General features: G+C 42.6%; 1 protein-coding gene across 16 annotated transcripts; it reads left to right on the forward strand.

Moving 5' to 3' along the window:
* The first annotated feature begins 4,739 nt into the window (after window positions 1–4,739).
* On the forward strand, window positions 4,740–96,998 carry LOC106973657 (zinc finger protein 45). 16 transcript variants are annotated; one of them, XM_053209868.1, is made up of 11 exons: window positions 4,803–5,027; window positions 19,191–19,460; window positions 20,350–20,503; window positions 20,596–20,668; window positions 22,667–22,717; window positions 26,883–27,009; window positions 28,097–28,192; window positions 32,674–32,804; window positions 57,717–57,833; window positions 60,188–60,314; window positions 93,384–96,998. In XM_053209868.1, exons 5-11 carry the CDS (start codon window positions 22,703–22,705, stop codon window positions 95,249–95,251), a joined length of 2,481 nt encoding a protein of 826 aa, XP_053065843.1. In that variant the 5' UTR covers window positions 4,803–5,027; window positions 19,191–19,460; window positions 20,350–20,503; window positions 20,596–20,668; window positions 22,667–22,702; the 3' UTR covers window positions 95,252–96,998. The 16 variants fall into 16 exon arrangements, with proteins under 16 accessions (XP_014926223.3, XP_053065843.1, XP_053065842.1 ...); XM_053209867.1 differs by lacking the exon at window positions 19,191–19,460; XM_053209869.1 differs by lacking the exons at window positions 4,803–5,027; window positions 19,191–19,460 and adding an exon at window positions 9,057–9,079.
* Window positions 96,999–106,162: the final 9,164 nt, after the last annotated feature.

Raw genomic sequence — 106,162 nt, forward strand, 5'->3', positions numbered from 1 at the left:
GAATACTCAAGAGATCAACCCGAGGACTGATAGAACAAACTGCACAACTAGAGGGAGAGAAGAGACCACATCAAGGAAGATAGGAAGTGTGGAGACATAGTTTGAGGTGGGGGGAATTGGATCATGGGTGCTGTGGAGGGGAAGGAACCCTGGCTGCAGAGGAAGGTGAGAGAAAGTGGAGTGCACAGGGGTAGGCCCAAAGAGAACACTTCCCCAAAGCCATTGGCTAGGAAAATTAGAAGGGCTGATTTTCCTGAGTTTTTGCAATGAGCAGAGCTCAAATACTGGAATTTTAGAGGTCTGTGGCTAGAATTCTAGGCTGGGATGGAGGCCTGAGGGCACTGCCCTACTCCGGGAGAAAAGGCAGACAAGCAACCCCAGGGCAGATGGTGCTGAGGATCACCTAAGGCGCATGGGAGAGACTGTTCCCTCTCCTTGGAGTGCATCTGTGAGAAGTCGCATTGCCTCTCCAGGGACAAAAGAGCTGGTGGGTGGCATTTCCCTCCTCCACCCCTCAGCATAGGTGCAAAGACACCTACTGAGGATGGCTAACCTGGACACTGGCTGTTTAGCCTGCTTTGCTCCAAATCTCATAGCCCTGCACTCTGGCATGACTGCCCTTCTGAGTCAAACCTGCATCAGTCCCAGCCTGGTGAGAACCTCTCCTGGAAGAGCAGTGCAAGTCCCTGCCACACCAGGTCCCTAAAGTTTGGAGTTATAAAAGTCAGCAGGCTTGGGGCACCTAGGTGGCTCAGTTGGTTAAGCATCCAACTCTTGATTTTGGCTAAGGTCATGATCTCACAGTTCATGGGTTCCAGCCCTGAGCTGGGCTCTGTGATACTGCATGGAGCCTGCTTGGGATTCTCTCTCTCCCTCTCTCTCTCTGTGCCTCCCCTGAGCTTTTGCTCTCTCTCAATATAAATAAATAAACTTAAAACAAAAACAAAAACAAAGCAGGCTTGGCTGGGAGAGAGCCCAAAGTGTATTGACCTGCCTCAGGCAAGGCAAGCAACCCAGAGACAGTGTGAAAACAGCGATCTGAAAAATGCCTAGGATGCACAAGGGGAAATTATTTGCTCTTCTGGGAGGGCTTTCTTGAGAGCAGCAAGCACAGTCATCCATCTCCAGACACAAAAGAGCTGGCTGGTGCCATTTCCCTCCGTTGCATAAACAAACCAGTAAACAGCACAGCACCAACACTGGCTGCTTAATCTGCTTACACCAAGTCCTTCCCTTTTGTGTTCTGCTGGTACTGCTTTTCTACAGCAAGTGTGCCTTAGGACAAGCACAGTGGGTCCCTTCCCAAGAAGACCAGCACAAACCCCTGCACACACCATGTCTGCTGACCACAGTGTTTTATAAAGTTTCCGTTCTAGTGGAAATAACATCAGGTATCATTTAACAGGCAGATGAGAGCACACCTAGTTAAAAGTCACCACATTCTGGCCAAGGTCCAAACACTCCCCACTGTAGGCAAGCAGACCTGAGGGAGTGGCCAAAACACAGCAGCAGAGTGCATGCGGTATACACCAGAGACACTTCCTGAAGTGCCAGGACCTAGAAATTATACGACCTCTTCTTCGTAAAGCCATTACTCTCAGGAGCAGGAGGCATAACAGAATTTTCTAACACAGGGAAGAAGACAGAGACCTAGACAAAATGCCAAGATGGAGGAATTCATCCCAAAAGAAAGAATAAGGAAAGGTCATAGCCAGAGACCTACCAAACAGATACAAGTAATATGCCTGACACAGATTTTAAAACAACAATCATAAGGATACTTGCTGGTTTTGAGAAGATCATGGAAGACATCGGGGACAGTCTTACTGCAGAGATAAACAAGCTAAAAACCAACAAGGCATAGGGGTGCCTGGGTGGCTCAATTGGTTAAACATCTGACTCTTGGTTTCAGCTCAAGTTATGATCTCATGGCTCGTGAGTGCAAGCCCTGCATCGAGCTCCGCATTGACAGTGCAGAGCCTGCTAAGGATTCTCTCTTTCCCTCTCTCTCTGCCCCTCCCCCACTCGTGGTCTCTCTCCTTCTCTCTCTGTTTCTCTCTCTCTCAAAATAAATAACCATTAAGAAAAACCAATCAGGCAGAAATGAAAATGCAATAACTGATATTTGAAACCAGCTGGATGTAATGACCACTAGGATGGAAGAAGCTGAAGAACAAATAAATGATATAGAAGATAGAATGGAAAATAATAAAGCTGAACCGAAGAGAGAAAGAAGAATGATGGATCATGAGAGTAGACATAGAACTCAATGACTCCATCAAACATAACAGCATTCATATCATAGGAGTCCCAGAAGAAGAAGAAAAGAGAAAGGAGACAGAAGGTTTTCTTTGAAGAGATTATAGCTGAAAAATCCCCTAATCTCAAGAAAGAAACAGACATACAAATCCAGGAGGCACAGAGAACTCCCATCAAAATAAACAAAAACAGGCCAAGACATACTGTAGTTAAATTTGCAAAATATAGTGATAAATAAAAATTCCTAAAAGCAGCAAGACAAAAGAAGTCCCCAACTTATAAGCAAAGACCCAGAAAGCTAGCAACAGATCTCTCTACAGAAACTTGGCAAGCCAGAAGGAAGTGGCATGATATATTCAGCATGCTGAATGGGAAAAATCTACTGCCAAGAGTACTCTAGCCATCAAGGCTATCATTCAGAATAGAAAGAGAGATAAAGAATTTCCCAAAGAAAAACTGAAGGAGTTCCTGACCACTAAACCAGCCCTGCAAGAAATACTAAAGAGGACTCTTTGAGTGGGAAGGAAAGACCCAAAGTGACAAAGACTGGAAAGGAATAGAGAAAATCTCCAGAAACAACGACAAAATAAGAAATAAAATGGCACTAAATATGTATCTATCAATAATTAATCTGAATGTAAATTGACTAAATGCTCCAATTAAAAGACATAGGGTATCAGAATAGGTAAAAAACAAAAAAAACAAAAACAAGACCCATCTATATATTCCCACAGGAGTCTCATTTTAGACCTAAAAACACCTGCAAATTCAAATTGAGAGGATAGAGAAATATTTATCATGAAAATGGTTGTCAATAGAAAGCCAGAGTACCAATACTTCTATCAAACAAACTAGATTTTATTTTATTTAAAAAAAATTAATGTTTATTTATTTTTGAGAGCAAAACAGAGCATGAGACCAATACTCCAAATATATAAAGAACTCATACAACACAACAACCACAACAACAATAACTAATATGATTTATAAAAATGGACAGAGGAACTAAACAGACGTTTTTCCAAAGAAGACATCCAAATGGCCAACATGTACATAAAATGATGCTCAACATTGCTAATCATCTGGAAAGTGCGGATCAAAACCACAGAGATATCATCTCACACATGTTAGAATGGCTATCACAAAGAAGACAAGAGATAACAGGTGTTGGTAAAGATGTGGAGGTAAGGGAACCCTTGTACATTGTTGGTGAGAATATAAATTGGTTCAGCCACTATGGAAAACAATATGAGTTTCCTAAAAAATTATAAATAGAAGTACCATATGATACAGCAATTTTACCTTTGGAGATTTAACCAAAGGACACGAAAATAGGAGTTATAAGAGATACATGCACTCCCATGTTTCTTGCAGCCAAAGTATGGAAACAATCCAAGTGTCTGTCAATAAATAATTTGTGGTATATATACAGTGGAATATTATTCAACCATGAGAAGGAAGGAAACGCTGCTGTTTGGGACAACATGGATGGACCTTTAGGGCATTATGCTGAGTGAGATATGTCAGAGAAAGACAAATACTGTATGATATCTCATATGTGGAATCTAAAAAGGGAAAATTCATAAAAGCAGAGAATAGAATGATGGTTACCAGAGGCTAGGGGGGGTGGGAGAATTGGGGATATGCTGTTTGGAATATACAAATTTGGAAATAGTAGATGAAGAAATCCCATAGAGCGAATGCACAGCATAGTGATTATAATTAACAATAACTGTATTATAAACTTCAAAGTTGCTAAAAGATTAGATCTTAATTGTTTTCATCACAAAAAAGAAATGACTAAGGGAAGTGACAAGTGTTAGCTAAGGCTAAGGTGGTAATCACATTACAATATGTAAATGTATCAAATCAACATGTTTTACACCTTAAAGTTATACAATATATATGTCAGTTACATTTCAATTAAATTGAGCAAAAATTATATGATTCCTTAATTTGAATTCAAAGAGTTTTTAAAAAGACATTGTATAGGGTGGACCCTATTCTATATTTCCTCCAATTCCCTGCCAATGCAAGAAAAAATTCCTAACGTCTTTCCTAAAGCGAAGGTGAAGCGGAAAAGTTTGCTGCTTCTGTTTTATATCCTGTTGGATGGTTGCATCTCTTTTTTAATGGTTTCTTGGTCACAGGTGAATCCAGGCCCATGTAATAACGACTTGTTGAGTGCAGCTCAGGCGTCACTTTTCTGATCTCTGTTTTTACCTAACCCATAGCACGCCTTTGCAATTATTTTACTTTTGTTTCTCATATTTCCAACTATGTCACGTATGATAGGGAGGAGTGAGGGAAAAAATAGGCCAACAAAGTTCCACAAACACCGAAGGGCTTATTTAGACTTCACCTGCTAATTCAAAAGGAAATTGCAGGCAGGCGGGAAGCTCAGCCCTTCAGAGGATTCTGGGATGTGTAGTCCACACGCTTTCTGGGATTGGGACACTTCCGTTCCGGGAAAGCGCGGATGTGTTTTCTCCGCTCGAGAAATAAGAGCGTATAAAACAGTGCTCCGCATTTTCGGAGGCATTTCTTCTACCTGGGGTTAAGAATGAGAAGCCCTTTCCTTTCGTGGACTCTGGGAATTGGATTCAGGCTGTGGGTCTCGGAGCCGGCTTCTCAGTCTCACACGGAGGCGGGACAGGGCCTCGGGTTGCTCTCGGGGATGCTGGGAAATGTAGTCCAGGAGCTCCGCGTTGTTGGAGGTATTTCCGCTGCGGGAGGTTAAGATCGCGGCCTTCATTTCTCTCGAGGAGGTGAGTGATACCCGCGACCCCGCGACTTCTTTTAACTTTTGATCTGGTAGTGGAATCAGCCGCGCCACGCTCTCGGTCGCGGGGGAGGAAAAGCCTCGGCCGAGGGCAGAGAGCAAGGTTAAGGGACGGGGGCGGCCGCTTGCCTTCCCCTCCCCTCGCCCTAGCCTGTGCGTTTGGGGCGGTTCGCGAGTCTCCCCCTCCCCCGGCCTGGAGGCGGACCTAGATCCGCAGGGTTTGAGGGTCTTCCAGCTCTCCGCTGCCCTGCCCGGCTCACCTTCCGCACGCTGTGTCACTTCCTAGAACTTAATCTTTCTGTGCCTCAGTTTGCTTTTTTTTTTTTTTAAGAAAAAAAAATTTTTAATGTTTATTTATTTTTGAGACAGAGACAGAGCATGAACGGGGGAGGGGCAGAGAGAGAGGGAGACACAGAATCGGAAGCAGGCTCCAGGCTCTGAGCGGTCAGCCCAGAGCCCGACGCGGGGCTCGAACTCACGGACCGCGAGATCATGACCTGAGTTGAAGTCGGAGGCTCAACCAACTGAGCCACCCAGGCGCCCCTGAGTTTGCTTTTTTTGCAAACGGTGATATTACGAGTACCTACTTTACACGTTTGTTTTGAGAATTAATGGTATAATACAAGTAACAGGTTTAGAGCTATTCAGCCGTGTGGCAAGGTGTTAGCTGTGAATATACACTCTGTGATAGTGATGAGGAAGGTATGTCTCTGGAAGCTTTTCGAAGTGGCCCTGGCCCTTCTTTCTGATCCGTATGGGAAAGGAGGCTGAGCCTGGACTACTTCTGACTCGTTTAATAAGAAAGTGCGTCACCCCCGGATTATCTTCTGCGGTTTTAACAGGGCCACCGACAAGATCATAGTATCTCGGCCTCCTTTCTTTCCGCTTTCTTGACTTCTAAAACAGGGCTCCTGGCAGCAAAGCCCCACCGAGACGGAACTTAACATTCCTCTTCCTTTTCTGCGGTGGTAGAAGATACTTCATTCATTAGCAAAATGTTTCCGTTACAAGGGTGCTCAGTTAAACAGTTGGGAAAATCTGTAGAATACGTACAGGGCATGAATAATGGTCATAATGATTAAACGTTGAGCGCTAAGTGTCATCCTAAGGGCTTTATAAAAATTAACACATACAGTTTCCACAAAGCCCTTAAGAAGTGAATAATGTTATTACCTGTATTTTACAGCTGAGGAAATAGAGGCAGAGGAGCATAAGTTACTTATCATATGTCACACTGCTAGTAGGAACAGTGGGATTTGAGCGCAAGGTGTGTGTTCCTTATATCTGTGGACAGATATCCTTGGTCCCAAAGTGTAAAGTCCCCAAGTTGGAATTAGGACACAAAATAGAAATATATGCTACATAAGTATTTAACTATAGGAAACTGCCTGCAGAAGAGTCATTCGGGATCAAGTTGTGGAGTTTCGTTGGACTTTTATTGCAGTGGAATTTGAAATCAGCATTTGTGAGTTTGGACTTTATAAAATTTTGGAAGCATTCTCATTTAGTTTTATTTCAGAGAGTATTTGTAATTCATGTTCTCATTATGGGAGATATGCACACTCAGGGGCGCCTGGGTGGCACTCAGCGTGTTAAGCTTCTGACTTTGGCTCTGGTCATGATCTCACAGTTGGTGAGTTCGAGCCCCACCTCAGGCTCTCTGCTGTCAGCACCCAGCCTGCTTTGGATCCTCTGTCTCCCTCTCTCTCTGCCCCTCCTCTGCTCATTCTCTGTTTCAAAATGAATAAATAAATACATAAAGAAGATAGGCACACTTACTGTAGGGAATTCAGAAAATATAATATATAAAGCATTAAGAATAACTCAAAAAAAAACACCTCATAGTACTACAAAATAGTGTTTAACATTTTAATGCACTTCTGTTTAGTAGTTTTTAATTGTGTATTTATTTTATGAAATTGTTATCACACTATTCATAGTTACTACCTTAAGTCTTTACTATGAAACTTTCCAAATGTACCCAAAGTGTAATGTAATGAACTCCTATGTAACCATCCCCCTGATTCAGTCCTTGCTAATTTTGTTGCTTCTCTGCTTCCCATGTACACATTTTGTTCTTCTTGAGTATTTAAAAAAATTTTTTTTAATGTTTATTTTTGAGAGACAGAGATAGAGCAGGAGCAGGGGAGGGGCAGAGAGGGAGGGGGAGACAGAGTCAGAAGCAGGCTCCAGGCTCTGAGCTGTCAGCACAGAGCCTGATGTGGGGTCCAAACTCACAAACCACGAGAGATCATGAGCTGAGCCACCCAGGCGCCCCTCTCCTTGAGTATTTTATTTTATTTATTTATTTTAAAATATATAACTCTTGATTTATTTTCTGTCTCCTGTTGGCTGTAGGGACCACTGTTTCCTGGACCTTATCATACTTTATTCAGAGTGCCTAGCATGAGGTGATCAGAGAAGAGTTATTCAGTGAGTGTGATTCACATAGCATTCCAAAAGGGAGCCACAGCCTGGGATTAGAGGACAAAATAGAAAGATAATCTGGGCAGTTGGGTGACTCAGTCAGTTAAGCGTCCGACTTTGGCTCAGGTCATGATCTCACAGGTCATGAGTTCAAGCCCTGCATGGGCTCCACGCTGTCAGCTTCGGATTCTGTCTCCCTTTCTCTCTGTGCCCCTCCCCCACTCATGCTCGCTAATGTTCTCAAAAATAAACGTTAAAAAAAAAAAAAAAAGAAAGATAATCTCTATCCACATTCGTTGTCTTTTATCTCACTTGGGATAGGCTATAGAATACATCAGTGCAGAAGTTGATGTACAATTATGCATAATATGTCATGATCTAAAACAGATGTCCTTAGAAACAAATCGGTGTTAATGTTTCGGTTTTTGTTTGTTGCGTGGAGATCATTAGGGGGGCGATTAGAATAGCTAACATTTGTTGGGCAGCTCTCATGACTTGGAGAATTTCTAACGCTTTACACGTGTTAACTCACTTATTTTTCACTACAATGCCATCATTATTATTCGCATTTTAATGGTTAATAGACAGGCAGAGACAATTGAATAAATGACCTGGTGGCACAGTTGGCGGGAAGCAGAACCAGGGTCAAAGTTAAGCAGCTAGGTTTGAAACCCAGCTCAAGCACTCTGTGACTGGATAACCTTGGGCATATTATTTAACTTCTGCGTGCCTCACTTTTCTAACCGGTCCAGTAGGGATAGCAGTACCTCCCTCCTAAGGCTTTTGTGAAAATTAAAAGAGCCATCTATTGTGGGGTCCCTGGGTGGCTCAGTTGGTTGGGTGTCAGACTCTCGATTTCAGCTCAGATCATGATTCCAGCATTGTGGGATCGAGCCCCGTGTTGGGCTCCACACGGAGTATGAAGCCTGCTTGAGATTCTCTTTCTCTCTCCCCCTCTCCCCCTTTCCCCTGCTTGTTCTCTCTCATGCTCTTTCTCTCTAAAATTAAAAAAAAAAAAGGGGGGGCGCCTGGGTGGTTCAGTCAGTTGAGCATCTGACTTCTGCTCAGGTCACGATCTCACGGTTGATCAGTTTGAGCCCCACATCAGGCTTTGCGCTGCTGGCGCGGAGCCTGCTTCAGATTCTCTGTCTCCCACTTTCCGTGCCCCTCCCCTGCTAATGCTTTCTCTCTCCCTCTAAATAAACATTAAAAAATTATCTTAGGGGCGCCTGGGTGGCTCAGTTGGTTGAGCGCCGCACTTCGGCTCAGGTCCTGATCTCATGGTTCGTGGGTTCGAGCCCCATGTCGGGCTCTGTGCTGACAGCTCGGAGCCTGGGGCCAGCTTCAGATTCTGTGTCTCCCTCTCTCTCTGCCCCTTCTAGGCTCACACTCTGTCTCTCTCTCTCAAAAATAAATAGACATTAAAAAAATTTTTTTTAATTATTTTAATTAAAGATTTAAAAGAGCTATGCTATGTAAAGTGCTTGAAATAGTGCTTGGCATGTTGTAAATCCTCCATGTGTTACAGACTGAAGTTATTTTACCATTATAGATGACTTTACAACATGGAAAATGCAGCCAGTTATTGAAAGGGCAAAAGGAGATTTTAAGGTACTCGTTTTTTTCATGCACCTTCTGCTTTCACTACTTTGGTTCTATCATTCAGCTGAACAGAAATGGTTAGTTTCTGTAATAACCATTGGTTAAACTTGCAACTGACACGAATCTGCTGTCTTTTGAACCTAGAGAGTCCCTGGGAGATGGTTATGTGGTCTCTGTTGCTTTAAAAAGGTTCAAGTCTGCAGTATCCAATATGGCAGCCGTCAGGCACATGTGACAGTTGAGCACTCGAAATATGTCTGGTGCTGAGATGTGCTGTAAGTATAAACCATAAAATGGCTCAGGAATTTTTATAGCAATTGCAGATTCAAGTGGTAATATTTTGGGTATATTGGGTTAAATAAAACATATTGTTTAAATTAAGCCCATTTGGGGGCACCTGGGTGGCTCAGTCGGTTGAGTGTCCGACTTGGGCTCAGGTCATGATCTCGCGGTTTGTGAGTTCGAGCCCCACGTTGGACTCTGTGCTGAAAGCTCGGAGTCTGGAGCCTGCTTCGAATTCTGTGTCTCCTTCTCTCTCTGCCCCTCCCCCGCTCATGTTCTGTCTCTCAGAAATCAATAAACATTAAAAAAAATTAAAAATAAATAAAGTCCATCTGCTTCTTACATTTTTTTAACATGGCTACTAGAAACATTTGAATTACACATGGGGGCACCTGGGTGGCTCAGTCAGTTAAGCTTCCGACTCTTGATTTGAAGAGTCATGATCCCACAGTTTGTGAGTTCAGGCCCTGCATCGGGCTCTGCGCTGACAGTGTGCAGCATGCTTGGGATTCTGCCTCCCTCTCTCTCTGCCTCTCCCCCTCCCCTGTTCTCTCTCTCTCTTCTCTCTCTCTCTCTCTCTCTCTCTCTCTCAAAAATAAATAAATAAATAAATAAATATTTTAAAAATAAAAAAATAAATTACATGTGGAGCTCGGATTACGTTTCTATTGGGCGGCGCTGATTTCAATAGAACCTCCATTTTCACTCTGGGGATCTGCCTGCAGGGGCGTCTTACAACAGAGAGAAGCAGGGATTTGGGAAAGCAGGAGGCCTGGGTGCCAGGTCTCACCCTGCCCTTGACTTTCTGGGTGCCCTTGGGCGGTACAGAGAACTCCATGAGAGGCAGAATAGAATAATATAGTGGTTCTCAAACTTTGGTCATGGCAAAATCACGTTAGGGAACTCGATGCTGTTCTGCTCACTCCCTGTTCACGCTGTGTAGGAAGGAGAGTCCTTGTCCTGTGTAGGGTGAGATGCTGAATGGGTGACACGTGGCACCAGGGAGGTGAGATGGGCAGCAGCTTACCCGCAGCCTTGTGGGGAGGACACTGCGTGTCCTACAGGGCCATCCAGGGGCCGGCACTCAGGAACAGAGCGAACCAGCAGGGGCCAGGGAGGTGGGTTTTGTAGTGACAAGGTACGGTGACCCTGGGCTCCTGCAGGAAGGTGTGGCCAGCCTGTCTGGCAGGGAGGTGAGACCTGTTAGGTTGATGACTGAGTAGTGTGCAGCTGGTCCGGTTAGTAGGGGGAATTGTGTCAGGTCTTAAGTTATAAAGGTGATTGAGTGGCAACATGGAGAGGTTGATGCCATTGAGAAAGAAGGTTTTTAATTCAGTTCCGCCAGAAACGAGAGACACAGCCTGCCACACAGGACCACATGAAGCCTGTCACACGCAGGGTCGGGAAGCAGAGAGGGCCTGGGCTCTGCCTTTATGACTATCGTGACAGGAAGTAACTCCGTGGAGACACCCACCTGGGGTACCAGTGAAAATAGGCTGGGCTCAGTGGTTGGGGGAATTATATGACTCCTGCGTGCCCTCAGGAAGCTGGCTTTGGTTCACAGGCTGGCCTTGTGATTCAGCAGACTTATGCAGAGGTTAGGAATACCAGATGTCAAATAGCCAGTATAGAACCTAAAACCCTGGTTGATACATAGGGGGAGTAGCTGGGGTGGGAGCCTTTCCCCCCAGGGTCAGGGCCGTATCTGGAGACAGCAGAGGAACTCCTGGCTAGGCCTTTGGGCCCCAGGAAGCTCAAAGATGTCCAGGCAGCACATGGAATTTCAGGCCCTACAATTCAGTTGCACACTGGAGTTTGAGAACCACTACACGAATAGGACAAGGGCATGGGCCTAGGCGACCTGCTGCCTGGGTTCTTTAGTGCCTGGTTCAGTGTCCTGACTGGCCAATGAAACTGTGGCCTGGGACAGTGGGAGGGGTGTAGAAATGCACTTGTCAGCCGCCCATGCCAGACCTGATTTGATTAGTTGTGGCTGAGGCCTGAACCTTTTTGTTTGTTTGTTTTGAAGTTCCTTCTGAGTCTACTATGCTGCCTGAGTTGAGAACCAAGGTCTGAGTAGTAGATGAGGCTCTGGGTGAAAATCTTGACCCTTCCGTAGGGCACTGGTTAATCATGAGCCAAGCTACTTCTCTGTGCTCCATGTTCTTTATCTGTGAAATGGGGATAATCATTGTCTCAGTTTCTAGATTTGTGAAGATCAAATGACGTAGTGCATGTAAAGCTTTCATGTAAGTAGTGCCTTGGTAGGTAGTAGGTCAGTTGCTGTGTCAGTTGCTGGAACTATTACTGGGAGTATTTTTATGAATGGTGTGGGGTTTCCTTGTGGGTAAAATTAGGTGCTTAGAGTTGCTCTTGGAGTGCTTTCTGATCTTAACAAACCTTGATTCTAATCCTGTTGTTAGAACCCTAGAGAAAGAGAAGTCTGCAATTTGTGTTTACTTTCTTTAACTTTTTTGCTCTTAGGCAACAGGGCAGTCTGTTGTAGTTAGTAGAAAAGGTGGAGGTGAAAACCTCGAGTCCTGAATCTGATGGAAAATATCTGGAGGTTTGGTTGGTTTTTTTTTTTTAATGTTTTATTTATTTTTGAGAGAGAGACACAGAGTACAAGGTCGGGGGGAGGCAGAGAGAGAGGGACACACAGAATCCACAGCAGGCTCCAGGCTCTGAGCTGTCAGCCCAGAGCTCCACGCAGGGTCAAACTCACGAACCGAACCGTGAGATTATGACCTGAGCCAAAGCCGGACGCTTAACTGACTGAGTCACCCAGGCACCCCTGGAAGGCGGTTTTTGACTGACACTACTCAAATAGTGACCCAGAAACCAATGGCATCAGCATCACCTGGGATATTGCTAAAAATGTAGATTCTCAGTCCAAATCCGTGATCTCCTGATTTAGAATTTCTGGGGTGAGACACAAGTACCTGTGCCTTCCCAGAGTCCCCCAGGTGATTCATGGAACATTAAAATCTGAGAGGCAATAAATAAATAAATAAATAAATAAATAAATAAATAATCAATCAATCAATCTGAGAGGCACTGGTAGAGAGAACAGACTTGTGGCTTTTTAATAAAAACAATTTTGTTTCTCTCTGGCTGAATTCCGTATCCTTCAGATACCAGATAGCCACATGGCTCTCTCTCTCTCATGATTCAAGTCTCTGCTCAAATGTGGGAGAAGCTCCGTGACAGAAACTTATTCTGTAACGGCCCCTCCTTTCATCTCTTCTTCTCTCTCTTTTAAAATGATCATACGGTTTTTATTGATTGATTTTTCAAATATTGAACCACCCATGTAACAGGAATAAATCCCACTTGATCGTGGTGAATGACTTTTTAAATGTATTGTTGGATTTGGTTTGCTGATATATGCCGAGGATTTTTTGCATCTGTGTTCATCAGAGAGATTGGCCTGTAGTTCTCTCTTTTTTTGTGATGTCTTTGTCTGGTTTTGGTATTGGGGTAATGCTGTCCTAATAGAATAAATTTGGAAGTTTTCCTTCCTTTTCTGTTTTTTTTTTGTTTTTGTTTTTTTTGGAGTAGTTTGAGAAGAAGAAGTATTAACTCTTCTTTAGATGTTTAGTAGAATTCAGGGTGCCTGAGTGGCTCAGTTGGTTAGGCATTTGACTCTCGGTTTCAGCTCAGGTCTTGACCTCACGGTTTGTGGGTTCAAGCCCTGTGTCAGGCTCTGCTGACAGCATGGAGCCTGCATAAGATTATTTCTTTCCTTCTCTCTCTGCCCCTCCCACACTCTCTCCCAAAAATAAACATTTAAAAAAAAAATAAATGTTGAGTAGAATTCACCTGTGAAGCCTTCTAGTCCTGAACTTTTGTTTTTTGAGAGTTGGTTACTGATTCAATTTCTTTGCTGGTGATAGGTTTGTTCAAATGTTCTGTTTCTTCCTGTTTCAGTTTTGGTAGGTGATATGTTTCTAGGGGTTTGTCTATTTCTTCTGGGTTGTTCAGTTTGTTGGCATATAGTTTTTTATAATATTCTCATATAATTGTTCATATTTCTGTGGTTTTGGCTATTTCTCCTGTGTCATTTGTGATTTTATTTGAGTCCTTTCCCCCACTTTTTTCTTTATAAGGCTGCTAGACATTTATCAATTTTACTGATTTTTTTTCCAAAGAACCAGCTACTGGTTTTATTGATCAGTTGTTTTCTTTTTCCATCATTTAGTTCTACTCTGATCTTTAATATTTCCTTTCTTCTGCTGGTTTTAGGTTTTATTCTGTTTCTAGCTCCGTTAGATGTAAATCTAAGTTGTTTGAGATTTTTCTTGCTTCTTTTTAAAAAAAAAATATATATATATATTTTTACCATTTATTCATTTTTTGATAGAGACAGAGAGTGAGTGGGGGAGGGGTAGAGAGAGAGGGAGACAGAATCTGAAGCAAGCTCCAGGCTCTGAACTGAGAGCACAAAGCCCGATTCGGGGCTCGAACTCACAGACCGTGACATCATGACCTGAGCTGAAGTCGGAAGCTTAACCGACTGAGCCACCCAGGTGCCCCAGAGATTTTTCTTGCCTCTTGAGGTAAGCCTGTATTTCTTTAAACTTCCCTCTTGGGGGCGCCTGAGTGGCTCAGTGGGTTTAGTGTCCGACTTCAGCTTATGTCATGATCTCAGGGTTCATGGGTGCAAGCCCCATGTCGGGCTCTGTGCTGAAAGCTCAGCCTGGAGCCTGGTTGGGATTCTATGTCTTCCTCTCTCTCTGCCCCACCCCTGCTCACGCTCTGTCTCTCTCTCTCTCAGAAATAAGTAAACATTAAAAAAAAATTAAAAAAAAAAAAAGACTTTTAAACTTCCTCTTGAACTGCTTTTGCTGCATCCCAAAGGTTCTGAACAGTTGTGTTTCCATTTTCATTTGTTTGCATGTACTTTTGGATTTCTTCTTTTATTTCCTGTTTGACCCGTTCGTTGTTCAGTAGCATGTTATTTAACCTCCCATGTATTTGTGGTCTTTCCAGGTTTTTCCTTGTGGTTGGCTTCTGGTTTCATAGAGTTGTGGTCAGAAAGATGCATGGTATGACTTACTGAATTTATTAAGGTTTGTTTTGTGGCCTTAAATCTGATCTCTTCTGGAGAATGTCCCACGTGCACTTGAAAAGAATGTGTATTCTGCTGTTTTAGGATAGAATGTTTTGAATATATCTGTTAAATCCATCTGTTCCAGTGTCATTCAATGCTATTGTTTCCTTGTTGATTTTCTGTTGGGATGATCTATTCATTGATGTAAGTAGGGTGTTAAAGTCCCCTAGTATTATTGTATTATTATGGATTAGTGCCTTTATGTTTGCTCATAACTGTTTTAGGTATTTAGGTACTTTCATATTGGGTGCATAAATATTTACAATTATTATATTTTCTTGTTGGATTATCCCCTTTATTATTATACAGTATCCTTCTTTGTCCCTTGTTACAGTCTTTGTTTTAAAAGCCATTTTGTATTTAGGGTATTGCAATTCCAGTTTTCTTTTGACATCCATTTGCATGATAAAGGTTTCTCCATCCCCTCACTTTTTAAAACATTAATTAAGTAATTATTTTTATTTTTTAAGTAAGCTTCATGCCCAGCATGGAGTCCAACGCAGGACTTGAACTCGTGACCCTGAGATCAGGACCTGAGCTGAGATAGTCAGACATTTAACCAACTGAGCCACCCAGGGGCTCCACCATCCCCTCACTTTCAGTCTGCAGGTGTCCCCTCACTTTCAGTGTTTAGGTGTCAGTCTCCTGTAGGCAGCGTTTAAATGGGTCTTGTTTTTTTAACCATTCTGTCACCCTGTGTCTTTTGATTGGAGCATTTAGTCCATTTACATTCAGAGTAAATATATATTTATTGCCATTTTATTACCTGTTTTGTCATTGTTTCTTAAGGTTTTCTCTGATCCTTTCTTGTCTTTCTCCCTTTTGTGGTTTGGTCATTTTCTTTAGTGCTATATTTGGATGGCTCTGTCTTTATTCTTTGCATATTTATTAGTGGTTTTTCATTTGTGGTTACCATTAGGTTTGTATATGATCTCTTTTGCATATAGCAGTCTGTATTAAGTCGATGGCCTTTTATGTTTGAACCCATTCTTTTCTCCTTTCCTCCCCACGTTTTAGGTCTATGGTGTCATGTTTTACATCCTTTTCTTTTGTGAGCTCCTTTTTTTACTTTACCTTTATTTTACAGAAGTAGTCAATTTTTACTGCTTTTGTGTTCCTACCTTCTTACTGTCACTTTTGGTACTTCCTTTCCACTCAGAGAGTCCCCTTTAATGTTTCTTGCAGGGCTGGTTTAGTGCTCATGAACTTCTTTAGTGTTTGTCTGGAAACCTCCTGATCTCTCCTCCTGTCCCTTTTTTTTTTTTTTTTTTTTTAGAGAGAGAGAGTATGTGGATGGGGGAGGGACAGAAAGAGAGGGAGAGAGAGAATCTTAAGCAGGTTCAGTCCCCTGCGGTGGGCTCCACGACCCTGAGATCATGACCAGAACCAAAATCCAGAGTTGGACGCTCAACCGACTGAGCCACCTAGGTGTGCCTCTCCTTCTATTCTGCATGACAACCTTGCTAGATAGAATATTCTTGGCTGTAGGTTTTCTCCAGTCAGCACGTTGAATATATAATGCCACTCCCTTCTGGCTTGGAAAGTTTCTTTTTCTTTTCTTTTTTCTTTTCTTTTCTTTTCTTTTCTTTTCTTCTTTTCTCTTCTCTTCTCTTCTCTTCTCTTCTCTTCTCTTCTCTTCTTTTCTTTTCTCTTTTAAACTTTTAACGTTTATGTATTTTTGAGACAGAGAGAGACAGAGCATGAACGGGGGAGGGGCAGAGAGAGAGGGAGACACAGAATCCGAAACAGGCTCCAGGCTCTGAGCCGCCAGCACAGAGCCCGACGCGGGGCTCGAACTCATGGACCGTGAGATCATGACCTGAGCCGAAGTTGGATGCTCAACTGGCTGAGCCACCCAGGTGCCCCTCTTTTCGTTTTTTAAAGTTTATTTATTTTGAGAGAGAGAAAGAGAGAGACAGAATCCGAAGCAGGGTCCACGAGGTCAGTGCAGAGCCCGACACGGGGCTTTGACCCACAAACTGTGAGATTGTGACCTGAGCTGAGATCGAGAGTCAGATGCTTAACCAACTGAGCCACTCAAGTGCCCCAGGCTTGGAAAATTTCTGCTGAAAATCCCTTGATAGCCTTATGGGGCTTCCCTTGTTCATAACGGTCTTCTTTTGTCCTGCTGCTTAACATTTTTTTTTTAATTTTGTATGTTTTGCCATTTTAGTTACGACATGTCTTGGTATGGATCTGCTCTTGTTGATTTTGTTGGGCATTCTCTGTGCCTCCTGGTTCTGGATATCTGTTTCCTTCCCCAGATTAGGGAAGTTTTCAGCTATTATCTCTTCAAATAAATTTTCGGCCCCCGTTTCTCTAATTCTGGGACGCCTATAATGCAAATGTTGCTAATGTTTGATGGAGTCGTAGAGTTCCCTGAGTGTATTCTCGTTTTGCATGATTCTTTTTTCTCTCTTTTGTTCAGCTTGATTGCTTTCCTTTACTCTTTTAGGTCATTAATTCGTTCCTCTGCTTCTTCCAGCCTGCTCTTCATTCCATCAAGCGTGTTTCTCGTTTCATTCATTGAGCCCTTCATCTCTATGTTATTCTTTATCTCTGTGATAATGGTCTTACTGAAGTCTTTCACTCTTTTCTCAAGTCCAATGAGTATCTTTATGATCATTACAGTAAATTCTCTATTAGGCATGTTACTTGAATCTGTGTCACTTTTATCTCTGGCCATGGGCTTGTTCTGGTCTTTCGTTTGGAACAGATTCCTCCGTGTTCTCATTTTGTCTGGGTCTCTGTGCCTGTTTCTCGGTGTTAGGAGAGTCAGCTACATCTCCTGTAGTTGATGGTTATGGGCTCACGAAGAAGAGGTCCTCCAGTTCCTGCAACGTAGTGTCCTCTGTTTTCCCAGGGCCTGGTGCTTCCGGAGTGTCTCCAGTGTGTGCTGTGTGCGCTCTGCTTGGTTTAAGCAAGAGCTTAAATTTAAAGAGTGTCAGTGCTGCTCTGGTTCCTGCAGGTGGCTCTGTGTTTATGCTAAGGGGCGGGGGATGAAAATGGCACCTGCCAGCTTCTTTGCTCCAGGAGGGCCTCTCTGTGAATGCTGCCTCTCTGGAACACACTCCGAGATGAGCTAATAACCTCCCCACTGTGCCCAGGTGCGCTTCAGATTGCTGTTGCCACGTTGGGTGTCTGTGGTCTGGTTCTGTGCTGCCTTCTCTCCGAGAGCAGTCCCGGTGTCTTCCAGCTGTCCCCAAGCCAAGCCTGCTGACCTTTAATACTCCAGGCTTTCAGGGCGCCTGGGTAGCTCAGTCAGTTAGGCGTCCGACTTTGGCTCAGGTCGTGATCTTGTGGTTCATAGGTCCGGGCCCCCGTGGGGCTCTGTGCTGACAGCTCAGAGCCTGCAGCCTGCTTCGGATTCTGTGTCTCCCTCTCTCTACCCCTCCCATGCTTACTCACGATCTCTGTGTGTGTGTTTCTCTGTATCAAAAGCAAATAAACACTGAAACGAAACAAAACAAAAAAACCCCACCAGGCTTTCAGCCTCGCTGGTTGCAAGAATTCAGCTTCTCTTTCTTTCTAAGCCCAGGGCTCTGGGGATTCATTGTCCCTGTGTGCTCCCCCGCGTGCCAGTCTGTCCCTCGCCTTCTGTGCAACTCACCACTGAGGCCATCATCTGTTTCTCTCCAAAACTGCATATCCACACTTCCTAACATCTTCAGCTGGGCTTCTCCTCCACCCTTAGTGGAGTTTGTGCTACCATTGTTCAGGTTGATTTCTGGGGTATTTAGGATGGTTTCGTAGTTACCTAGTTGTGTTCGTGGGAGGAGGCGAGCTTAGGGTCCTCCTGCTCCGCCCCCATCTCCCCCTCTCCAAGAAGTAGGTGGTTCTTGACGTGGCTCTCCTCACAGTGCTCTCTGGCCCCAGCCACTTCCCCTCGAGTCTCTCTGCTGAAAGAGTAATCTGTTTCCAACACAGAAGGAACCTTTTTACCCTCCCTTCCTCAAGGCCTTTGCTGCTTTCCTGCTGAAATGCAGATAAAACTGGGACGCACCTCACCATAGTTTGTTTTTTATGTTTACTTTTGAGAGACAGGGGCAGAGTGTGAGCAGGGGAGGGGCAGTGAGCGAGGGAGACCCAGAATCCAAAGCAGGCTCCAGGCTCTGAGCTGTCAGCACGGGGCTTGAACCCACAAACCGTGAGATCATGACCTGAGCCGAAGTAAGACGTCTAAGCCACCTGAGCCACCCAGGCGCCCCGCATCACCATAATTTGAATCCTGCTTACCTGCTTATCTGTTGCTGCCTCTTGTTTGTATTCACTCCCATCATAACATATGTTCTCATGAGGTTTTCTAGCGATTCTGCTTCTTTTTGGCTAACAGAACTCCATCGTCCCCCACAGCTCAGCGAAAGCCCTGTTTATGTAGGACCTGCTGTGTGGGCCGTGGGGCACCAGACCCTGTGCCCTACTCTGCCCTGTAGCAGTGTGTGATCACCAGACCGTGAGCAAGTTGGCACTGGGTAATTGTCTTCCTTTCAGGGAGGTTTCCCTGAGTGTTCAGTGAATTAATAAACTCAGTTATTTAATGAAGAGTTTATAAATTAGCCTGTCTAATGCTTAACTATGTAGGCAGTGGGTTGGTGGTTCTGAATATTTTGATGGACACATTCTATGGATTTTGTATCAGAAGTTCATGTAGGCACTGACTGAAGAGCAGACATCACCTTCTAAGATGGCGTTTAAGAAAATTCAGAGGCTCTTTTCCTTCCACAGATGACCTTGGTCTTGCAAATATCGTGAAAGAGCTGGAGGAAAAAGTTAGAAATAAAACCCCCACTCTCCAAATCCTCCCAACTGGGATCAGCCTCAGAATTTTACAACTCACAAAAAAAATCTGAGACCAATGAGTCTTGTCTTCCGTGTGCCTCCGCCTGTCTGCCTGGTGGCAGGTTCATTCGTCAAGACACTGACACTGACTACTGAGTGACTGCTGAGCAGTTTCTGTTACAAGCGCTGTTTCAGGTGCTTGAGCTGCAAAGCTGGGTAGGTGTTAATGACAAGGTTGATTTACCGATTATGTTCCTCCCCCCCATAGGTGATGGAAAGATCTCCCCACGGAGCCCTCTTAACGAACAGAAGTTGTTGGGCAAGCAGTCAGAACCAAGTGAATCACAAATCCCGAAAGGGTATTTCTTCCAGGATTAGGAAGTCTTCCACTGCCCTTTTCCATACTAGCGTTCTCGTATCTAAAGATGGCGCAGTCACTAATAGTAATTAACAAATTGTCCAGCAGTGAACCAGCAATATAACCTGAGTACTTTCAGTTTCCACCCTCCCAGAATCAGAATCCTACCCTGAGAGCTACAAGGAGAACTTGTATTCAGGCCACCAGTGTGGTTGGGTGGGTCGTTCACTGCCCGGGGGCTCTCTCCTGGAAGGGGAGTGGTCTCTGGAATCTAGCCCACGCTCTGCTCAGCAAACAGTGCTCAGCTGCATCCACCCTGAGGAAAGGGGTGGGGGGTGGGGGGTCCTTGACGGTTCCATGTAAAGGGCTATATGGGTAACCCGTATTGAATGTTTTAGCTGCAGACTCTGTTTCAAATGTTTGATGTATAGTCACGTAGGCTGAGTACCCTTCCCCTGGGGTTGGTAGTATTATTGTTGTCATTATCATTATTGTTTCCAATTTATAGATTGGAATTTGAGGCACAAAGTAGTAGCAAGTTGGGGATGCCACTGTTCCCGTCCTGGTCGTCTGATTCCAGAGCCTAGGCCCTTCACGACTCTGTTCTCTTCTCCCTCAACTAGATCCTGTGGCTTCAGAGTCCTCCCCCCGTTTCTGTGTCTATCATCCCCAGCTCTCAGGCTCTCGTGTCCCTTTCTGTGAGACCTTAGAGTCCCGTCTGCTTGTTTTTGTCTTTACAAACCACAGAGGGACAAGACCTAGAATGCTGGTTCTGGGGTGAGAGGTGGATTCCGATTCCGCCCCTGCATCTTGACCTTACCAAGCCTCAGCTTCCTCGTCTGTTAAATAGGAGCGACTGTCCTCATCATCATCGTTGATTGAGAACTTCCTAAAATGCCAGGTACAAAGCCAAGGGCATTGCGTGGATCCGCTTATTTATTCTCTCACAATACTCCTATGACTGAAATTCTGTTTTTATCTCCTTGTTAATAGCTGAGGATGGGCTCAGACGTGTAGGTGATTGGACCAAAGTCACACGACTTGTACAAGAGTAGCTTCCTCACAGGTACGTGGGTAGCACCTCGGTGAAACTGCTCGTGCCAAGCGCCCTGCCAGGTCCCTGACGTGTACTCGGCACCTATGTAATGTCACACATTGCCGTTTTTGTTGTTTTTAACCATTTTCTATGATTACTGTAGCTTGTGAGTTCGAATGACCTATTGATTGCCTAACTTACAGTTAAACGAATCTTGCAGGGTCACAGGCTTTTATTAATTTGTCTTCCGTCTTCATGAGAGTTTATACATATATATGTATATATTTTAATTTATTTATTTTGAGAGAGGGAGAACATGAGCAGGGGAGGGGCACAGAGAGAACGAGAGAGAGAGAACCCCAAGCAGGCTCCAAGCGGTCAGCACAGAGCTCGACACAGGGCTCATACCCGTGAACGTGAGCTCACGACCTGAGTCGAAACCAAGAATGGGACGCTTAACTGACTGAGCTGCACAGACGCCCCTTGGTATGGAGTCCTTTTTAAGGCCCTACTGTTAAACAGAGTAAACTTTACAAGATCTCATATCTTTCAAAAAATAGTCGTCCGTAAAAAAAAAAAAACACAACAGTTGTCTGCATAGTCAAATTCACAGAGAGAAAGTAGAATAGTGGTTAGAGGGGAGGGGTGATGGGGAGCTGCTGTTTAATGGATACAGAGGTTTAGTTGAGGATGGTGAAAAAATTCTTGAGTTGGATGGTGGTGCTGGTTCACAACAAGAGGAATGCATGTAATGAACTGTACAATACCTTAAAATGGTTTAAAATGGTAAATTTGGTGTTGTGTATATTTTACACAGGGAAAAAAGTCATCCACGTAGTCTTAAATGTTATCGCAAAGACATCGTGTTAAGAATGACCGACCAAGATGGAGCACCCGGGTGGCTCAGTCAGTTGAGCATCCGACTTCGGCTCAGGTCATGATCTCGTGGTTTGTGGGTTCGAGCCCCACATCGGGCTCTGTGCTGACAGCTCAGAGCCTGGAGCCTGCTTCGGAGTCTGTGTCTCTCTCTCTGTCTCTGCCCCTCCCCCACTCATGCTCTGTATCTCTCTGTCTCAGAAATAAATAAACATTAAAAAAAAAATTAAATCAATAAAAAAAGAATGACCGACCAAGAGAGAATACCATATTTCAGAGGTTACAGCTGGTTTTCATAGGACAGAACAACAGCCTCTAAAGACACCATTGATAGAAACCATTTATGAGGACAGGTTTTTTTTTTTTTTTTTTAATGTTTTTATTTATTTTTGAGAGAGACAGTGTGCGAGTGGGGGAGGGGCAGAGAGAGAGGGAGACACAGAATCCGAAGCAGGCTCCAGGCTCTGAGCTGTCAGCACAGAGCCCAGTGCTGGGCTCGATCCCACAAACTGCAAGATCATGACCTGAGCCACAGTCGGATGCTTAACCGACTGACCCACCCAGGCGCTTTGGGGACAGGTTTTATGTTAGCGAATATTACCTGCTTTTCTGCAGCTACTGAGAAATAAGGGACTCTGAAAGGGTTCTGTGTGCTTTGTGCCTGCTGGTTTAATTCTTAAAACAGTCCTGTGAGGTAGGCATTGTTAATCCCTCCATTTTTGCAGGTGAAGGAATTCAGGCACGGAGATATTAATAATTTGTTCCACATTTCACAACTAATAAGTAGCAGTACCATGAGCCTAAAAAATTTGGCCCCAGAGACTGCTCTCTTAACTTGACTGTCAATTTCCACCTTCCCTAGGATCAGATTCATACCCTGAGAGTGACAAGGAGAACTTATATTAGGACCACCGTGTGTACTTAGGTGGTTGTCCATTGTGCAGGGGCTCTCGGCTGAGGGGGTGAGTGGTCTCTGGAATCCACCCCATGCTCTGCTCATCGAGCCCCCTGAGGAAATGGTGCTTTTGCAAGTTCATGTAAAGCATGAAACCTAGGTAGTGATGTATGTTAGCCATATGGGTTAGCGACAGTCTTGGCCAGACTCTGATGGTTTTGTTTTCTCCTTCCTCTTCCCTTTTTTTGCCTTCTCAGGACTCAGCCCTTCCCTAGAAGTAGAAGGAGGACAAAATGACCAAGTTCAAGGTGAGTTGGGCTTCCTTTCTAGATTTGAAATTACTGTCTCTTTTCTCAATGATTAGTTGCATCCTTGAAAACAATAGATTAATAGGCATTTCAAAACCTCTTCTGTGCCAGAGGATCACTACTTCCTACTTTGGTGTGGTTTAATTTTTTTTAATGTTTATTTATTCTTGAGAGACAGCAAGCCAGGGGCAGAGAGAGAGAGAGAGAGAGAGAGAGAGAGACAGGATGCGAAGCAGGCTCCACGTTGTCAGTGCAGAGCCCAGCGTGGGACTCAAACTCACGAACTGCCAGATCATGATCTGAGCTCAAGTTGGATGTTTAACTGACGGAGCCACCCAAGAGCCGCTAATACAGTTTAATTTTTGTTGTTTTATTTTATCTTTCATAATTTCATGAATAAAATAGAGGAGAAAAGTGAATAGCAGTGAAAAAAGCCTCCCTAATTTTACTACTATTTTGCTTATAAAAACTGTTTTCATTTTCCCATGTCCTTTCCCTCATAGGCATTGGTAACTGTATATATATTTTTTTAATTATTATTTTTTTTAACATTTATTTATTTATTTTTGAGACAGAGAGAGACAGAGCATGAATGGGGGAGGGTCAGAGAGAGGGAGACACAGAATCCAAAACAGGCTCCAGGCTCTGAGCTGTCAGCACAGAGCCTGACGCGGGGCTTGAACTCAAGGACCGCGACATCATGACCTGAGCCGAAGTCAGCCGCTTAACCGACTGAGACACCCAAGTGCCCTGGTAACTGTATATTTTTAATAGTTACATAAAAATTCTCAAATTATGCCTTTTCTAATTAATACAGATATATTTTCTACATTTATTTTATTTTATTTTTTTTACATTTAGTTATTTTTGAGAGACAGAGACAGAGCACAAGTGGGGGAGGGGCAGACAAAGAGGGAGACACAGGATCCAAAGCAGTCTCTAGGCTCTGAGCTGTCAGCACAGAGCCTGATGCGGGACTCGAACCCATGACCTGCGAGATCATGACCTGAGCCAAAGTCGGACACTTAACCGACTGAGCCACCCAGGTGCCCCTATTTCCTACATTTTTAATGGCTACATTATATTCCCTTATATTGATGTAGTCTGTGTGTATGTCTCATAACTTTTACCCCATTCACGGACATTCAGGTAGTTAAGAATTTTTACTATTTTATTTATTTATTTATTTATTTATTTATTTATTTATTTATTTATTTATACTATTTTATTTATTTTAATGTTTTATTTAATTTTGAGAGAGAGGGAGACAGGATCCCAAGCAGTGAGCAGTGACAGCAGTGAGCCTGATGTGGGGCTTGAACTCACGAACCATCAGATCATGGCCTGAGCCAAAGTTGGATGCTCAACCGACTGAGCCACCCAGGCGCCCCCAGAATTTTTACTATTTCAAAGGACATTGTTATGATGAGCACCAGCTATTGTATAGAAGTGCCGAATCACTGTATCATACACCTGAGACTAATATTACACTGTATGTTAACTAACTGGGATTTAACAAAAATTAAAAAAAATGAAAACTAGGAAAGTAAAATTATAATAAATTCTGATTTTGACATACTTAAAAAAGAACATTGTAGTAACAGTTGGCCTAACGTAAACCATTTTCCTCAAAAAGGAATTTTGAGGGGTTTGCCATTTTTTGTTCTTAATGTTTTTAGGAATGTAAATTGAAAAAGTACCTTTGATAGGCAAAATCCTCAGGGATATTGTATGTAGAATATCAGATATGACAGTGCAACCAGGTATAATGATGCTTTGCACAGAGAGAACATTCTTCCATATTTTCCCATAAGAAAGCTAGATACTTGTGGCGTCTGGGTAGCTCAGTCAGTTAAGCATCCAACTTCAGCTCAGGTCATGATATTGCGGTTCACGAGTTCAAGCCCCACGTTGGGCTCTGTGCTGACAGCTCAGAGCCTGGAGCCTGCTTCGGATTCTATGTCTCCCTCTGTTTCTACCACAACCCTGCTCACGTTCTGTCTCTCTGTTTCTCAAAAATAAATAAACATTAAAAAAAATTTAAAAAAAAGAAAGCTAGATTCTTTCTCATCCATGTCTGAATCCTATCATGTACATGTTTTATTTACTGATTTATATTTTTTTATTTGGGTATTGATTGATTTTTATCAAAGTAATAATGTGCTTTTTTTTCCCCTCCCTCTTTTTTATTCTTTTCAGTTTTTTATTTAAATTTTAGTTAGAATAGTGTTGGTTTCAGAAGTAGAATTCAGTGATTGATCACTTACATACCACACCCAGTGCTTTTCCCAACAAGTGTCCTCCTGTACCCATCACCCATCCAGCCCATCCCCCTCCCACCTCCCTCCATCAACTCTCAGTGTGTTCTCTATCATGAAGAGTCTTGTATGGTTTGTTTCTTCCTCTTTTTCCTTTTTTCCCCCCTCCCATATGTTCATTTGTTTCTTAAATTCCACATATGAGTGAAATCATATGGTATTTGTCTTTCTGCTACTTACTTACTAGCATAATACCCTCTGGCTCCATCCGCCTCGGTGCAAATGGCAAGATTTCATTCTTTTTGATGGCTCAGTAGTATTCCATTAGAAGGTACTTAATTTTATAAAGTCCAGTAGCACAGGGAGACATTCCAGATGCTTTTCTTACTGCGTTTAGCTTCCGACTGACCTTAAGAGGCAGTACTTTGTCTCCTCTGCATTTTAATTACAGAGACACAGGATTGTAGAATTTCAGAAAACTGTTTAAGTTCACACAGGAAAGCAAAGGTCTAACTGATCCAAAAAGACTCCGTGGATAAAGAGGGAGGCAAGGGCAAATCTCCAGTCAGGGTCTTGGCCCTTCTACATGCACTTGGTTGCCCTATGCATGGAAGACAGCACAGATAATACTGTCTCTACATGGTCACTCTTCAGAGGCTCCTTCTTTAGTATCTCTGATGCTCATTCAGGACGCTTGGATGTGCAGGGCTCCAGTGATGAACACACAATTCTCATATGAAAAGTTAAGATAGGGGGCGCCTGGGTGGCTCAGTCGGTTAATCGTCCAACTTTGGCTCAGGTCATGATCCCAAGACTTGTAACTTCAAACCCCAAGTCAGACTCTGTGCTGACAGCTCACAGCCCGGAGCCTGCTTCGGATTGTGTGTCTCCCTCTCTCTCTGCCCCTCCCCTGCCCTCATGCTGTCTTGCTGTCTCTCAAAAATAAGTAAACATTAAAAATTAAAAAAAAAGAAAAGTTAAGACAGTACCGTACATCAGCAATTCTTGACCGTGGGTGATCTTTGCCCCCAGGCAGTGTCTGGAAACATTTCTGTTGTCACCACTTGAGGGAGGCTTCTGGCTTCCAGTGCATAGAAGCCTGGGATGCTGGTAAACATCCTGCGGTGCGTGAGACAGGCCCCCGCCCCAACAACAAACATTATCTGGCCCAAAATGTGTGTCGTGTCAAGGTCGAGAAACCATGCAGTGCACGAAGCTCTACAAGGACAATAGCAAAACGTGGGTGACAGTATTTAAATATGTTTAAAAAAAAAAAAAGCTTCAAATCTCTAATAGAAATTTTGCAGTCATAAAGTAAAACTCTGGTTGGACTATGAGCAAAGAACATTAACTGGCAATGTACTGAAGCAAAAAATAAAGATGGCCAGTAAATATATGAAAATATGATAGCTCGTTAATTACTGAATTAGTACGAAAAGAACAAGTTGCTTTTTGCTGATCAAATTTCTTAGGACTCAGAAACACTGGTTATATACAGTGTTGCGTATGATGTGGAGAATCAGGGATATTTATAATATTCTCTTGGGGGAAGCGTAAAATACGGAGAAAGTTGAAAAGAAAACCTGGCGTTGTACATAGTAGTTCTGAAGTGGCATATTCTTCAACACTGCAATTTTTACTCCTTGGAACTTATCCTAGGAAAAGAATTAGACGGGAGGCTAGTATTTATGGAAAAGGTTGTTCTTTTCAGTATTTATTTTGAAAAGAATAGAATGCCAGGTAAGACAGTATGTATTATTTGAAATGTTTAATCAGATAGTAGTGAAGATCTGTGGTCTCTGAAAATCTGGAACCACTTTGTACCCACCCTTTCCAGTTTTCTCAGTGCTCTTCCTTTGAGTGGCCATTGGGCGCAAGATTGAGCTTATGTGTGCTTGATGTTGTAGGAGGCGGTGACGTTCAAGGACGTGGCTGTGGTCTTCACCGAGGAGGAGCTGGGGCTGCTTGACCCCGCCCAGAAGAAGCTGTATGGAGACGTGATGCTGGAGAACTTCCGGAACCTGCTCTCTCTGGGTGAGGACAGGTGCTCTGTGACTGAATGTCACCCCCTCTGTGTGGTTTATTTACCCTCTGATGTGTGGGGCTTTGGAGCTCTTGACCTAGTTTCCAGTGTTCTAATCAGCATAAGACGCAGAGATGGCATTTTTCTGGTCATCCCCCCCATCCCCCCGGCCCCCAACAAAGTTTGTGTTTTGTACATGAGCCGTAAATTGACGCCATGACTGCTGTATCCACATTTTTGGCTTTTCTCCAGTTGTGGTCATTTCCAGTTAGTGGGTCATGACACATATTTAGGGTATTGTACCAGCATTTTTAAAGTTTATTTATTTATTTTGAGTGACAGAGCGTGAGTGGGGGAGGGGCCAAGAGAGAGGGGGACAGAGAATCCCAAGCAGGCTCTGGGCTGTCACACAGAGCTTGATGCGGGGCTTGAACTCACGAACCGTGAGATCATGACCTGAGCCAAAAACCAAGAGTCAGGCGCTTAATTGACTGAGCCACCCAGGCTCCCCTATACCAGTATTTTTTATGAAATACAATAGGGTAGGGCACCTGGGTGGCTCAGTCAGTTAAGCATCAGACTTTGGCTCAGGTCATGATCTCGCAGTTTGTGGGTTCAAGCCCCGTGTCGGGCTCTGTGCTGACAGCTCAGAGCCTGGAGCCTGTTTTAGATTCTGTGTCTCCCTCTCTTTCTGCCCCTCCCCTGCTCGCACTCTGTCTCTTTCTCTCTCTCTCTCCAAAATAAGTAAACATTAAAAAAATTAAAAAGAAAAAAGAACTACAATAGGGTAGAAAACGTCAGAGCCCTTGGCAATAACTACACATTGCAGCAGCAAAAACTACAGCCAGTTGCTGAAAATTGTGTGAGCAGTGGCGGAAAAAGTCTGAAGAAAACAGACATTTTTTTACCCCGGTAGTTCACACTTAGATCTACATATCCTGGATTTTTGCAATAAAATGTCATCCTCTGATGCATCATAATTAACAGTTTGGAAAACACTAATTCTGATGTCCTAAACATGCTGTGGTGAAAACGCATGTGTTGTGATTTTGGCCTCTACTATATTAATTTAAAATGTTTGTCCTTGCCTTTCCACAGGGCACCAACCCTTCACACCAGATGCAGTACCCCAGTTCAAGAGGGGAGGAAGGCTTTGGATGATAAAGGCAGCAACCCAGAGCCACGGCTCCTCAGGTGAGAGCCATGCGGCTCAGTCTGTCACGTCTCTTGTCACCTCCACAGCTCTGGAGCGGTTCGCGGTCAGTGCCTTGTCTGAATTTCTGCAGCAGTTTTTAGCACTCTCCCTCTCTCCTTTGCTCATTTACAGTTGTTCTCCACTGGAAGTGACTCTTTTTTATTTTTATTGTAGAGAGAGCGAGAGCAGGGGAGAGGGGCAGACAGAGAAAGAACCTTAAGCAGGCTCCATGCTCCACACGGAGCCCGACACGGGGCTCCACCCCACGACCCTGGTATCATGACCTGAGCTGAAATCAAGAGTCAGATTCTCAAGCGGACGGAGCCCCCCAGGAGCCCCTCGAAGTGATTCTTTTGCATGTTTGTCAGGTCTTGTCAGGCCTCTGCTTGAACCTCTGGTAGCTTCTTACCTGATTCAGAGTAGAATCCAAGTACTTACAGTGACTTCTGATGTCCCACCTGTCTGCTCCTTGCTCATCCTCCATCCCTCTGCAGACGTGACCTGTCGCTTTCCCCCATGCCTGTCTGTTCCGTCCAGTTTTGTCGCTCTGCTATGCTACCCGTGGCCCGGCCTCGTCACCCTCTACCTGTTCTCCCTTCTGTCATCCTCTTGGCCCCTCCCTTACTTCGCGTAAGTCCTTCTCAAATCCTAACATCATAAGAAAGACCTTCCGTGACCACTGTGTTCCTGACCCCTTCTTCTGCCCCCGTTCTCCTTTCCCTTACCCCGACTGATTTGGTGTCTAGGCATTGATCACCGCTTACCATATTAACATATATTTTTGCTTCGCTCACTCTATTCCCACTAGAATGTAATTATCAGGAGAGAAGAAATTCTGTTGCCTTTATTGCTATATCCTCAGTGTGTAGATCAGACTTGGCAGAGGACAGGTGTGCTATAAATATTTGTTGTGTGAATGAATGAGCTGATAATGGTTACATGGACTTTTTCCCATTAGTCGTGGACGTACTTAAAGGGTGTTAAACAGAAATGTGTGGTGAAGGCATCATCTGGAACAACCTGTGATTATCGTGATTATCTAATCGAATGTAATTGATTAGGTCCTTTTAGATATGTGTAGATTTGTATCCATTAAACCATATCTGATGACAGCTTAACTTTGCACTTGTAATCACAGTGAATATCATTTCAGCTCTGTGGCTTTCCTGCGGGTTTTAGTAGTGGATCCTACTGTCTGAGTGAAGAACCACTTTTTAGAATGAAGAATCTGATAGCCACTTTTGAGGCAGGTCTCCTATTCAGGAAAGTATCAGGTATTAACTAGCTTTCAAGTTAGTCTTTCCCTTCGTCGGTTTTCCTCATGGCAACCATCAACCTCATCCAAACAGTTAAAGAAAACAATGTCACCCACCAGTATCCCTGTGTGTGTGTGTGTGTGTGTGTGTGTGTGTGTGTGTGTAGTTCTAACATGCATTTTATCCAGAGAAACCTTTACTTACAAAGCACTTTTAATATTTTACCATTCTGCTAATGCTGGTCATAAGCCACTAAATTTATTTCAGACTCACTGAGTCCAACGTGTAGCTTGTAAAACAGTGGTGTTGTCCATACAGGAACATGTTTCTGTATCCATCAGTTTGACAGCCTGCTTTTGGAGTCATTATTCCCAAGGCTCTAAATATTGACTCCTCCTATATGAAGAAGGAAAAGTTTTACACACATAGGAAGAGATTACAAAAATTCAGAAGGGGGTGCCTCGGTGGCTCAGTCGGTTAAGCATCTGACTCTTGATGTTGGCTCAGGTCATGATCTCACAGTTTGTGAGTTCAAACCCCATGTCGGGTTCTGCACTGACAGTGTGGAGCCTGCTTGGGATTCTCTCTCCCTCTCTCTCTGTCCCTCCCCCTCATGTGTGTGTGCTTGTGCCTTCTCTCTCTCAAAAATAGATAAGTAAACATTGAAAAAAATTTTTTCACAAGCAATTGATCCATAGGCCCCACAGCCGCTTGTATGCTTTATGCTTTTTTTTTTTTCCTTCTTTCCTCTCAAGCGATTCTTGCCATGATTTTATGATCAACATGATTTTATCATCAGCAACATCCACTTAGGTTAGCCCTGCCTCTGGTGAAGCCTTTCAGCTTCCCAGCAAAGTTGCTGCTTCCATTCCTGTTATGGGTAACTTCCTTGAAAACGCTCTTTTACTTTTGTAACAGAGCTCAGACTCTCGCCAAGAAGTCAGACTGGGGCTTATTTGTGTGTTCAACATGTACTTACGGAACGCTGCCATCTGGGAGTGCTGATAAAGCAACGAATGATCTAAGTGCTCGTCCTGGTGGATATTGCATTCAGGTGGGAGAAGACATAAAACGATAAAGGGCATAGATAGTGCATCTGATGTAATACGTGCCACGTAAAAACAACACAGGGTAAGGTGAATGCCGAGAAGGTTGCTGGGGGTGTCAAGGGATAGGGAGAATTTCCTGCTGGATGGTGAAAGAGGCCTCACTGATGAGGTGTTATTTGAAGAGAGAGCTGAAAAGAAGTAGGTAGCAAGCTCTATAGTTTATTGACGGAACAGAGTCCCAAGGAGAACATAGCTCTTCCTGACTGATCCTGACGTGGAGAATCCACGCCATGCCCTGCTCCTTCTCACAGGTTCTTGCTCTGTTCTAAAAGATGAGCATCTCAGGGGAACTGACTGGTGGCTCAGTCAGTTAAGTGTCCGACTTCAGCTCACGTCATGGTCTTATGGCTTGTGGGTTCGAGCCCCGCATCGGGCTGTGTGTTGACAGCCCAGAGCCTGGAGCCTGCTTCGGATTCTGTGTGTGTGTGTGTGTGTGTCTCTCTCTCTGCCCCTCCTCTGTTCACGCTCTCTCTCTCTCTCTCTCTCAAAAAAATAAATATTAAAAAATTTTTTTAAATGAATGAAAATAAAAGATGAGCTTCTGATTTTCCACTCTTTTTTTCCCCCCGAGGTGATAGGAACTTTATTGCTATGAGGTTTTAGAATAATGTATGTTAGTACCGTAAACCTCTTCCCCAATTGCTGTCCTGAAGGATGTTTTCCTGCTTATACTCTGAATTTCAGGCACTTGGGTGATAAGATCTGTTCTCCCAAACACCTGTCTTTCCAACCAACCCAGTACATCAAGGCTTCTAACATGGAATAAAGTCCAATGAAATAATTTGAAGCAAAGGTTTTTCAGATGTGTTTTCGGCACATCTTCTGATCGTCTGTCTGTAAGGGTCCTGCTGGACATTTTGAGCATTTGGTCAGATGTGCATGCAGTAGGCAGAATTATGTGGAGACTATTTATCGGACACCTGGTTTAGCAAAGAAGAGAAAGCTTTTAGGTGGGTGCAGCTTCGTCCTTGGAAAGATTCCCTGGGAAGTGTTTTTCTTGATCTGCAATCACCAAATTTCTAACCTGTTTCTCACATATAAAACTTAGTATGATTCTAAGTGGAATCATACTACATACTACATATCTCATTGAGGTGTAGTGAATAGGAGCCTGGTGGACCACCTCTAGGTTTTCGATGATAAAAATGGCAGGGTGTCACAGACTTTGAATCTGGAGTTCTCTCTTGTCCAGCAAGAGAGCGGACGCAGACTTGAATATGAGAGAGGCTAATGTCCGGGAGGAGACAAGCGTCCCGAGTAAGGGTCCTTGTTCCGTATTTATTAGGATCGGAAGGCTTACAAGTGTGATGGACATGCAGAAAGCGACGGTGAAACATTAACTCGTGTGTGAGAGAAAGGAAGTTTCAGAGGTATGAAGTGTTAGGGGTTGGGGTTAAGACAAATCAGAGTCCTGGTGCCGAGCAGACAGCCGTTTACTGCAGGCACCAGGCACCGTGTCTGTTTATCTTAAATTTCTAGGGGCCAAGACAAATAGAGCATGCTGCCTCAGGGCTAACAAGGCATTTTTCTCACCAGTTAGCTCTGGGCACTTCCACCTGGTGGCGGCTTTCCACTCTATGCTTTGTTTTACTTCATGATAAATCCTGGGCACTTTTGCCCTGCTGTGGTGGCTTTCTGCCTCTCACTGTTCCCTACCTGTTCTTAGACACTTGCATCCTTTGGGAGCGGCTTTCCGCTCTATGCTTTGTTCTGTGCTTGGCTTTTTCACCCTGTGGCAGCTTTCCACCTCAGCCTTGTTAACCCATTGGTGCAAGCTCAGGGAATCCTTAAACTTATTCCCTACAGTGTGGCGCCTGGGTGGCTCGGTCGGTTAAGTGTCCCACTTTGGCTCAGGTCATGATCTCACGGTTCATGAGTTTGAGCCCCGCATCGGGCTCACTGCTCTCAGCACAGAGGCTGCTTGGGATCCTCTGTCCTCCTCCCACCCCTTCCCTGCTCCCGCTCTCTCTCAAAAATGAAGAAACATTTTTAAAAAACGGTACCTTCTCCTGGTTCATGTTAAGCCTTTGGGTGTGGGCCTTAAGTTTATAACCTTGGTACCTCTGACCAAAGCATTTAAGGTGCCCCATCTCTAAATTCTCTTTATCCTTTTAGGAGGCAGGAATCTAAATGATGCGGAGACTCTTCAGGAAATTGGATTAAAGTACCTGCCACATGAAGAGCTTTTCTGCTCGCAAATCTGGCAACAGGTTACAAAGGAGTTAATCCAGAGCCAAGATGCCATGGTAAATATCCAAGGAACTGGCTCTCAGCTGGAAAAACAGGGTGATGCACTCTATAAAGATGGGGAGTTTGGTAAAGGCTTTAATCAGACTTCGTGTCTTCAAATTCACCACAGAGACCACACAGGAGGAAACCCCTATAAGGGGGGAGAGTGTGAGAATGGTTTCATTGAGCACTCTCATCTTCAGACTCACCAGACAGCCCATGTGGGAGAGAAGCCCTATAAATGTGAAAAATGTGGAAACACCTTCCGCCGACTTTCAAGCCTTGAAGCCCATCAGAGAGTCCACAGCAGGGAGAAATCGTACAAACACGATACATCTTGTAAGGGTCTCAGACAGAGGTCACATCTTCGCCATCCGCAGAGAGCCCCCCCTGGAGAGAATCCACACAAGTACGAGGAGTGTGGGAGGAGCATCCGGAGAAGCTCCCAATGTCAAGCTCCTCTGATAGTCCGCACGTTGGAGAAACCTTATAAATGTGAGGAGTGCGGGCAGAGCTTCAGTCAGGGCTCGTATCTTCAAGTCCACCAGAGAGTCCACGTGGGAAAGAAACCCTATAGATGTGAAGAGTGTGGGAAGGGCTTCAGTTGGCGTTCGCGACTGCAGGCTCACCAGCGAATCCACACAGGAGAGAAACCATACAAATGCGAGGCCTGTGGCAAGGGCTTTAGTTACAGCTCACACCTTAACATCCATTGTCGAATCCACACAGGAGAAAAACCCTATAAATGTGAAGAGTGTGGGAAAGGCTTCAGTGTGGGCTCACACCTTCAGGCCCATCAGGTCAGCCACACTGGAGAGAAACCTTACAAATGCGAGGAGTGTGGGAAGGGTTTCTGTCGGGCCTCAAATCTTCTGGACCATCAGAGAGGCCACACTGGTGAGAAACCATATCAGTGTGATGCCTGTGGAAAGGGCTTCAGTCGTAGCTCGGATTTTAACATTCACTTTAGAGTCCATACGGGAGAGAAACCCTATAAATGTGAGGAGTGTGGGAAAGGCTTCAGTCAGGCCTCAAATCTTCTGGCCCATCAAAGAGGCCACACTGGAGAAAAACCATACAAGTGTGGTACGTGTGGGAAGGGCTTCAGCCGGAGTTCAGATCTTAACGTGCATTGTAGAATCCACACGGGAGAGAAACCCTATAAATGTGAGAAGTGTGGTAAGGCCTTCAGTCAGTTCTCGAGTCTTCAAGTGCACCAGAGAGTCCACACTGGAGAGAAACCGTATCAGTGTGCGGAGTGTGGGAAGGGCTTCAGCGTGGGTTCACAGCTCCAAGCCCATCAGAGGTGCCACACTGGAGAGAAGCCGTACCAATGTGAGGAGTGTGGGAAAGGATTCTGTCGGGCCTCGAATTTTCTGGCTCATCGTGGCGTCCACACGGGAGAGAAACCGTACCGGTGTGACGTGTGCGGTAAGCGCTTCAGACAGAGATCCTATCTTCAAGCCCACCAGAGGGTCCACACTGGGGAGAAACCATACAAGTGTGAGGAGTGCGGGAAGGTCTTCAGTTGGAGCTCATACCTTCAAGCCCATCAGAGAGTCCACACTGGAGAGAAACCATACAAGTGTGAGGAGTGCGGGAAGGGGTTCAGTTGGAGCTCGAGCCTTATAATTCATCAGCGAGTGCATGCTGACGATGAGGGTGATAAAGACTTTCCCACCTCGGAGGATTCACGCAGGAAGGAAGCTCCAGAAAAGTGATAATGTTTTAATACCTCAAATGGGTGCTGAAACAATCCCGTTACCAGACCTGTCATAGGAGACAAAACATTTGTTTAAAGAGAGTCAGTATTTCAGCCGGAGCTCCACATGTCCCAGTGGTTGGGTGACCACATAGCAGAGAAGCCTCATGAGAACGGAGACTTAAGTAAGGGCTTCATTTAGAACGTTGACATGTACCAGATGTGACACAGAGGAGAGGCTTAGGAGGGATGAGTCCGTCTTCCGCTAGAATATAAGCTCCAGGAGAGTAGAGATGCGTCGGCTGCCAAATCTATTCGGCCTTTCAGTGCCTCACACGTTGTAGGTGTTCAGTAACGTTCAATCAGTGTAGGGAGAAGAGTCATCGTTGAGATTTTTTCTTCGGTTCGTCTCGCAAAATGTCTATGAGATGTACTTAGAAGAGGAAATCTGCAAGGCTTAGAGGACATGTAAATTAGGCACGTGGGCTCATTTCCCCAACCCTGCAGGTCCTGTGAACTGGTGTTTCTCAACCTGTCAGGAGGTCCAAAAATCAACTCAGTGGGTTGTAACCAGCACTTATGTGTGCGGATACTTTATTGAGGTATAATTTGCATGCAGTAACATGCATAAATCTCAAGTTTACAGCTTCCTGAAGTTTTGCAAATGTATAACACTTGTGTAATCCTCACCTAAATTGATGTGTGCAGTATTTCTGTTAAACCAGACTGTTTCCTTGTGTGCATTTCTAGTCATTCCCACCTCCGGTGGCGACAAGGATGGTTTTTATACCTCACGTTGGTAGAGGCTGTTCTTGGACTTCCTGTGGCTTCAGTATATACTCTTTTATTTCTGGATTCTTTGGATCAAACATGATCATCAAACATGAAAGCAAAGTTGAAAAAATTCAGTATCTATTCATGAGAAAAATTCCTCAGGGAGATAAGACCTTCTATGAAAATTCTACAAGTTAGCATTCTTTAAATTTTTTTTTTAATGTTTATTTATTTCTGAGACAGAGACAGAGCATGAGCAGGGGAGGGACAGAGAGAGAGGGAGACACAGAATCTGAAGCAGGATCCAGGCTCAGAGCTGTTGGCACAGAGCCCAAAGCGGGGCTCGAACCCACGAACCCTGAGATCACGACCTGAGCCGAAGTCAGACACTTCACCAACTGAGTCCCCCAGGCGCCCCTACGAGTTAGCATTCTTTTTAAAATTATTATTAAGGATTAATTTATATGCAGTAAATTGACTCTTTGGTGTAGGGTTCTGTGTTTTGGCAAATGATTACTATTGTATCACCACCCCAACAGTCAAGACATTTAACAGTTCCGTGACCCCCTTGCCCTGAAATTCCTTTGTACTCTCGTGGTCAGCCCCTTCCCTATCACCCCTCCCTACCTTTGGCAACCATCTACCTGCTCTCTGTATGCATAGTTTACTTTTTCTGGAATGTCCTAAAATGGAATCATTCAGACTGTAGTCTTTGGAGTCTGGCTTCTCCCACTTAATGCTTCTGAGATTCATCGATCTTGATGTGCAGATTGCTAGTCATTCCCCTTGTTGCTGAGTCGTGTTCTGTTACAGGGCTGTACCACGTTTGGTTTACCCATTTATCACTTCAAGGATTATTTGAGTTTCCAGTTGTTAGTGGTGATAAAGAAAACAGTGACTAGTGTTTGCATACAGGGCCGTGTATCAACACAAGTTTTCTTTGTCTTCGTAAATACTTAAGAGGGGGGTTGTATGCATGTTCAACTGTATGGAAAAGCTAACGGCTCTAAAATGGATGTACCGTTTTGTATTCCCACCATCAGTGCGTATCAAAGTTTTGTTTTGTTTTTAGCATTTCGCTAGGTTCATAGTGGCATCTTTCTCTGGTTTTAATTTACATTTCCCGGGGCACCTGGGTGTCTTAGTCGGTTGAGCATCTCACTTCGGCTCGGGTCATGATCTCATGGTTTATGGGTTCGAGCCTTGCGTTGGGCTCTGTGCTGACAGCTCAGAGCCTGGAGCCTGTTTCCAATTCTGTGTCTCCCTCTCTCTGACCCTCCCCCGCTCACACTCACTCTCTCTCTCAAAAATAAATAAACATTAAAAAATTTTTTTAATTAACGTTTCCCTAATGACTATGTTAGGCAACTTTCATATCTGAATGTTTGTTATACATGTATCTTTTCTTTGGGGGACTGTTCTCTTCTTGAATTTTGAAAGTTTGTATGTTCTGGATGTATGTCCTTATATGTTTTGCAAATGTTTTATCTCTGCGTGTGGTTTATGTTTTTATTCCATTACAGTATTTTTTAAATTATTTTTTTAATGTTTGTTTATTTTTGAGAGAGAGGAAGACAGTAAGTGACAGGGGAAGGGGCAGAGAGAGAAGGAAACACAGAATCCGAAGCAGGCTCCAGGCTCTGAGCTGTCAGCACAGAGCCTGATGCGGGGTTTAAACCCATGAACAGTGAGATCATGACCTGAGCCAAAGTTGGACGCTTAACTGACTTAGCCACCCAGGCGCCCCCATTATCAGTATTTTTCACGAAGCAGGTGTTTTGTTTTTGATGAAGTTCAGTTTTCATCTTCCGTGGATTCTGCTTTTGGATTCAGATCTGAGAACTCTGCCTAATCCAAGGTCACAAAGATTTTTCTCCTTTTTTTCCCTTAAGTTTATTTATTTTGAGAGAGTGAGACACGTGTGTGCGTGTGGGCGGGGGAGGGGCAGAGAGAGGGGAAGAGAGAATCCCACGCAGACTCCACGCTGTCAGCACAGAGCCTGACATGGGGCTCCATCTCATGAACCATGAGATCGTGACCTGAACCATGAGATCGTGAACCATGAGATCAAGAATCTGATGCTTAACCAACTGAGCCACCCAGGTGCCCCTCTCCTCTTGTTTATCTAAAAGTTTGTTTCAGGTTTAACATTTAGGTCTATGATCCATGTGAGTTAGTCTGTATAAAATGTGGGGTCAAGGGCCAATTTTTTGGCATGGAAACATCCAGTTAACTATCCTTTTAACATCAAATTGCCGTTGTACCTTTGTGAAAAACCTGTAGATCATACATGTGTGGGTCTTTTTCTGGCCTCTCTTTGGTTCCATCAATCTATATGTCTATCATTTTGCCAATATGTAGCTTTATACACTAAGTCTTGAGATGAGATAGTATGAGTCTTCCAACTCTGTTCTTTTTCAGAATATTTTGGCTATTTTTTTTAAGTTTAAATTGCCTTTTTTTTTTTTAAGTTTATTTAATTTTGAGACAGAGAGAGAGAGAGAGAGTGTGTGAGCAGAGGAGAGAGGCAGAGAGAGAAGGAAAGAGAATCCCAAGTGGGCTCTGCATTGTCCGTACAGGCTTAAACTCATGAACCATGAGATCATGACCTGAGCTGAAATTAAGAGTTGGAATCTTAACCAACTGAGCCACCCTGGCACCCCCTATTTTGGCTATGTTGTCTGCTTTTCCATACTTTTTAGAATAAGCTTTGTGACTAAGCTTTGTGAAATTAAGCTCATTACTGGGAATTTTATTGAAATTGCATTGAATTATATAGGTGAGTTTAGGGAGACTTAGCATCTTATCAATATTGGATATTCTCTCTCTTTTTTTTTTTTTTAGCAATATTTAATATTCTAAACCACAGACACCATGTATCTGCCTATTTGTTTAGGACTCCTTTAATTTCTTTTATCAGTAATTTGTAGTTTTCAGTACATAGATCCTGTACATATTTTATTAGATTTTGGGGCGCCTGGGTGGCTCAGTCGGTTGCGCCGACTTCAGCTCAGGTCACGATCTCACGGTCCGTGAGTTCGAGCCCCGTGTCGGGCTCTGGGCTGATGGCTCAGAGCCTGGAGCCTGCTTCCGATTCTGTGTGTGTCTCTCTCTCTGCCCCTCCCCCATTCATGCTCTGTCTCTGTCTCAAAAATAAATAAACGTTAAAAAAAATTAAAAAAAAAAAAGATTTATACTTAAGTACTCTGGTTTTTGGTATTAAACTAAATGGTACTATTTTTCAGATTTCAACTTCCAGCTGTTCATTGCTAGTATATAGAAATGCACTTGTTCTATGTTAACCTTGTAGCCTACAACCTTGTCAAACTTGTATATTAAAGTAGCTCCTCTATATAGATTTCCTGGGATTTTCTGTAATCAGATAATGTCATCCACAAAAAGATCAATCTTTCCATGCCAGTTGATGTGCATGTTCAGCAACTTCACTGCGACGTAAGGAAGCTTCCCCACAAACATTAGGTTTGGGTCACAAAACTCATGGCAGACACCCTTTGGGATGATCAAAGGTGGAGAGAACACTTGTCCAGGAGAAGGTCCAGAGCAGAAAGAACAGTCAATGTTCAGGTATTTTATCGAGTAGAAGTCCTCTCGAAGTTAAGTTTAAAAAATGAGTGGTGCCTGGGTGGCTCAGTTGCTTAAGTGTCTGACTTTGGCTCAGGTCATGATCTCGCGGTTCGTGAGTTTGAGCCCCGCGTCGGGCTCTGTGCTGATGGCTTGGAGCCCGGAGCCTGCTTCAGATTCTGTGTCTCCCTCTCTCTCTGCCCCTCCCCCATTCATGCTCTGTCTCTCTCACTCTCAAAAATAAATAAATGTTAAAAAAAAATTTTTTTTAATGGTTGGAGGTTGCTTGTACTATGTGAGTGAACCTTACCCCAGAACCTTACCAGAATTGTGAAGGAGGCAGAGGACGTGGGCAGGAGATGAAGCTTATACGTTGCTCACACAAAATCAGATGTCTATGTTTCTTTCCGATGGCCTTCACAATTGACTCCTTTTTTTGTTTGTTTGTTTATTTATTTTGAGAGAGAGAGAGAGAGCATGTTCGTGCACATGCGTGTGGGTTGGGGAGGGGGCAGAGAGGGGAAGAGACAGAATCCCAAGCAGGCTCCATACTGTCAGCAGAGAGCCTGCATGGGGCTTGATTTAATGAACCATGAGATATTTGATATGACTTCAGTATTAAAATTTTTAGACTTCTTTTGTGATATAACATGTGATCTTTCTTGGAGAATGTTCTGTGTGAGCTTCAGAAGAATATTCTGCTGCTGTTGGATGGAATGTTCTATGTTGGGTCCCTTTGGTCTAATGTAGTTCATGTTCAATCTTTCCTTATTGATTTTCTTAAGTTTTTTAAATGTTTATTTATTTTTGAGAGAGACACACATACACAGAGTGCAAGTGGGGGAGGGTAGGGAGAGGGAGACACAATTCCGAAGCAGGCTCCAGGCGCCGAGCCGTCAGCACAGAATCCGCAGCAGGGCTCAAACTCATGAACTGTGAGATTATGACCTGAGCCAAAGTCAGACAGTTAACCGACTGAGCCACCCAGGTGCCCCTCCTTATTATTGATTTTCTATCTGGATGATCTATCCATTGTTAAAAGTAGGGTACTGAGGTCCCCTTGCATTTTTATTTCTCTTCAGATCTGTTAATATTTGCTTAATATATTTAGTTTCAATGTTGGGCACACATTTACACTTGTTTTATCTCGATAAATTTACCCCTTTAACACCGTATAATTACTTTCTCTGTCCCTTGTTACGGTTTTTGACTTAAAGTCTGTTTTGTCTGATATAAGTATAGCTGTTTGTGCTTTCGTCAGTTTCCATTTGCGTGAATTATTTTGTATCCGTTGCTTCATTTTCAACCTATGTGGGTCCTTAAAGCTGAAGTGAGTCTCTTGTACGCAGCATGTAATTGGTTCTTTTTTTGATCCATTCAGCCAAGACTCTGTGTCTTTTGGCTGGAGAACTCAATCCATTTACATTTAAAGTAATACTGATAGCTAAGGACTTAATAATGCCACCTTGTTAATTATTTTCTGACTGTTCTGTAGTTCCTTTGTTCCTCTCTCCCTCTCTTGCTGTGTACTTAGGTTATCTGAGGATTTTCCATAGTGCTGTATTTTGATTCCTTTCCCTTTCTCTCTTGTGTATCTACTACAGGTTTTGTTTTGTGGTTTCCATGAGCTTTCATAAAACATAACCATTATACCTTTGTTCACATATAAAACTTTGTGCTTTTCTCCTTAGATTTTATGTTTTTGATGTCACAATTTATATATTTTTATATTATGGATCCACTAATAAATTTTTGTTGCTACGTATTTTTTCAAGTTTTTATTTAAATTCCAGTTAACATACCTTGTAATGTTAGTTTCAGTTGTAGAATTTAGGGATTCATCACTTACTTATGACCCCTGGTGCTTTTCCCATGTACCCGCCTTAATCTCCATCACCTATTTAACCATCCCTCCCTCAACCTCCACTCTGGTGACCATCAGTTTGTTCTCTGAAGTTAAGAGTCTATTTTTTGGTTTTCCTCTCCCCATCCCTCCTCCCCACGTTCATTTGTTTTGTTTCTTGAAGTCCACATATGAGTGAAATCATTTGTCTTTGTCTGAGTGACTTCTTTCACGTAATACTTGCTAGCTCTATCCATGTCATTGCAAATGACAAGACTTCATTCTTTTTATGGCTGATTTGTATTCCATGGTGTGTATATACTACATCTTCTTTATCCGTTCATCACTTGATGGACACTTGGGCTCTTTCCATAATTGGCTATTGTTGAATCAAATGCTGCTATAAACATCTGGGTGCATATATCCCTTCCAATCCGTATTTTTGTATCCTTTGAGTAAATACCTTGTGGTGCATTTGTTGGATCGTAGGGTAGTTCTATTTTTGACTTTTTGAGGAACCTATAGTTGTTGTAAAGGCTTTTCTTTTTTAACCCTAGAATTAAGGAATTGATCACAACTAGGAAAATTTGACAATATACTTCCCTTTCTTTACCAGTGAGGTTTATACTTACATGTTCATTTTACTAATTCGTATCCTTTCATTTCAGCTTGAAGAACTCCCTTTAGCAGTTTCTGTAGAGCAGGTCTAGGGATGATCAACTCCTTCGACTTTTGTTTGTCCGGAAAAGTCTTTATTTCTGCGCCACAGCTTTGCTGAGTAGCGTTGGTTGCCATTTTTTTGTTTTTTGTTTTTTTTCCCTTTCAGCACTTGGAATACATCATCTCCTAGCTTACGAGGTCTTTGATGACATATCCTGTGGTGATGAGTTTCTTTTCCTGTGCTGCTTTCAAAATTCTCTTTAATTTTTTAATAGGTGTATTATAATGTGTGTCAGTGAAGTCCTCTTTCAATGGAAAATGTTCCAGGGCCTATGAAGTTCATGTACCTGGGTGTGCATATCACTCCCCAGATTTGGGGATTTTTCAGCCATTAGGTAATTTTTTTAAACATTTTTATTTATTTTTGAGAGACAGCGTGAGTGGGGGAGGGACAGAGAGAGAGGGAGACACAGAATCTGAAGCAGGCTCCAGGCTTTGAGCTGTCAGCACAGAACCCTACAAGAGGCTCAAACCCACGAACCGTGAGATCATGACCTGTGCTGAAGTCAGACACTTTACCAACTGAGCCACCCAGGTGCCCCGTCAGCCATTATATAATTTTTTAAAATAAGCTTTCTTTCCCTTCCTTCTTCTGGGACTCCCATGATGTGTATATTGTTTATCTGTATTTGATCCCATAATTCACATAGGCTTTCTTCACTCTTTTTCATTTTCTTTTCTTTTCTTTTTTTTTTAATGTTTGTTTATTTTTGAGAGAGAGAGGGAGACACAGAATCCAAAGTAGGCTCCAGGCTCCAAGCTGTCAGCACAGAGCCCAACAGGGCACAAACCCACGAACCGTGAGATCATGACCTGAGCCAAAGTCAGATACTTAACCGGCTGAGCCAACCAGGCACCCCTCACTCTTTTTCATTTTCTTCTCCTCTGACTGAAAATTTCTAATGACCCGTCTTTGAATTAACAGATTTTTTATTCTGCTTGATCAACCCTTAGGTTCGTGCTCTCTGTCGCACTTTTCATTTCATTTATTGTATTTTGGGGCTCCAGACTTTAACTTTGCTTTTTTTTTTTCCAACTTGTATCTCTCCGTTGAACCTGCTGTTTTGTTCCTGTATTCTTTTCCTAATTTTGTTGGGTTGTCTATCCGTGTTCTCCTGCAGCTCACTGAGCTTCCTTAAAATTTATTTTGAATTCTTTGTCAGGCAATGCTTCACTCTCCATTTCTTTGAAGTTACTTACTGGAAAAGGAGCGTGTTCCTTTGGTAATGCCAGTTTCCTTGATTTCTCATATCCCTTGAACTGTGTTGCTGTCTTCTCATTTGAGGAAGCAGTGACCTCCTCCAGGCTCTACCGACTGGCTTCAGGGTAGAAATGCTATCACTATCAGCTGGCTAGGGATTCTGAGTCTTTCTCAGAACTTTTCTATCGATGTATCCACTCCACACTCGTGTTCCCCCTTGGTGGGGGAATTTATAAGATTGTATGCTTTTTCCCAGCAAAGCCAGGCTTGGTGATGAGAGCGTCCCTTTTTCTCCCCCTTCGAGTGTTGTCCTGAAGTGCTTACATTTGTGTCCCTTTTCCCAATCTGCAGAATTGGGATGACCGTCTGTGTGTGCCAGAGGTGTGCAGAGGCTCATGCTCATCATCTTCTGGGGTGGGTGCAGGCAGCTAGCCACAAAGTGGAGGAAATGAGGCATGTGGCGTGTTGGGGTGCTAATGGGCAGTTTGGGGAGCCTGCAGGAGAGGTATCCCCAGCACGTGTGGGCAGGCTTCCTGGCAGTCTGTGATGCACTTAGTAGAATCTGTGTACCTTTGATGAGTTCCAAGCCCTGGTTGCTGTGCTCCCAGCCTCTCCCAACCCTTCGGCCATACAGATCACCTCGGTATTGTGGATAGAGCAGGAAAGAAGTGGGCCTTTTGAGTACAGCTGGGGAAGCCTAGCACTTGACTCAACATGATTTTACTTCCCCACCCACATGGGAGAAATTGCAGGCCAGTGGGATCTGCCTTCACGGTGAGCTCTGCTGTCGTGGAGGAGAGGTGACACAGGGAAAGAGAAACTCTTCTCCCCTTCACTGCATCTGTTCTCAGATTTGTTGCTGCTCCACCAGTGCTGGAACTTTTCTGTTGGAATATGGAATGCCTACAAATGTCCTCGTATCCAGGAGTGATTGCCCTCAACCCCCTGAATTTTGCAAAGTCGTCCTTGCTGCTAGAAGCAGCCATTCTGCTACTGCCTGAGGAAAATGACCCCTTTGTCCCCAAAGAGCATGTAATGGCTTCCTCTGAGATAGAGACCTTGAAAGACAGGGGTGCCTGGGTGGCTCAGTCGGTTAAGCGTCCGACTTCGGCTCAGGTCATGATCTCACAGCCCGTGGGTTCAAGCCCCACCTTGGGCTCTGTGCTGACAGCTCAGAGCCTGGAGCCTGCTTCGAGTTCTGTGTCTCCCTCTCTTCTCTGCCCCTTCCCTGCTCATGCTCTGTCTTTCTCTCTGTCTCTCAAGAGTAAATAAACATTAAAAAAATTTAAAAAAGAAAGACACTGCTGATTCTCCTCAGGACCGAATCCTGCCACACCTCTTTGCTTCCACAACTATACGTAGATTCAAGTCACACCTGGTTCCAAAGCCTTAGGTACAAATGACACTGAAGTGGTACTCTGCACAATGAAAGAATTTCATGATTTTTCAGCTTAGGTAGATAAATCTGGGAACATGTCTGGGGGTGGATCTTTGGGATATGGGGTTGTGACACAAGGAGTATAAAATTGGATGAGATGAATATATCGAAATAGGCTCATTAAACATTCTGAATTCAATATTTCAGCTCCATTGGTTAGAGAGGTGTGAGTTTTTTGTTTTGTTTTTTGTTTGTTTTTTTTGCTTTGTTGTTGTTGGTTGGTTGGTAGGTTGAAAAATGGATGGGAATGTAGCTTCACTAAATTGAGTTGAAATTCCAGAATTTCTTTGATACGGTGTAGAGGGAAATGTTCAAAGTCTTGCGGAGATTTGAATGTTAGAGCAGATTTATCATGTTAGACATGTCACCCGCCCCTGGAGGAATAGAGAAATCATAATTCATCATGACCTTGAGAAATAATTTGAGAGGAACTTCAGCATCTTTGAAGAGCTCAAGGTTTTTTGTGCTCTGTAGAGGAGGATCTCAAAATGAAATGAAATGATGAGATCCTAGTGTGGTATTGGTCAAGTGGTGGCATTTAATCCCAAAGGCAAGTTGGATAGGGATACTATAATGGACAGCAGAGCCAACATCATACTCAGAATAGTCTGATATGTGACATTGGCTATTGACCTTGATGTCCCTGAAACATAAATAGACGTGAAGTATACTGAATTATTACCTGATACGTACAAGTGGAATAGTTCTAGGTCATGTGAACAGAAGTCTACCTTTATCCAAAAAACAGAGATTGACTACCTCTTAAACAGTATCCAGACATGAGCCAGTTTTCACACCCAGAATTTAGTGGATTAAGAAAAGGCTGGGGGCGCCTGGGTTAAGCGTCCAACTTGGGCTCAGGTCATGATCTCGCAGTTTGTGGGTTCGAGCCCCGCGTCGGGCTCTGTGCTGACAGTTCGGAGCCTGGAGCCTGCTTCCGATTCTGTGTCTCCTCTCTCTGCCCCTCTCCCACTTGTGCTCTCTCTCTATCAAAAATAAATAAACATTTAAAAAGAAAGAAAGAAAAGGCTTCATCTTCCTAAGTACCCTGCTACCCTGCCAAACATTGCAATGTTAATCTTTCTCCTGGGCTTCACTCAAGGGGACCATTTGGCTGGGATTACTGGATCATGGCTCTGAACTGGCCCATTGATTGATGCTGATTGGCCCTGGCGAGTGGGAAGTCAAAGTTCTCCTAGGCATATTGATAAGACTATGCCAGAGGATGGGAAATAAATTCCCTAAAAATCTAGGTGCCTTCTACTTAAGTAAAGTTTCTAAGGGGTCATTGGTGTTGGCATGTTGAAATGCCACTTCTAAAGTAAAGGACGTGTTGCATCCAGGTCCCTCCTACAACCAAAAGAGAGTCACCATGCCTAGTGTGCTCCCTCAGATTTTTGGACACACATATTTCTCATTGCCCTTTTATGTGTGACCTGAAAACCTTCCGCCTGGAGCCCAGAGGAGAATAAGGCTCTTAGGTCCAGGCTTCCATGGAAGCTCTCTACCACTTGGGCCATATGACCCAGCAGATTAAAAGGTTCTTGAAATGTCAGTGGCAGACAGAAATGGTGTTTGGAATGTCTGGCTGGCTCCTAAAGATAATTCACAGCACAGACCCTTAGAATTTTGGCATCAAGCCCTGCATCCTCTATAGACACCCACCTCTCTTTAAGGAATAATTTTGGGGGGCACCTGGGTGGCTCAGTTAAGCGTCCCAATTCTTGATTTCAGCTCAGTCATGATCTCAGGTTCGTGAGTTCAAGCCCTGCATCAGGCTCTGCGCTGATAGCATGGAGCCTGCTTGGGATTCTCTCCCTCTTTCTCTCCCCCTCCCCCACTCATGCTCTCACTCTCTCTCAAATAAACTTTAAAAAAGTTATATTTATTATATTATACATAAAGAAACCACTTTGGTTTTGTCATTGCACTTTACTAGACTGAAGAGTTAACCATGGGCTCCCAAATTACCACACACTCTGACTCCTTCATGGACTAGGTGTCAGCTCACCAATGTAGGCTTGGATTTGACAACAGAAGCACTCTGTTGTCAAATGGAAGAGATTTACATGAGAAGTAAATGGAAGTATATTTATATGAAGCATTGGAAGCATCAATAAATGGCCCAAATGCCCACGGTCCATACTTGTATTATGTTCCTTTCTCCCAGTGTGCCCCTATAGCTTCGTGGAAAGTTCCTTATGACCAGTTGGGCGAGGAAGGGAAAGTTCACTCCTGGCCAATTTGCAAATGGTTCTGCATGGTAGGTAGACAGGCACCGACCTGAAATTGTTCAACTAAAATATAACAGTTTCTTTCTGGGATGTCCGTAAAGGGCAGTTGTGAAAGGAAAACCTCTTAATGGGCAGAACTTGGACCAGTGTGCCTTCATTGCTCTTTTGGCAAAAGAACAAATGGCTAGAATTAAGAGTCTGTATAGTTATACAGGCTATGGTCAAAGGTTTGGCTGGATTTTCAGGTTCTTCAAAGATACGTGATTGGAAAATTAATTGCAAGGTATCCTAAGGGAGAGGTATTTTGGATAGACCACTCTGAGTGGGGAAAGAATGTGAAGATAAGTGTGCTCCACGTAAACAACCACCGTATGGTACTTTCAGTAGAGGAGGGTTTCCATAAACAAGTAGTTTGATCCAGTGTGTCTCTCTCTTTTAGCTTCTGTCAACAGCCACTTCTGTCATTGCCCAGTGAACTCATGAGCCAAGTGGCCACAATGGCAGGAATGGAGGTTATCCATGGTTTTAGCAATGTAAACTCCATGTACCAAGGCCATCCTGGCTATAGCTATTGCTGAGTGCCATGTGCCAGCATCAGAGACCAACATTGGTTCCTTGATTTAGTCCCTTTCCCCAGGATGATTGGTTCCATTAGACCATTTCCATCATGGAAGGGGCAGTACCTTGTTTTTAATCGAATAGGCACTCTGGATATGGATTCACCTTCCATACCTGCAGTGCTTTTGCCAAAACTATCAACTAGGTACTCTAACAGTCCTTTCCCACTATTTTTGTGGTATTCCACGCAGCATTTGTTCTCTTTTTTTTAAACTTATTTTTATTTCAATTCCAGTGTACTTAACATACAGTGTTATATTTATTCAGATGTACAATATAGTGATTCAGCAATTCCGTATATTACTCAATGCTCATCAAGATAAGAGATAAGTGTACTAGGGGCACCTGGGTGGCTCAGTGGGATGAGCATTTGACTCTTGATTTCAGCTTAGGTCGTGATCCCAGGGTTCTGGGATTGAGTCCCATGTTGGAATCTGTGCTGAGTCTGGAGCCTGCTTAAACTTTCTCTCTTTCTCTCTCTCCCTCCCTCCCTCCCTGCCCCTGTGCCCCTCTCCCCCACTTGTGCCCCCTTGCTCTCTAAAGTTAAAAAAGGGAAGAAAAAAAAAAAGATAAGTGTACTCTTAAACTCCTTTACCTATTTCAACCACCCCCACCCCACCCTCCAATGGTAACCATCAGTTTGTTCTCTGTAGTTAAGAGTGTTTTTTTGCTTGTCTCTTTTTTCCCCTTTGTTCATTCGTTTCTTAACTTCCACATGTGAGTAAAATCATATGGTATTTGACTTCCTCTGAGTGGCTTATTTCATTTAGTATTGTACTCTCTAGATCCAGCCCTGTTGTTACAAATAGCAAGATTTAACTTTTTTTAAATGGCTGAATTTAACAAAAATCACATCTCCTTTATCTCTTCACCTATCAACGGACACTTGGGCTACTTCCATAATTTGGCTATTGTAAATAGTGCTGCAGTAGATATAGGAGTGCATATATCCCCTCGAATTAGTGTTTTCACGTTCTTAGGGTAAATACGCAGTACTGCAATTACTGGATCATATGATGGTTGTATTTTTAATTTTTTGAGGAACCTGCACACAGCATTGCTTCTGATAAGGAATTCACTTCATAGCAAATGAAGTGTGGCAGTGAGCCCATCCTTGCGGAGTGCATTGTTTTGATCCTGTTCCCCATTACCTTGACATATTTGGATTGATAGAAAGTGGACTGGCCCTTTGAAAATTCAGTTACCTTACCTGGTAGGTGGCAGTATCTTGTTGAGCTGTGGCAGTGTTCTCATAGATACTGTATATGATTTAAATCAGTGCTCAGAATATGGTGTCCATAACCAAGCTTCACAAGATCAGGAATCCAGGGGTAGAAATTTGAGTGGCTCCACTTACTACTTCTAGTGTTCCAATAGCAAATATTTTGCTTCCTGTCTCCATGAGCAGGCTCTAAAGAGACCTTAATTCCAAGGGGATGAATGATTTCATCAGAAAACACAACAATGATTCCATTGAACTTGAACTTGATATTTCAGACTGGGCACTTGATGTCTTCTACTTCTGAATGAATAGTCAAAGAAGGGGGTTATTTTACTGGTTGGGGTAATTGATTCCGATAACAAACAATTGAGTTGCTACAGCACAGTGGAGGTAAACAAGAGTGCGTCTGGAATGCAAGAGATCACTTAGGGGTCTCTTAAAAGCACCATGTCTAATGATCAAAAACCAGTGGAAAAATACAACACAGTTCAAGCAGGACTGTTAATGTCTCAACCTTGAAGAATGAAAATTTGGTTCATCCTGCTAGGAAAAGAACCACAATGAACTGAGGTGTTTGCTGAGGGCAAGGGGAATATGGAATGGGTAGTGAATGATGATAGCTGTAGATCATTACATCAGTTCCAGAAATGATGACTGTAATACTTATAAACATTCATTGTTTTGTTATATTTTCACATACTCACAAAATACTGATTTTCTTTTTATCCCCCGTTTTATTGAGAAATGATTGACATACATCACTGTGTAAGTTTAAGTCATACAGTATGATGGTATGATTTACATATATTGTGAAATGATTACCACGGTAGGTTTGGCTAACGTCCATATTCTCATGTAAATAAAAAGAAGGGGAGCCTGGGTGGCTCAGTTGGTTAAGCATCCGACTTTGGCTCAGGTCATGATCTCATAGCTCGTGAGTTCGAGCCCCACGTCGGGCTCTGTGCTGACAGTTCAGAGTCGAGCCTGCTTCAGATTCTGTGTCTCATCTGCCCCTCCCCCGCTTGCACTCTGTGTGTGTCTCTCTCACTCAAAAATAAACAACAACAACAAAAAGAAAACATTTTCATCTTGTGATGAGAACTCTTAGGATTTACTCTCATGAAGTTTCCTATATATTATATGACAGTGCTCACTGTAGTCATCACGTTGTACATTACATCCCTAGTACTTACTTATCTTATAGCTGGAAGTTTGTACCTTTTGACCACTTTCCCCCAATTCCCCTTCCCCCCCACCCTCTGCCTTTGGTAACCACAGTCTATGAGTTTGTTTCTTCTGTGAGTTTATTTTTTTGTTTGTGTTTTAGATTCCACATATAAGTGAACTTATGCAGTATTTGTCTTTCTCTGACTTTTCATTTAGCATAATGTCTTCAGGTTCTATCCATATGGTTGCAAATGGCAGGATTTCATCATTTCTTTTTATGGCTGAATAATATTCCATCGTAAATATATACAAAAGCTTCTTTATCCATTCACTCATTGATGCAAACAGGTTGTTTCCTTGTGTTGGCTATTGTGAGTGCTGCTGCTGCTGCTGCTGCTGCTGCTACAAACACGGGGATGCCGATATTTTTTCAAATCAGTGTTTTAATTCCTTTAGATATATTCCCAGAAGTGGAATTGCTGAATCCTACAGTAGTTCTATTTTTAATTTTCTGAGGATCCTCTGTACTGTTTTCCACAGTAGCCGTATCAATTTACAGTCGAACCAGCAGTGCACAAGTGTTCTCTTTTCTCCACATCCATAACATCATTTGTTATCCCTTGTCTTTTTGATGATGGCTGTTCTAACAGGGATGAAATGATACCTCTGTTGTTGTGTTAAGTTGCATTTCACTAATGACTAGTGAAGTGGAGCATTTTTTCATGTACCTGTTGTTCTTTTGTATATCTTCTTTGGAGAAGTGTCTACTTAGGTCCTCTGCCCATTTTAACTAGATTATTTGTGAGGGGGGTTGTTTTGCTGTTGAGTTGTTTGAGTTCTTATATATTTTGGATATTAGCCTCTTATCAGATACATGGTTTGCAAATATTTTTCCTCATCCCATAGGTTGTAATTTACCTTTGTGGATGATTTCTTTTGCTCTGCAGAAGCTTCTAAGTTTGATGTAGTCTCGCTTGTTTACTTTTTATTTTGTTTCTTGTGCTTTAGGTGTCATATCCAATAAATCATTACTAAGGGCCATGTTGAGATTTATTCCTGTTTTCTTTTAGGAATTTCTTACATTTAAGTCTTTCAATTCATTTTTAGTTAATCTTTGTGAATGGTATAAGATTTGGGTCCAGTTTCATTCTTTTGAATGTAAATATCGAATTATCCCAGCAACATTTATTGAAAAGAGAGTCTTCTCCATTGAGTGTTCTTGACTCCCTTTTCAAATATTCGTTGACTGTATATGCTTGGATTTATTTCTGGGCTATCAATTCTGTCCCATTGGTATTAGTTTTTGTGCCAGTACCATACTGTTTTGATGACTATAACTTTATAGTATAGTTTGAAATCAGGACGTGTGATGCCTCCTGCTTTGTTCTTTCTCAGGATTTATTTGGCTATTGGGGGTCTTTTGTGGTGCTATGTAAATTTTTGGACTGTTTTTCCTACTTCTGTGAAAAAAAAAAAAGCTGCCATTGGAATCTTGATGGGGATCTCATTGAATCTATAGATGCTTTTGGTAGTCTTGATATTTTAACAGTATCAATTCTTCCAGTCTATGAACAGGGATACTTTTCCATTTATTTGTAACCCATCAGAATAGGGCCCCACTCTAATGACCTATTTAATTGCCTTCTTAAAGAGCCTATCTCCAAATACAGTCATATTGGGGTTTAAGGCATCAGTATGCATGGGCAGGGGGCACAAACCAGTCCATAGTATCTTGAGAGTGGGAAATAGTTTCAAACAGACCAACCTCTCTTTTTGATTGAGATATAATTCACATACCTGAATAGTCACACTTGTAAGATGTATAATTGCATGATTTTTGGTATATTCACAAAGATATAAACTATCACCACTGTCTCATTCCAGAGCTTTTTCATCAGCCCGCCAGCCCCTCCACCCCCCCCCATCCATTAGCATTCATTCTCCACTCCCAATGAACAAGTCCCTGGTAATAACTAATCAAATTTCTTCCTCTATGGATTGATGTATTATGCACATTTCATATAAATGGGATCATAAAACACATTGTTTATTGTGTCTAGCTTCTTCCACTAAGCATGTTTTCAAGGTCAATCCTTGACTGAATCAGTATTTCATTTTTTAATTGCAGAGTAAGATCCCATTGTATAAATGTATCACATTTTATTTACCTAGTCATCAGTTGCTGGATATTTGGATTGTTTCTACAATTTGGCTATTATCAATAATGCTGCTATAAACATTTTTGTACAACTGTGGGCATATGATTCATTTCTCTTGGGTATATACCTGGGAGCGGAATTTCTGTGTCATAGACCCAATCTTTTTAAAGGTCAGTTTTGCTGATAACCGGCTAGGGCTGACATCATAGATAAATAAAGATACTCATGGCTGTGCAGCTTATAAGACTATGTGTGCTTAAAGAGGTGAGAACATCAGTTAGAATAAAGGAGACTGTATCGCTCTTAGGTCCAAGTAGGTGGGGTCAGGCCCTGTGCCTCAGGAGGGCCTACAGTATGCAGTGCCCAAATTTTTCATGTTGCCCTCTGCTGCCTGAGTCTGGTTATGACTGGTAGTGTTACCCAGTTAGGGTGTCTGGAGCCTGGATCTGAACCTGTGTGTGTCCAATCTGGTTTCTCCTTCTGGGGTTGTCTCTGGTCTTTATCCCATTTGAGTGGTCTATCACATACCCCAGGAAACTTCCAAGACTGGTGCCCATGAGGTTGTGTGGAGGTGCCTTGGTGCTTGCTTCTCTGTGGCACAATATTTTAAGCCGTCACATGATGAGTGTACTGCCAGAATGGAGGTGACTCATGGATTCTGGCACTCATGATTCAGACCCATATGGAAGAGTAATAAAGAATCAGTCAAATTACCGTAACTGTCTTGGGCCCATGCATTTTGTAGTACAGTTTTAAAGTATTTTTATCAACAGTTCTGCTGTGTAGATTTCCAAACGCGCAGCTTCTTAAGCCTTCACCTTGTGCATTCTTCAGAGTATCTGAAGTTCACCACTGCAACTGAACTGAACTTTCCAATGATATATTAGAGATATATATCATTTATATATTCCTATATCATATATATATATATATATATATATATATATATATATATATATATGTATTTGATATATTTGGATAACAGCTAGGTTTAGTGTTATAGTAGAGACAAAACTAACAGCAGCTTAAATAACCTAGAATATTTTCTGCTGCCGGATTTCGGAGAGGTTAATTCTTGCCCCCACTGTGGGAACCCACGTTACTACTGCCCTTGAAGTCGACCGTATGAACTCCGCCCCCATGACCACTGTGGGAACTATACTACCGAATCTCTCAGGAGGCGCAAGCACTTCCGGCCAAAGAGGGTGGGAATGGGACGGTGGTTCTCTGGCTTTCTGGGAAGTGTAGTCCGGAAGTCCCGTAGACAGTCGTACACTTCCCCAGGGCCGCCTGGAAACATGAATTCTGGGTAGTTGATCCTCCCGCAGCCTGGGGCGGGGCGGTCTCAGGCACTTACGCTCGGGTGGCCAGGTTGCTACAGGCTCTTCCGTCGCTGTGGTGAGTGGTTTCTGGTTTCGAGACCCTTTTGAACTTCCCTGGGTGCCAGTACCACCGGCCATTGATTTGGGGAAAAGAGCTGCGTCAGACAGCGGTGGTTTGAGGACTGGAGGGGTGTTTCCCTCCCCACGGACCCTCTTGGCGTTTGGGGATCTTGTGCTGTGCATGGCACGGGGCGGGGGGGGGGAGGTCTCCCGGGCTCTCTGCCTACGGTCCTGCCCCCCACCCCAGGGCAGCCCACCTTTCCCTCGCTCCGCCTTTTCACTCGGTTGAACATTGGGGGACTTAACATCTGTGTCCAATTTTTTTTTTTTTTTTTTTTGGTAACATTGGGATGACTTTCCTACCTTCCTATAATACAGCGGTTTGAGAATTAAACAAGATGGGTTAGGTAAAGCCTTAAAGACAGTTCCTGCCACGTGGTGAATGGGGATCTCTTGGTATTAGACTCTTTAATTTTTTTAAGCGCTTAGTAACCTGAAAGCCATGAATATCGGATGGAGTGAGAGCTTCAGCTGCAGTGACTCCTGTCATTTCTCTTTGATCCCAATCGTTAGCTTCATAGTCCCCAGCCCCTTCTGAAGAGTTACTCCTGTGAAAGTTAGTGAGAAAACCTCCTTTAGGATGGCGTCCGAGGCTGGCAGGGAGAGCCCTGTCGCACACCCTATCGCTCTTGTCAATTGTAAGAGACCCAATTGGAAGGCCCTATTGGAAGAGACCACCTTGCAGGCTGATAACTACAGTAGCTCTTCGTTGCTATCCCAGAGGGAACCAGAATGGCTTTCCTCCCCCAGCTCCGCATCAGCCCAACCAGTGAAAGATTGTCAAAACTCAGCCAATGAAAAGCCACCGTATTTCCAAGTCCCGGTTAATCCAATGGGTTTTTTTGTTTATGACAGCCTGCCCAGTTTCTCCCTTTCCTCTGTAAAAGAGTGGGTTTCTCCTTTGTTCTGCGGACTTGCCTGTGGTTTTGCCATATCCTGCTCGTCCTGGATTGTAGTTCTCTACTATTCCAGTAAAATAACTGGCAGTTTTATTTTTAAGGTTAACATTCCCAAACCGTTTCTGGCTGAAAGTAGGGGGTCTGGAGGAGGGCAGAATATCTCATTATTTCTCAGGGACAGAGACATAATTGTGGCATTTCAGAGCCTCCTCTCTTTCCTTGGTTTTTGTCGCAAAAAAAAAAAAAAATTGTGTTTCTTGCTGCACCATTGTGGTTATGTCTAAAAATTGCTGATACTTTTGGAGTTACGTATGATGAGTTGAAGGCACCAACACCTAGCTGCTGCCAGCTGTCAACTGTCCTTGCCCTTTTTTTTTTTCCTTCACGCATCTCTTTTTTTCAAGAATTGGGGATTATGCTGTAGAAAATACTTCTTCGTCCCTAAATATTTGTATTGTTAGCAAAAATTCAACTGAGTAAACGTGAAGACTTCATTGGCTTTATTAAGCGGTTCATAAATTGGGTGGCATCCCATAAAACAAGTAGGAGGGATCTCCCAGGAGTTGTACAGAATGGAAGGTTTTTATGGGAAGGAGGGTGGGGCAAGGAAGTTATTAGCAAGTGGAAAGAAAGGATTGTTCTGGGCACACTTTCCCTTAGAGGGAAGAGCAGGGGATCTTATGCATCTTGCCGGGATGGAGAGGGTCTGTGTGACAGATTTACTCAGCTGGTGCTTATCGGAGAATTTCTGAGTTTCTGGGGGAGCCTGAAACTGCAATTAGGTTAGGCATTAAGCCCCAGTTTGGTCACTTGGCCTAAGTGACAGCGTTTTAGGGCTGTGTTTTTCTTTTAAACAGTGTCTATTTTCTACGAACAAGGATATTCTCTCCTATACTCACAGGGTCAAAATCAGAAAATGACATTGTTAATATGCTGTTATCTAACCCACAGTCCATATTTAAATTTGTGCTGTTTTTTTTTTTTTTTTTTTTAAATATTTTTTGAGAGCAAGAGTGCAGGCTGGGGAGGGGCAGAGAGAGAGAGAGGGAAACACTCTTTAATTGACTCCTTTAATCTGGAATGATTCCTTCATTTTGATCATGATGTTTTTGTTCACGATGTGTAAGCACACTGTATTGGAGAAAGTCCATCTTGTGAATTGTGAAGTTTGTGTGATAGATTTCATGGTTTGATTCAAGTTTTTATTTCAATTACAGCTACTTAACATACAGTATAATATTAGTTTCAGGAATAGAATTCAGTGATTCATCACTTACATACGACACCCAATGCTCATCACAAAAAGTGCCCTCCCTGGGGCGCCTGGGTGGCTCCGTCGGTTAAGCATCCGACTTCAGCTCAGGTCATGATCTCGCAGTTTGTGGGTTCGAGCCCCTCATCAGGCTCTGTGCTGACAGCTCGGAGCCTGGAGCCTGCTTCGGATTCTGTGTCTCTCCATCTCCCGGCCCCTCCCCTGCTCATGCTCTGTGTCTCTGTCTCTCAATAATAAGTAAATGTTAAAAAAAAATTTTTTTAAAGAAAAGTGCCCTCCCTAATACTCATCACCCACTTAACACATCCTGCCATTCACCTCCCCTCCAGCAACCCTAAGTTTGTTTTCCAGTTAAGAGTCTCTTTTATAATTTGCCTGTCTCTCTTTTTCCCCCCTGTGTTCATCTGTTTTGTTTCTTAAATTCCACACTGAGTGAAATCATATGGTATTTGTCTTTCCCTGAGTGGCTTAATTCACTTAGCGTAATGCACTCTAGCTCTACCCATGTCATTGCAAATGGCAAGATTTCATTCTTTTTGATGGCTGAGTAATATTCCATCACACACACACACACACACACATATATACACACACACACACACACACACACACATATATCCATTATATATATATATATAGAGAGAGAGAGAGAGAGAGAGAGGACATCTTCTTTATCCATTCTTTTACATTTGGGCTCTTTCTATACTTCAGCTATTGTTGATAATGCTGCTATAAACATCGGGGTGGAGTAAATACCTAGTAGTGCAATTGCTGGGTCATAGGGTAGTTCTATTTTTTCTTTAATTTTTTTAATGTTTATCTATTTTTGAGAGAGAGACAGAGACCGAGCATGAGCAGGGGAGGGGCAGAGAGAGATGGAGACACAGAATCTGAAACAGGCTCCAGGCTCCGAGCTGTTATCACAGAGCCTGACATGGGGCTCAAATTCACAAGCTGTGAGATCGTGACTCGAGCTGAAGTCGGACGCTTAAGTGACTGAGCCATCTAGTCACCCCAGTTCTATTTTTTCATGTTTATTTATTTTTGAGAAAGTGAGAGAGAGCGAGAAAGCACAAGCGGGGCAAGTGCAGAGAGAGAGGGAGTCAGAGGATCTGAAGCAGGCTCTTTGCTGACAACAGAGGGCCCAATGCGGGGCTCAAACTCAAGAACCATGAGATCACAGCCTGAGCCGAAGTCAGACGCTTGAACGACTGAGCCACCTGGGCACCCCAATAGTTCTATTTTTAACTTTTGAGGAACCTTTATACTGTTTTCCAGAGTGGCTGCACCAGTTTGCAGTCCCACCGACCATGTAAGAGGGTTCCCCTTTCTCCGCATCCTCTCCAACACCCGTTATTTCCTGTGCTGTTCGTTTTAGCCATCGGACAGATGTTAGGTGGTATCTCATTGTAGTTTTGACTTGTATTTTTCCTAATGATGAGTGACATTGAGAATCTTTTCATGTGTCTGTTCGCCATCTATAGGTCTTTTTTGGAAAAATGTTCATGTCTTTTGACCATTTTTTAACTGGATTATCTGTTAAGTCCATCTGGTCAGTGTTTCATTTCAAAACCATTGCTTCCTTGTTGATTTTCTGCCTAAATGATTTGTCCATTGATGGAAGGGGAGTATTACAGTCCCCCACCATTATTGTATTATTATCAATGAATTCCTTTATGTTTGTTATTAATTGTTTTATATATTTGGGTGCTTCCATGTTGCAGGGGAAGACACTTGTCCACAACAATTTAAAAATTATTGTTCAGCTAACACAATATTAGGGAAGACAATGAAGCAGAGTTAACCGATTTTTCAAAGGTTATGAGTGACCTCAGAATAGTCAATGTCAGATTTGGATATCGTACAGTGTCTTTTGGTAGAAAATCATATTTATAAGAGAAATTTCACATTACAGAATGTCATCTTTTTCAATATTAGCTACAAAAATAAGAAACTCTGAGTGTATTCAAAGTGTTCTCCAGCTCTCAACAGCTCTAGGATTTGGAAATATTATTCTCCCATTTGTACAGATGACAAAATTAAGGGAAAGAGATGTTATTAAATTACCCAAGATGATACAACTAGTGAGAAGCGGAGGTAGAATTTGAACCCAGATATGATCGCCCCAGAGATGATTCTTAAGTGTTTTTTTTTTTTTAGCATTTATTTATTTTTGAGCAATAGGGATAGAGCTTGAGCAGGAGAGAGGCAGAGAGAGAGGGAGACACAGAATCCAAAGCAGACTCTAGGCTCTGAGCTGTCAGCACAGAGCCCGACACAGGGCTCGAACCCATGAACTGCGAGATCATGACCTGAGCCAAAGTCGGACGCTTAACCCACTGAGCCACCCAGGTGTTCTGCCCCAGAGATGATTCTTGTTGGGTGCATTATGTTGTCTCAATTTCCATCATATCAGAATCTCAGCTGCCACCTTGGAAGCCACAAGATGACACAAGTCAACACACCAAGTCAACACACAACAGTGAATGTGCATGGGGGGCAGGAATGGAGTCTCCATGCCCTGATCTGCTCTTCCAAGTTGTGTATGGCAGGAGCCACCCCAAGAAAGGGGCTCCTGGGTAATTCACAATAAGCATTCATGTGGGTGAGCATCGTCCCTGGTCACCCATTCATGTCCTTTTCTGCCTTTTCCAGACACTACCAGGCACAGATCTGCCTCAGCAGGACTCTATTCCCAGAATCTGTACATCTCCAGAAGTAGCAAGAGAAAATGACCACATTCAAGGTGCATATGGCTTCCCTTTCTTCCTGGTAAAATTCCATTTTACTCCTCAAAGTGTTACACATTTGTGTCTTTTCGTCGGTGACTCAAGGAGAGCACCAGGCTAAATGACCTGTTTGTTTTTTGTTTTTTTTTGTTTTTTTTGGTTTTTGGTTTTTGGTTTTTGTTAGCATGTGTTTTATTTTGCCATTATTCATTTTATTTGAAAACAAGTGTGGACAAATTAGTAGGAATGCTTGCTTCACTGCTGACACATTAACTATTTTTATTTCCCCATACTCTTTCTTGTGCACATTCATAGATTTATTCGCATTCATGATATACATCTAATGTAGACTTGTGTCTTTTTCATTTAGCATTATATAACAGCCATTATTTATAGTTGCTTCTAGACATTAAGGTGGCTTAGGAGTTTGTCGTAAGGCACACTGCATTGATCATTTTCCTGCCTGCAGGTTTTTCTCCAAAAAATCAATTCTCCAAACACGCTGCCTATTTTTTATCTTCAGTGTACTAAGAACTCAGTAACGAAAGAGTACACATGATACATGCCGTGTTAGGATTTTGTAGACAGATATTCAAATACAGCATAGTGCAATAGGCTCTAACCACTGCTTTATGCAAATATTGTTGGAGATTTTCACACAGGAAGAGCTAGATTCTGTCTTTCCTGTGTGTGAGTCATACCCTGCATGTCTCTTATTACTTACTGGTGTACTTAAAAAAAATTTTTTTGGGTGGGGGGCACCTGTGTGGCTCTGTCAGTTAAGCATCTGACTTCAGCTCAGGTCATGATCTCATGGTTTGTGAGTTCAAGCCCCGCCTTGGGCTCTGTGCTGACAGCTCAGAGCCTGGAGCCTGCTTCAGAGTCTGTGTCTCCCTCTCTCTCTGCCCCTCCCCTGCTCATGCTGTCTCTCTCTCAAAAAAAAAAAATAAAATAAACATTTAAAAAAAAAAAAAGAAACTTAAAAAAATTTTTTTGAAACTTTTTATTATCTTTATTTATTGTTATTATTTAATTATTTTGAGAGAAGGAGAGGGAGGGGCAAAGAAAGGGGGAGAGAGAGAGAATCCCAAGCAAGTTCTGCACTGTCAGCACAGAGCCCGATGTAGGGCTTGAACCCATGAATGGTTAAGATCGTGACCTGAGCCGAAACCAAGAGTCAGACACTTAACCAACTGAGCCATCCAGGCACCCCTGGTCTACTTTTATTCCTTCACGTATTGATGAGTTTTTTCAAAATAACATATAACCTTAGGTTTGTATATGTGTTTTTCAATAATAGATTTTATTTTTTTAGGGCAGTTGAGCACTGACAGTAAAATCCAGCAGAAAGTACAGAGATTGCCCGTGTACCCCCTGCCCCCACACACCCACAATCCCTCCCATTGTCAACATCCCCCACCAGAGTGGTGCACTGTTACAGTCGATGAACCTGTATTGGGACATCATCATCACCCAGAGTCCCTAGATTACATTAAGATTCACTCTTGATGTTGTTCTTTCTGTCGGTTGGGACTTTATAATGATATGGCCCCACCATTATAGTATCATACAGAGTAGTTTCACTGCTCTAAAAGATCCTGTGTTGCACCTATTTACCCCTCCCTTTCCCTAACCCCTGGCAACCACTGATCTCTTTACAGTCTCCACAGTTTTACCTTTTCCAGAATGTTATATGGTTGGAATTGTACAGTATATAACCTTTCAGATTGGCTGCTTTTACTTAGTAATATGAATTTAAGGTAAAAACATATCTTTCTTTTTTGTGGCTTGATAGTTGTTTTTTTCCCCCTTAAATTATATTCTGGTGTTGGGCACCTGGGTGGCTCAGTCAGTTGGTTGAGCATCTGACTTCGGCTCAGGTCACGATCTCACGGTTCATGGGTTCAGGCCCTGCATCGGGCTCTGTGCTGACAGCTTGGAGCCTGGAGCCCATTTTGGATTCTGTGTCTCCCTCTCTCTCTGCCTCTATCTCTCAAAAATGAATAAATATTAAAAAAAATTTTTTTTAAGTATATTCTGGTATGGATGTGCATAGTTTATCCATTCACCACCTAAGGGACATCTTGCTTGCCTCCAGCTATAAACTAAGGTATAACTTTAGTTTAAAATATCCAGTCTTGCTGGATTTGCCAGGCACTTAGTTCTGTCTCTGCATTTATTCCTCAGAGCTGTTGTATAAGGAGGTTCTTGATTGCATCTTCTACTTAAATATGTAAAATATAGGAAACCTGCTCAGGTTCACACAGGAAACCAACGGTCAAGAACATTAGCCATTCCGTTGAGTAAAAGTGACAGATAAGAAGATAGTATCTCAGCGCTATCCCTCTCAGTGAAGGTTGGTTGTAAGACTGAGGTTATATGTGCTTGGTGTTGTAGGAGGTAGTGACGTTCAAGGACGTGGCTGTGGTCTTCACGGAGGAGGAGCTGGGGCTGCTGGACCCCACCCAGAGGAAGCTGTACCGAGAAGTGATGCTGGAGAACTTCGGGAACCTGGTCTCTGTGGGTGAGGACATGAGCTCTCTGTAACTGAATGTTAGTCTCCAGGAGTAGCTTTGTATCCATGGGTTTTTGAGGCTTTGGGGCCCTTGAAATGGTTCTCTGAGTTTGGGGATATGACTTTCCTAATATATATGGGACACACAGCATTGTTTTGTTTTGTTTTGTTTTGATCAACGGGCAAGTTTTTGTTTTGTTGAAGAACTAAATGAACGGTATACAGCTCTACTTTTTGTATTTCTGACCCTATCATGAGTTATAAAACCAGTACAGGGAGCCCTATTATCAACTTTTAATGAAATAAACAAATGAGATACTAGCACGCTTTTCCCACTCTTCCAAAACATTGAAGAAGAGTAAGTATTTCCTAACATATATGTGTAGGAGACTTAGCAAATGATATTTCTTCAAATGAGTCATGAAAAAAGAAAGTTTGAAAAACACTGCTTCTGAATGCTTGAAGAATATGTAGTGGGAACCTAATTCTCCAGTGAATTTTACCTACAAAACACATATGACTTTGTGTGCTCGCAGGGCATCAACCATTCAAACAAGACATGGTCCACTTGGTAAGGGAAGGAAAGTTTTGGATGATGAAGTTAGCAGCTCAAGGAAAAGGCAATTCGGGTAAGATCCAAGTAACTGAGTCGTGGAGGCAACTCACCCATCTCTTTCACATTTTTCCATGCTCATTTCCATCACCTTGTTGTAAACTGCCAAACGTCTTTCCTGGATTATTACAACAGGCTTTTTATGGGTTGTCCTGCTTCCACACTTCCCATCCTACATGTGTTATCCATGGGAGCAGCCAAAGTGATCCTTAGGAAGTGTACGTGAGATTGCCATTCCTCTGTTCAGAATCCATTATGGCTTCTTTTTCCCCCTTAAAGTTAACCACTTAAAGTGGCTCTTTTTTTTTTTTTAATTAAAAAAAAAATTTTTTTAATGTTTATTTTTTTTTTTTGAGAGAGAGAGAGAAAGAGCTTGAGGTGGGGAGGGGCAGAGAGAGAGGGAGACACAGAATCCGAAGCAGGCTGCAGGCTCCAGGCTCCGAGCTGTCCGCACAGAGCCTGATGCGGGGCATGAACCCATGAACCGTGAGATCATGACCTGAAGTGACATCAGGTGCTCAATCGACTAATCCACCCACGTGCCCCTAAAGTGTCTCTTCGAGTCCTCCCTGGTCTGTTCTGCATCCCCACTCTCTCTCCTTTGAATACATCTCCTGTTCTCTCTCCATTTTTCTTTCTTTCTCAAGATTTTAAAAAATTTTTTAAATTTTTTAATTTTGTTAACGTTTATTTACTTTTGAGAGAGAGAGGGACAGAGCACGAGCAGGGGAGGGGCAGAGAGAAAGGGAGACCCAGAATCTAAAACAGGCTCCAGGCTGTGAGCTGTCAGCACAGAGCCCGACGCAGGGCTCAAACCCACAAGCTGTGAGATGACCTGAGCCAAAGTCAGACACTTAACTGACTGAGCCATCCAGGCACCTCAAGTTTCTTTTTATTTTTAAGTTGTCTCTACACCCAACATGGGGCTTAAACTCACAACTGAGATCAAGAGTCACATGCTCTTATCGATGGAGCCAACCAGGTGCTCCTCTCGCTCCGTTTCTCCACCCACATCGCCCTCCCTGCTGTTACCAGGACCTGCCAAGTATACTGTACTTTGCTTATTGCTGACTTTCCAAATTACTATGAGTGTAGTAGACTAAACGACAAAATTTTAAGGTGTGTTTATTCTTGAGGTGTGAACTTTGACACATCTCACTGGGATAATAGCAAGGTGCCTACAGAGCCGTGTTCCTCTTTGGATGCTCAAGGGGAGAGATTTTTCCCTCGGGCTACCAGCATGTGCGGCCTGCCCAGTTCTCGCCTCTCATTCTCCCTCCTCCGTCTTCGAAACCAGCGACACTGCATCTCCCTGACCGTTCTTGGGTACTCTCCCTCTGCCCCTCTTCTGCCTCTTGTGTCTGCTGCCTTTCAGGACCCTTCTGATTACATTCCTCCTGGATAATCCAGGACGATTGTCCTCTTTTTCTGATCAGCTGATCAGCAGCCTGCATTGCATCTGCAACCCAGGTAACGTAACAAAAGTTCACGGGTTCTGGGGATGGGACACGGACATCTTTCAGGAACCATTAAGTCTGTTACAGAAGCTTCTCCCTCAGGGTCCTTTACTTCTTTGCTCTGCCTGGAACAGTCTTTCCCCAAAACTTCCTGCCGGCTCTTCCCTTCTTCATTCTGGTCTCTGCAGAGTTTTACTACCATGACACAGGCCTTCTGACCATTCTGTTTAAAATACAATGCTGTCTTTACTCTTCCTGCCTTATATTGTGTCTCATATGTCTTTGCCTCTTACCCCTCTCTCTCCAGTGGATATAATCTTCAGGAGGAGAATTTTGATTGATTTGATTATTGATGTGTCCTCAGTGCCTAGACTAGTCCTGGGATATGGCAGATACCTGTAAATATTTATTGACTTAGTGAAGGACTTAATGGATAGGAGAAATGGACTGTATTTCTTGCTTGTGGTGATGCAGGATAGTTTATTTTTCTGAACGCTTATTACAGGCTTTTAAATTTATTAGTGCACTAAAAGGTCTTTCATTTGCAATGTGGAAAAAACTGCTGAAGACCAATTTATCTATGTCCAAAGTTTTTCCACCCCATTTTCAACGAAACAGCCCAAAGAAACATCCAGACCTTCTCTAAGAAACCAGTGCGTAGGCTTCCTTTTCACCCAGTCACTCCATGACTCATGGAAACCGCTAATAAGTGATCCATAAACCAGAGTGAGTTGAAGATACTGCAGAACATGTCTTGTCCTCAAATGGCCGGCTCTCCGGTTTCTACTTATTTAGATGTAATCACACTTAAGTTTGATTCTTTATGTACCCTTGACTTGTATCACAAGGAAATTTCTTTTTTGATGTTTAAAATATTTATTTATTTACTTTTTATGTATTTTTAATTTATATCCAAGTTAGTTAACATACAGTGTAATAATGATTTCAGGAATAGAATTTAGTGATTCATCACTTACTTTGAACACCCAGTGCTCATCCCAACAAATGTCCTCCTTAATGCTCCTCACCCATTTAGCCCATCCCCCCCCCCCCAACACCCCGCCAGCAACCCTCAGTTTGTTCTCTGTATTTAAGAGTCTCTGATGGTTTGTTCCCCTCCCTGTTTTTATATTATTGTTGCTTCCCTTCCCTTATGTTCATCTGTTTTCACAAGGAAACTTCTAAGCACTGTGCTTGTGACCATACAGGCAAACATGCCTTCCCTATGGCTTTCCTTTTATAGGGGGCGTAGTCATTTCTGGAAAGAAATACTTCTTTTTTAAAAGGTTTTTATTGTAATTCCAGTTAATGTACCATGTTACATCAGTTTCAGGTGTACGATACAGTGATTCAGCAATTCCATACATCATCTCATGCTCATCACAACAGATGCACTCCTTGATCCCCCATCAGCCATTTCACCACCCCCCCCATCTCCCTTCTGGTAACTACCAGTTTTTTCTCTGTAGTTTCTTGGTTGGTCTCTGTTTGTTTTCCCCCCTTTGTTCATTTGTCTTCTTTCTTAAATTCCACAGATGAGCGAAATCACATGGTATTTGTCTCTCTTTGACTCATTTTACTTAGTATTGTACTCTAGATCCATCCATGTCATTGCCCATAGCAAGATTTCGTTCTTTCTTCTAGCCAGATAATGTTCCATTGTGTATATATACCACATCTTTATCCATTTACCGGTTGATGGACACTTGGGCTGCTTCCACAATTTGGCTATTGTTAATAACACTGCTATAAACATAGGGATGCATGCACGTATCCCTTTGAACTAGTTTTTTAATATTCTTTGGGTGAATAGCTGGTAGTGCAATTGCTGGATGGCAGGTTAGCTCTGTTTTTAACTTTCTGAGGAGCCCCCATACTGTTTCCACAGTGGCTGAACCAGTTTGCATTCCCACCAACAGTACACAACTCCTCACCAACACTTGCTGTCTTCTGTGTTTTTGATTTTAGCCATTCTGACAGGTCTTTTGATAGGGATTGCATTAAATATGTAGATTGCTTTGGGTAGTACAGACATTTTAACAGTTATTTGCTCTTTCAGTCTCAGAGCATGGGATGTCTTTCCATTTCTTTGTGTCGTCTTCAGTTTCTTTCATCAGTGTTTTATAGTTTTCAGAGTATAGGTCTTTCACTTCTTTGGTTAGCATAATTCCTACGTATCTCATTATTTTTAGTGCATGTGTAAATGGGATTGATTCCTTAGTTTCTTTTTCTGCTGCTTCAATACTGGTGTGTAGAAACTCAACGGATTTCTGTACATTGAATTTGTATCCTGTGACTCCACTGAATTCATTTATCAGTTCTGGCAGTTTTTTGGTGGAATCTTTCAGGTTTCCTATATAGGGTATTATGGCTTCTGCAAATAGTGAAAGTTTGACTCTTCTTTACTGATGTGTATGCTTTTTATTTCTTTCATTTATTTATTTATTTTTAATGTTTATTCATTTTTGAGAGAGAGAGAGACAGAGACAGACAGACAGAGCACGAGCAGGGGAGGGGCAAAGAGAGGGAGACACAGAATCCGAAGCAGGCTCCAACCTCTGAGCTGTCAGCACAGAGCCCGACGTGGGGCTCGAACCCGCAAACCATGAGATCATGACCTGAACTGAAGTCGGACACTTAACCGACTAAGCCACTCAGGTGCCCCCCAGGTGCTCTTCAGATCTCCCGTTTCCGTGCTGTATGTCCGTGGGCTGTTTGTCCTGCTTTCCTTCCAAGAGCAGCCCCAAAGACTTCAGGCTGTCCCCAAGCCAAGCCTGCTGACTTACAGCTCCAGGCTTTAAGCACCGCTGGTTGCAAGAACTCATGAAATTTGGCCCCTCTTGCTTTCCAAGCCAATTGCCGTGGGGATTCATTTTCCCCGTGCACTCCCATGTGCTTGTCTGTCTCACCCACTTCTCCACAACTACAGCTCCCTCTTCACCACAGCAGCCATGATCCGTTTCTCTCCCAAACTGTGTCCCCACACTTCCTGACTTCTCTGTGGCTTCTTCTCTACCTTTAGTTACAGAGTTTGTGCTGCCATTGTTCAGGTTGATTTCTGGGGTATTTAGGATGTCTCATAGTTATCTACTTGTATTCATGGGACAGTTCATGGGTACTCTTATTCCATTGCCATCTTCCTTCTTCCCCTCAAATACTTCTCTTTTAAAAAAATATTTTTTAAAGTAATTTCTACGCTTGAACTTACAACACCAAGATCAAGAGTCATGTGCTTTACTGACTGACCCAACCAAGCACCCCTAGAACATCTTTTTTTTTTTTTTTTTTTAATATTTTAAAAGTTTATTTATTTTTAAAGAGACAGAGGCAGCATGAGCAGGGGAGGGGCAGAGACAGGGAGAGAGAGAGAGAGAGAGAGAGAGAATCCCAAATAGGCTCTGCACTGTCAGCACAGAGCCCAACACGGGGCTCAAACTCCCGAACTGTGAGATCATGACCTGAGCCAAAACCAAGAATCGTATGCTTAACCGACTGAGCCACCCAGGCGCCCCAAGAAAATCTTTTTTAAAAATGAGGATTCTGATGTCTTTTCCTAGATAGCTGCCCAACAAGTGGAGAAAAAAAAAAAAAAAAATCTCAACTTCCTGATCTCTCAAGATAGTAATCAGCTTGAAAGGTTTTGTTTTGCACAGTTTGCCCATCTACGGCGCACTGGCATCTTACAAAGCCTACACCCACCCCACTGTTGCCAAGTTTCCTCTCCATGTGCCAGAAGGGGAGGAGATGAAAGTAACCCCAGTCACACAGCTGAATGTTGTCTATACCTGATCATTTTGGTCAAAAATTAAGGTATCTATTTCTGCACCTTTATTTTCTACAAATTTAGCCATTAAAGAATAATCATTTCACATGATTTCCATACATTTATCATGAAGCCTATTGTTTCATCTGCAATTGATGAACATTATAACCTGGAAAGTATCAGGAAACAGCCCACTCAAAATTGTCACATCCTTGGAGAGACTTCTTATATCCCCCGCCCAAAGAAAACTATTTTAATGTTTATTTATTTTTGAGACACACACACACACCCACAAAGTGTGAGCAGGGGAGGGGCAGAGAGAGAGGGAGACACAAAAGCTGAAGCAGGCTCTAGGCTCTGAGCCGAGGGCACAGATCCTGATGCAGGGCTTGAACCCACGAACCATGAGATCATGACCTGAGCTGAAGTCGGATGCTTAACCAACTGAGTCACCCTGATGCCCCAAAGAAAACTATTTTAAAGGGACAGTTTATTAAATATAACCATAAACTAGCATCTACCAAGAGGTGCATACACACCTATTAGTATTTTTCCAAGTTTTTGCCCTTAGGACTTTCCATTTGAACGCTTTGTTTAATTATAGACTTGCTGAGTTCCTGAACTAAGTTTTCAAACTTTTTAGAGCACAAGCCCTACTAGGAAATGCATCTTTCAGTGTATCCAAAAGAAACATTTCATTTGTGCGTAGGTTTATGTGTACAACTTTATAAGAATTCTTGCAATCACCCCATTCCTATGAATAATGATACTCTGATGATTTCTGTCCCTTTTTTTCTAAATGCTTATTGAATGATTTTAAATTTATTTTACAGCCAACTAAAAGGCTATAGTTTTCAGTCAGAAAAACTCATGTGAAAGCCCAGTATTCTACATCCAAAGATTTTCCACACTCCGTTTAGTATGAGACAGTCCAGAAGCCTCAGAAGAAACCAGTGCATAAGCCTTTATGTATCCTTTCCACCCCTCGCGGTTCTTGCCATCTTCCAGTTCTTTCATTAGGAACACCACCCTCCTTGTATTCCTGTGGGGTACAAATTTCTGACCTCACAGTAAAACTGCAGTTTCCTGTCCCTTTTTAATTTCATGTATCTTAATTAAGTTACTACATATATTAGCACAAAAATAAGATGAGCTATACATACTGTGTAGAATTTGCAGGAATACTTAGAACATATAGATATAATCAGTTCTGGGTGCTTGATATATAGGATTGCAAAGAGTCTAAGCAACTGTAAGGTTTCGAGGGACAGTTCACACAGACCTCCTGTACTTGACACCAACTAAAAGTTTGAGGGGTTCCCAAAATTGCCTTCAGATTGAATAATTTTCTAAAAGGGCTGGTAGAATTCACTGAAAGCTGTTATGCTTAGTTTATTATAGGAAAGGCATGAGAAAAAGCATAGGAGAGAGAGTTTAGAGAAGTACCATATGCAGTTTCCATTGTCTTGTCTCCATAGAATCAGGGATGTGTTATTGTGTTACTTTCCAAAATGAAAGTGTACAGGTATACACAGGATATTGGCAATTAGGGAAACTCATGTGATCCTCAGTGTCCAGAGTAATTATTGGAGCTCTGTCACATGACCATTCGGTATAGACTGAATGGTTTCATATGGTTATTCTCAGGCTCTTGGTCCATGCTACCAGGTAATTGAAAGCCCCGCCCAACATCATGTTCTTAGTTTTTCTGGTGTGGTCAGTGTCATCCCTAAATCATATTGTTAAAGTAATCTAATGTGACTGAAGTCCCTATTGCACTCATTTCAGGCATGACATTCCAGGGGCTTAGAACGGTCTCTTTGATGTTGAGGACAGGCCTCGTTGTTTACGTAACTTATTTGCTGCATATTTTACTATTTAAGAATTTACACCGATTTATGAAATTGAGTGGAAGTCGCAAAATTAATACGTATCATTATCGTTTTTGTTAATTCTTTGATTTCTAGCTTGTCCATTACATATGAGGCTTGGCATGATGCTAAATTTGTTTCATTGGTGCTTAGTGGATAGGACCCTACTGGATTACCTCTTGGTGTCTGTAGGCATTTAAACCAGAGACCATGGTACACACTAGAAGGATGTAGGGAATATTCCCTGGGTTCATTAAACTCTCATGCTCTTTCCTAACTGTTAAATCTTGAGGACACCGAACAAAGCCTTCATTTGCCCACATCTCTGCATTCTTTGTCTTTTAGGAGACAAAATCCAACACAAGATGGAGACTATTCCTAAAGTGGAACCACATGAAGAACTTTCTTGCTGGCAAATCTGGCAGCATATTGCAGATGACTTAACCTGGTGTCACAACTCCATGATAAAGAGTTCTCAATTCCACAGACAATGGGATTTACCCAGCCACGTTGAGGCAGCACGGTCTAAAACCCACACAGGCCAGAAGACTTCCCTGGGAAATGAGTGCAAAAAGATCTTTAGTGATACCTCCCACTGTGATCTTCAACACATAAACTCAGGGGAGAAGTCTCACACATGTCGCGAGTGTGGGAAATGCTTCTTTTATAGCTCAGCGCTTCGTATTCATCAGAGAGTTCACCTGGGAGAGAAACGGTATAGGTGTGAGGAGTGCGGTAAGGAATTCAGTCAGAGCTCATGCCTGCAAACTCATCAGAAAATCCACACCATAGGGAAGCCATTCAAATGTGGGGAATGTGGGAAAGGCTTCAGTCGTAGATCAGAACTTAGTAATCATTGCAGGTTACACTCGGGAGAGAAACTTTATAAGTGTGAGGGATGTGGAAAGGCCTTCATTAATGCTTGCCATCTTCAGGACCATCAGAGAGTCCATACCGGGGAGAAGCCATTCAAGTGTGATATCTGTGGTAAGAACTTCCGTCGTAGATCAGCACTTAATAGTCATTGTGTGGTCCACACGGGAGAAAAACCATACAAGTGTGAGGAGTGTGGGAAGTCCTACACTTGGCGTTCACGTCTTCGTATCCATAAGAAGGTCCACATGGGACAGAAACCATACAAATGTGAAGAATGTGGAAAGAGCTTCTTTTCTAGGACACATCTTTATTATCATCGGAGGTTCCACACAGAGGAGAAACCTTATAATTGTAAGGAATGTGGGAAGAGCTTCAGGTGGGTCTCACCTCTTTTGACACATCAGCGAGTCCACAGTGGAGAAAAACCATTCAAATGTGAAGAATGTGGGAAGGGATTTGGTCAGAAATCGTGCCTGCAAGCTCATCAGAAAGTCCACACCAGAGAAAAGCCATACAAATGTGAGGAATGTGGGAAGGGCTACAAGACGAGCTTGGATCTTGATGTGCACCAGAGCGTCCATTTGGGAGAGAACCCATACACCTGTAGGACATGTGGTAAGCACTTCACTAGGACCTCAAATCTTAAAGTTCATCAGAGAGTCCACACTGGAGAGAAACCGTACAAATGTAATGTGTGTGGTAAGGTCTTCAGTCAATCTGGACATTTAAAATCTCATCAGAGAGTTCACACAGGGGAGAAACCTTACAAGTGTGAGATATGCAGTAAGCAGTTCAGTTCAAGTTCGTATGTTAAAATTCATCACAGAATCCACGTTGAGGATAAATCTCATTCTGTCTCATAGGAGGGAAAACATTTGTTTCATTAAAGTGAATGTTTCAGCCATAGCTGAATGCATCCTGGTGATCCCAAGGTCACATAAGTGGTGTAGCGTACAAGGTACAAGAACCTTGGCAGTTGTAGCTATCACTCAAGAAAAAGGCCTAAATATAACAATTTCTTTAGGCCTTTATCAGATTCTAATGGTGGATGTTAAAATCGATGTCCCCTGAAATAGAAGCTTCATGAGGGCAGGGAGTTTGTTTGCTGCTGAATCTCTACAATCAGCATTGAATAGCACTCTGTGTATGCACTTAGTACACATTTGTTAAATGAATCAAAAGGAAGAGAGAATTAGGGAAGATTGTGGAGTAGGAGGACGCTAAGCTCCTCTCCTCTCATCGATGCAACTAGACAACACTCACATCAGCGTAAATAACCCAGAAATTGACCCCGACACTGGCAGAACAAAGTCAGCATCTAAAGGTGTAGAAGAGGCCATATCAGAAAAGGTAGGAAGGGCAAAGATGCAGTTTGGGAGTGAGCCAGACTGGCCCTCTGTGGAGGGGAAGGAACCAGTGGTGTAGAGAAGACAAAAAACAGACTGTCACACTGGGGAGCCCACATGGGGAAGATGAATCCCTGTAACGCTTGGCTTTGAAAGCGAGAGGGGCCAAATGGCATGAGTTCTTAGCAGCCAGCTGGACTTAAAGCCTGGATTTCCAGTGTCTGTGGGCCGGGCTCTGGGAGAGCACGATGAACAGCTGGTGGAGACACAACCAGGAATCAAGTTTGGCAAATGCCAGGGGCAGACAGCAGGGACAGCAATTTACTGAGTGTGGCCTGGAGAGGCAGGGATCATGGGGACACTCCTTTGGGAACAAAGGAGGGAACCATTTCCCTCCCTGGTCCCCCCAGCATAAGCACATGGGTACCTGCTGGAACCAGCACGGCGCCCACACTCCTTACCTAACTTGGTTACACCAGCCCCTGCCCCCCTGTGCTCTGGTGGGTCTGCCTTTCCCAATCACACCTGCTTCAGTCCCGGCACTGTGAAGACCAGAGCAAGCCTACCTTGTCTCCTGACCTGTGTGTTTTGCAGAACATCAGTTCCAGAGGTGGCAGCTTCAACAGGTCTCATTTCACAAACAGACCAGCACATATCATTAAAATGGGCTCTACCCAGCTGGGACCAAACACTGCCCACAATAGGCAAAGAGAGCCTCTGCAGGTGACCAGACTGAATAAAAAGAGCCCAGGACACAGCACTGGGGCACAGGCAACACACATAGGAGACCCTGCCCCTGAAGCGACAGGTCCCAGGAAACAGGAGACCGTGCACTGCAGGGCACTACAGGACTTGTTCTTCATAAGGGCATTACCTTCAAGAGCAAGAGACACAGCTGACTTTCCTAATATGCAGAAATAGACATGGAGACAAAATGAGATGGGAATATCTCCCAAATGAAAGTACAGGACCAAACCACAGCAAGAGACCTAAGCGAAATGGATATAAGTAATATTCCAGACAGAGAATTTAAAGTAAAGATCACAGATACTCACTTGGTTTGAGAAGAGTGGAGGACATCACTGAGACCCTTAATAGATTAAAAAGAACCAAGCAGAGATGAACACAATAAATTAAAAATGCACTTGATGGGATAAGAAGAAGGTGAGATGAAACAGGAATGAATGAATGTCCTGGAAGACAGAGTAATGGAAAGTAAGCCACACAAATGAGAGGAAGAAAATCATGGAGATTGAGGATAGGGAACTCAATGACTCCATCAAGCATAATCGCATAATAACATTTGCATTAAAGGGACCCCAAAAGGAGAGAAAAGGGGGCAGAAATTTTACCTGAAGAAATAATAGCTGAAAACTTACCTAATGTGAGGAAGGAAACAGATAACCAGATCCAGGAGGCAGAGATCCACCCAAAAAATCAGCCCAAGGATGTCCACACCAAGATACATATTTGTTAAAATGGCAAAAAGTGATAAAATATTTTAAATGAACCAAAGAGGCAAAATGTGCAATCTTTACAAATTGTATCTGGAAAAGGAAACCAGCAAAAAAACTAATAAATAATTCTGAGGAACAAATAGTTGAAATGCAGAAATACACTGAGTACTGTGTTCCACAGCATTATTTTGGTAGTTTCCTATTATGGTTGGCTCTGGCTATCAGCCTGTGTTCTGAGGTTGAGTTCTTATTTTTCATGTCTTGGTCTCATATCCCATTGGTTTACGCAGTAGCAGTTGAACTCTTGTGATTTTTCTCACATTGCAGACTGAAACAATTTAACTTCACAATAACTGGCCACTGCACATATCTTAATGGAATTTTCTCAACAAAGTTAAGGCAAGGGTTCAAAGAAACACTAAAAACATCAGATTTATATAGTAGTGATAAAAACATTTTTCTTAATTTTGAATTTGTCATTGAGTTTTAAATTTCTGCATTTCCATGTAGTCTTTGATATGATTGCCTTCTAATTGTAGGATTTTTTTTTAATCAAACTTCTGTGGTAGAAATTTATGCCAATTTGAAGGACATTTAATTTGTCAGCTTCCCATATTTTCCCCTCATCCCCATGAAAATAAATACTAGAAAAATTTGGGATTTGGTGATTGCATCAAATACATTAATTACAGGGTGCAGAAATGACATATGTTTTTCTTGGTGACAATAAAAACATTTTTTTGAAAAGCAGTATACTTCAGAATGTGTAACATGCAACTTCGATCTGGAAATCGTACTATAGGAAACATACTATGAGATTCAAACAATGAAAAGATGAATACCACATCAGTAATGTCACAGAGTTTTAACAATGGATATAACAAGTGTTCAATAAGAATTTGTTTAAATTTCATATATTCCCGTAATAACATGGGGCCATTAAATTAATGTCAAGGATATGTAATAGCAGGAGAAGAACATAATAAAAGCTTTGTGAAATCAGACCATAGCCTTCATAGTGTAATAAGTTCATAATTCTGTGTATTATGTGTTTATAGACATACATCACATAGAAATGGATACTCTAAATGATATTCTTTGGCAAGGAGTATTTGGTGGCATTTTCCATTCTGTAATTCTACTGTGTGTTTTTATTTCTCAGTGAACATCGATTTGATCAAACTGGCAAATTACAATAGAATTTGAAAGATGATTAGGAGTCCCTTATAGTTGGGTCACCTACTAAGATTGTTCTGCATTATCATATGGCAGATAAGATCAAAACTAAGGAATAAGACACAATTTGTATTCACAGATAAACTAATGAGTATGGTCAACCATGTTTGTTGTTGATGCACAAGATTCATCTTGAGGCATAAGCCAGGGAGCAGGCAAATACTGGAGATAGTAAAGTGGTTATGTTGTGGAGGTTAAGAAAAATGCTTTGAAGAAAAAATGTGCATGGGTAGGGATCTTACAGAGCATTATAGCATTGGAGCCTCTAAGGAGAAAGAAGCTTTGGATGCCATTCCACACTCCGTGGATGCCATGGTGATATTTTAAGTGTATTGACTGAGGGGTTTACTTACAAAGTGTATCTAATAGATTCATTTTCATAATCAATTTTCTGGGCTGTATCTCCACAGAATACTAGATACTGTGATCCATGCTATCTCAATTTGCGTAGTGGCTTGAGGGTCCCTTCTACCACCTTCAGGTTCTGTGACTTGCTGAGAGGACACAGAATATAGTTGGATTTAGGACTATATTTCAGTGAAAGAATACATGTGTGAAATGTCTACAATAGGACTGCAAAAGAAAGGGGTTTTAAAAGGGGTTCTTTAAAAAAAATATTTATCCATTTTTGGTAGCATGCGTGGGGGAAGCACAGGGACAGGGGGACAGAGGATCCGAAGTGGACTCTGCACTGACAGGAGCAAGCCCAGTGTGGGGTTTGAACTCACAAACTGAGATCATGACCTGAGCCAAAGTCGGATGCTCAACCCACTGAGCTACCCACGCACCCCTGAGAACCTAGGGTTCTTGTTGTTTTTTTTTTTCTTTTTTTAATGTTTATTCATTTTTGAGAGACACAGACCGTGTGAGTGGAGGAGGGGCAGAGAGAGAGAGAAAGTCACAGAAGCTGACGCAGGCTCCCGGCTCTGAGCTGTCAGCACAGAGCCCGACGTGGGGCTCGAACCCACGACCTGTGAAATCATGACCTGAGCCGAAGTCGGACGCCTAACCGACTGAGCCACCCAGATGCCCCTGAGAACCTAGGGTTCTTAATGAGGGCTGGTCATGTAGGCGCCATCTACTTAGCACGTGACAAAATTCAAACCTTCAACAGAAAGCGGATGTTCAAAAGAAACCTTGTTGCACAGTTGAGACACAGTGAACAGCTCTGACCAGTGATGGACGGAGTAAGTCTTCCCAAATCCATGTTCCCTGACACCAGCCAAAATCCAGCCTTGCAAGCAGGCCTAAGGATCATATATAATAGCAAACCTACTACTCCTCAGGGGATGTGCCAAAACGCTTAATTCATCCAGAAACACACCAGTAGTTGGACAAGTTGGGCTTATTATTTGTTGCAGTGGAGTACACCCACCAGGGAAAACCATGAAGCGTCACGAGAGAAAGAGGGTGTCAGAAAGAATCTATTCTAGGATTTGAGCTCTGTTTGAGTGGTTTAGGGAAGGCCTAAAGAAGCAGGGTTCCTGGAGATGAACTACCGTCGGAAAGCAGGAGGAATTCTAAGAGTGAGTATTTCAATAGGTGTTACCTTTTGGGAAGGCAGCCTGGAACAAGAATAAAGGTCCAAGTGACAAAGAAGTAGCCGTCACCCATCTAGCAAAAAAGGGATGCTTGGCATTGTGTGATGGCACAGTGACCTCGTTTTTGTGTGCATCTCAACAAAATTAAGAAGGGGACTTGTTTCGTCTCACTTTACCATGGTCTCAGAGAACGCTCATTTGAGGATGGTATTCTGTGATTCATTTATGTCCCAAAGGAGACTAACATGGCCTAGCTTCGAGGGCTACACCAGCTTCCAGATGTCGGGCCGTTTCGTTTTTAGTTCTCAGTCCATCCAATGTAACATTCTACAGCCATCATTTGGAAGGAGTTAGACTTTTTTCAAAAATTTTTTTAAATGTTTCTATTTATTTTTGAGACAGAGAGAGACAGAGCATGAGCAGGGGAGGGGCAGAGAGAGAGGGAGACACAGAATCCGAAGCGGGTTCCAGGCTCCCAGCTGTCGGCACAGAGCCCGACGCAGAGCTCAAACTCACGGTGAGATCATGACCTGAGCTGAAGTTGGCTGCTTAACCGACTGAGCCACCCAAGCGCCCCTAGACTTTCAAAACTGGTATTACAAAATGTTCAGCTTATATGGTTATAGAACATGAGACTTCATTTTATTTTTCAATTACTTTTTTTTTAGACAAAGAGATTGTGTGTTTGTGGGGGGTGGTCAGAGGGGCAGAAGGAGAAAGAGAATCTTAAGTAGGCTCCACACCCAGCACAGACCCTGACAAAGGGCTTGATCTCACCACCGTGAGATCATGCCCTGAGCCAAAATCAAGAGCGAGACACTCAACCAACTGAACCACCCAGGCACCCTGAGACTTCATTTTAAAAATTAAATATAGGGGCGCCTGGGTGGCTCAGTCAGTTGAGCGTCCGACTTCGGCTCAGGTCATGATCTCACAGTCAGTGAGTTCGAGCCCCGCGTCGGGCTCTGGGCTGATGGCTCAGAGCCTGGAGCCTGCTTCCGATTCTGTGTCTCCCTCTCTCTCTGCCCCTCTCCAGCTCATCTGTCTCTCTTAGAAACAAATAAACATTAAAAAAATTCTTTAAAAAAATAAATAAATAAATAAAAATTAAATATATATGTTGATAGATAGCTAGATATAGATAGATATATATATTGATATATGTTTATGGGGAGACAATTTTTATCTTCAGGAGGAAGGATTCTAGGTGCATTTTTCTTATTTTGCTTCATACTATTTTTAGTTTTTAGTAACATACATCTTTTAAAATTAACTATATGCAATAAAATAACTATAAAATATAAGATATTTTTATCAGAAAGTATAAAGGAAAAAACTCAATACTAAAATATGCTCTCTCACCTACAGAATCCTCCTCCGTGATTTGCCTTTAAATCATGGGCTTTGGGTGTCAGAATAACTCCAATGTCAAGTTCTGCAGCTATTACCCTTGCTTTGAGATACTGGACAATTCTGTAACTTCACAGAAGCTTGACATGTTCACCTCCAAAGTAGGGATAATAATTTAAAATTTTTTTTATTTTAGAGAGAGAGTGAGCGAGAGCACACACACACACACACACACACACACACACACACACACACACACACACACACACGGGAGGGGCAAAAGGAAAGAATCCCAAGCAGGCTCCCTGATCAGCGCAGAGGCCAACGTGGGGCTGGATCCCACCACCCTGAGATCATGACCCGAGCCAAAATCAAGAATCACATGCTCAACCTGCTGAGCCACCCAGGCACCCCGGGATAACAATTTTAATATACAGTTTAAATAAGGGAAGCGTGCTTTTCCATGAGGACAAGCTTCCACTTGGGCCCTAAATTCCTCCCAAGTCTGTGGTGTGTCTGGAGTAGAAGCGGGTAACTTCCTCGCTTCTCACCGCCCCTCCCGAATAATTCTGCCTCACCCATTCTTTGAACTCTGTTTTGGCCTCATATCGTCAGATTACATTAAACATCCTCCCCCTCTCAGTCGTCTAGTGTCCCTTAAGCAATCATTCCCCGTTAATTTCTTGAAGATTGCACCTCCTCACCTAATCCCTTTCCAACAACACTCCTGTCACAATTGGAGGCATTTCGAATTCGGAAGTCGTGTCCATGGAATAATTTCGCTGAAGACTCAGGCAGAGGTAACGCAGACTCTTAACATGGAAACCCGTATTACCACCTAGGAAGTCGGGACTGCGTGACCCCTTCCATTCTGGCAGTTGGGGAAGCGTAGACAAGGAGCTTCCAGCAGCCGCAACTTGCTTAGGAGCGCGAGCCTAAGAACGTTTTGCCTTTAGCATTCTGGGAGATGTAGTCCCCGCGCTCCGTGTAGTCGCGCTCACTTCCGCTCAGGAAGGCGGGTCTGGTGCATCCTGGGAGATGTAGTCCAGAAGCTCCAGGTTCTCGCGGGCACTTCCGCTGGGGGAGTGGGAGGTTGCTCCTGAATTTTCTATGGGAGCGGTGCGTCAGTTCCGCCTCTCCCAGCGCTTCCAAACTTCCTGAATCTGTGCTTGGAACCTGCAGCGACAGGGCGGCTTAGGGGGGAAAAAAAGCCTGAGCGGAGCACGCAGGTATTAGCGGGGGGGAAGGCAGTGGTGTGCGTCTCTGGGGGAGTCTCTGCGTTCGTGGTGGGTCCCGAGGCCCGGGGTGGGGCGTGGGGTGGGGTCACCTACCGCCTGGCTTGAGTTGCCGCTTGTCTCAGCTCGCCCCGTCCGCCTCCCTACACCCACGCGTGCCTGTGCTTCCTGGTGTTCCAGGATTAAGAGGTGGTGAAAGAGGACTTCAGCTGCCTCCATTTTGACCTCAAACTTTCTGGTTGGCTTCTTTCCAGCTTGTCTCTTGGCGCAGGTGGCACAGCCTTGAGGGCAGAGCAGCCCCTGGTGAGAACCTAAACTAACCCCTCAAGCCGTAAGGGCTGCCCTGCGCCAGCAAGACCCCGTTTGTGATTGACCCCAAGATAGTAATCCATTTGACCTTCGCTGCCCACCTGCAGTACCCGCCCGCCTTCACCCCACCTTTTGCTTGTATAAACCTGGACGTATTTTCAGGCACTTTGAAGACAGTCTTGGAGCCGTTAGTCTGCAGTCTTTTGGCGTTCGCCTTACTGAGATAAATTCTTTTCTTATTCACCTGGACTAGATTCTCTGCCTTCGGATTTTGTCAGCAGCGAGGGACCAAATGGGGTCTGTTTGGGACCTCCCCAAAGCCAGATGCTCTTGCCCCCTCCTCCCCACCCCGCCCCCGCTCGCCAGCTATGGCTGTGGAAATAAAAATCTCAAAACAGCTCCTGGCGTATGGTGAATGGTGATCTCTTTTTGGTATTAATTTCCCGAGCATCAGTCAAGTCCCCAGGTTAGGGTCACATATCCAACTGCGGTGATCTTTGCTCTTCTCTGATTCCTGCTGGATCAGGCTGCTGGATCATCCTGGGCCCCTTCTTTTAAAAAAAATTTTTTTTTTTAATGTTTTTATTTGTTTTTGGGAGAGAGACAGAGCATGAGTGGGGGAGGGACAGAGAGAGAGCGAGACACAGAATTCGAAGCAGGCTCCAGGCTCTAAGCCATCAGCACAGAGCCTAATGTGGGGCTCGAACCCACAAACTGTGAGATCATGACCTCAGCCGAAGCCGGACGCTCAACTGACTGAGCCACTCGGGCGTCCCATCCTGGGCCCCTTCTAATGTCTCTTTTCAGAAGGTGTGGGTAGTAACGGAACTAAGGTTGAGTTCCCACCTTGGTGACTCAGAAACCTTACCAGATTGAGTTGTTGCATAAAGAAAACTTTGATTTGCAAGCAAAGAAGGAAATCACAGGGGAATAGCTTCCGCAGCCGGGAATCCCCAAAAGAGGGTGGATGGGTTCCTTTTGTTTAGGGTTAGGATGGATAGGCTTGTCATGGTATGTAGAGGCAGGCATAGGGATGAGCATGCGCCCTAAGGAAACATGCCTATATGTTGTGTGTTATGTACATGAGGCTGAGGCTCCTCCTTGGGCAGAAATTTTAGGATTATAATGAGGTAAAGGTAATTGTAGGTCAGTCCAGAAGCCACTCCATGGTCCTTCTGTGCAGGCACGAGTTGGGGGTCTAGCGCAGAAGTTCTGGGTGGTCTGGGTCTGCGGCAGGTCTTGTCAGGGCAGTTGTCATCACCTGAGGTGGTTTCCGGTTTCATTCGCCGGAGTTAAGAGGTAAGCTAGAAAAGAGAGCTTAAGGGAAAATGTAAGACAGACGTGGGTGAGTACAAGCAGGTGGGCGTTAGATGTCAGGTCTTGGGGTCTAGTTGGTGATGAGGGTTGCTTCCAGATTGCATTATTATTATTATTATTATTATTATTATTATTATTATTATTTTAGAGAGAGAGAGCATGCATGAGTTGGGGAGAGAGGCACAGGGAGAGAGAGAATCTTAACAGGCTCCACAACCCTGGGATCACGACCTGAGGCGAAATCAAGAGTCTCTTGCACAACCAACCAGCTGAGTCACCCCAGGCGCCCCCCTAGATTGCACTGTTATTGAGGACAGTGACATGACCATGGCATTTCATGACATTTTTTTTTTCTTCCCCAGCCTGACTTCTCAGAAAGGGCTGCACAGAGGTGGAAAGAGTGACTCCCCTGGCTACTGACAGCAAAGTTCCATGTGAGTGGGATTTGGCATTTTTCTTTCTTTCTTTTCTTTCTTTCTTTCTTTCTTTCTTTCTTTTCTTTCTTTCTTTCTTTCTTTCTTTCTTTCTTTCTTTCTTTCTTTTCTTCTTTCTTTCTTTCTCCCTTTCTTTCGAGAGAAAGCATGTGTGGGTGAGTTGGGGAGGGGGAGAGAGAGGGAGAGAGAGAGAATCCCAAGCAGGCCCCCTGCTGTCAGCACAGAGCCTGTCACAGCCTGGGAAAAGGAGGGGGGTTGCTCATTCTCCCTACCTGAGATCATGACCTGAGCAGAAATCAGGAGTCAGACGCTTAACGGACTGAGCCACCCAGGGGCCCCTGGGCATTTTTCTTTTACAACGATAGTCACATCAATTAGATAATGTATAGGTTGTGTAATTGGGCATGGGTATTAGTAATAATCCTTAATTGCCAACCTCAACCATGATGGTTTTATACAAATAAATATGTTGGGCCACACCACAGCTATGCGAAGAAATTCTGCCTTTTTTTTTTTTTTTTTCCCTAGTCAATAAAATGAGATTGAGACCCAGGGAGCATAAGTGATTTGCCCACAGTCCCCACCTAGTAAGAGGCTGAACTGGGGTTGGAATGAAGGCAGCCTGAGTCCAGAGCTCAGGTTGCTAATCTCTTGAGCATGTTCTGCAGCTGTAGGAACCAGCAGGCATCAGACCCTGGGGTAGTTAGTACTTGGGTCTGGAGGACCTTAAAAGCAAGGCTAACGGGCTTTGACTTTTCTGAGTTTTTAAAAGCATTGTGAACTATTTTATTCTGCTTATTACTAGTAATATGCTTTATTCTTTTTTTTTTTTTGAAGTTTATTTATGTATTTTGAGAGAGACAGAGGCATTGTGAGTGGGGGAGGGAAAGAGAGAATCCCAAGTAGGCTCAGCAGTGCCAGCACATAGCCCAATATAGGGGCCCAAACCCATGAAACCATGAGACATGACCTGAGCTGAAACTAAGAGTCGGACACCTAACCGACTGAGCCACCCACGTGCCTCCTTAAAGAACTGTATCATTATGGAACAATCAAAAAACACAGAAATATGAGGGAAAAATTATTTTATTTTTTAAGAAATTTTTTAAATGTTTACTTTTTGAGAGAGAGAGTGTGAGTGCGGGAGAGACAGAGAGGGAGGAGACACAGAATCATAAGCAGGCTCCAGGCTCCGAGCTGTCAGCACAGAGCCCTACACGGGGCTTGAACTCAGGAACCGCGAGATCATGACCTGGGCCGAAGTCGGACACTTAACCGACTGAGCCACCCAGGCGCTCTGGAAAAAATTTTAATTACCTGGTAATCGAGGATGTAAAGATAATAACTGTGAAGCTTTTAATGCATTTCTATTTGGTGGTTGTGTATATTTGTATGTTTGTTTATGAACATTTTACACAATGATCATGTTTTTCTGTGTGTAACCTCTGATGTATTTTAACTATGGAAATTTTGTTTACGATTTAAAAAAATTTTTTTTTTAATGTTTATTTATTTTTGAGAGAGAGAGAGGGAGAGACAGAACACAAGCAGGGGAGGGGCAGAGAGGGAGACACAGAGTCCAAAGCAAGCTTCAGGCTCTGAACTGACAGCACAGAGCCCGATGCGGGGCTCGAGTTCATGAACTGTGACTTCATGACCTGAGCTGAAGTCAGAGGCTTAATCGACTGAGCCACCCAGGCGCCCCTTTTTTTAACGATTTTTAAGTAACCTCTACACCCGTTGTGGGGCTCATATGATCAAGAGTTGAGCCAGGCAAGGTGCCACAGAGCTATGGCCAATTTTTAAACATTGCCAAGAAAAATGAATTTCCATTTAATTTCATGATCTTCTTTATTATTCCCGTTATTATTTTTGTTCCTGTGACTGTTTCCTGACAGTATAAGACTTTATTTTTGCATAATTTAAAATTAAAAATTTTTCCATTGAAAAGTTGCAAAACTAGTGTAAGGAGTTCTCATATACTCTTTTTAAGTTGTTTTCTTTTTTCTAACTTATGTGTTTTGAGAGAGAGCAAGTTGAAGAGGGGCAGAGAGAGAGAGGGAGAGAGAAAATCCCAAGAGGCTCCTTGCTGTCTTGTGCAGAGCCTGATGCAGGGCTCAATCCCACGAACCTTGAAATCATACCTGAGCTGAGATCAAGAGCCAGATGCTTACCTGATTGAGCCATCTAGGTGCCCCGTCAAATACTCTTTACACAAATTCCCCAATTGTTTACATTTTGCCTGTCTGTCTTGTGGCTCCGTCAGCCACATAACACCAGGAATATACCTGTAATTCAATGACAGCTTCTTTTAGCTTTCTGAAGGAAGGAAGCCCCACATATGGGTAATCAGGTATCTTGGTAAAAAGGATTTAGGGGAGGCTGGTTATAGAATTTTAACATCCCGTGCTTGGTAATATTGGATGTTATACTATATGATAGAGTTATCTATCAGATATTAGATGTTTAGTAAGTAATTACAAATAGTAGTTAATGGTGTTGTTACTTATTAAATAATGCTAGATAACATATAACATCCTGGTTTGTAATCTGCAGTCTTCTATTTAAGTTTGTTCTGTTTTTCATGTATAAACGCCTTATAACCAGTCTCCCCTCCCCCATCTCATTTCAAAGTCCAATTTTACGTACTGCCTTAAACTGTATATTTGTTGATAGATATTGTACAAAAATTTTATCATAAACTTGATGTTCTTTAATGTGGAATGCATTCCATAACCTTTGTCTTTTTTGTTGATGCTACTTCTTTCTTTTCTTTTTTTTTTTTTTTAACTTTTTGTTTTTCACGTAAGCTCTACACCCAACGTGGGGCCTGAACTCACAACCCGGAGAGCAAGAGTCACACGTGCCATCGACTGAGCCAGGTGCCCCTGTTCTTGATGCTTTCGAAGAGTGTAGAGGCAAGTTAGTTTGGAGAAAGTTCTTCATTTGGGGTTTATCAGATGTACTTACTACGTGTTTAGGTTCAGTAATGCGTCATTAGCAGGGATCCCATAGAACATTGAGGCGTCCTTGACATTGCGGCATAACAGGAGCCAAAGGACGTCGGTCTGTCCGTATATCGGTGAACTCAACGTTGTTACCTAAGCTAAGGTGATTTCTATTAGGTTTCTCCACTGCGAAGTCACTAATTTTTATTCACTGTATTTTTTTTAAAGATTGTATTTTTTAAGTAACCTCTATACCCAACGTGGGGCTGGAACTCACAACCCCCAGATCTAGAGTCGCACGCTTTACCGACTGAACCAGCCAGACTCCCCTGAAGTTACTATTTTTTAAATCAAAATGAGTAAAGTTTATGGGGAGATACACTTACTGGTTGGTATTCTGCTGTGAGGCCAGGCTTCCCCATGTTCCCTCCTTATTCACTCAAATATAAATACCTTTATCAAGATGCACTCAGAATCTGTCAATTAGTTTTGTGATTTAAATGACACGTAGATGAACAAACATTTATATCAACTTGATGTGTATTGTACATATCATAGAATCTGCCCATTTTAGTTGCATAAATCAGTGATTTTTAGTAACTTCGCTGAATGGTGCAGCCATTGCTGTAATTCAGTTTAGAACATGTTCATTCTCCCAGTTGGATTCCTCAGGCCCATTTTCAGTTCACCTCCATTTTCTCCCCTAATACCCAGGTGACCACCAACCTGCTTTCTTTCTCCTTAGATTTGCCTCTTCTGGACATTTTCTAGAGATGGAATCATAAAATATCTGGCCTTTTGTGAGTGGCTTCTTTGACTTTCAGCAGCGTTTACCAGGTTCATCCATGTTGCAGCATGATCCATACTTCCTTCCTTTTAATTACAGTAAAAGTATCTGAAAAACATTCCACTGTACAGATTTGTCACAATTTGTTTATTCGTGCATAGGTCATAGGTCGACATTTCGGTGGTTTCCGGTTGGAGTGTGAACACTCATGTACGGATTTCCAGTAATCATCCCGGGACGGGAGGGGAGTGACATCCCGGGCTACCTTTAATGTCTTTTTTCCACCTCCCTAGGCCCCCCACCAGGCGCCGTTCTGCCTTCCTGGGATCTGTGCAACTCTGCGCTCTGCACACTGCCAGAAGTAGGAGGACCCGTGACCATGTTCAAGGTGAGTAGGGCTTGCCTTTCTCACTTTCCAAATTCCATCTCATTATTCAGATGGTCACACCTTTTTCTGGGGATGACTCAAGCAGAACTCCAGGCGTTTGAGGACCTGTTTTGTGCCAGGGTCTTCCCTTGTCCCTTTTGAATTTACTTTGCACATATTTTTAGTTTTTGTTTTATTATTATTTTTCTTACGGAGTAGAAAAATTACTAGAAATGAGCAATTCTTCCAATTCATTACTTCCTTTCTGACAAGTGAGCTATTTTTATTTTCTCCCTCTCTTATCCTTGTCAGTATCCATAACTGAATTTGTATTCGTGATATACATCTAATTTTAATTCTGATTTTTTTCCTTTAATGTTTTGTAATGTTCATTTTTCACAGTTGCATCCTGTCCCCATTGAATCGATGTACTTTTTATCTTTACTTCCTGTTCAAAGACATGTATGTGGTTTAGGGATGTTACTGTTTTTTATTTTTTTTATTTTTGAGAGAGAGCATGAGCAGGGGTGGAGAGAAGAGAGAGAGAGAGAGAGAGAGAGAATGAGAATAAAAGCAGGCTCCATGCTGTCAGCACAGAGTCCAATGCAGGGCTTGAACCCACAAACCATGAGATCATGACCTGAGCTGAAACCAAGAATCAGACGTTTAACCAACCGAGCCACCCAGGCACCCCTCGAGAGATGATTTCCACAGCTGGCCTGCTCCCTGACCTCTTTCTCAGAGTCACCCCGCCACACTGACCTGCTCAGCGCTGCAGGCACGTTGATAGCAGTTAGCACAGTCGTTTATAAAATTTAAATTTTAAATGTAAAATCTTTAAATTTCTCTGTGGCCAGAGATACCTGATACGGAATTACCAGGAGCAACAACCTGGGATCAAAATGCTTGCTACAGGGATGCCAAGATAAAAAGGCAGAGCCCATAATAGGAATCTTATGCATATGGTAAATGGCAAAAATCCAGTGAAATACAAACAAGGACGAGAGTAGGCATGTGAAAAATGAGAAACACAAATAAACATCTCAAAGGTGGTTCTGTGAATTTACAGTCAAATAAGTGGCAATAATAATACAAGTTGTTCTTGTAAACCAGATTACCAAAACCGTGGAAAAATGTATAGCCTACTCTTGGCTGTCATTTGGAGACCCAGGACTGTTGTATTCTTTTGAAAGATTAGCGGTGTAGGAAAAAGAGGGGGAAGAAAATCTGCCATCACATGATCACAATTTTAAACGTGCTCATTTTTGACCTTTTAATTTTCCTTTGCGATCATTTTCAAGTGGTCAGGGAAACAAGGTCTATGTAAAATGATGTTCGTTGCAGGATACGTTGTAATGAGAAGAATGCATAAAATTAAATACTGTTTAATCGGTATCGTTAAGTATAGTTTTCTGTTCTCTGGGATAACAGCCACAAAATGAGATGAAATATTTTTTTAATTTATTTATTTTAGAGAGCCAGAGCAAGTGGGGGAGGGACAGAGAGAGAAGAAGAGAGAGAATCCCAAGCAGGTTCTGCACTGCCAGCACAGAGCCTGATGTGGGGCTTGAACTCTCTAACCATGAGATCATGACCTGAGCTGAAATGAAGAGTTGGACACTCAACCAATGAGCCACCCAGTCACCCTGAGAGAAAATATTTTTATTTTTTATTTTTTTAGAGAGCTTGGGAGCAAGTGTATGCAGGTGGGGGAAGGGCAGACGGAGAGAGAGAATCCCAAGCAGGCTCCACGCCTGGTGCAGACCCCACCCTGGGGCTCGAGTTCACAACCATGAGATCTGAGATCATGACCTGAGCCAGAATCAAGACTGGACGCTAACCAGCTGAACCACCCGGGTGCCCTGATGAGATAGTTGTTGATAATGGCAACGTGAAGAAATAACATGAATAATAAAGGTCTGTTAGGCACTTACTCTGTGCCATGCACTGTTCCAAGTGTTAGGGATATTCCCTTGTTTAAATCTTGAAGGAACTCTGTCACAGAAGGACCACATACGGAGAAGAAACTCAGGCACATGGACAGACTTGTCCAAAGTCACACAGCTAGTAAGGCACAGGCCCTTGGGAATCGCACTGAGGCCTGCTGGCTCCGGAACATGATGCTGAACATTACATGGGAGAACCACGTAGCTGTCCCACAAGGTTAGCAAAAGCTCCTTAGTGGCACATGTGAAAGCAAAGTGATAGGGTTCGTGCGTGTGTGAGAGGAAGAAGGTGGGTGTTGTCAAACGTTTGAACTAAATTGCTGAATGCTTCTGGGGCAGTCAGCACCACGCGTCGCGAAGTAAAACGTGTGTTGTCCAGGATGCGTGTTTAGAGTTTTTGGCGGTTACTTGTAAGTAGACTCCACGAGGACACAAAAACACAAGGACGTTGTCATTGCCACACATTTTGGTGAGGCTGACGAAACTCACCGTGGCATTGGCAGGGTAGAAGTAGAAGCGCCTGGAAGCCTACAGATGGACTTGAGTCCCTCACACTCTGGAACTACGTCCCACCATCCTCTCCAGCTTTTCCGTGCTGCCCCGCTCCCAGTGGCCATTGGGTGCGAGATTGAGGTTATATGTGCTTGGTGTTGTAGGAGGCGGTGACGTTCAAGGACGTGGCTGTGGTCTTCTCGGAGGAGGAGCTGGGGCTGCTGGACCCCGCCCAGAAGAAGCTGTATGGAGACGTGATGCTGGAGAACTTCCGGAACCTGCTATCTCTGGGTGAGGACAGGCGCTCTGTGACTCAGTGTCAGCTTCCTGGATTGGCTTTGTGTGTTTGTGTGTTCAAAGCTTTGGGGGGTCTTGAAATGGTCCCTTGTATTTATGGTGTACTAACAATTTTTAATAACATAAAGTGGAAAATCTCAGTTTATTAGAACAGAATATATTGCAGCAAGATCTCCCGCCAATTTTGTCAGTGGTGTAGGAGCCCAGTGGGAGATTTAGTGAAAATAGACATTGGTTAGAAATAGGTGTTTGTAATGCACTTTCTGCATGTATGTCTGGGTCTTGAAATACGGGCCATGTTTGTTTGTTTTTTTAATTTTTTTTAGTGTTTATTTTTGAGAGAGAGACACAGAGTGTGAGCGGGGGAGGTGCAGAGAAAGACGGAGACACAGAATCCGAAGAAGGCTCCAGGCTCTGAGCGGTCAGCACAGAGCCCGACTCGGGGCTCGAACCCACAAACCGCGAGATCATGGCCTGAGCCGAAGTCGGAGGCTTAACCGACTGAGCCACCCAGGTGCCCCAATATGGGCCATGTTTTTTAAAATGTTTGAAAAATGCTGGTTTTGATTAATTGATCAGTATGTGCAGGAATCCAAATGTTCCGTCGATTGTACCTTTAGTGTGTGCGTTCTATTTATTTCTAAATGTCTTTCTAGTTTTGAGAGAGAGAGCATGTGTGCTCAAGCACGTGAGTGGGGGAGGGGCAGAGAGAAGGAGAGAGGGGATCTGAAGTGGGTTCGAGCTCACAAACCATGACATCATGCGCTGAGCCAAAGTTAGATCCTTAACCAACTGAGCCACCCAGGCGCCCCTAATGTGTTCGTTTTAAATACGGACTTTGCATGCTCACAAAGCACCGCCTCTTCAAACGTGATACATTCCGCTTAGAGAAGGTAAAAACGCTTTGGATGATGCTAGCAAGCCACAGACGAGAGAAATCAGGTAAGAGCCAAGCAGGTGGGAGTCCTCGTAGGTGTTCTCCTGTGTGTCTTCGCTTCTTTCCGCCCCCTTTGCTGTCACCTGGTCCAAACTTCTAAGCTGTTTCTTGAATCCTTTCAGCCGCTTGCCTGTTTCCACGCTTCCTCTTGTTTGTCTGTTCTCCGCGTAGCAGCCCGTGTGATCCGTAGGAACTGGAAGTCAGAGCCCCGTTCCTCTGCTCAAGACCCTTTGGGGCTTATTTTTCCCGGAGTTGAAACCTCTCGAAGTGGCTTGAGTCCTCCATGGTGTGCTCCCCGTCCCCCACTTCCTCTCTGAATACCTCGCCCGTCCCCTTCCTCTTGCTCTGCCTCGTCCACCCACACCATGCCCCTCGGGGCTCCCAGACCTGCCAGGGACGCTCTAGCGCCTGCTGCCAGAACAAACTGCCACGCACTTCATGGCCTAGAGCAACACGGTTGATTACGCTTCTCTGGGTCAGAAGTGTGGCATGGTTCTTAACCAGGCTACAGTCGAGGTGTCTGCACAGTTGCATTTCTTTTGGGAGGCTCTAGGGAAGGATCTGTGTCTTGGCTTTTTCAGCTTCTAGAAGTTACCCCCCGTTTTTGAACTTACGGCCCCTTTCTTTCGTCTTCACCGCCAGCACCCTGCTTCTCCCTGCCCGTTCTCTTGTGGTTGCATTGCCTTCCTCCGCCCTTCTTCCGTAGCTTTCTTGCACTTTGAAGGATCCTCTTGATTGCCTTGAGTCCACCTGGGCAATAGAAGATAGTCTTCCATTTTAAGGTCAGCTGATTAGCAGCCTTAATTTCCATCTGCAGCCTTAATTCCTCTTTGCCATATACTTAACGTATTTTAGGCTCCAAAAATCAGGACGTGGATTCTTCCGGAGCCAGTTAATCTGCCTACTACACGTACTTCTGCCTCAGAGCCCTTACTTACTCTCTGTGGCTCTCTCTGACATATTTTTTTGCCTGAAATCCTTTTGTCCCTTCACTCCTTCCCTCCTTCCTTCCTCCCTTCCTGTGTCTGCTCGGTTTTAATGTCACAGGAACGGCCTTCTCTCACCAACTTAAGTAAAACATCACCCTCTTTACTTTTCTTGTTCTGCCTTATGTTGTGCCTCATACATTTTTGTTTGCTTGTTCATCTCCTCTCTGTCCCCGCTGGAGTTTGATCCCTGCCCCCCCCCCCCCCCCCCCAGCAAGGGATTTTGCCTCTTTCGTTCATTGCTCTATTCTCAGTGCCTAGAATCGTCTGGTATGTGGCAGGTGTCTGGAAGCATGTGTTGACTTTGTGAATGTGTTAATGGAAGGGAGACCTCCACGTGTCCGTGGGTCCTGGAGATAGCTATAGGTCGTGTGCAAACCAGAGCGAAGGAAGGATGTTGCAGAACATTGTTTGTTTTCTGATGAATGCCTATCCAGTTTCTTTCTGTTTGTTACTTTCTTGAGTGCCCTTGGCATGAAAGTGTGTTTGGGTATGTGCACTTGACCCGTGTCCCAGGGCAACTGGTAGGCATTGTGCTTGTGGTCATACTGAGTAACATGCTTTGTCTCTGTGCTCTGTGGCTTTCTTGGAACCTTCTGTTGGGGAGCATTTTCTTTTTTTTTTTTCTTTTTTAATTTTTTTTTTAATGTTTGTTTATTTTTGAGAGAGAGACAGAGTATGAGCAGGGGAGGAACAGAGAAAGGGGGAGACACAGAATCCGAAGCAGGCTCCAGGCTCTGAGCCGTCAGCACAGAACCTGACACGGGGCCCAAACTGACAGACAGTGAGATCGTGACCTGAGCAGAAGTCAGAAGCTTAACTGACTGAGCCCCCCAGGCGCCTCAGGGGAGCATTTTCATTTCTGGGAAGAATACTTTTGGAATGACAATTCTTCTTTTTTTTTTGAGAGCATGTGTGTCCTGGGGAGAGGGGCAGGAGGATGGAGAGAATCTCATGCAGGCGCCACACCCAGTGCTGAGCCTGATGCAGGGCTTGATCTCATGACCATGAGATAACGACCTGAGCTGAAATCAAGAGCCAGATGCTTGGGGCACCTGGGTGGCTCAGTCGGTTAAGCATCTCTTTTTTTGGTTTTGGTTTTGTGTTTAAATTTATTTTTATTTATTTTGAGACAGAGAGCAAGCCAGGGAGGGGCAGAGAGAGGGAGACAGAATCCCAAGAAGGCCCCGCACTGTCAGCACAGAGCCTGATGCAGGGCTCAAACTCATGAACCATGAGATCGAGACCTGAGCCGAAGTCAAGAGTCGGACGCTTAACCGACTGAGCCACCCAGGCGCCCCTGGAATGAGGATTCTGATGTCCTGTTCTCAGATCCCCCAACAGAAGGAAGAAAGATATGTTTCCTCTTTCTTCTTCTATATGTTTCTTCTACTGTATCAGGCAGTATCAGCCGGGTTGCAAGCTGCCTTCCTTTTGAAGAGTTGCCATCTGCAGCCCATTTGCCTCTTTCAAAGCACCCACCCACGTTACTGCCTCCAGGTTTCCCCTTCCCTGTCCTTGGAGGGGAAGATTTAAGGTGAGAGCGATAGGAGACACATACCCACCCGAATGCTGTCTGCATCTGGTTCAAAAATAGATCATGCTTTTTATTTTCTACGAAGTTAGCCATTAAACAAATGTGAAAGAATATAGATTTCATACAATTTTTCCTTGATTTTTTAAATGAAGATTTGGTGCTTTTCAATTAGTAAACATTCATTGTGTTTTCATTAGAACTTTTTAAATTTTAGACCGAGAGAGAGCAAGTAGGGGAGAGGGGCAGAGAGGAGAGAGAGAGAATCTTACATAGGCTCCATGCTTAGCACATAGCCAGACACGGGGCTCGATCCCGTGACCCTGGGATCATGACCTGAGCCAAAATCAAAAGTCGGACATTCAACCAACTGAGCTACCCAGGTGCCCTTCAACTAGTGAACATTCTGACGTAGAAAGAATCAGGAAATTTCCTGCTTAAAATTGTCAACATCCTCAGAGAGACTCCCTGTTCCCCTCACACAACTCCTCCTTTTAGGGGTCGGTTTGTTAAATATAACCATAAACAGAATTAGTCACCAAAAAGTACATACTCACCTATTAGCGTTTTCCCAAGATTCTAGTAACTTATCTTTCCATTTGAACAATTTAATTAGGGACTGGGTAACTTGTAGAAGCAAAGTTTCCGAGTCTTTCCGAGTGTGAGCCATAGTAAGAAACACATCTTTCATTGTAACCAGAACATTTTGCATGTTGTAGATTTATATGTGACTTTCACAGGCATTTCGCATAATGACACCTGTCCTGTTGGCAGTGATGCTCTGATAGTTTCTGTCCTGGTTCTTTTTTCTGACAGCTTATTACAAGCTTTTAAATCTTTTCAGCTTACTAGAGTCTCGAAAGTTTTCGAGTTTGAAAAACTGTTGTGGTGGGTTATGTTATCCACACATCCATACATCCACAGTTCTTCCACATCCTATTATCACAGAGATAGTCCTAAAGCTTCAGAAGGAACCAGCAATAGGCTTTCCTTTCTTTTCACCCCAGAGACGCTTGCCATGTTTTATTGTTTTTGTTAGCATCCTGGTTGAGGTACCCCTGTCTCTCGATGTCCCCTGTGCAGCTTTTCAGCTTCCCAGCAAAACTGCAATATTCTTTCCCTTTCCTGTATCAAATAACTTACCTGGAAAAGATATTTTCTTTCCAGGGTGTGGCTTCAACTCTCACCAGAATAGTTGAACCAGGATTCATTTATTTCATTTAACATGCACTTGTGGAGTACTTTCCACACTTCAGGCAGAGTTCTGGACGTTGGTTATAAAGTCGGAAAGTGTAAAATGTGTTCACCGTACAAGGTATAACATGCTTCCCTCCTTGGTGCTGCATTGTGGTGGGAAAGACATATGGTGCCCGACAGATGACCTAGCAAGTCACATGGTGAGAGGGGTGCATGGAACATAAGGAAGGATGGGAGTTGCCGGAGGTGAACTGGGGGCGGACAGGACTGATTATTTTACGCTGGGCTGTAAAGTGGCTTGTTGCTGGACTGACTTTGAGCAGAGACCTACAAGTCATGAGGAATCATCCATGTGTCTGTCCAGGAAGTGTTCCTGGCAAGATCAGACTCCCACAGTTGGGCTGGTTTTCGGAGGTTACACCATAACCTCATCTTTTCCTTTTCCCAGGCTCTGTCTCTGTTGTTTTTACTTTTTTTTCTAGAGCTCTGAATTACCATCAGGTTTTAGAACCATGTATGTTTTCTGTTCAACTTTATTTCCCTTTTGTCCTCACGAAGGAAACTTGCCCGTAGAAGATAAAGTTCTGCTGTCTGCTTTATGCTATGTTTTAGTCAGTGTGCCATTAGGTATTTGCTCCCAAACCCGCAAGTCATTCTAGATATTCCAGGTCACCTGGACGTTGAAGTAACTTTCCAATAAAGTGACCCAAGGCAGGGCTCTGTAGAGGCTGTTTCCCACCCGTCTAGTGGATCGAAATGGGGGCAGCTTTTAATTGACTATTCATACGGGGAGGCGAGTGAATTTCCCTTTTAAACATTTCTTCAGCAGTGTTTTCAAAGACTATCTTTCTAGAGCAGTTTTAGGTTCACAGCAAAATTGAGCGAAAGAGACAGAGATATCCCATATATCCCCTACCCCCACACACTCACCTCTTACATGATCAGTATCCCCACCAGATACAATTGATGAACCTATATGGACACATCATTGTCACTGAGTCTAGAGTATACATTAGGGTTTACTCATGGTATCATACATTATACAGACTTGGACAAATGGATAAAGCCATATATACACCTTTATAGTATTATATAGAGTAGTTACACTGCTCTAAAAATCCTCTGTCCTCTGCCCATTCATCCCTCCCCTCTAACCCTTAGCCACCATTGATCTTTTTACTGTCTCCATACTTTTACCTTTTCAATAATGTCATATAGTTGGACTCAAACTTTTCAGTTTGGCTTTTTTCACTTAGTAATACGCATTTACATTTCCTCCATATCTTTTCATGGATTAGTAGCTCATTTCTTTTTAGCACCAAATAATATTCCATTGTGTGTATGTACCACAGTGAATTTTTATCTGTCCGCCTACTGAAGGACATCTTGGTTCATTCAAAGTTCGGTCCTTGTGAATAAACCTTGTCCAGGTTTTGTCTGTGTATAGATTTCTGTGTGGGCATACATTTTCAGCTCCCTTTGGTTAATAGCAAACTGTGCAGTAGTGGGAGAGTATGGTAAGGGTATGTTTAGTTTTGTAAGAAACCACCAAACTGTCTTCCAAAGTGTCTATACTATTTTGTATTCCTACCAGCGATGAATGAGTTCCTGGTGCTCCACGTCATGGCCAGCACTGGTGGTGTTGGTGTTCTAGATTTTGGCCATTCTAATACATGTGTAATGGTATCTTGGTGTTTGGATTTGCATAAAATAACATGGGGAGCATCTTGTCATACACTTATCGCCATCTGTAGCTCCTCTTCAATGGTTTTTTTTTTTTTTAATGTTTATTTCTGAGACAGAGAGAGAGAGAGAGAGAGACAGAGCATGAGCGGGGGTGGGGCAGAGAGAGACACACACACAGAATCTGAAGCAGGCTCCAAGCTCTGAGCCATCAGCACAGAGCCCGACGCGGGCCTCGAACCCACGAGCCATGAGATCATGACCTGAGCCAAAGTCAGACGCTTAACCAACTGAGCCACCCAGGCGCCCCGATCCTCTTCGATGTTAGGAAGGTCTTTGGTCCATTTTTTAATCAGGTTCTTTTTCCTTATTGTTGAGTTTTAAGAAAAGTACTTTTTGAAAAGTTTATTAAAAAAATAATCTTCAAATGTTTAGATAATCTTTATGTAAATACAGAGACTTGGGAATGTGAATGGGGTAAATGTTTTAGAAAACACATTTCTGAACTTAAGTTATTAAAGGTGGTCAAAAGTTTGTAATAGTAGCCAACCCATTTAATGTCTGTCAGCACAGAAAGATAAAGTTAGGTGAACATGTGCAGAATTTCCAGGAATACTTTGAATATAGAAATATAAATATTTCAAGGTATTTGGTATTAGGACATATAATAAATCCAAAATTTGGTTATGTTACTGCTTTTCTTTAAGTTCTAATTGATTGATATTATCTATATAACTTTTCTAACTACATAACTTATTAACTACATAATTTTCTATTCAATATTCTACACTGACTTTCAAATTCAATAGAAATGGCCATAGAGGCAAACCATAAGAGACTCTTAAATACAGAGAACAAACTGAGGGTTGATGGGGGGCGGGGGGAGGGAATAAGGGCTTAGTGATTAGGAGCCCACTGGCCCCCCTCCGGTGTTCCCTACACCTGCAAATCAGAGACTCTGATACATGGTGGAAAAGACCGACTGACTGGACATTCTCTGGGTTCAGTAAAGTCTTACGGTCTCTCCTAAATGTGAAATCTTGAAAATACTGAACAAAGCCTTCAGTTGTCCACATCTCTGCATTCTCTGTCTTTACAGGAGGAAAGATCCAAAATAAAATGAAGACTGTTTTAGAAACAGAACCACACAAAGAGCTTTCCTGCTGGCAGATCTGGCAACAGATTGCAAGTGACTTAACCCAGTGTGAAGGCTCCATGATAAAGAGTTCTCAGTTCCCCAAACAAGGTGATTCACCTGGACAGGTTGGGGCCAGACTATCTGAAACTCACACAGGTCAGAAACCTGATCAGTGCAGTGAATTTAAGAAATATTTCAGTGATGTCTCCAACTTTGATCTTCATCAACAAGTACACTCAGGAGTGAAGTCTCACACATGTCGTGAGTGTGGAAAAAGCTTCTGTTACAGTTCAGCACTTCATATTCATCAGAGAGTTCACCTGGGAGAGAAACGCTATAAGTGTGATGAGTGTGGGAAGGAATTCAGTCAGAGCTCATGCCTGCAAACTCATCAGAAAGTCCACACCATAGAGAAGCCATTCAAATGTGAGCAGTGTGGGAATGGCTTCTGTCGTAGATCAGCACTTAATGTTCATTATAAATTGCACATGGAAGAGAAACCTTATCGTTGTGACCAATGTGGAAGGGCCTTCATTCATGCTTCCCATCTTCAGGAACATCAGAGAATCCACACCGGGGAGAAACCCTTCAAATGTGATAAATGTGGTAAGAATTTTCGTCGTAGATCATCACTTAATAGTCATTGTATGGTCCACACGGGAGAAAAACTGTACAAATGTGAGGAGTGCGGGAAGTGTTTCTTTTGTAGCACAAATCTTCACATCCATCAGAAGGGCCACACGCGAGAGAAACCTTATAAATGTGAGGAGTGTGGGAAGGGCTTCATTCAGCCTTCTCATTTTCGGGCCCATCAGAGAATCCATACTGGTGAGAAACCGTATGTATGCAAAGTGTGTGGTAAAGGCTTCACTATGAGTTCAAATCTTCAAGCACATCAGAGAGTCCACACAGGAGAGAAACCATACAAATGCAACGAGTGTGGAAAGAACTTCGGGACGAAAACCCGTTACCAGGTTCATCTGGTGGTACACACGGGAGAGAGACCCTATAAATGTGAAGTATGTGGGAAGGACTTCAGTCAGAGAGCATATCTTCAGTCCCATCTGAAGACGCACAGTGTAGAGAAACCTTACAAGTGTGAGGAATGCGGGCAGGGCTTCAATCAGAGTTCCCGACTTCAGATTCACCAGCTGATCCACACCGGAGAGAAGCCACACAAATGTGAAGTGTGTGGGAAGGGATTCAATCGTAGAGCAGATCTCAAAATTCACTGCAGAATCCACACTGGAGAGAAACCATTTAATTGTGAGGAGTGTGGGAAAGTATTCAGGCAGGCCGCAAATCTTCTGGCACATCAGAGAATCCACAGCGGAGAGAAACCTTTCAAGTGTGCAGAGTGCGGGAAGAGCTTTGGTCGCAGTTCACACCTGCAAGCCCATCAAAAAGTGCACACTGGAGAAAAGCCATACAAGTGTGAGGAGTGTGGGAAGGGCTTCAAGTGGAGCTTGAATCTGGACATGCATCAGAGGGTCCACACAGGAGAGAAACCCTACAAGTGTGGGGAGTGTGGTAAGCATTTCAGTCAGGCCTCAAGTCTTAAGGTTCATCAGAGTGTTCACAGTGAGGAGAAACCGTACAAATGTGATGTGTGCGGCAAGGTCTTCCGCCACTCTTCACAGCTACAGTCTCATCAGAGAGTTCACACAGGGGAGACCCCTTACAAGTGTGAGACCTGTGGTCAGAGCTTCCGTTGGCGATCCAAACTTTCACATCATCGCAAAACTCATGGTGGCAGTACGGTTTATGAAGGTAACAAGAGTGGTAAGAACATGAAGGAATTGTGTGTGGAAAGAAGTTCTCCAAAATGACGTTGTGTGAAACCCTGAGTTCTTACCATCATCGAGTCTCATAGGAGAGAAAATACTTATTTAGTTTAGTTGGTATTGAAGCAATAATTGAACCTATCTCGGTTTTCACCAGATCACACAGTGGAGAACCCTTAAGTGGTGTGATACGTCTTTGTTCAGAAGCACTTAGATAGTACTTAGGAATAGAGTTTGGTCTGGCCTTTAACACAAGTATAATGGTGTGCATGCCAGAATTCATATGCACTAGAATGTAAGCTGCATGAGGACAGGGACTTTGCTGCTAAATATACATAGCCCTCAAAGCTGGAGGCATCATAATTCTGGACTTCAAGTTATATTACAAGACTGTAACAAACAAAATAGTATTGTACTGGCACAAAAATAGACACATAGGTCACTACAACAGAATAGAAAACCCAGAAATGAACCCACAAATACATGGTCAGTTAATCTACAACAAAGCAGGAAAGAATATCCAATGGGAAAAATAGCGTTGGGAAGACTGGACAGCAACATGCAAGAGAGTGAAATTGGACTGCATTGTTACCCCATACACAAAAATAAACCCAAAATAGATTAAAGACCTAAGTGTGAGACCTGAAACCATAAAAGTCCTTGAAGAAAGCATAGGCAGTAATTTCTCTGATATCAGCTGTAGCAACTTTTTTTTTCTAGATAGATCTCCTGAGGTAAGAGAAACAAAAGCAAAAATAAACTATTGGAACTACATCAAAAGAAAAAGGTGCACAGCAAAGGAAACCACAAAACTAAAAGGCAGCCTCCTGAATAGGATATTTGCAAATGATGCATTCGATGAGGAGTTACTATCCAAAATATATGAAGAAATTGTAAAACTCAACACCCCCTCCCCCAAAAATCCAATTACAAAATGGGCAGAAGACCTGATTAGACATTTCTCCAAAAAGACATCTAGATGGCCAACAGACACATGAAAAGATGCTCAATGTCTCTTCTCAGAGAAATGCAAATCAAAATTAAAATGAGCTATCCCCTCACACCTGTCAGCATGGCTAAACTCAAGAACAAAAACAACAGGTGTTGGCAAGGATGTGGAGAAAGGGGAACCCTCCTGCACTGTTGACAAGAATGCAAACTGGTGCAGCCACTGTTAAAAACAGTATGGAGGTACCTCAGAAAATTAAAAATAGAACTGCCCTATGGTCCAACAATTGCACTATTAGGAATTTACCCAAAGAATACGAAAACACTAATTTAAAGGGATACATGCACCCCAATGTTTATAGCAGCATTGTTTACAATAGCCAAAATATGGAAAGAACCCAAGTATTCGTAAGTTGATAACTGGGTAAGGAAGATGTGGTATGTGTATATATATACGACGGAATATTACTCAGCCATAGAAAAGAATGAAATCTTGACATTGGCAATGATGTAGATGGATCTAAAGGGTATATTGCTAAGTGAAATAAGTCAAAGACAAATATGTAATTATACTCCTATGCGGAATTGAAGAAACAAGAAACCAGCAAAGGGCAAAGGAGAGGCAAACCAAGAAACACTCTTAACTATAGAGAACAAACTGATGGTTATCAGAAGGGAGGTGGGTGGGGGGATGGTTTAAATAGGTGATGGTGATTAAGGAGTGCACTTGTGATGAGCATCGAGTGATATGTGGAATTTCTGAAGCACTATATTGTACACCTGAAACTAATACACTGTATGTTAACTAACTGGAATTTAAATAAAAACTTTACAAAAAAAAAAAGTCTGCACAGCCTTAATATTGACTAGCCCTTGTAGGTGTGCTCTCTATCTGTATGTTAAATAAACAACATATGAAAATTGTATCCAGAGGAGGAAACCTGCAAAGTAAATTTCAGGGAAATGAACATTTGTTGAACTGTAGAAAACCACTGGATATTACAATTCACAACATTAATGTTACTCCTCTACTATAAATGGCTCCTCTCCTCCCACAGCCTCTGTTCTCAAGTTGGGTTCTTATCTGGGGCCCTGTGTACTTTTCCAAGCATTGTATACAGTTACGTTGAACTGTCTTTTGTCATTTTTCTGATGCTACAGACTGAGAAAGTTTTGTTTGCAAGGACTTAACTGCATTTCACACAGCTGCTTTTATCTATCAATGTTAAGGCAAGAATTTACTGTAACACTTTGAAAATGTCACAATTAATTACCAATAACAATTTTCTTAACTGACCTTGAGTTTATCGTTGATTTATAACTCTGCATTTCCATCCAACTCAAAATGTTGCCTTCTAATTACTGTAGCAATTTTTTTATCAAAACTTTCATGTGGGGTCTATGCCCTCTTTCTCCCCCATGCTCATGAAAGGAATACCCCCCCCCCACACACACACACACACATTTGTGGGAATTTGATAATTTGATCAAATTTTTTTTTAATTTTTTTTAATGTTTAGTTTTGAGACAGAGAGAGACACAGCATGAGCAGGGAAGGGGCAGAGAGAGAGGGAGACACAATGTGAAGCAGGCTCCAGGCTCTGAGCTGTCAGCACAGAGCCCAACGCGGGGCTCGAACTCACAAACTGTGAGATCATGACCTGAGCCGAAGTCAGACGCTTAACCAACTGAGCCACCCAGGCACCCCTGATCAAATGTATTTTTGAGGGGAAATTGATACATGCTTTTCCCTACTGGCAGCACTAAATCATGGTTCTTGGAAAGGAGTATATGTCAGAATATAAGTTGTACATCTCTGATTTGGAAATCATATAATCAGAAGTTAACATGAGATTAAAATACCAAGAAGATGAGCACCACATTGATGATATCACTGATTTTTTAATAGGAATTAGCACACGTCTGTAGGAACTTGAATTTTGAATATTCATATATTAACTTGAAGCCATTAAAATTATGGCAGATATCTGTGACAAGAGGAGAAGTATACGGGCTTTGAGAAATCATAGATTGTAGCCTTCATAGCATAATCACACATAAATCTTTGTGTGTTTGTGGGAATGTATGTATCTACATACATAGATAATGTGTAAAGGGATCCTTTTTCATAAGTGGTTTTCCTTGGCAAGGAACATTTTATAGCATTTTCGCATTTTTCATCCCCCCCCCCCATATTCTTCCATTTAAGTTATGCTTCAGTTTTTCATGGAATAGTACCAAAGCAGTAAATTACAATGGAATTTAGGAAAGTACCAAATAATTATCCCTTGCAGTTAAGCTGCTCTGAATGTTCTGTGTTGTCATCTGGCATATAAGATCAAAATTAAGGTATAGTCTCTGGAAGCCAATTGCAAAACCAAAAAATTCTCTGGTGGTTTTGCATATACAAGAATTGGATGAATTTTAACAATTGTAGTTAACGCATGCTGTGCTTTAAGTATAAATTCATAACAGGGAGAAGGCAAATCCTGGAGCTACAAACAACATTGGTATAAATGCATTGTGGAGGCATTAAAAAACAAAACATTTCCTTTTGAAAAGGTATGCATGAAGGAAGAACATAACAGCAATGTGGACCCTCTGGCTGTGGAACCAGTAAAGGTGAAGACCAGGTTTGGATGCTGTTACATAGACATGATAGTGATTATTCATTATAGTTGATTAAAGGGGCTTTCCTCAGCAAACTCTATTTACTGGAGACAGATTCCCACAATTGAAATTGATTTTGTGAACCACACCTTCATCGGATGTTAGGTACTTAATTAGGTCCGTGCTGTTTCAGTTTCGTGTGTTGGGGGTTCCTAAAGCTGTTCCATGTTCTTTCATTCCCTAGGAGTACCCAACAACTGATCTGTTAACTGAAAGGATACAAAATAAAATGAGCAAAAGGAGAAGGTACATAGGATGAAGTCCGGAGGAGGAAATTGGGTGCAAGCTTCCAAAAGTTCTCTCCCTGTGGAATCACAGTGTACCGAATTCCTTTGGCACTGAATTGTGGTAACACGTGTGAAGTGTCACCATCAGAGACTCTGTGCCCTAGGGTTTTTTTGGAAGCCGGTTACTTAGGCATTCTCTGCCTGGCATGTACCAAAATTAGAGATTCTCAGAAGGAAAAGAGATATTCAGGATAAATCACTTTGCACAAAGAGCGTAGGCACTGTGAACTACTTAGGGAACGGTAGGAATCCTCCTGACCAATCCAACTACCCAGATATTTGTCAAGAGCCAGCCTTGCACACCGGCCTTTCTAAGGGTCTCAGTCTCAGCTCTATTTTAAACTTTTCTGTACACTTGACATCAGAAGCCCAGTGCCTTCATTTTGGTTTCGTTTTTTTGTTTTTGTTTTTTTTGTATTTTGTTTACCATTTTTTGCTGTTATACCATAATGTGTCGTCAGGGAATTTGTGACAGAAAACTCAGTAGATGAAAAAAAAAAAAAAAGATTTGCCCTCACAACTTCTAAGACTGCAGGTACGGCTTACTGGTTGAAAGTTACTGAAAAACAGGATGGGTGCTACAGAGCCCAAAATATCTCCAAAAAGTACAGTATTATTATAAAAAGAAATATAGGGGCACCTGGGTGGCTCAGTTGGTTAAGCTTCCGACTTTGGCTCAGGTCATGATCTCACAGTTTGTGAGTTTGAGCCCCACGTCGGGCTCTGTGCTGACAGCTCAGAGCCTGGAGCCTGCTTCGGATTCCGTGTCTCCCTCTCTCTCTGCCTCTTCCCCTGCTCACACTCTGTGTCTCTCTCACAAATAAATACACATTAAAAAAAATTTTTAAAGGAAATGTAGGTATATCATGGAGAAATCTGGGTGAACACTCCCTTAGCCAAGATGTTCATATTATTGATAATAGAACAAACCTACATTTTAGGTCTGATATGTACCAAGAAGGACATGATGTTGCTTCACTGTTATTACCGCCAATACAATATTTTTGTATTTTTGTATCCTGCATTCTAAGGGAATAGCAGATAAACCCAAATTGATAGTTTCTTCACAATTGCCTGACTGCAGGAGTATAATTGGCCAAAGGGCCTAGCTGCTGTGCTCTAAAATGCACCACCACACTACATTTACATGGAGGCCAATCTTCCCATGATTGCTCCCCGTCAACACAATAGTGGTCCTAAAACGGATCCATTCTTGGAGGCTGGGACTCCTCTGTCCAAAGCCTTTTCTTCAGGGACCCCCTCCCCCTGACAGCTTTCAAGAACTTAGATATAAGGCAGTCTAGGATGATCACCAAATCTTCCAAAACTCCTTCACTCAGGGTCACGTTTGTACCATGATCTGATGATTCTGATGATTCCCTCCCTGAGCTCCCAGCCATTTTCTCTCTCAGATGTTTCCCCCTAATAAAATATCTGTTCTTTAAAAGTCTTGCTTAACATCTTGGCGTCCACTCCTTGGAGAACCAGGACAAACCCAACATCTTAGAAACACACCTCTCGGGCTCATTCCCGTTATTTCCTTTTCCCGGTGGTAGCCACTAACTCAATGGTGCAGATTCATTTAGTCTGTTCTGTATTTTATACAAGTGGAATTGTACAGTATACACAAAATACATACACGCTGGCTTCATTCACTCAACATCATGTTATGACATTCACCAACATTGTTGGGAGCAGAGGACTTTGTTTTACTTTAATTGGTGGAGAGCATTGTAGTGTGTAAACATACCATAATCTATTCATTCTATTGTTGATGGGCATCGGGTAATTTCTAATTTTTGGATATCACATTTAGTACTGACATGAACAGTCTAAAATGTGTCTTGTGTTTAATATATGATACATTTACTTGAGGAATATTTATATGGATAGAACCAAAGCATTAGAGGTAAATGTTCAACTTTAGTAGATACTTAGAATATTCCAAAGTAGTGACACCAGTGTAGTCATACTTTCTCAATAGTGATATGCGAGTGTTGGCATCTTTACTCAGTATTTTTCTGTTTTTTTTTTTAATTTTAGCCTTTCTAATCAATGTGCTGGTATCTCATAACAACATAATTTGTATTTCCCTTATGACATGGAGTTTAGTACCTTTTCATGATTACTGGCTCACTTGACATCCTCTTTTCTGAATTTACTTAAGTCTTTTTTCCATATTTTGTGTAGGGATGCCTGTCTTATTGATCGGAAGACTTAGATTTTACATAAGAGTCCTTTGTTCCACACATTTTGAAAATCTCTCTTTTTGCCTTTTCATTCTTTTAGTGTGTTTTGATTAGCAGTGTTTCTTAACTTTAAAATAGTACAAGGGAATGCAAGCTGGTGCAGCCACTCTGGAAAACAGTATGAAATTTCCTCAAAAAACTAAAAATAGGACTACCCTATGACCCAGCAATTGCATTTATCCAAAGGATACAGGTGTGCTGTTTCAAAGGGACACATGCACCTCCATGTTTATAGCAGCACTATAAACAATGGCCAAAGTATGAAAAGAGCCCAAATGTCCATCGATGGATAAATGGATAAAGAAGATGTGGTCTATATATACAGTGGAGTATTACTCGGCAATCAAAAAGAATGAAATCTTGCCATTTGCAACTACGTGGATGGAACTGGAGGGTTATTATGCCAGGTGAAATTAGAGAAAGACAAAAATCGTATGACTTCACTCAAATGAGGACGTTAAGAAACAAAACAGATGAACATAAAGGAAGGGACACAAAAATAATATACAAACAGGGAGGGGGACAAAACAGAAGAGACTCGTGGAGAACAAACAGGGTTATGGGAGGGGTTTTGGGAGGGGGGATGGGCTAAATGGGTAAGAGGCACTAAGGAATCTACTCCTGAAATCATTGTTGCACTATATGCTAACTAATTTGGATGTAAATTAAAAAAATAAAACAAGTTAAAAAAATATTAAAAAATATATAAAATAGTACAATTTTTCAATTTTTTATTTCAATATTTGATTTTTGTTTTTGTTTTTTTGGTTAAGAAATTCTTCCTACTTAAAAAGAGGGAGGGAGAAATTCTTTCTAGTCCGAGTAAGAAAGAAGTTCCATTTCTTTCCTTTTTAAAAAAAACTTATTTTATCTTTTTAAATTTATTTTTGAGAGCAAGAGAGAGCATGAGCGGGGGAGGGGCAAGGAGTGAGGGAGACACAGAATCTGAAACAAGCTCTGAGCTGTCCGCACAGAGCCTGACGCGGGGCTCAAACTCACAGACCGTGAGCTCATGAACTGAGCTGAAGTCAGACACTTTACCGACTGAGCCACCCAGGCACCCCTGTTTCTTTCCTAAATTATCATTGTTTGCTCTTCAAATTTAAATCTGCAGACCTTCTGGAATTTGTATTTTTATATTCTATGAGACAGTGATCAGCATTTTTTGACTGAGAACTGTATATTAGTGAGACCTCTTTACCCTCTCTGTTGTAGTGTTTTCTTTATACACATCAAGGTGTAATGTCTGTTCCAATATAGATTTTGATGTCTATTCACTCATTCGTCTATTCTTGAGCAAGCTCCAGACTTATATTGTAGATTTTTAAGAAGATTTAGTGTATACTAATATAAATAAGTCCTCTGTTTTATTCTTATTTAGACTCTTCTTAGCTCTTTTCTAATATATTGTTTCTAATCATCTTATCATTTTCTAGGGGAAAATGCTGATATTGTTATTGGAGTTTGATTGATCCTATAGATCATTTTGGTGAGTATTGAGATCTTTGTAATACTGAGTCTTGAAGCCATGAATATCATTATTTTTTAAGAGTTTTTCTTAGAGAACATAAAAGTGAATCCCCATATAGTAAGATGCACATACATAGACTCCAAAACATTTAAAGGACCTACATATGAAAGACAGGTCTAGAAATTTATTTTAAGCAGGAAGAAATAGATACTTTTGCCTTAGGAGTTTCAAAGGACAGAGATTAAGAAGAAATTTAGTAGTTATCTTACAATTAATGATTTCTATTCAATGAAGGACACAATAGACAAAATTTAAAAACACATGCCCACTTTGGAAAGAATATTTGTAATTTCTAAAACTGACAAGGTATCAATAATCAGAATGTGCAATGAAAATGAGGAAAGAAAAAGGTAGCATCCACAAGAGAAAAGGGGCCAAGGGTATAAGAAGGCATTTACAAATGAGGCTCCTGAGCATTTGAAAAAATTATCACTTATTAGAAACTAGAGAAATTTAATTAAAACTGTGTGATACTACTATATATTTAATAGTATCATAGTTATACTGCCAGTAGTAAAACTGGCAAAAGTTAGGGTGACAAGTCTTCCAAATGGAGGTGAAGAGATAGTTACACAAAAAGATAGCTCTTGTTAATGTGGACTGGTGTAATGATTCAATCTGGCTGATACTAAATTTAAGTATACATGTATGCTATGAAGTAATTTCCCTCTTGGATATGTCTTCCCAAGAAATTCTTACATAGGTCTGTAAGTGAACATGTGTGTTCATTTCATTGTTTCTGGCAGTAGGAATGGGAAGAGTAGATAGATGAAATGTTGGGAAAAAAGGTAGAGGCAAACCAAGAAACAGACTCTTAACTATACAGAACAAACTGATGGTTGCCAGAGGGGAGGTGTGTGTGGGATGGGTTAAATAGGTGATGGGAGGGGCACCTGCCTGGTTCAGTCAGTAGAGCAATACAACTCTTGATCTCAGGGTTGTTGAGTTCACTCCCCATGTTGGGTGTGAAGCCTACTTATAAAAAATAAAATCTTAAATGAATAGGATAGATAGGATAGGATAGGATAGGATAGAATAGAATAGAGTAGAATAGAATTAAGGAGTGCACTTACTGTGATGAGTACCAGGTATTGTATGTAAGTGCTGAATCACTAAATTATACACCTGAAACTAATATTACACTGTATTTTAACTAACTCAGATTTAAATATAAACTTTAAAAAAATGTGGGTGCAGAAAATGGAGTTCTATAAACTAGATAAGATGGGTGGATAAATCTTAAGAACATACACCTGAGTGGATAATATAAACACCAGGATAAATTTTATGACACAGTATCACTTTTATAAAGTAAAAACACATGTGCACAAACTGCATCATACTACATTCAAGATTTCAATTGACTTGTACATTGGGAAGAATTTCTGTGTCTGCTCTGTGTGCCATGTTGCATTAAGCCAGGCACGGTTCTTAGAGGATGATTTCCCAGAATTTGGAACACAAAAACATTAAAAAAGACACAAGAATACTGTAATTATTATTCCACTGACTTCTGGGTTTCAATGTTGTTGAAGCAATGAACCAAATCCAAAATACTGCAAGTGTAGGGAAAATAATGTGATTTTCCATGAATTCAGTCACATACTTAAAAAAAAGAAAAGGAAGAGTGCACGACTATAGAACTATTTAATAGTGATAACCAATAAATTCAAATGTATGGATCGGTATTTTTAATATCTGGATTCAAAAAAATTTAGGCATATTTCACACAATAGTAAAATTTTTTTTTAACCCGGCTTGAATATAAATTGTTATTAAACAAAGAGTTTTCCTTTTCCTTTTTTCTTTTCAGTTTATTTATTTAAGTAATCTCTACACTCAACCTTGGGCTTAAACTCATGATCCTGATATCAAGACTTGCACGCTCTTCTGACTGAGCCAGCCAGGTGCCCCCTAATTTTATTTTTCTTAAACATAATTGCACAATATCTTTAGGCTTTAAAAATGTTCTTATCAGGGGTACTTGTTGGTTCAGGCAGTGGAGCATGTGACCCTTGATCTCCTGGTGGTGAGTTCAAGCCCCACATGGGGGGTGGAGCCTACTTAAAAAACATGTTCTTATCAGTAAGAGATGGATACTAATATATTTATATGTGAAAGTACATCCCTGGAATTTGCTTTAAAATAGTCAAGGCAAAAATAAAAATTGAGAATGTGTTAGAGGAAATAAGTGGTCCTGGCCAGTTCAAGAAGGAATGAAAAATAAAGAGAAGGTATACAAACTGGAAAGGAAGAAATAAAATGGTTGTTACTTACAATTAACATGATTTTTTAAGTTTACTTATTTTGAGAGAGAGAGCGAGCAAGCAGGAGAGGGGGCAGAGAGAGAGGGAGAGAGATAGAATCCCAAGCAGGCTCCATGCTCTCAGTGCAGAGCCCAACTCGGTCCTCAATCTCAGGAACCTTGAGATTATGACCTGAGCGAAAACCAAGAGTCAGTCCCTTAACCGGCTGAGCCACCCAGGCACCCCACTTAAATTAACATGATTAAGTGTATAGAAAGTCCAGATGAATGTGGCGTTAACACTGAAATTTATAGATGAGTTTGGCAAGTGAAGTTTCTGTCATTTCATCAAGTATTACATATATACATATATATATATATACACACATATATATGTATATATATATATACATATATATATGTGTATATATATATATGTGTATATATATATATATATATATATATATATATATTGTTGTTGTTGTTACAGAGAGAAAGTAGTACAAGCAGGGGAGAAGGGCAGAGGAAGAGAGAGAGAATCTTAAGCAGGTTTCACACTCAGCTCAGAGCTGATGCCAGGCCTGATTCCATGACCCTGGGATCATGACCTGAGCCAAAATCAAGAGTTGGACGCTCAACTGACTGAGCGTCTACACCTCTACAAATATATTTTTATAAAGTTGTTCACAATATCATCATGGTATCTCATGATGTTCTCTTTAATTTGTGATACTTGCTATTTTTCATATATGTCTTTTTAAAAAACCATTCTCACCATACTTTTATCAATTTCATTGCTTTCCCCACAGGGTGATCTTTTGACCTTCTGTGGAAGGCGGGATCCACTTAATTTTGTTGGTAGTTCACTAATCTCTTATTTTCTTCTATCTGCTTTCTTTGGTTTTGTTATTCGTTAATTAAATTTCTGAGATTAGTTTTTTTCCGGAGGGATTTTCAGCTTCTCCTCTATTTTAATACATGCATTTAAGGCTCAACATTTTCCCCCTATGTGTGTACCTGTTAAAA

This window comes from Acinonyx jubatus, chromosome E2, assembly GCF_027475565.1.
Source record: "Acinonyx jubatus isolate Ajub_Pintada_27869175 chromosome E2, VMU_Ajub_asm_v1.0, whole genome shotgun sequence".
In the NCBI taxonomy this organism is placed as follows: domain Eukaryota; kingdom Metazoa; phylum Chordata; class Mammalia; order Carnivora; family Felidae; genus Acinonyx; species Acinonyx jubatus.

Excerpts from the sequence above, each read along its gene's own strand:
- LOC106973657 (XM_053209868.1), top strand. Across the intron at positions 28,193-32,673 it reads CCAGAGCCACGGCTCCTCAG|GAGGCAGGAATCTAAATGAT; the intron begins GTGAGAGCCATG and ends TTATCCTTTTAG. Across the intron at positions 32,805-57,716 it reads TCCAGAGCCAAGATGCCATG|ACACTACCAGGCACAGATCT; the intron begins GTAAATATCCAA and ends TGCCTTTTCCAG.